Genomic DNA, 101,520 nt, shown 5'->3' with positions numbered 1-101,520 from the left:
AGAGTTGCGTGATTATTTCCTAAGCCTTCATGGGCCAGAGAACTTACAAAGGGGCCTGTAGAGTTCTCTTGGAACAGTAATTCATCTTTGTTTTTAAGGATGATAGTTCTTCTATTTTCTGCTGAGTTTCCCATTGAATCGGTGGTTGTGGTGGCGGGGGCATTGTTCGTTTGTGAATTACCCCCTGGGGGGGGGGGGTCACCTCGATCCAAGGGGGGGTCCGTCATTTAGGCTGTCATAGGGGGACAGGGGTTAACAATGTTGGACTTACCACGAGGGCAGAACGTCTGGTTCACGAAATACCTTCCAAACGGGTAGAAAGAAACATCCAAGGGTCAAAAAGAGGAATCAAGAAAAGGAACAGGGAAACAAACTAACTGGGGGGAGGGGGCATATGAACATAAAGGAGAAAAAAAGAAAAAAGGTTTCAAGAAACGAACGAGATAACCGAGAGATAAGCGGAGCTAAAAGCACAACACACTATACAGGGTGGGCCAGAAGTTCCAGGACGGTCGGCTAACTTTTTAACGGTTCGAGATAGAAAAATGAAACTTTGGGAATGTTCCTATCTCAAAGGGGACCATCTTATGGGGGAGTCAAAATTTTGGTCCCCCCTAAGGGAGGGGGCGGGGGGCCCCCAACTTTTTTTTTTCAAATGGCAACCCCTATCTTGTGATACCTCATTCGAAAGACCCTAAAAAACTAAGAATTTCGGCGCAAACCGCAGATCAATATCTTAATTTTTGACCGAGTTATGATAGGATCAAAGGTCAAATTTGACCTATTTTCAAAAAATCACAACTCCGGTTCAAATTATCGTAAAGAAAAAAATAAAACGAGAAAATTTACTAAATTGTGTTTGCTTTTTTGTAAAAATTGCAGAAATCACTTCGAACTAATTTTAAGGGGGGGTTCGGACCCCCAAATACGTCAATTCAAAGGTCATTCAATTTTCCAGTGAAATAAACCAATTTCCCCTAGATTTGCCTCCACATTATCTCAGTAAGGTCAAAATCAGTTCAACATTACGTTGGGCAAGTCCCCAAATTTCAGGAAAAGTTAAAAAAAAAACCCAATTTAAACGGTCAAATTTAATTACCTTAAATTGCGTTTTTTTTAACTTTTCCTGAAATTTGGGGACTTGCCCAACGTAATGTTGAACTGATTTTGACCTTACTGAGATAATGTGGAGGCAAATCTAGGGGAAATTGGTTTATTTCACTGGAAAATTGAATGACCTTTGAATTGACGTATTTGGGGGTCCGAACCCCCCCTTAAAATTAGTTCGAAGTGATTTCTGCAATTTTTACCAAAAAGCAAACACAATTTAGTAAATTTTCTCGTTTTATTTTTTTCTTTACGATAATTTGAACCGGAGTTGTGATTTTTTGAAAATAGGTCAAATTTGACCTTTGATCCTATCATAACTCGGTCAAAAATTAAGATATTGATCTGCGGTTTGCGCCAAAATTCTTAGTTTTTTAGGTCTTTCGAATGAGGTATCACAAGATAGGGGTTGCCATTTGAAAAAAAAAAGTTGGGGGCCCCCCGCCCCCTCCCTTAGGGGGGACCAAAATTTTGACTCCCCCATAAGATGGTCCCCTTTGAGATAGGAACATTCCCAAAGTTTCATTTTTCTATCTCGAACCGTTAAAAAGTTAGCCGACCGTCCTGGAACTTCTGGCCCACCCTGTATAGTCAACTCGGCGGATCAAACGAGACTGCAACAGATCTATTGATACAGCATAGACGTACTCACATGTATCAATCAACTTAATTATTGGTCAAATGAGAAAAACGGTTAATTTAAGAAACAATTTAACTGCTGATCAAACGATCTCCCTCCCAAATTCAACGCTGCCATTCATTATCAAATCAGTTGTGTTGCAAAATAAAATGTATTTCACGGCCAACTGGACTAGACGTAAAGTAAGTTGTCATTTGATGAAATGGTTTACTTTTCTATCGCTGCGTTTAAGTCTCTAAGCTCTATCGTGTTTCCTGGCTCATGGAACGTGTCGAACAGGGACACATTTTTACCATAGCTACCATCGTCGACCAGATTGAACGAATTGAGAGTTGTTATTTAATGAAATGGTTTACTTTTCTATTGCTGCATTTAAGTCTCCAAGCTCTCACGTGTTTTCCAGCTTATTGAACGTGTTGAACAAGGAAACATTTTTACTATAGCACCATCGTCGACTAGATTGGACGAATAGAGAGTTGTCATTGGATGAAATGGTTTACCTTTCTACTGTTGCGTTTAAAGTCTCCAAAGCTCTCCTGTATTTCACTTCCGCAATTCTTGACCCACCTCCCGAAGTGGGTTGAAAAGTGAATGAATACAAACGTTGGCCAAAATTCATCAAGCAGCTGAGTTTAGTTCTTGACTGCATCAGAGCGTTTTTCTCCTTTGATTTCCAACCCTGCCGATCCGTTTGGAAATCCAAATCCACTCGCGAAAATTCGCCTTAAGAAGGCCAATCATTGAAAAAAAGAAAGAAAGAAATTTTATACGCAATCATCTCTCATTGGAAAAAAAACACATCGGATCTAGAGTCCAGACTCTTGAAAACATCGACAAGAAAAAATACTCTTGATTCAACCGGATTTTTGCTTGAATCAAAAACCAAGCCTCTTAATTTGAGCGGATTTTCTTTTGATTTAAGCAAAAATCTGATTGAATCATGAATATTTTTTCTTGTCTATGTTTTTAAGAGTCTGGAGTTCTGGACTCTAGATCCAATGTGTTTTTTTTTCCAGTGCATATTCCTCGTGGGAATACACGGGTGCATTTCCCATGATCCGACCGTAATACGGGTCGGAAACGTGTTGATACGTGAAAGAAATGGGAGCTCCTCTACAGTCTCCGGTGCGGAAGCATTTACGCGAATCAGGCTCTCGGGCGGAGATGGAGGTGAAATTAGCAGTATTTGAATAGCTCCACGGATGCCGCCCCCCGAGATGGGTTCCTGTAATCGCCCGCGTAACTGCACATTTTGCGACCACATTCTTCGCCTCGCGCGAACCCCCCATGCTCCGGCTCCTGCCCCACCGTCTCCGGCCTCGCGATAACGGACACGTCTCCGGCTGTCACATCACTCATTCATCCAGGCAAGGGTCATTAAGGGCACCTCCTAATCACTTCATTAATCCCCAACCCAGTTCCACTTTTCCGGGACTTTTCGATGCGTTTTGAATTGGGACGGACTCCATATCACTGCGTTCGATATGACAAAAATATAAAACTGAACTCATACAACTAAATCATAATAGAAAGATCGAATGGAAATAATAATGAAATGAAAACTAAAAGGATACCACCTTTCTTAAAAACCTACACCAGTTTAATAAAGAGGAGAGAGAAAATACTGTAACATACTGTAAATATCTTCAATGGTTGGGTTTGATACCCTCTGAATTTTAGTTTTCTTCAGGCTTGGCTCGCCTTCCTGCAACTCCTTATCTTCACATGAATCCTTGTGACTATCTGCATCCTTATCTTTACATGAGCTTCCAGATGAATCATCTTTCTCTTGTGAATTTTGTTCTGTTGTTTGTTTCTGTTGTGAATCTTGTGAAAAAGTTGTTTCAGCTTCAGACTCAATGTCTGTTAAATCCTCCGCCAAAAGGGCGGCCAATTTTGCCTCTTGATGAGTTGCTGAAAATTGAAAATGGATAATAGTAGTTCAAAATGAGCTAGGTAATTCAAATTTCAAGTGCCACCTTAATGTGTAATCATTTCCATCTAATTAGGCAAGAAACCGATTATTATAGAGAAACAGTTGCAAAAAATAATGAGTGAATTCCGGCATAGTGGTGACAGCACGCGTCCATGGGCATGTCAAGCAATTCAATGAGGTTTTGGACCTTTACCTCTCAGAATGGACGTACCCGAGTTGGCTCCCAAACGTCCGAATCGGCTCCCGTTTGAAAAAGGGTCCCCTCCCCTAAGGGTCGAGTTGGCTCCCGTTAGAAAAAGGGTCCCCTCCCCTAAGGGTCGAGTTGGCTCCCGTTTGAAATGAGTGGCGTGTGCGACGCGCCGCGCGTAAAGCGGCGGACACTAGGTGCGAAATGCATGAGATAAGTCTGAGAAATTAAGAGTGCTGAGGAGAAATCAGTTATCAGCAGTAACACTCACGCCCAAACAATGATTAGGTATTCGGCACTGGACGTTGTCACTTTGAAAAGCAACTGATTATTTTCAATGGAGAAAAAACTTGGAATTTTTTCGATGGAAAAAAGTATAAAATTAAAAAAAAAAAAAACTTTCCCTTCACACTTAATCCAGGCTTAGGACTGGCCAAAGAGTGTAGCGTACTCAAAGGGCGTGTTTAAAAAGTTTTTTTTTTTAATTTTATTTTGTTTGTTTATATCGTCTCTCTCCGGACAATGGGTATTAAAATGTAGGGAATGGAAATGATTAAAAACAGGTTATTAATTTTCACCTGCTACGGCCAATTAGCAGGACTTGTCATTGGAACATGGCCATGGAGTAGGATACTTATAATCGGGAAGGCAGGAATTTAAAAGAGACTCGTTTCACAAATTCGAACCGTGAGTATTCGTAGGTTTTTAATTTCAACATACAACGCTCAATGTACTCCCGTTTCAATCTATTTTTCTTACTTGGTTTTCTCATATTGCATGACTTAAGTTTCGCATATGTATCAATCTGCATATTGATTAGAATTTTACAACAGCAAAATATGTTGGGATGTGACCCTGGGATTTCTTTATTTAACTTGCCGTGAAATGATTCGCAACAATTGGTTGTCGTGTCCTCGTCAATACAAAACTTTGCCCACATCTCCGGAGGAAAAGGGGCATTTTCAGATATGTAATTATCTAATACGTAATCAAAGAATGCGTCGAGTTTCGGCTCATCTGAAGGCTTAATGGCCATTAGTTCCTCCACAAAGAAATCTCGAGCCTCATCGGGCGGAAGTAGAGGCAGTCCGAAAAATAGGCGTAAGATTCTGCCGACGATAGAATCCTTATTTTTAAATTCAATGGTTAAACCTAAACTTTGAATGCGACGCCACCACGACTGCGCAAGGTGAAAACGGCAACCGCGTATTTCGATGTGGAACCAAGTCAATGTTAGCGCACTGTGGATTGATTGCTCAAAGTCGACGAACACAATTTCACAGTTTATCGTAAATTCCGACATTGCTTGAAAGAATAGAGAATAAGTTTCGACTTTTTTATCCGGGAGGAGGCCGTATACAACGGGAATATAAAAAGAGTTCTTCTTAATGAAAATTGTAAAAATTTGATAAAATTGCGGAGGCGCACTTTTGAAAGTTCCGTCTATAAATATTATCACGGCTGATTTCAACGCATCTAGATTTACGGCAGTGGTGAAAATAATTATATTGTTCACTGTGTCATGTAAAAAAACAAACTCTTCACCCGTGGAAGTCTTGGTATGCCCGCTTGATTGAAATCCTCCAAATTTTGTATGTAAGTCTGGCATACTTTTGGGCAATTTGGGAAAAGTTCTAAGCTTTGCTGCGCTCAGATTTTTTCGGAAACGGTCCATATCATTCGCGGTAACTGATGGCCCATCGCTGCACTTCGAGATTTCTTGCCGGATAATTTTCGCAGGCCTTTCTGATATACATTCAGTTGCACGCCTCTTTAAGGTGTTAGATATTTTTTGCCGCAACAATGACCCTTCAGCTTCTGCAGCGTGACCCACGTGATTAGCTTGATCCTCCACTAGAACTCCGTTTTCAAGCTTTATGAAGGCTTTGCACAATCGCTTAACACACTTCCATCGCTCTACATCTCCCGCTAATTTCTTATGAAAACTGAATTTGAAGTTTCTTAATATAATTAATTTTTGCCCTTTTTCACTTAACATTTCACTTAAAATTTCATCCATGTTTGTTTCTCACACAATTTAAAAATTTAAAAAATCTAAAATACATACAAAAGAGAAAACACGCACAAAAAAGGAAACACTGAGCGGTCGTTTCTTTCGGCCTGGACCGCAGTCGAAATACTGGCGACTTACTCTTAATTCACGTCTCACGCAATGTTGTTGACACCTGATGGAGGGAGGGGTGCGTACTAGATAATGCGTGCAGTTGAAGGCGAAGATTATTTTTGATAGGAGAATAGCATCGTAGTTCCCGGCATCGAGTCTGTTATCTTCCCCCTCAATGAAGTGAAGAACGCGCACCTCTCGTTAAGCGTAAATAAACGCACGCTTACGTGCCAACTCGACCCACCAAAAAAGACCAATTTTCAAACGGGAGCCAACTCGACCCATAGGGGAGGGGACCCCCTTTTTCAAACGGGAGCCAACTCGACCCACCTAAAAATGGACGGGAGCCAACTCGGCAACTTCCCTCAGAATCTGTTCATACCTATACTTGCGATACTGATTCTTTTACTTGAAGGAAAAAATGTTTTACATCTTTGCTTGTCTGTTAAATTTTATACTGAACTTTAAAACGTACAAAAAATAGCAGCTTTTAAAAATAAAAATTTATTCAACAGCTATAACTTTTCAACCATTCATCATAAAAAATGGAGAAAAAATAGGAAAATTATAAAAAAAATATTTTCTTCTCTTATTAGATCGAATCAGCATATTAGGTAAGAACATGAATCCAAGAGGTCAATAAGCTCCATCCGTTAACTAATTAATACAGAATGACCTCCTGTAAATACCCTAGTAGCATTGACTCTTAAAAAAAATCTTAAAAAAACCGGAAATTTGAAGAAAATAAAACTCTTAAAAAAAATGTTGAAATACTCTTATCAGGAAACCCTTTTTTCCTGCTTTCTGAAGTAAAATAAATGTTAAATTTTAAGTAAAATCATTTAACTATTTCAAATAAATTTTAACTTTAAAAAATGGGAAAAAGTTCTTAAAAATATATTCAATTTTAATACTTTTTGCAAGTCTTCATCCCTTCAAATTTACTAGTTTTTTAATCCATTTTGTAATTAAAAAACGCTAAAAAAAGGGTTTCCTGATAAGAATATTTTAACAGTTCCTTTAAGTGTTAAATTTCCCTCAAATTTACTGGTTTTTGAATTGTTTTTTTTTCTTCTTTCCTAATCTTTTTTGTTAAATATGTGGAGAAAAAAAAGGAATAAAAGCTAAGAAGAAAAAACCCGAAAGAGGATTCCCTAAAACATTATTTTGATTAGTTCTTATCTGCAGCCTGGTTGTTAAAATTTTGTACCTGTCTATTGGACTTGAAAAGTATAGGGTGTAATGAAAATATGTTATTAGTGTGTCTCAGCAGTCACTATTGCGCATCTCGCTTTCTCCGGCTGGATAATCGACAAACTAAAGGCACCCCCTCAGTGAAAAGCGAGATGTGCAACAGTGACCGCCAGAACCCACCAATCACATACATCTATTACAGCCTAAATTGTCACGTCCAAAAGGCAAATATAAAAGGAAAAGAAACAGTCACGCATTACATTTAAAAACTAGAGGAGAAAGGCTTCATAGGATCCATCTCAACAATTAAGTAGGAAGATAAAATTTGAAGCCAGAATTGAACATTGTGAAAATTATGCCATAATTTATTCCTAATAAACAAACTTGTGAAGAAGGAACATTTTAACAAAAAGCCAATGGTGAAAATAACAATTTGGAATAAAATTTTGGAAAAGAAACAATTTCAAAACCTACGTATAAATAATGAACAATGTACTAGATACCTACTTTAATACAGTATTATAGGTATTAGCCTTAACGGTAACATTTAATACTTAACAATTACAACATTCAAATTTACTAAGACTATATTCAGTCACTGTAAGGGGTAACTTATGGCATCATATATCACAAAAATTACTGAACAAGGAAGCTGTAGCTCTTTAAGTGCATTTAAAAGATAACAAAAGCCTCATTTTCACCCACCACTGGAAAAAGAGGTAGCCTAGATCAAGAGTAAAACCTCATGAAAAATATAATTGAAGGAAATATACTGCAGATTTAAGCATGTATTTACTAAAATAAATAAAGAATTTTTCAGACGAAGAGTCTTTCGACTTGATTTCTAGAAAGGATCAGCTTGAATCAAGAGCCATTTATAATTTTCAGGAGGCTATACTCTAGGTCCAAGCGACTTCTTTTTCAGGGATGGAATATGATCCTCTATTTTGGTTCAAAGACGTAAGTGTTCCCTGTCTGGCATTGAATAATCTCATGACATGGCACTTGAGTGTCCTGATCTCCAACTTCCTAGAATGAAACAATGCTTCAGAAAATTAATAGGAGGTGTCTATAGAAAATTAGACTATCAGTCTCATCAAATGATAATTCTTAATAATACTGAGAAAAAACCTGAGTTAAGTTAAGAGATAAAAAAAGGGCAAATAAAACATGTCTCGAAAGTACAGTCTGGAGTCCTGATCTCCAACTTCCTTGAATGAAACATTGCTTAAGAAAATTAATAGGAGGTATCTATAGAAAATTAGACTATCAGTCTCATCAGATGATAATTCTTAATAATACTGAGAAAAAACCTGAGTTAAGTTAAGAGATAAAAAAAGGGCAAATAAAACATGTCTCGAAAGTACAGTCTGGAAATATCAAAACACAAAAAAACATAAGTATAATCAGGGCACAAAAACTTCATTAAATGAAACCAGATTTTAAGCGATTTCACAGATTTGTTTTGGCGAAATTAGATTGCTAAGATTAGCAACACATTGATTGCTTTTTGCAATATGCTGATGAATTGCACTCTGGGTGGCATGGATTCTCTTCGACGTAAGAGACCCTTGAAATTTGAGTGGAAAGTGTTGCGTAAATATTACATAATTTTCAAGTAAATGGGCCTGTTGCAAACTTTTGCAGGGCAAAAATAAGAGTCATTCCTTACAGATAATGCCTCAGAAATCATAATGCCTCAGCGCATTGCCAAACTCTGAAATGCACTCCTATCTTCACAATCTGCGCAAGAAACTTGAGGTTTTTTAAACACCCCGCTTCAAAAAGGATACTACGGCACGGGTGAACATTTCGTCAGAGGAGTCGTTCCATTCAAGCCTTACTCAACATGGCCAACGCTTCCGCGCTCAAGTTGAGGAGAGCACAAGGTCAACCAAGGCGGATATCTATCAACGCGAGAAAAATGTGAATGTAAACACACCGATCGTTATCAGGTGGTTAGAATCATCGTCACGACACATCACATGTGTTTTGGCGGATTGGCGTCGGCTACGTTGAATAGAGTCCCTTTATAACCCAGAGTTAAGACAACTCACTTTTGGTTAGGCTGAAAGTGGCCTAAAAAAAAATCCAATTCTGATTGGTTCTCGCTCATGGAGGCCGAAACGAGTGCACCAAGATGGCGGTACCTCGAATGTGAACAAAAGTAATGAAAATATAACTAAATTGTGGTTTATCAAGAGTGAATTGTTATTTTAATCGCACCAAAATGAAAATATATTAAGAAATTATCCACTAATCAATCTAATTTTAAGGTTTTGATCAGTTTTTGTTGATGTTGTTGTTTTTGGATGACAGACATCGGAGGATTCCTTATCCTTATCCCTCAATATCGTTCGTTTGAGTGCACTCGTTTCGGCCTCCATGGCCAGCCAAGGCCGGCTGCCAGTCAGCTGATAATCGAGTTGTCTTAACTCTGGGTTATAAAGGGACTCTAACGTTGAATATTGCATAGTATGCTTGTGAACAGAGGTTGGGTGGAATGACTCTTCTTACGAAATGTTCACCTATACTGTGGTGTCGTTTTTGAGGCGTGAAGCTCGAAAAGACGCCAATTTCATATGCTAGTTGTGAAGTAAGGAGTGCATTTCAGACTTAGCCGATGCACTCATCGCGATTTATGAGACATTTTCTATGAGTTACATTCCTTATTTTTGCTCTGGCAAAAGTTTACAACAGGCCCATTGAGTAATTGAGTAATTTTCGAGTAATAATTGTTGAAAATTGGCAAGATTAAATATTGCCTTCCTTCATTTATCGTGAATGGGGATAGCGTTAAATGTGAACACATAGTAAATAGTCAAAATATTTTAAATTATAAGAAGCATTAATGAATGCTAGTGGATACGTAAAGAAAAGGCAAGCAAAAAATTAGAAATTCAATCAGCATCATTGTTAACAATTAACATCAGTAATGTCATCGTCTCTGTCCTCATTAGCCCATATAGAACCTAGCCTTACGGCAACGTTGTCATGAACCTTGCCGCATACCATCCGCGATAGCGTTGCCGCAAATAGGTTGACGAAACCTTTCCGCAACGTTCTCGCGAAATGTGTGGAAGACCCACCATTCCGCGACAAGCTTACAGAATGGTTTCCTTAACCTTGACGCAGAAGTAATTGCTGAAGAGCTTTTAAGGAAACGTTACCGTAACCTTTCCGCGAAATTAAATTAGCAAACCTTTCCGTCATAGGGTTATGGAAGCCTTACCATGAACACCTTATTACAAGCATTTCCAATTTAACGTTGATGTAAGCGTTCCATGACAGTGTTTCCGCTAACCCTTTGCTACCTTACCTTACGGCAACCTTGACGCGCCAAGGGCAAAGGGCAACCATTGTATGGAACATCCTTCGGAAACGTCGACGCAACGTTACCGGCTAAATGCTCGCCGCTGCCTTTCTGGAGAAAGGGTTCTGCAACGATTCACCGGTAAGCATTCCCGTCTTGCTTTCCGTCAAAAGGTTACGGTAAAGTTACTGCGGAGTCCCTTTTGAAGTGTTTCTCCAATCAAGGCTAACGTAAGGTTACCGTGGCAAAGTTTCTCAGAACCCTTTTATATCTAACGTTACGGCAACCTTTACGCGCCAGGGGCAAAGGGCAATCGATGCATCGGCATTTTCGTGGAAACGTCCGCGCAACGTTACCGGCTAAAGTCATTGGCGCGATAATGGCACTCGCGGCAAGGCTACCTCAAAGTTATAGTGGCACTCATGCGGAAACCACTGGAAAAAAAAATGAAATCTTAAAATAAGATTTTGTGCACTCTTGGAAATTTTTCTCTTGATCCAAGCGGATTTTGCATTGAACCAAGAGACTTGACACTTGAGTTAAGAAAACGGACTCTTGGATTAAGATGCCAGCACCCGGGCTCTAAATGCAAGAAACTTGGTTTCTTAAAAGAAGAGTTCTGAATCTTAACTCAAGATTAACTCTTAACTCCTTCCAAGAGCCTCAGGGTTCTTGAATGAAGTTTTCAGGTTTCTTGAATCAAGCTTTCAGATTTCTTGAATCAACCCTTTACGTTTCGTAAATAATCACTTGGAGGGGAGGAGGGTTCGGTTTAATAGTTCAGCTTTTCTTAACTTAAGATGTATGAGTCCACATTTAAAGAATTACTGTGAGAACGAAGTGATGAATAGTGGCGAAAATGTTATCTTTGGCCACGGCCGCCATCTTGGATTTTGAAATTTTGAAAATCTGACCTGAAATTCGAGTTCCCCTTTGAAAAATACCCCCGAATACCGAGTTACACGAAAATCGAGCGAACAGGAGCTGACTTAGCATTTTAGGCCACGGCCGCCATTTTGGATTTTGAAATTTTGAAAATCTGACCAAACATTCGAGCTTCTCGTCGAAAAGTATCCCCGGATACCAAGTTTCACGAAAATCGAGCGAACAGGAGCTGACTTAGCATTTTAGGCCACGGCCGCCATCTTGGATTTTGAAATTTTGAAAATCTGACCAAAAATTCGAGTTTCCCGTCGAAAAGTACCCCCGGAAAGCGAGTTTCACGAAAATCGAGCGAACAGGAGCCGACTTAGCATTTTAGGCCACGGCCGCCATCTTGGATTTTGAAATTTTGAAAATCTGACCAAAAATTCGAGTTTCCCGTCGTAAAGTACCCCCGGAAAGCGAGTTTCACGAAAATCGAGCGAACAGGAGCTGACTTAGCATTTTAGGCCACGGCTGCCATCTTGGATTTTGAAATTTTGAAAATCTGACCAAAAATTCGAGTTTCCCGTCGAAAAGTACCCCCGGAAAGCGAGTTTCACGAAAATCGAGCGAACAGGAGCCGACTTAGCATTTTAGGCCACGGCCGCCATCTTGGATTTTGAAATTTTGAAAATCTGACCAAAAATACGAGTTTCCCGTCGAAAAGTACCCCCGGAAACCGAGTTTCACGAAAATCGAGCGAACAGGAGCCGACTTAGCATTTTAGGCCACGGCCGCCATCATGGATTTTGAAATTTTGAAAAGCTGACCAAAAATTCGAGTTTCCCGTCGAAAAGTACCCCCGGTCAGAAAGTTTCAAGAAAATTCGTCGATAAATGCCCCCTAAAACCTGAAATTTCATCTATAATGCTGTGACGTCACGCGACAGGATTGAACCTGTTGAAATCTCGGTACAGTAGCTTTATATAATTCATACTTTCTAGGTATTTTAAAGGACAAAATACGAGGGCTGAAAAATAACTTTACGGATGAAACTTAGAAAGTTTTAGTTTCGAAAAGGTTTAAGTGCTCTGAATGAAGTAGTAAGGACGAAGAACAAGCTGCATAACTACTAGTCGCTCCTAGAAGGGTTTGTAGGGATATTTCGACCTCACTCTTCATCAGCAGCTATAGCTCAGTTGGTAGAGCGCTCGGCTGTGAATCCAGTCGCCGCGCGCCGTGGGTTCGAATCTCCACAGGTCCGCTCGAGATTTTACGCCGCAACATCTCTCCATTGGTAAGTCAAATTGTCTAATATATGTCTCCTTGTCTCTCTAATTAACTTGTGTAATACTTGTATGTACTGAATAAATCACTAAATAGTTGATGATGTGTGAACAGAAAACATGTACTCTTCACAAGTAGAGTGCGCTCCTGATCAATTTTTGGAAATCCTGATCTAAGAAAACAGAAATCTTGATCCAAGAAACGATGGAATTTTAAATTAAGAAACCAGGTTTCTTGGTTCAACAACTTTCGGATGCTAGATCCAAGAAGCATGTTTCTTGTCGCCGCTTTTAAGCAACCAGGACTCTTAAGTCAATGCACCATTGCATTGGTCTAAGAAGGTTTTTTTTCCAGTAACTTCTTAGGAAAGGGGTCGGCAACGTTGCCGAGGAAATGGTTGCTCGAACGGCAAGGTTACCAATACCTTGCCGTCAGGTTGCCGATCTCGTGCCGTACCGTTACGGCAACGCTGCCGACGCGTAAGCATCCAGGATTGCCGGAAACGTTGCCGCGGTAACATTTCCGGTAGCCTTACCTCATTTCCACGGCAAGGTTACAGTAATGTTACGCTAGGGTTTTTTTTCTATATGGGAGAGCGATCTTCGCCTTCGGCATCTTCGTCTTGTTCATCTGAGTCCATGATTTCAATTCTTTCATTATCATCCGATGTAGGTGGTGGCAATTCTTCATCAGATTCTGATTCTGATTCTGATTCTGATTGTAGAAGTAATTTCATCTGAACCCTGCAGACAAAAAGAATAGAATACTGAGCATGTGAAATTGCTTCCTACAATAATGAGCAGAGAGAAACACATCTTCTCTAGGACATTAGAAAAGAAAAAGTACTGAAATGTAAATGAAGTAATCAAAGAAATCTGCTACACTTAGATATTGTTTTATCATAGGAGAAAAAAGAGGAGGTGGTTGCATTGATCAAGCATTTGAAAGCATTGAAGCATTTTGAGGATTTGTTTGACCCATGACACAGGCCGGTACAAGATGGTGTCAATATTCCGGCCAATCCGAAATTCAACGTTATTCAACGCTTTTCCTTAATTTTATTGTAGTACGATTTCTGGAAAAAATCACGAGGCGGATACTAAGAAATATTTAAAACGTCCCAAGACAAACCCTCCAAGGGTTAATTGGAACCTTACATGTTAATAGAAGATGAGGTCCCATTCTAATACGAATTTCAGCAGAAAAGTAACTTCTTTGGACAGCCTACAGCCCATAGCCAATGTTTGGGAAATAATCCGCCATGAAACTCGAATATGAAGGGCTTTTATTTTATTGCGGATCAGGGTGGATCGCACTGGATCGGAATCCTGAGCGATCCGGACCGATCCACAGTGTTCCAAATGATAAAAAAATCCAAACTTGGAATTTGGTTTGATTTGGTATTGTTATGTTTTGATGGGGACGGCAAGTTCCTCGCAAAAGGTTAGGATCACATTGGTTCGCGAGCTCGCCCCACCTCGGAAGAGCGATCCAGCGTTGCACCCTGATCCACTTGGAACGCGGCTGAGGAACAGAATAAAAAAATACCGATGTTCACCGTGATCCACAGCGATCCGCATAAAAAAAAGCCCTTAAAAGTAGGTAATGGCAGCATTGCAGGCACGATGTCACAACCTGCAGAAAGGGCATGTTCTGACTTCCTTCAATTACTGAAATCATTCTGTCAATTTGCAAAATTGTGCTGAGGTGTGTCTTAGCTCATTAGTATAGCAAGAAGCACAATTTTAGGTGTGCCTATAACCTGAAAGTACTTACAGCCATGAGCTCTTTTACATAAGCAACTGTCAATTGTACAGACCGACAGTTCGATCAATGACATACTCAGGCTATAAGGGCAGTCGGTGGTGGCCCGCTGCCCACTGTACAGTCACTGCGCATGCATGTGCACACTGACAACTGAACGGTCGGGAACTACATCCTAAGCTGGAAAAGACTCAAATACAACAGTGTAATTCAACATAGACACCACAGCTTTGACGAGCTCCTGACCTCAAATCTGCACTCTCACTTTCATGATAATGGAATTATAATTGTACCTTATTCACCTCTGAACCTAATTCTTAAATTAAAATGGCACGTGCTGATAATGGCAAGGAACAGTTATCGTTTAGACTTAAGTAGTAGAATCCTGACGTCTCGAGGGTCCATTGGCCTCGTGATCCCAACGTGAGTACTACAAACTACAAATTTTTTGTGATGACAAGAAAAAATACTTACAACCATGGTGGAAGATTGAATTGAAATTGGTTAATCCGCCGATCTCTAACCTCACAAAATAGCGTGATTAGCGGGAAATGATGATAGGACAAATCAAACACACACTACACAGCACAGGTGCACAGGGCCTAAAAAAGTAAAAACCGCGATAATAAACGGAAATTTTTAAAAACTTCAATTACGCAGATTTCTTCCAATTACGCAGCCATTACACTTTACGATTACGGTCACAACACAACACGCGAACACGCAGCGCGTGCCGAACGTTCGAGAAGCCTGGAAGCCTGTATATTCTGTAGCCTGGAGCATAGAATATTCGAGGCAGATCCTCTTTTGCCCCGCGAAATTTGAAACGGCAAAGAGACGTAGGGTGAGATCGGCGGACTTCGCTTTTACCCCGTGGAAACGGTAGGCAGAGCGGGGGTTGCGGAGATTTCAGGAATCGGAGCAAAGCTGCCCTTATTCTGGTAGCTATTACTCTATGATCCAACCGTGATGGGCGGATGGGCGGAGGAACTCAGCGTCTGATCTCGGCTTCATTCTGGAACTCATGGACGCGCCTTGTTTTTCTGCCGAAACGCAACCCGGATTACACAGAGAAATGGAGAGTTTGCACGCATAATTTTTTTGGTGTATTTTCCGAAGAAAATACACTATTGCATTCTCCCATGATGTCGGACCCAGACCCGAGACCTTGTGGAGAGCACCGATGACGGGTCTTAGATTACGAAAATATATTCTACGAGGTTTTCTACTTTTCATTGTATTCGTGTATGAAAGTAGAAGTTGAATCATGAGTTCCTAGGGGTTTTTACGATGACGAAAACACCGTAACCAATTCAAAAGGTAAGGAAATGAAGCGCGGCGTGACATCACAGCCCAGGCTTCCCCATTTGAGCAAATTCACACAGTTCATATCTCCCATACTTATAAACATCGTACAATTTTGAAATTTAAAGAAAAAATTACGGTTTTTCCCAAAAAGTTTTTTAAACTTTTTAACAAGATAAAAAAATTCATAATATTTACGTGGAATAATAGGTTTTCAAACTCTTGACAACATTTAAGAGTTTTTTCATGCAATTTTTCAACCAGTTTTGCAAAGTTCTTTCAAAGATAAAAATTTTCATAAAATTCACTTAAAACAATAGGAGTTCCAACTCTTGCAGACATTCAAAGTTTTTTCATGTATTTTTTTACAAGTTTTTTGAAGTTATTTCTAAAATAAAAATTTTCATAAAATTGACGTAAAATAATAGGTTTTCAAACTGTTAAAAACATTTAAGAGCTTTTTCATGCATTTTTAAATGTTTTTTTTTACTTTTTTTTAATTAAAAAATTACATTAAAATTACTTAAAATAATAAATTCTCAAACTGTTCAAGCCTTTTAAGAAATTTCTTACGTATTATTTTAAGAGTTTCTTAATTGTTTCTTTAACACTTTAATCAACCGTAAATTAGAAGTAAAATTTAACGTAAAATTCTCTTTTTTTAATCGTCACGGTTATTTTAAGAGTATTTTAATTAAATTTTACGTAAATTTTAAGAATTCTTAAATTTTACGTTTTTTTTAAGAGTTCTTTCAAAAGTGAGTGCTACTAGGGTACAGAAATTGGGCAAATTTTTCCTTTGCTGTAAATTGCCGGTCATGATTTTTTTTTAGAAAGATGACTGATAGTAATTACGGCTTAAAATTTTGTGTGACATTTCTCCACCATAAAAGCTGAAAAAATGGTTATATAAGTCTAACCATTTCATGCAAAACTGAGGTGATAGTTTATCGAGGATAAAATGTGCTGCATTTTTAAACCAAAGCTGAAGTACAATTTTTCTAATTACACTGTCTGCACGAAGGAAATGGAGAATTTGCACACAATTTTTTATTGCTTTAGCTGAAAGTGCTCAATGAGCAGATTTCGCACATTAATTTTCACGATTTTTTCCTGATATGGGAAATAGTATAAAAATGCACAGCATAGTGACGTCATCCGGCAGCATTTCCCATTTAAACACATGCATTTTAGCAGATGAGATCATTTTGTCATATTTCCTCCAATAATTGTTCAACTTAAGAACCAAGGGAATCCTTATGTTCAGTTCACTTAGTAGTTTCCATTTAAATACGAAATTCATCAAATTTCAGACACCTGCAATTTCTCCATCTAGGTAATTCAATTCTTCAAGCCAAAACAATGAGCAGCCTTTCACAATTGAACAAACTTATGTTCCACTTGTTGACTCCAGTTGAGTAAAAATATCAGATCATGGCTACTTCATTTGCACAGGACACACTTTAATTTCTCTTAGCCACGGTTTCTACTTTGCATTGCAAAAATAGAAAAACATAAAATTTAAGATGTTTACTCTAACATTATTGACTTAAGCACATGTACCAATGGACTACTAGACAGGGTACCAAATTGAGCACTGCCATACATGATTCCTCATCAAAATTTTACTTAGGTGGACCCATTTAAACTTTCAATATTCAACTCATGTGTTAAAAAATAATGGTTTTTATCTATGTAAATTCAAACTTTCTGCTCGCAAAAAAACCAGAGCCTTCTCGAGTGAGTCATCCAAGCGTTACATAAACTGATTTTAGTGTATTTTACAACAGAAAAATTTTCCTGTTTGTTGACTTTTTACTGACAAGATTAGAGGTTTCTTATATTAGGAGAGGAAGATAATGTGTGTGAAAGTAAGTTCTAGAAATTTGCTTAAGGTATGGATTAATTTCAATATCTATCAGGCGTAATTTGATAATGGTTTTCTTGCGAGCAGGAAATAAGAATATTCTGTTAATAATGTAAACTAAGAATGATAATTCCTTACTTACAGAATAATTTTGGAAGGAGAATATGTTACGCAGCGCTAAATTTATTACCTTGTCTAGCGGTCAATGGCCAATCACACAACAAAAACCTCTGTAAAGGCTTTGGCCTTTGATAAAATTGTAGGAATGCAAGTAACATTTTTTCGAGGAATCTAAATTTGAAGACAGCCACCATGGTAGCCAAGAGGATATTGTTGAAGATTAATAATAACTTACAGAAAATTTTCCCTTTCGCTAGGATTCTAACGTTGAAACAACGCCACTTTTCAGAGGGAGGTCTACACTCTTCAATGTACTTCGTTACTTTGCTCTCCGTTCGTATAGAGGGCCAAACGCAAGTTTTTACTTCTTCGTTCACCCATCCAACTGGCACTTCTCTAACTTTGTTTTCGTCAGTGAAAATAACGACTTTCCACGCCATTTCTGCAACAAAACAAAAATGAGAAGCGTAAGTAAGTTGAGAAATGATTTATAAAAATATTCTCAATTTAATTCTCAGCAACATACAGAAATGATGGAATAAATGTATATAGGGATGCATGCAAAGTCTCTCCCCCCCCCCCCAAAAAAAAAAATTTGTGGAGCATAAACATGTCAAAATAAAATTTTCGGGGTGCCTCTACAGAGTCAGTTAATTAGAGTTAATTTTTGGCTCGACCGAAATTTTCGGGGGCACCCACCCCTTAAGTTGAACTTTACAAATGGTAACCCCACTTTCTGGTATTACATACGTAGTAGTCGCTTTTCCGGCGCTCTCTGGCGTTCTGAGGCGCTTAACCGCCACAGTACAGACTTGTAAATTTTCCTTTTGTTCTCCATCATAATTCGATGATCCCAGAGGGGTCCATTTAACATCGCTATAGCCTTCCTTGCAGTAGCAGTGTTTGGATACCTTCTTGAGGGGGTATTAAGTGTTCTATCAATAGCCATAGGACTTAAATTTTTCAGTTAACCTATCCATGTGCGTGTGAGTAAATGATATGTGAAGAGCGGATATGGAGAGCCTTGGATTGATACTTACCAAAATTTTAAAAGGAACTATGCAGTAATGGATAAGCGATAAAGTTCCCCTTTTCTTTCGCTTTAACCAGAACAACTTTGTTCTTGATTCCTGATACTGGAACAGCTGAAGTATCCTCGGAGAGGGAATGAACACGGTATATGCCGAGTTTAGAGCTTTTCATTGGGTACGTGAAGAATTTTTCTTTGCATAAAAACTGTTTCACTAATACAAAGTTTTCCCCAGTTTTGATGCAGGTAACGAAGTTCTGGATGAGACAAATATTCTTGTCTGTCGTGACAATACAGCTGTCACCCATTACTTGCTGAGCGCATAACGTAAAACGATTGGTGAAAACAACACGCCGGTATTGAGGATCTGTAAATCCATCTATAAGAGGTCCTGTACAATGTTTTTGATGGTATACAATATCAGTGCTTGAGGGAACTGGCCTCTCTTCTTGAAGCTTTTTCTTAACAAATAGAGCTTCCCCCTTCTCTGCTAACCGTTTCACAGCTTGGGGAAGGGGTTTATCACCTTTTCTCAAGAGGTTCGCTATAAGCCCAAGGAAATTCTCAAATTGGTATCCACTTGAACGGTCTAAGCAGGTGAACCGTTCCACATCATCAGGGAGATGCTGAAGGGCATGAATATTTAAAGTTACGTGGGATCTTCCAAAAAGTTGTTCATAAGATAGGATGAACCTTCTCAAATATCTGCGTGCTCGGTGAAGGTATTTTTTATTTAAAACCGGATGTAATAATATATAGGTGGCAACATGGAGGAGTAGAAAGTTCTTATAGACTTCTTCGGGAAGAATATCGAACATGAGAGCTGCACCTGTGTACGCAAGGAACTGCCTACCCTCTGTTGCTTTCCAGAAATGTGATAATTGGATATCCTTAAATTTTCTTGCAAATTCACGGGGAAGAATTTTTCGAATTTTGCCTTGGCGCTTGTTTATCCTCCTCACATGGTCAGCTGACAATTTCTTCGGTGGTTTCATCAAAAACCACATTTTCACAATAGTTTTGGCACAGCCAATGCACAGCAAGTGCATATAATCATAGACGATATCTTTTACCAGGTCGATACCTGGTATCTGTTCAAGAATCGTGTACTTATGGTGATGGGCGTCCTCTACTAGACCATTCTCAACATCTTGAATATACATTTCGGTAAATTCCTCATGTCCCCTGGGCGGGTAGTCAACACCTGGAAAGTGCACTCCTCGATCTTGCACACCTTCAATTTTACATCGGGGGCATGCATAGTAGCCGCCGTGACCTACAAGTCCTAGTAATTCTGACTTTGCCGGGGTATCTAATGTTAGACCTTTCAAATTGACCTTGATCACTTTGCCATCAATTTTAAAACCATTTTCGAGAATCTTCTTTGCGTCTTCAACAAATTGTTCTAAAAATTTATCAGGATCATCTGGTTTGGTTTTACTTGCACTATACCATATTCCAATGGGTGCTATATAACTCTTTTCGAAGGGGTCATCTGGAATAATGGCCAACAAAATTGGCCAAAAATGTGCCAAGGAGCTGTCGGAGAGAGGTAATCCATCCATTCCTATGAAAATGTTGAATTCGGTGACAGCTTTATTATTTAGGTAATAGTTACGGAGCAAAACCTCTAAACCGATGTGTGCATAGAGTTCGCCATCGCTAATCTCTTCGGCTGAAACTTTGCGCATCGTTTTCAACAATGTACGCGCATCCTTGGGAAGCAATCCTGAAACAGCTGGTAATGTTCGTAATAGGTCCAATACAGCATTGACAGCAACGTGAGGCATGTTGTTGTCAACACAGATAACTTGCAGTCTGTCTCTAAATTTTGCTATAGATTCCTGTTCTGTTTCAGCACACTTTGTAGCTTTAGGAGGATTGCTTTCAATTGAGGATGATGAAAAATGTAAACTACAAGGCGTCGATCCGTCGGAAATGATTGCAGATTGGTAAGAAGAATCAGAGGGATTGTCAAAGTTTGTGTTCTCTTCAAGATCATTTAATGGCAAAGAAATATTTGCGAACTCCTTAGATCTGTTTGACGGAACATTGGATGGTGACTGATTTTTGACGGACTCTGCATTACTGTCATTAAATGATGAACAGCTAGGAAGTGAGAAAAGCGAACAGTCAGCCGACTTCTTTTCACATGCAGTCTTTTTAATCGGAGTGGAAGTGCGCATGTTAGGCGTTTGGTCATTTCGCGTAGCAGCAGAATGGTTGCTAGAAGGTTGGGATACATCGCGGAGATTGCGAGAAAATGTGCTGAACTTACAGAACAATGGAGTAGAGTTGTCAAGGATATCTTCTTCATCAAACCTTTGACGTATTCTGGAGCGATGACGCTTTGAATAGGTGTTGAATGCCCGTTTCTCAGACCCATCGAAGTTTAAGCGCCTCTTAGTGGCTAGTTTAGATAACATGGGGGTTCACTAGCCGAACAAGACAATCTGCACAAATCCAATAAATAGTCGTACGATCCTTAGGGTAGATAGTGGAAAATATTTTGACATATTTAAAAAAGGATTTTAGAACTTGGTACTAATGACCTTCAAAGTGGTGGTTGTTCGGGCAAGAGTTGATTGAAGCGCATCGATGGCAACACTTGGCCAAACAGTCACCACTTTGAAGCAGCCCACATGTGTCCAGCCCTCTAGTGAGAAAACTCATGCTGCTACCCAGGGTGCCAGGGTTTTGTGTTCCACTGAGTTATCACAGAGATATCAAAATGTGAATTCTCCAACAGGGCGCAGGACAGTCGTGTGCAAGTATAGTGTCTCAGTCTCCCGACTTGCGTCTCACAGGCCTGACAGGGTATAGCTGCTGCTCTATCTAATAAGTTAAGCCAAGAGGCTGGCGAGAGCTTAATGGGGTTTTTTTTGATCCGTGGAATGCAATGGTAGCGGTTCAGGCTGGTTCAACAAGCCTAACCGCGGCCTCAACCCACCTGGGAAGAGCGGTCCAAGTGTTCCACTGGAACACATGGAACGCGTCAGAGGATCACGATAAAACAGTGATGCGTTCCATTGTGATCCTCTGCGGTTCGGATAAAAAAAAAAGCCCTTAATAGAGACAGAATTGCCATCTGAAAACTTAACCTGATATGCAGCCTACACTGAACCACATTCATATGCAAGTATTAGCTCTCATGAAGAAGAGGCTTACTCATTGAATACTTCCATGGTAACATAAAACTGATCAAGCTATGGAAGCCAAACCCAAACGATGCAAGATTTGGTAGACAAAAATTAAAGATATAATTCATGGTTCTGAGCTTGGAGCACGGTGTCGTGGTCGATAGAGTGCAAGATACGTTCGCATGAGGACTCAACTTCGAGAATGAATGTGTGTGTAATGAAAAATCTGAGACTGCACTTACGGAGGAACTGGAGTTGGATGGAAGTATTCACTCCCGGAGTTTGGTGCTTGTGCACTCATAGTGAGGAAACTACATAAAATGGTTTGCCATGAAAGCAAACTTCAAACGGAACTTGAGAAGAATTAAAGTATTAGGACATTGGAAGAATGAGTACTTACTTAGTTGTGTGGTCTCCTTCTCTCGTTGCTGCATTGCAATTCAAATCTAACTGCATAGAGTGCAACTGCGTACTGCGAAGAACGAAGATGCTCAGAAGACAATGGAAGATGGCATGTTTTGGCGGGAACCAATCACAACACTTGAAGTTAGAATGCGGGTTCACACTGCACAGCAGTTTTACATCGCGCCGCGCGCCGCGCGCCGCTTGGGGCAGGGTTGCACCTTGCACGCGTGAGATGAAAAATATGAATGATTGGAAATTTCCGTGAAATATATCATGAAATTTCACGAGAATGTGAAATATTTCAGATTTTTCAGGGGCAGGAGTATGAACCCGCACTAATACACACAAAAATAGAAGAAATTCACTATTTTCATATTTTGCGAAACATGAAAAGGAACCGGTATTTTTCAATATCTTTCATAAATTTTTGAAATTTCATAAAGTATTTCACGTGAAATTTCATAAAATATTTCACGTGAAATTTCAAGATTTTATTTTCATGAAAAATTGCAACCCTGCTTGGGGGCCATCCATGAATTACGTAAGGCACTTGTGGGGGGGGGGGTGTCTCTAAGAGCCTTACGGTGCCTTAAGAGCGGGGAAGGGGGAGTGGAGCTGAGCCTCACGTAAGCTTTCCAGCTTATATTTGATGAGTAGTGACTTCATCCTTATGGCAACTGTATACTTTTAATTATTCCAAAGACAAAAAAAACTTCAATTTTGCTCAATGTATTTTTGTTTATTAAAATAATTGTATCATTAATATTTCCTAGGAACTCATTTCAAAAATTTAGTTTCACTAATAAAAATGTTGGCCTAAAAATTCCATCGTTTTTCTAAAAGAAAACGTAACGCTTGGATCTGCGATAACTGAAAAAAGGAGGGGGGGGGGGTCAGTCGAGCCATACGCAATTTTTAGAGGAGGGGTAATAGATGTCCTACAGTGCGTTCCAAGGGGGGAGGGGAGTCTAAAAATGGAAAAAAGTGCCTTACGTAATTTATGGATGGCCCCTCTTGGGAGGACTCCACGACAAGTTCAGAGCACGGCTGCCGATTCGTGAGTAATTACTCAAATCGAGAGTAATTTGAGCGTCGGTGAGCTAAACGTGAGTAATCCGAGATCCGTGGATAATTCTCAGTAATTCTCCATTTTTGCAAGAAATCGGTGAGTAAAATCGGGAATGGTGAGATAATGCAATGTTAATGTGAGTAAAATCGAGAAATGGTGGGTAAAAAATCAATAAAACTGAAAAAAGTGTGTAGAAGTGAGTAAAATTCTTAGGTCACTTGAAGTAGTTGGTCACTTTTGAGGATGGATAATTTGCACGCACACTTTTTATTGCTTCACTTGAAAGTGCCTAAATAGCTGAGTTTGCAATATTTTTCATAATTTTTTTCTGGCATGGGAAATAGAATAAAAATAGATTTAAAAGTGAGAAAAGAAAATCGCCTAGTGACGTCATCTGCAGGCGGCATTTCCCATTTAAACACATATATTTTGGCAGATTAGATCATTTTGTCATCTCTTCTCTGATATTGTTCAATTTATGAACCAAGGGTATCCTCGTGTTCAGTTCACCTAGTAGTTTCCATGTAAACACGAAATTCGTCAAATTTTAGAGACCTGCAAATTCTCCATTATTTTAATTTGCGTCGGGAGGCGTGACGAGTCGCTTGCGCGGCATGTGAACGACCCTTCGTGTTTTAGGTTAAGCACTCAGTATAAACAAAACATCCGGCACCGTGTCGCGTACGCTCACATGTTTCGTTCTACAACAAATGGATTCCCGAGTCGCAATTCAGTACTAAAAAAGATTGAGTTAATTACCTTGTGAAAAGAAACCTCTACAGATGGAATCTACCGAGGCACGTAGGACATTAGATTTAAAAGATCAAAGTGTTACTTTCATAATCATTGAAAATAGCTTGCTTGTAAATGAATTCATCGAAAATCAACGGTAAGTGTTCAAATTTCCCTCTGTTGCTTCCCTTTCACATTTCGGGACACCCTTTCAGTGAGCTGAGGTGAAGATAGCACATAGGCACAGATGGCTTTTCAGTAAATGATTATATAGAGACGGACAGTATGTGTGGCAAACATCATACAACAGCCTGGCCGTTGAAATTTTGCAGACAAGACGAGCACTAAAGCGTCTTTCCCACTTACAAACTAGAGCCCACAAACTGGCACATCGGTGCAGGTGTTGACTGTTGCCTCCTCAAAGATCGTCGGGCCGACAATCTTTGAGGGTAACCGATGTGTTCGGGATACATCACAGATCAGATCTTGAAATTTTCAAGGCATTCCGTGCAGAAATGGCTGAGAAATAGAAGAATTAGTGCCAGTTTGTGGGCTCTAGTTTGTAAGTGGGAAAGACGCTTAAGGAGGAATGGAATTAGTCTGCTTGTTCAGTCATCCCTTTTGTCAAGCCTACTTTGGGTAGATTTAGCAACAAACTAATTACGGCAACTCAAGTGGTGGCTTTATCTTCTCATTGATTCCACCTGACGAGGGCACAACAAAGAGTTCAGCTGACAAAGCCGACCCTTCACACACCTCCATTCCTCATTGTCTTGCATGGTTCAAGAAACAAACGCAAAATATCAACAACTAAGCTGCAGGGCTACACGGGAAAAAAAAAATTAGCTACAAACCGAACAAGCAAATAGTGCAGGTAAAATCCCTACACCAACAAATTTAACTGATTGGTGTAGCGATTCTAGCAAATTGTTTAGTTGATTCGACACCATGCAAGGATAAAAAAGCTTAAGAAGTGAAGGTAATTTTGCTATACCCAGAATTGGTAAATTAGCAATCATTTTTTTATCATGTAGTGGTGGCGTATGGCATAATGTAGAAGCATTGCCCTTTTAATGTTGAGTTTAGGTAAATATTGTCTGCGCCTCAGAGATAGAACTGGGAAAAGAAAAAGAGAGATACAATTCATGGCGCAGAACTCAAGTTTATTTGTGGGAACCGATCGATGGTGATGTTGGTGATGCATTCAGGTCAAGGTAACATTTGTCTCTCCTCCTCTCCTCTCAGGTCTACTTGAGAAGCATCAAAAGATCATAAAGATGGTCATCTCTTCCTATGTGATAGGTTATTCGCTGATGTTTGCGCGTACTAAAGTTGAAATGAAGTGGGTTGTTTCGTGAGGCCAGCCTTGAGTTCCCAATTTTAAGTAAGTCCTGTTCAAATATAATTGAGAAACTTAAAACTGTGATAGGCAGGTAGTGAAAGTGTGATGAAGAATTGGAGATGATCCTCAATGACCTCCTTGAATGAAATAAAAAAAATTGATTTTGAGATACTGATGTACAAGTACATTTTTGAGGACGTGGGACGAACAGACAAACATTTTTTCAATAATGGTTTTTTCACTGCAAGTACCCTAACAGGTATATACTTAAACGAAGTAGATTTTTTTCGTGGGGGAGGGGACAATACTTTCTTTATCTGCGGTGGAGCTAGCAAGTAAAGATATTTAAAAACCTTTACGTCAAGTTTATGACAAAATTTGCGACTTCCTTGATAATTGGGTGGGGGGGGGAGGGGTTGGGTAGAGGGAGAAAAATATAATATCTGAAAGGGATTGTTATATATTTGGAATGCTATGCCAAAATTATATGTAAGTTTCGCTGTCAATTTAAAATTTTTAGACACGAAAAGAATATTTTCAGTTGACGACTACCTGCTTCTTTCCCCTCTGCATGGGAGTTGCCATACTTCAGCATGCAGTTGACCAAGGTTTCATGAATAATCAATATAAGACTAGAAAATGTAATACAAATCTGATCCATGCTGAGACAAACAACCAAAACTTTGATAAATTTGATTAAATTAAAAGAATCGTGAATTTTCTGAAAGACAGAAATGTGAGAAGAACTTACGTTCAATTAATAGAAATTTTGCTGATAACATAGGCCAAACCGAGGCAAAAACAAAGAAGAAGGAAAAAAATCTTATTTTTCGAAAGCACACGGGAAGAAATTGCATATGAGGAAAAACATTTAAGACAGGCGTAAAGAATGTAACAACGAAACACGTAGGAAAGGTGATTGACACGTTTTCGAAACGTTTCCTGTATGTGCTAATATCCATGCCGATGAGTCGTTCCCATGTGTCTGAAACGAGTCTGATGCGAATCTGATCTGTTGTCGAAGAAAGGTTGAACCGCAGAAAAACATTTTAGACAGGCGTTAAAAATGTAACAACGAAACACGTAGGGAAGGTGTTTGACACGTTTTTGAAACGTTTCCTGCAAGTTTCTATTTTCATGCCGATGATTCGTTCCCATGTGTCTGAAACGAGTCTGAATACGAATCTGATCTGTTGTCGAAAAAAGGTTGAAACGCAGAAAAAACATTTTAGACAGGCGTTAAAAATGTAACAACGAAACACGTAGGGAAGGTGTTTGACACGTTTTTGAAACGTTTCCTGCAACTCTCTATTTTCTTGCCGAATGCCGGAGCATGAGACATAACTTACACGTTTTGAAAACTGTCCCTGAACCTATCAATAAAACGTTTCTAATATGTGTCGTAAAAATATTTTTAATACATTTATAAAATGTGTTAATGATACGGGAAAACTGTCCTCTCATTGAAACATTTTAAAACTGTGTTAGAAATGTATCAATTGAAAGATCCGATATAGACACTTACCGAAACATTTTAGAAACCTCTCCCAATTTTGTGACACCACTTGTGCTATTAGGGTAGTCCTTACGCTGCCGACACGATTTTCCTGTATCAACATTGTCCCATGTGAAAGCGACAACAACGTAGGCGCTCGATACGCAGTTGCCAAACTTCGAGCATAACTCCTCTCCGAATCGATTAAATTAACGATGGATCGATTAATGTGCAATAAAAAAAACAGCCCAAAAGTGCAAACGATACGGTTTGCGTTTTTGTACTATCGACCTCGGGGATTTGCGCTTATGGGCTTGACCGAGTTCGGCCATGTAACGTTCTGTTAGGTTAGGCTAGATTACATTGAAGTTTTCTCGTTGGTTTTCGGAATTTGTCCAGGATTCGGGATTTAACAACAACATATACACGAAAAATAAGAATAAGACATAGATTCGGTAAATATGGGAAAAGGGAACACATAGTGACTCAAGACCTCGGCTGATTGTAGGTTTTCAAGGTTTTTTCATTCTCTCTTTTGAAACCAAATCAACGCGGACTATGCCAAAAGCGACCTGCATCCGGGATATTAAAATTAAAAATGTTTTATTTCCGTCGGTTTTTTGTTTACATCATTTAAGAATTACAAAGCACACATAAAAAGAAAAATACGATAAAAAAAAGTAGGGTTCTACCGTCTACCCACTAAAATTACTTGTGACGGGCAGAATCAGAGACAAGAGACCCTCCACTGGTATTTTGGCAACGATGGAAGCTTTTACTTTCGGGACTTCAGCATTCTACTGTTGATTTACCTACATGATTGATATTTAACAACGTGTTGGCAGTTTCGTTTTGCCAACAAGCCGAACTTTGGGAAACTTGTTTGGCTCATGACGTCACCCGAAGCTCATCATCCACCATGTGGGTAAGTCAACAGCTAAAATAAGAGTGATGACTGTTGCTCCCTTATAATTGTCCATAATGAACTGTTGAAACCCCGAAAGTGAAAGCTTCCACCTGTCGGCGACAGGCTGTCGCCAAGAGGCCAGTGGAAGGTCTCTTGTCTCCGGGCAGAACGCTGTCTTACAGCAAGGAGAGAATGAGGAGAATTTGATCAACAACGAAAACAAAGAGATGTATATCCCCTTTCCCTCTCAGAAGAACCAATATCTTTGAAAATCCAACATCATGATTCGCGCGTGGCCAGACCGCGAATCCATCCCGTGCGGGCATGCCCTCATTAGCGCGCGGCGAGGCGAGGCACCCCGCATCCCGGGCACAAAGGCCGCTGGCGCTTTCGAGGTCGGGGAAAAGTTGCGGGGTCGCGTCGGGCGAGCCCCCGGCCCGAAAGCGCCGGACAAAGTCTGGAAGAAAGTGGCGAGAGGCACGACATTGGCATTGGCATTGGTGTCAAGAGCCGCTGCTGATGAGCATTGTGTCAAGTTCACCGCGCGCCGCGCTCCGCACTTGGCCTCGCAAATATTTGAACTGGGGGCGGATCAATGGGTTAGTGGTAACATGCAAAAATCTCCGCTTTGGCCCTTCGTGCCCAGCGGCGGCGGAGTTGTCGCACAGACGAATAAACTCAGATAAACAGGTGCTTGCGCTGCCATCTTACCGAAAAGAGCAGTGGGTTGATTGTTGAAATTGATAGACAAAGCGATAGACAAAGAAGACATGAGGAGTATGAAGCGATCCTACTGGTTGAAATGGGTGGTTCCTACAGACTAAGGAAGAAAATGATGGACTGACTTTACCGAAAAGTGCAGAGGGCTAATTGTTGAAATTGATAGACAAAGCTATAGACAAAGAAGACATGAAGAGTATGGAGCGATCCGACCGGTTGAAATGGGTGGTTCCTACAGACTAAGGAAGAAAATGATGGACTGACTTTACCGAAAAGAGCAGAGGGCTGATTGTTTAACTTGATAGACAAAGAAGACATAGGGAATGTGGAGCGATCCTACCGGTTGAAATGGGTGGTTCTTATAGACTGAGGGAGAAAATGATGAACTAAAAATAGGGTCTCTCGTGAGTTGCTGTTAGTTTGTCTATTATACCTAACACCGTCGTCCATTGCAACCACCCACTCACACTAATAGGATCCCCCATATTCATTTTGTCAATTTTTTCTATCGCTTTGTCTACCAATTTCAACAGTCTGAAATAATGAAGCTTTCAAAAAGTGGATTTAGTGTCGTCTAAGTGAACACGGAGAAGCAACTTATTGTGCATGAGATTTGCAAGTTCAGACCCTATGGATCTCTGAAGTTTTCGGATCGCGCATCCTAAAACTCAAGGTTCAGCTACCGATGTTCGGGTCTGACACCTGAAGTACTTCAGTCATCCGATTAGCTCTTGGAAAGTTTCAACCGAAGTATCTAAGTACTTCAGACGTCTGACCCGAATTTTGGCAGCTGGACTTTAAGTTTTCGGATGCGTGATCCGAAAACCTTAGAGTCTATTTGTATGGTCTGCATTTTGGATCTCATGCACGAAGTAATTTTCTTCGTGTAAATATTTTACTGAACGAAACCCTCACTCGTCATCAATCTGTTAATAATCAATCAGACACTTAGAAATTGTTCGACTGAATACAATCAACAAATTTTACATTTCACTGCTCCAATTGCGGATCTTATTGAATTCATATTGAGTGAGGAAACAGTAAAAGCAGTTTTCTGCGGGATTGTGTGGCTTTACTACTATTTTGTTTACAATGACGTCAATGGCGTAGGGTAATTCACGATTTATTTGATTTGCAATTTAAACCTATGGAAAAGGATAGACACACAATGTGATCGGAACGAACACCTTAATAATCGATTCTTTACCGCAGCTTCAAATGGGAATATATCGATAATAATCGATCATTTACGGCTCGCCACCTAATGATGTCCATTGTCCATTATTCGCTGCTTACTGTACAAACTTGTGACTCATGTTGTTTACAAATAATAAGACTACGTTTGCTGTTTCGTCTGAATTAGACAGTTCATTTGAATTGGATTTTCGAAAGAAAACTCGATTTCGATAATTTGGTTGTTACTCCTCTCCTCGGTAACACGGCAGACTTATCTCAATTCGCGACGTTGCAGATTTCTTGCTGCATTTAATATTTTTTCAATTTCACGACTTTGCCGGAGATTTATTCAGAGAAACAGTAAAAATCATAGCATTAGAACGTCAAGAGTTGACGTACATTACACCATCGATCCCGCTCATAATATAAACCCTGAAGTTAACTAGAACTTTGAACCGCGGAGAAAGCATTGTCACTTTAAAGGTAATTTTCCGATTCCCACGCGGCAACCTTGCATCCGCGCATCCTTATTTGATCGTCTCAACGCGAGATTTCAGCCATCGAGAGGATCTTTTTCACGGCATCTCGAATTTGACTTATCCGTGTCAATGGGTAAATTTTTCTCCGCGCCCCTGTCAAGCGAGGAAGCGTGGATGGGCCAATTAGGATCCGAGGTAGACACCTCCATCCTCCACCCTCAAGCTCTTCGAGCGAATGGAGATTCATTCATCACCCATCAACTGATGCGAGCTTGTGCTGCGTGCCAGCATCGATCACAGCAGTGATTCATCTTGTCCGGAAAGTGATCTCCGTAAGTGATGAGTCGATGATAATTGATAAGCTTTTGTATGTTCGCTTAATTTCTCTCACCCACATCGGATACACTCTTTTTATAAAGGTCATGAGTTGTAACCATTTTTCCTTGGCGTTTGACGGAGATATTTGTACCATGATTTCCATATTATGAATATTTTCCTCGACGTTTTGAGCCACGAAAGTTGTATTACTTTTCTGTGGAAGAAAACAATTTTTTTTCTTTAAAAAATGAATAAAACCACTTATTGAGGAATATATCTTAAAATTAGTATTTAACGCATTTGAAGAATGGGTTGAATAATGTAAATTAAGTGTGGGAGTGATTATTTACACCCGGCCTATAGATCAGCATTTTAAATCGCAATTTTGACCAATTTCCGAAGTAATCCTGTAATACCTTCAAAATTTACTTTTACATTAGTAAAGTACAGTCAAAAATATACTTTTTTTATCACATATCTTTCTAGTAGAGGGTTTTCTACAGTTTTGTGGTATCGATAAACATACATACATAACAAACACTCCTAAAATGCACTGTGGCGCTCTATGACATCCAAATTCTTCATGAGCCAATATTTCCAAAGGATATCAGGCAACAGACAACGCAACATCTCTTCATCAACGTCCTGCCACTATCCCTATGGGATGCCACTGTCCCTTCATGGGACGCCCCCGTCGCCTTTTTCCAGATGGCATCAATTCTATAACTTGTTTTGGCACCCTCTCTTCCGAAATTCTTTACACATGCCCATACCACCCTGCCCAGACATGACATCGTGGTGTCGATATACATTCTCTACTATGATGTGATTTGTACGTATTGCTCGCTTACACAATTCAGTTTGCTATATTGCATACTTGAAGCAGATGTAATTATATTTAAATTCATTTGCTTAGAAATGTACCTAACTTTCTCACTTTGGTACATATAACATCAACAACAGTTTTATACTGACTAGGAAAAATCAAGTAACACTGGGGGGAAAAACACATTGGATCTAGAGTCCAGGCTCTTGAAAACATTGACAAGAAAATATACTCTTGATTCAATCAGATTAAAGCTTAAATCAAAAGGAAATCCGCTCAAATTAAGAAGCTTGGTTCTTGATTTAAGCTAAAATCCGATTGAATCAAGAATATTTTTTCTTGCCGGTGTTTTTAAGAGTCTGGACTCTAGATCCAATGTGTTTTTTTTTTTTGTTTGTTTTTTTTTTTTTTCCAGTGAAGCCTATCCGGGAAGCAGCCTAATATTAGCCGAGAGGTGGGGCTCACTCCCTATCTTCCTACGCGATGTTTGCTCGGAGTGGCCATAATTCAGGTGTCCAGACTGAGAGCCCCTGCATTACCCTTTAACAGTACATTTAATAGTGGACGGCAGTGCACGGCGGCTGACGATGGTTGATACGCTATTATTATTGTGTTTGATAGAAGCGACTTAATTGGCGATCGGACGGCGTTAATTTGCGAGGCTTAGTGACAGCGAGGGATAATTAAGAGATGAGCGAATCTTATAGTATCTTCGCAGACACCACATTGCGCGGATCTCACATGCCGGAGCGGTCGCAAATCGCGGTGACGCTCCTCCCTCCTCGGCATGCCGCTCTGCTTCGCAGATACGCTGGACACTGTCCTATCATCTGGATCGCAGATTAGGATTTTAAATAAGGACAGTAAAAACATAAGGGTTTGGTTCCCATTGGCGGATCCAGCGTATTGGCAACATAGTCTTTTCTCCATTTAAACCCATGGAAATGTATCGATTCTTGAAGGGGCCAGGTGCTCCGACGAGAATCGATTATTTAACATAGGTTTAAATGGAGGATTTCCTGTGTTGCCAAATGACTTGGTCCGCCCCTGTTGGCTCCAACGTTCGGAGGTTGGAGCGCATTTAGTGCACAAACCTATTACATTTGTGACTGTCGAAATTCAGACAGCCCTGCATGCATAAAATTACTCAAATCCTGGTGGCTGGCGTATATCTAAACGTGGAAAGAGGTGTTTGCTCCCTGTTTTGGGCACCTGTGGTTACCAGATGCGCCCTTTCTAGCCGTTGGGACCCCCCGGTGTAACATGTACCATAGCTCATAGCGGGTTGCCTTATGGGAAATGACATTATTCTGGTACAGGCGCCAAATTTTGAATCTTTTTCACCTTTTTGGGTTTGTAAAACTGGTGTGAAATGTTGAACTTTTGATGAAAAAAATTTTGCACGGACTTAATACGTTACCACTACGTGTGGCGTCGTGGACGCGCAGAAAAAAAACTTGACCGTCAACGAAATTGACACTCATGATGTGCATTATTGTCTCAGTGTAGGCGAAAATATCACCGTTGGAAGCGGACACAGTAAATTCAAAAACTCATTTTTTCTAACCTTGCGTTAAAGTCTCTAAATATATGCATATTTAAAGACATCGGGTGAGGAGGGTGTGACCACCAATCAAGCGATCAATGCATTCTAGAGTCACCTCCAGCTCTTTATGTCTTCAAATATGACTTTCGCATTTTATTGAATGTTTGACAATACATTTTAAATGATGCATTAGAAATATCTACACCCTGCTTCTTTCTGTGAAACGTTCTAAACCGTTTCGACCCTGTAAGTATCAGATTTATCATCCTCGGATTTTTTATCTGCCGGAAAGATACCGACATCTTTTTACTTTAAATATTAAAGGAAGATCTCCCTTTTGGAACCCCCTCCCCCGTTGGATTAGATATTACGTGTTTTTTTCAGGGATTAGTTGCAATTTTTCGTTGTAAATGGATTTATTGCGAGCATCTTCATTACGTAACCCGTTATTAACTTAAAAAATACACAAAGAGTAATCTTGACGTTATCCGAAAACCTTCGGAACACTTTTCTGAATCGCAATGATTCTTTGCAGAATTCATTTTGGACTTTTTATCTCAATGCCTGATGCCTTCCATTAAATGGAGTTGTCTGTTTGGACTGCGTCAAGGTGATATTTTACTGCAAAAGCATGCTTCTCCTGGAGCAACCGTTTTAAACACTTAATCGTTATAACGCAGCCGGCAAGCATTCCCCGCGTTCTGCAAGTAGGAAAACATGATTTTGAGCGGTCATATATGCATACCGTAATTCGCCGTGAAGTGGTAGTATTTCGAGGGGAGGGGCATATTAAAAGGAATAGCGAACAGCTGAAATTAAGTCCAGTTATCAACATAGCGCAATATCCGGCTACATTAAATGTACGTTCTTTGAGGAAGTCAAAGTAGACACTCTACAAGGCACGTTATAGGCTATTATCAAGTTCATTTAATAATTGGAAAGAGGGTAAATCTTACGTGAAATTCGTTTTGACCGAACTATAGAGGGATTTGATTATCAATTTTAATGATTTGTTGTCCTTAAAATTGACTTTTTGAGACAATGGTATTTCAGGGAACACGCCACACATGGGCATTTAGAGCACTATCTATGCGCGGTTGAGCATGCATGTAGAAAAAGAAAAAAATTGGAAAAAACCCAAGGGACCGTCCATTTTTACTAAACAAAAATCGAGCCTAACGAAATGTTTTGAGTTACAGTATTTAGTAGCAATTCGTTTTTATAAGGAAAATAAAGAGAAGTGCGAGCTTCTTGGGGACGAATGAGACAGTTCCTTCCAAGTTCCTCCATTGGACGTATTTCTATCAAACGGAGCTAAGCGCCAATTTGAGTTCCTCTTGAGGAATTTAGAATCCCGGATAGCGCGTTCTGTCAAACGGACCTAAGCGCCATGGAAAAGCATTGCGAGTATAGGACGGAATAAGCCGGACGCCTGATTCCCCCGCCAATCCAAGCCCCCCTCTACCTTCCTCATCCTATGGCGCCTAGGTCCGTTTGATAGAAATACGTCAAATTGTGGGAGGAAAATTCTCTGAAAACTTCAAGTAATGATGTTGATTCGGCACCAGTAAAAAAATAATTTGGGGTGGAGATTTTTAAACGCAGTAATCGAGATGAACACATAGTTTGGGAGTTTCACCGCCTACAAGCCAGGTGAGCTTCAAGATAAAAATGAGCTTTCAATACGTAAAACGACAAAAAAGAAACAAATCGAAATTACAATCTGAACGATTGCCGAGCGAATATATTGACCATACGGCTGAAAAGCGAAAGTCAGGGAGCCATTTTGGCAACAACGTCATTCATCAGTTATCCGGGAGCAGACGAGATCACTACAGTCTCAATTAATACTATAAAAGAGATTAGAATTAGAGGAGTACCCGAGGGAACTAGATGGGAAAAACACTTACTATTAAAATTAAATCAACCCAAAGAAACAAAAGCCAACCAGAAAGGAAAGCCAAACCTAATAGAAAAAACAAAATGTGAAGAACAAGAAAAAAACATAAGGAACCAAACCTAAAATGTTGATAAATAATATAAATAAAAATAAAGACTAAATAAGACCATACGGCTGAAAAGCGAAAGTCAGGGAGCCATTTTGGCAACAACGTCATTCATCAGTTATCCGGGAGCAGACGAGATCACTTTGCCAAGCTTTATGGCTTTGTCCGACGACGGCGCTTTTCTTTCGGGTAGCGATGGTCGCTGACTGCCCAGTGCCCAGTGCCCAGTGGCCGGGCAGTGACGCGTCCTGCTGGCTCTGCCTCCTGTCGGGAATCGCCGTCATTAAACTAAACGATTGTTTGTGCCGACGCTCGCGAAAGACTCTTGGCGGACTTAATCTATTTGAGTGATTCTAATTGGCCCGCACGGCGGTTCCGCGCCTCCTGCTGTGCTTTTCACGGCTTTTAGCGCCGCGAAATTGACATTGTCAGCGCCGAGAAATGATATTAATTCTCGAGCATTGCTTCATTTCGAGAATCCCAACTTTCATCCGCCGTAATCGCGGATCCGTCGATTTCATTGATTTAAAAGTCAACCAATGGACGCGCACAGTAAATCACATGCATTTGCATTGAGACTTTTTAGAATGACTTTGGGAGTTTCACCGTCTGCATGCTATGTTAACTTCGAGATCGAAATGAACTTTCAATACAAAAAACAATAAAGAAAAAACAGATTGAAATTTCAATTCTATATTACGATTGCCGTGCAAGTCTATTGACCATGCCGCTACTCTCGGTGAGAATTTTAGGAAAAACACTTTAAAAAAATAAGAAGGTTCAGTGAAGAATATTATTCAGAAGATGTCAGACCACCCTTGTCTGACTTTTTGCTCGGTCATCTTAGATTACACAAACTTACAACAACAATCAACAACAACCTCAACATCACAAACTACAAACACAACAATACAAACTTGAGAGCGTTGTTGATTCGATCCTAAGAGATACGAATTTTGGGAATTTTAGATCTCCAAAAAAGCTTCAAGAAGGAGCTATGGGGGGCCCCGCACTTCATATGTAGGGTTTTTCTTATGGTGTAGAATTTCACCCTCAAATCAACGCGCAAAGTTTCGTATTAAATTCAACTTTGGGATCATATTATTTAAATCTTCTAAATTTAATTTCTCTTGTAAATGAGTAAGAAAATATCCTTATGAGTTAATGAGGCTTAATTTTAAGGTCAATTAATACGGCTCAAATCGGACTCTACTTTACATTAAATTTATTGTCAGGAAAAGTCTTATGCCCTTGATGAAAAAATCGAGAACATGAAAATAAAACAATAAGAATGAAAATTCACGGGCCCACATACGATACAAACATATGATTATTAACATGAAAAGTGGCACGCAAGAACTGATAAATTATAAATCCTCTCGCAGTCATATCTATATGGAGGGTAAAAGCAGATTGACTTGACAAATAAGACACATACTTCCGAGGTCAAGTTCACTGACAACCACGATTCATCAAGTTTGTTTTGATGATGGTTGAGTTGATTAATGGCCTAATGTTTTCGGTGCTTTTCACACATCTGCCGATGGACTCCGTTAGTGATACCCCTCCCTCTTTCATTGTATTTTCTAACTGATTTTTTAGGTTGTGCCAGTGACCCAGTGGTTGTGGATCGAAGAAGTGGGTGTCTGCAAGGGGATACAGCACCTCTCCATATGTCTTCATCCATGATATAGGTCATCTGATTATGAACCGGAACAAGTTCAAAGAGGAGATTTTTCGGGAAAAAAGGAAATTCTTGGGTTTTACGTCGTATGCAGATAATTTAAATTTGATATCCATAATCTAGAACAATAGGTCTGTTACACGCAAGAGATACAGCCAACTAAATACACTTTAAAAGAGTAAATTCGCTCGAAAATCACGTAGGGCGCATCAAGGTAGTCTAAATTCCACAGCTTAGCGCGCAAACTGCGTAGTTCGTATTCGTAACACGCATTTTCAAGCTTCCTGCGTCTGCGGGCAGTTTTTCTCACGTCACTGCCGACCAGGTTTGCACAGGCAGAGGAGAAGGAAATAACTACCCAAAATAAACAAGCGATTAACTAACTTTTCCTATTGTATGATTTCATATAGCTTTTTCTTTCTTTATTTTGAAAAAAAACAAGAGCTTTGAATCTATTGAAATCTTCCACAAGGAGAGTTTTTAACACTTTACAAGATTGTTTGTTTATTTAGGTTAGGTCTCTCTTCGGGCAGGCCTGACTACCAGCCACCAAGAAAAACTGCTCGCATACCCGGTAAATTTGAAAAAACGTGTTACATAGTGCGCAGATTGCGCTCTAAAGAGTAGATTTCAGACTTTTTTGATGTGCCAGACGTGATTTTCGAGCAAATTTTTCCTTAATAGTGTTATCAGTTGGCTGTATCTCTTGCTTGCAACACTGCAACAGACCCATTGAACAATCAATGAATCGGGAAACACAAAGGAAAGCTTGGAAGCTTGAACGCATTCTTAAAAAGATGACCATTTCATGACGTGACAACTTTTCATTAGTTCAGTCAAATTAGCCTGGAAGTCATGATGAAAAACATTTTATCATCTTACATCTTACAGAGTCGTTTATCACACAAGGAAACTTGGAGACCAATAGAAAAGTTAAGTGACAGTCATGAAGTGACAACTCCCATTTCGTCCAGTTCAGGGGATTTTGATAAGGTGAAAAAAAATTCCTTGTGGAACACCTGTAATGCATCGGGAAATACACAGGAAAGCCTGGAGACTTAAACGCAGCGACAGAAAAGTAGACCATTTCGTGACATGACAACTCCAATTATATAGAGTCCGGTTGGTCATGATAGCCATGGGGAAAACTAACATAACGCCTTTTACGTCTACATAAAAAATGAGTGGCATTGAAAATTTTATTTACCTGACACAAAACAAAAACTATTACTCATGAAACAAGCTTCTTCTCCCTACAAAAAACCTCATTGACTGGTTGAATTTTTCATAAAGTTTTTTTTGAAAAAAATTATCCGTTAAAATCAAACTCTAACCCGTAAAATGAAAAACAATCTTAATTGTCATGAAACATCAAAAGGCTCAAAATGTATCATCGGATCACTACAATTCAGCCCACTATCACAAAATTATGAGGTGGAATTATTTTTTCCACTATCAAATGTATTTTATTTGTAACAATTGTGAATCACTATTGTGACAATTTTATTTAGCTTCGTTTTAATTTTTCATGTGTAAAATGTGCAGCATCAATTTAAATTAATGACGAAACTGAATTATATTAATCCAATAGTTGTATAACTTCAAGCATTTAGCTCCTACCGGTGGGTTATAGGTACATTGTACACGTGATAATTAAAACCAGGCCTGTAAGGTATGGGCATACAAGTTTAAATACTTTCCACGGGCTACTCAAGCCGCATTGTATCAGTGCAGCACAATCGAAAATTCAATCTCCCGTTAAGTGTAGTGACACCCATTTTTGCGATTTTTAGAATTTCCCGACTACATGTTTCCAGGCAGGTTTTGTTTGTTACACGGATTTCTCAACGTTTTGATCGTTAATTTTCATTGGATGGTATATTCCTCGAAAACAGACTTCAAAATCTCTACACCGTGGTACTGTTGAAGCAGACTGTCAGACATTTTTCGTCTCCGGGCTTACTTTATAGCCCGTGTCAATGTCTCCAAACATGGTTGGTCTTAATTAAGAAATATCCAACTTATTCTGATATCATAAAATGCTTATCAGGAAAATTAAATCGCGGCCCGTCTAATGCAGAGAGATCCTTTTATAAATTGTTGTTCCCCAGTTGAAGGAGGGTAATTTAATTTCACGGTTGCAAAATTCACACAAATAATTCAACTTTTTGTGGAAAAAGCGTGCAATGTCTGTACGAGGTTTTGCTGATTTACCGTGCAATCAGAGGAAAATCTATGGACACTTGTAGTTTGAATTCCAAAGAGTTTCCAAGTAAAATTTTAATAAGCGCATGGAAATTTTCCAACGTTTAAAAGTTCTGTTCCTTCATCTGGGAAACGAAAAAATTAGGCTACCGGCCACGTGCAGCGCGCAGCGCGCACTGCACACTGCACACTGCTATTTCTTTATCAACTATTATTTTCCTCATAAACGATGGTACGTATTGATAATTAATAACAGAGGGAGACATTGAAAGAACTCATTTACTTTTTAAAATAATAGAATCCGGAATGCGTTTAAACACCCTTGGTAGAGGTAGAGATCTCATCACTAGGGTTGTAGCGAGGGTGAGGTAGTCGAACTGCATTCCGGACTCTTTTAATTTCAGCGGCAGGTAAAATATTTTAATTATTCCTTCCTTAAATAAAGAGGAAGAAAGAGAAAAAGAAGAAGAAAAAAAGAGGTAGAAAAAAGAGAAAAATAAGAAAGAGAAGGAGAAGATAAAGAGAGAAAGAAGAAATATAAAAAAAGAAAAGGAAAGATAAAATGAAGGATAAAAAAGAGAAAAGAAGGGGGGAAAATAAGAAAAGAAAAAGAAGAAAAGGGAGAAAAAGAAGGAAAAAGAGAAAAAGAAGGAAAAAGAGAAAAAGAAGGAAAGAGAGAAAAAGAAGAAAAAAGAGAAAAAGAAGAAAAAAAGAGAAAAAGAAGAAAAAGAGAAAAAGAAGAAAAAAGAGAAAAAGAAGAAAAAAGAGAAAAAGAAGAAAAAAGAGAAAAAGAAGAAAAAAGAGAAAAAGAAGAAAAAAGAGAAAAAGAAGAAAAAAGAGAAAAAGAAGAAAAAAGAGAAAAAGAAGAAAAAAGAGAAAAAGAAAAAAGAAGAGAAAAATAAGAAAGAAGAAAAGAAGAAAAAAGAGCAAAATAAGGAAAAAAGAAAGAGAAGATAGAGAAAGCAGAAAAAAGAGAAAAAGAGAAAAAGGAGAAAAATAAGATAAATAAACGTCATTACTCTAGTGCAGTAGCAATACGTACATTAGTCATTCGTAAACTCGGCCCCATACGATGAAAGCTCATGATAAGTGACGCCCGCGAGAGTGGCACCCTGAGGACGACAGGGATTTCTCCGGCTCCCCGATTTCCACGAGGGACCGGGCGGCGACGGGCAGGGCGGGGGCCGCGCGGCGCGCTGCTACCTACTGACCGAAATAAGCGAATAAAACACTAAGATCAGACGCGGGGCGCATCAATCGCGAAACAGACACTCGCCCGGCATCACGGCCCGCTCGCTTTGCGTTACGGCTCTTACGCTACGGACGGCAACGCGCTCACTTGCTCCCCGACCGCGGCACGGCGCGAATCACCACCGTCCGACCAGAATCAAATCGTGCAAACCCTTTTCGGACATGTGTCGGTAACCGGACAGCTCGCAAGATGGCTCGTGTGTTTCTCGTACTCCTTTCGGCGGCCCTGGCGCGCGCCCACGCCGTCCCTGGGGACGCCACCCCCGCACCCGCCCCCCTCGTCACAATTGTAAATTCTACGAGTAGTTTAAGTAGCGATAGTTTAAGTAGTAGTTCTAGTGCTAGTGTAAGTTCCGAGGATGGCAGTCGGCACGGGAAGTTCCTCATCTCGTCGTCGGGCCCTGTGTCGAACGGGATCCAGGACAAGCAGGACTTGGAGCTGGACGACCCTAGTTTAGCCTTCAACGGCATCTACTCGGACTGCGTGCTCCAGCTGTCTTTCCCGTGCTTCCAGCGCAAACTCCTAGTTTTCTTCGACCGGCTCGGACGCATGAAAGGTCAGTTCAGGATCTTGTAACCTATAGCACCTTAACCTATGAATGTGTAAGTAGATGGTGCAGATCTCATCCCTCATGACACTGGAGTGGATGGAAGTTTCTCGCAAAGGAGGGGGAGAGTCTAAGATCAATCATTTCTCATGAGGGTCCACAGATGGAAATTCCTTCATGAAACGGAAAATGGATTTTCTGGGAATGTGATCCCTGGAGTGGAAGGACTCAGAGCACTGGATCTATGCGATTTGCATTTACAGGGAGATCATAGTTTGGAGTCCATTAAATGAAGGAGTCAAAGATGTAACCGAAGTAGCCAGAGGCTTCCGTGACTATTTCATCCTTTAGAGTCTTGGAAAAGAACGTTTACTTCAAGGGGGGGGGGGGGGGGGTAATGTGATTTCAGACCCTACCCCCGTTCCGGCCACGATGCAGTACAATGTGTTGAAAATGTGTTTCTGTTTTAACGATCTATGTTCGTTATCGACTAGCTTAGTGTTTTTTTCTAAAGTAGGTGATGAGTACGAATTTTCTTTTTAAATCATAAAACCGAATATCAGTTAGTTCTAGAATGCATAAGCATAGACGTTAAGGATTAGAAACATAATTGATTCATTAATGGTTTTACTATTGATGATTTCCAGCATTCCCCCCTCCCCCCATCCTGGTGGTCTGCTTATGGGCACATCCCGATATAAATACTTTTCTTATGCATGTTATATTAAATTTTAAGATATTCGGCGTTGCCATATATCGAGGAAGCCTGATTGTCGTCAGTGTGTTTAAAGCGTAAAGGAGTATCATTATTTTAAGGAAGGTCGTAAAATAACTTGAGAGTTTGGCGATAGCCCGGTTTTAAAGTCTGAGACCGCACCGCTGTAGGTACCCTCTTGAGGATATTTACACAAGGACAGGTAAATCAAATCTGTGAAGACATATATCTTGTTATTAGATAAACATATCTAGCATATCTAACTTTTTTATCGCAGCTTTGAAACAAGCCTATTTTTTGTTTAAATCAGTAAACGAATTTGCAAGAAAACTTAAATTCATAGAGTCCGTTCATCGGCGAACATCGTCCTTGTAAGCTCACCTTCCGGACACTTGTACTGCAATAACGAACCTCACAGAAGTTTCCAAATTTTTTCTTTGAAAGTGCACATTACTAAAAGCAAAGGTGTTGAGCTTAATTTTATTCTTATGAGCTTTGGCGTGGCTTTTTTGATCAACCGGAAAAGCTATGTGAACTTGCATACATGACGAGAAAAGTCCCTCACAGCAAGTTAACAGCCTTCCAAAAGTACTAACAAATAAAGAAGGATCAACGAACGTTTATAGTGTATGGAAAATTTGACAAAGTGTTAGATTTTTACATCAGTCTTACTGATCTCAAGGCGCGCTTCGGATGTAGGTCTTTGCAAAGCACCCAGTTTCCTCGCTGACCCATGATCAAAAGTATCCAATATTTCACATTGAGACTTAGAATATGGGGATTGGGGATCAATAGAGATGCACTTGTTTGCTCTCAATATATGCTCCGCTTCTCGAAGAAAATTGTTGAACTTCTGTGTGATTCGGCTATTGTAACGGCATGGAGCGAGTGCAATAAGTGCTCCCACAGTGAAATCGAGTTTCTCGTAGATCCATCGGCCGAGTTTATACATTTTCAGCTTGTTTTGTTAAGGAAAACATGACTCCTACGTATCTTTTCACTGATTTGTTTCATCTTCTTTAATCTGCAATATACAATTGGAGGAATTACTTTTTGAATAATCCTTGCTCTCGTAACTATATTCGCAGGTAATTATTTTTCCCGTGTTTCAATGGCAAATCATTTAATTATTCCTTCGCAAGAATCAATGTTCGAGATAAATGGGTGGTGTTTATCTATAGTGTTAAACTATCAAAATCTTCAGTAAATTTACTTTTCCCAGCCATTTTATTCAAAGCTGTTTAAGCGGCCTTCAATCTAAATGAGAAGCGTTAGTCTAAGACCCTCTGGGGAAAGAAGTCATTCACATAACGACGATTGAACCACATTTTGCATGAGGAATCACTATTTCTGGCTCATCTTAGAAACAACATACATTCCACTGGTTTCCCTCTGTAGAAAGGTGCTTTTGCGGAAGAGCCAGAGATAGCGGTTCCTTATTACAAAATGTAATCTGGTTTAATTCAGCCCTTGTTGATTCTTAATGACAAATTAACCAGAACAACATATTTGAGGATAATAAGTATACACGAATGTTTCAAATTTGAGGAAACTATGAGCTAGTTTGACCACTGATACGTTCAAAGGATTCACCTCTTGTTTCGAATCAATGTTAAGCTTGTCAATATATTTAGTGCTCCTGTCCAATAGACCGTATTCGATAGTGGTTCGATGTATCGTTTGGTTCAAAACAATAGACCATAACCTCAAACTAATCTATTAGGATTTAAGTTGGAAAAGCTGAAAATGAGAACATTTCTAACAATTTCACTTTGCATTGGCATTTGGTACTCAAAAGAATAAAACATCTGTTACAAAAGACCCGTTCCCTCCGATTTCTAAATTGGCTTTTGAGGCTATGTTTATGTTTTGAACCAATCGATATCGATACAATCTCATCCGTATGATGTATCGAATACGATCTATATATTTAGGGCTCCTGGCGTGCATAGATCATATAGAATCATTGATGAGCGCGAAGCATTACTATTCCTCCAAACTGCAAAGCTTCAAATGACGAGGCGAGTTCAATGCAATGGTGGAGTTAATGGTTTCAGTACATTAAACATTGCTCTTAGGTGAGCACGGTGCTGGTGCCCCTTTTGTGTTCAGACGCTTTAATGGCACTGAGTTGTTTCCGTTTCTTAATGACAAAATCAAGGGACTTGATTGGCTTCAATGAACTAATTTCATTAGTGTGCGTTCGACGGTGAATCGTGAGCGATGACCTGACCGTCTGCAAGTTCGTTTTTTCTTACTGTGCTAACGTCCGGGCTCTGTTTTCACTTATTTCTTGCTTATCATGCTTTTTCATGTTCACATGTTACAAGCACAGCGTGGTGGAAAACTTTCAAGTCGTTCAGAGTGATTCCCATTAATACTTAACTTCCGAATGCACTTCTTTCCTGTATATTTTCCTTCTCGCTGCTAGTCGTTGATATCTTAATCTCTGTTCATAGGCCAGTAGTTGTGCTAGTCTTAATAACGAACTAGCGACAAAACATCCCAATTCGATACGTATTTTCGCACTTTGGCTATCTAAATCCTTTAATAACTTTTGAAACTACGGGTAGTTACAAAAACTATAAACAGGTTAATCAAACATTACGAAACAGGTCCGTTTTAGGCACATAAGTTGGCTATACCCTTTTGGGCCCTAAGAGCCCCATGACCTGATCAAACCCAACTTTCAAAATCACAGAAAAGCCTATACTCTTTATTATTCCATATCGACGAAGGAACTACCAAGCCACCAAACTCGTTTGCGGTGTTTTAAAATTTCTGCTCTTTTGTTAATCTTTTGTAAGAGGATCAAATCAAAATCATTATTTGAAATATTCATATAGACTTTTCTTTGCCCGGAGAAGAAAAATCACGCAAGTTTTGAAAAATTGAGGTCTTGTGTGACTTCCCATTTGGAAAATAAAGTATGGCAGGAATTCTGCAACGTCGCAAACCGAGATACGTGGTTTGGGAGTTTTACCGTCGGTATTCCACATGTGGAAAGGTCATAGAGTACATAGAGTCGTAATGTACATGAGGGTGCTGGCACCATGTTCTGGTCGACGAGTTCTAAGCCCGGTGTGCGCCGAGCTTCGGTCACTTTTTCGATACATGTGCGATCCAAAATGGCAGTGTGAAATACGTAGCAATTCCTAACTTCTTCGTCATCGGATTCTACATCGGATGGCCGGGTCCCCCTGTATCGAAAAGAATCGATTATGTATCGAAAAAGTGACCCGGCGTCACACAGGAGTCTCGGAATTCGGGACCTGGAAAATGCTTAAAAGAGGCGCCAGCTCTTTCTCTTACATTACGACTCTACAGGGTGTCTCACGAAAAACGAGCCACCTTGAATATCTGCCGAACGCGTCGGAATTTCGAAAAACGGTAAAAGACGTGTTCGTTTATATCGAGGGGGACACCTTTTGGCGTATTCGACATTTTCCCAAACCGCGGGAGGGGCGCGGGGCGGGGGGTGCCCCACCCGTAAGTCGAACTTTTCAAATGGCACCCCTACTTTTTTATTTCAGAAATCAATTCTACGCAAAAAAACAAGCTACCCTGTCCAAACTGAATGTAAATCGGACAATTTTTCAGTGATTGAGAGAGTTTGAAACATTTTTTTCATGCTCTTTTCAAAAATTTCCCACGCCCAATGGAATTGCCGTATCAAACCAAACTCTCCGCCAAAAAAATTCTTAAACATTGCACTTTCGATAAAAAAATAAAAAAAATCTGCTGCTACCCGAAATCTGGAGCACGCGGAGCCCTTCTTTGCGACATTAAAATTCGTTATACCGAACATTTCCGAGGGGCGCTCATCGGGAGGGAGTAGTAAGTTTTAGACAAGAATTATTAATCTTTTTTCTGAAGCATAAGAAACCGTGTCCATGAAGAAGCAGTTAAGTAGAAAAACAAATGGATTAGCTTTTTTTTTGGGGGGGGGGGGGGTGGGGGGTCAATGACTTGAGCCGGACCTTGATACTTCTGAGGACGCTATTTTTCCGCGGTGCGTTGTTTTTCTACTTAACTGCTTCTTCATGGACACGGTCTCTTATGCTTCAGAAAAAAGATTAATAATTCTTGTCTAAAACTTACTACTCCCTCCCGATGAGCGCCCCTCGGAAATGTTCGGTATAACGAATTTTAATGTCGCAAAGAAGGGCTCCGCGTGCTCCAGATTTTGGGTACAGCAGATTTTTTTTATTTTTTTATCTAAAGTGCAATGTTTAAGAATTTTTTTGGCGGAGAGTTTGGTTTGATACGGCAATTCCATTGGGCGTGGGAAATTTTTGAAAAGAGCATGAAAAAAATGTTTCAAACTCTCTCAATCACTGAAAAATTGTCCGATTTACATTCAGTTTGGACAGGGTAGCTTGTTTTTTTGCGTAGAATTGATTTCTAAAATAAAAAAGTAGGGGTGCCATTTGAAAAGTTCGACTTACGGGTGGGGCATCCCCGCCCCGCGCCCCTCCCGCGGTTTGGGAAAATGTCGAATACGCCAAAAGGTGTCCCCCTCGATATAAACGAACACGTCTTTTACCGTTTTTCGAAATTCCGACGCGTTCGGCAGATATTCAAGGTGGCTCGTTTTTCGTGAGACACCCTGTATGTATATACTGGAAAAAAACACATTGGATCTAGAGTCCAGACTCTTGAAAACATTGACAAGAAAAAATACTCTTGATTCAATCAGACTTGAGCTTAAATTAAAAGGAATACCGCTCAAATTAAGAGGCTTGGTTCTTGATTTAAGCTAGATTCTGATTGAATCAAGAGTACTTTTTCTTGTCGGTGTTTTTAAGAGTCTGGGCTCTAGATCCAATGTGTTTTTTTTTTCCTTTCTACTCTATGGGAAAGGTACCCTCTTGAAAGTTGAAGCTTTCCCTTCGATTAATTTAAAATTCGGCATCGAGGAAGCCCCGGACAGGCTGAATGGAGAGGGAGCGCTCGGTCCTTTATCCGGTCCTCGATGGCGTCCGGATAAACGCTGTCGTTAATGGGAGAAAATTAGGCTTCTCCTTCGAAGCTCGGATCCAATCGAGGTGCTGGATTTTCATCTACCAAGCTCGCCGCCGCTGTAGCGAGCTCGTAATCGGACTTTTTCACGAGTTAAATCGGGCTCAGGGTTGACAGATTTTCCTGCCTGGTTTCTTTTTATGTGATTAATTGACGGTGAAAATTTGGCAACTACACACCAGGGCTGCAAAAAGTTCTTAGCCTTTCCGTTTTCATAATTTGCCTCTTCCGAAATTTGATGTTTTGGACCTAGGATTCGCGTACTTCATAGTAATTTTTTATTTGATTTATTCCCATATAATTTGAATCGCATTCAGCAAAAAAGAACCAGCACGATTACAGTGTTTTCAAAATGGTGCAGCCTCTCCTTTCCTTTTAAAAATACTTAATATATGTGCATTATTCAAATTTAAACACTTATTTTCCTTTAAAATTATCATTTTTTAGTGGGATATCAAAACTATTCACTATACCGGAAGATTTTTTTGATAATTATGAAGAGGCAACATTTTTACAACACTATATTCGCGCTGACTCCTTTTTGCTAAATGCGATCCATTTTTTCTGGTATGAATCCAGACCAAAATCATCTCAGTAGATGTATAGATCGTGTTTGATACATCAAACAGGTGAGATTGTATCGATATCGATTGGTTGAACACATTAACATAGCCTCAAAAGTCAATTAAGAAATCTAAGGTGACGGGACTTCCTCCATTGAATACAGGTCCATCGGATTTTGGAGGAAATCTACTTTAACCTTAGCCCAATTCGTCGCTTCTCAGGCGTAAGGGCGTATCTCGATTTCTACATGTGTCCCGGAAAGCGTTGAGTTATACTTGACGCTGAGGCTCAGCTATGGCAAGTTGTTTATAGTTTGAACAACACAGGGTGGGGAATGAACATTGCTTCATTGAGAAGCCTGCTGAAACCGTTTCAGTACGCAATTGGACTCACGATCCATCCCCAAGGTAACAAGGTAAAAAGTTAAGTATTCTGATACATGTTTCTTAACCAGAATTTCACATAGAACGATTTTAGCATCGATAATTGGACGTACTTCTGCCAAACGGAACTATGTGCATTATGACGTGAGCCTCGATATGTATATATTCTTATGGGTCTCAGGGCTCATGTCCCGATGCGCATAGTTCCGTTTGGCAGAAATACGTCCAATTATCGATGCGAAAATCAACTCTGAAATCAACTCTTAAGTAGGATTTTAACGTTTTTATTTTACATTAGTTACGGGAAATTTGAATTTCTCGGCCACTAGAAACGCAATACTCAACGTGAGTCCATTTGCGTACTACAACGGTTTCAGCAGGCTCCTCAATGAAGCAATGTTCATTCCCCACCCTGTGTCGTTCAAACTATAAACAACTTGCCATAGCTGAGCCACAGCGTCAAGATTGAGGTTGTCAGATTTTTAAATTGCAGAGACTGGCATGGTAACATTTAGTGCGCGCTTACACTCACGTAGACTTCGTGTTTTCATGAGCGGGAGGTTTGAATTCACGCGTCAAGAAACAGTAAATATCGTAGTAAGACGTATTTCTGCCAAACGGAACTATGTGCATTCTGTCGTGAGCCTTGATATTCATATCTTCTTATGGGTCTCAGGGCTCATGTCTTAATGCACGCAGTGCCGTTTGGCAGAAATAGTCCAGTTAGGAGTTACTTCAGTAATTTTCGTCGCGCGAATCGTGTTTTACGTAAAAATTTGGTTCAGGAACATGTATCGACTTCAATGGAACAAGTAACTCAACTTCGGTGGCTCAATTTCGTACCTTGTCTGTGGTCCATTAGACCGAGGTTAAAGAAGATTTCTCCCGAAATCCAATGGACCACCATACAAGGTACGAATTTCAGCATTCTGATACATGTTTCTTTACCAAAATTTCAATTAAAACACGATTCGCACAACGAAAATCACAGAAATCAACTCCTCCCGAAGATATTTAATGATTCTTGGTGCGTGAATAAATTGAAACCACCCGCTCATGAAAACTCAATGCTTCACGCGATTCATCGCGCGCTAAACGTTATAATGAACGTCTCTGCGGTAAAAAAATCTTCCAACCTCAATCTTGACACTTTTGGCTCAGCTATAGCAAATTACTTATAGTTTGAAAAACACATGGTGGGAAATGAACATTGCTCGATTGAGAAGCTTGCTGAAACCGTTGTAGTGCGCGATTTGACTCACGTGAGCTTTGAGTTCCTTGTGAGCAGGCAGTTCAAATCCTCGTACCAATGTGAAAAAAAAGTGTTAATATCTCCGTTAGGATTTGGTTTCAGTAATTTTCGTTGCGCGAATCGTGCTCTACGTAAAATTCTGGTTAAGAAACATGTATCAGAATGCTTAAATTCGTACCTTGTCTAGTGGTCCATTCCACATCGACACCGTGCTCTTCCTCAGGCGGACTCTGCAGCGGAGCAGAGCTTTTCCGGGGACACGGCAACGTGTCTCTTGTCGCGGCTGCGGTGGTGGTGGCGGCGTCATCGTGCGTCTGGTGACCCATTTGCGCTGCGTCGCTGTCGCGGGGCCACGGGCGTGCGTAGCGGTGGGTGGACGCGATCCTGGTACACTGCTACACTGGTACCGGCGCGGCGGCCGTGCGGCGAGGGTACACACGGTGTACAGTTAATAATGCACGAAGCAATTAAAACTGCGTCTCTCATCTCTTTTAATTGTGTCATCCGCGTCGCGGCCCCGCGCTTCCGACACCGCAGCGGCCACCGCAAGACCACCCAAACGCCCCCCGGCTCGCTTTACCGTCGTTTCCGGGCTCTGGAGACGGAACTTCGGCTCCGGCACGTGTAGCCCGAAGCGGTGACTTGGAGGATAGAGGAATCGAGTCGGTTGTTAACCCCACTGAAGAAAAATTCCGGCCTCGGAAGCCGTGTATACGGGGTCTATAGACGTACACTGAAAAAAAAATCTCGGTGTATTTACTTAGAAAAGGGTAAAATTACCAAGAATTCAGGGTTCTATTCGATCCCAGTTTTTTCTTGGTATTAAATTACCATTTATGGAATTGGTAATTTTACCGAGAAATCTCGGTAAAATTATTGACTTTCTCGGTAATTTTACTGGACCCCGGTAAAGACGCCAATGTTTTTTATCGACTTTGGTAGAATTACCGAGATAAAATGGCAAAGTTACCGGGAATTGATTACCAATAAAAGTGGTATTCTTACCTGAAAAAAACAGTAAATATACCGGTTCTTAGGTACGCTTACCAGTCTGTCTTGGTAAAATTACCAATATTTGATAAAAAAAAGTGAGATGGTAAAGGTACCAACGGACCTTGGTAAAAACGCCGAGAATTTTTTTTCAGTGCGGGGTCTATAGACGTATCGTCTGCGTTCCGGGCTCAGAGGCGGACAGCTCCGGGCGTGGCCGCTGGAGCAATTGAAGCAGCGGCTTCAGCACCCAGAACTTTTGCCCTCTGAGCCCCGAACGGACGGTATGTCTATATAGCCCGTAATTTCTTTTTTCAGTGCCGCCTTAAAAAAAGAACAATAGGATAATGTAGTGTTGGGTCCACACTATTTTGTGGGTAAGATAATACCAAAACCTTCGATGGACCACTAGACAAGATGCGAAGTTCAGCTCTCTCATACATGTTTCTGAACCGAAATTTCACGCAAAACACGATTCGCGCAACGAGAATTACTGAAATTACTCCTTTCTAAGATATCTAATGTTTCTTCACGTGTGAATTCAAACCTCCCGCTTATGAAAAAGCAATGGTCTGCTACGTGAGTCAAATCGCTCACTAATAACGTTACCGTGGCAGTCCCTGCGACAGGAAAATATGGCAGTATACAACTGCTCTAAGAAAAAGTTTCGCAAAGTATAAGTATATTGATTTGCTTAAATGTCTGCCTATGTGAATGGTCACATATTAAGGAATATTTTAGTGCATTTGAGATTTACGGCTTTTTTCATGAGTTACTACTTGCGGTTTAATGACCTGATAAACCATGAGCTGAAACTCAAGATGTGACATTTGCTACATAATATTTGTAATACATACTTTGAGCCTAGTATTTCTCAGAATTATTAGTATCTTAATCCTCCTCGAAATTCCACACGAATGTGAAGCACTGGATCCTTAGATGAAACTACAGTATTCCACGGGTGACTTTCAACATTTTCAGGGAAAATCATGTAAAAATTTACTTTCGTGTCCAAGGCAAAGGTAACATAAGAACCTTAGTGTTCCCCTTTGCATCGACGTCAGTAATGTAAAAGAAGGGAAAAACGTGGTCGCATGCCATGGAGCGTTTCCTGCCCTCAAGGCCAAAGGGCATTGGAGGGAGGGGTTGACTTTCCTTATCACTCGTTCAAGTCACCAGGCCTCACCCGCAAACAGCTGCCCCCGCTCTGCTCTATAGCGCAAGTTCGATTTAGATCGAATGAGCTTCAACAGCTAAGGAAGCTCAACATGCAATCTTGCATGTTTTGTCTTTCCGATCCATCGCCGATAATATTGCACGCGATTGGCGCTTTGGTGTTAAACAGGAGATCCGTCTCCGTTTTATCTTCATTTATGCCTGATTCCGGTGAGCTTTTTGAACTTTAATTTCGTTATTTCGGTGGAAATTCTAGGAACTTAGACAATGTTAACCTCAATTTGAACTAAGTTCAGCAGACGAAAACCGATTTTTCATTAGCAATGCCCAAAATTTGCCTTAACTGAATGAATACCATTCAGATGTATGTGAATGCAAGCAACGTCAAGATGTAAAACTAACTGATGTGGTGGTCAATTCAGCGTTTTGTGAGTTGTCGCACACGTTTATACACCCAGAATGTTAAATCAGCATCCCTTTTTTATCGGTGTACTTCCTTGATCGTGTGAATCGGACTAAAAAATAAGGTATGTTCACAGCTCGCAGTCCGCGAACTTGCAATGATGCGAAAGCAGCAAGGCCGCGAGGACACCAGCCGATCGATCACAGTGCTCGACACTCGACAGGCGACAATTAGAAATGTATATCGGGACGCGGATCGTGAGCTCGTTCCGGTGTGATGTGTGAAACATATTCACAGAAATGTAGGCAGTTAATTAGAGACATGCGTCCCCGACCGGCGCGGCGCTCTGAATTGGAGTGTCACCGCTGACAGCCGGACTCCAGTTCCTCGCCGCTCGGCCAAGTCACAGTCGAGCATCGTCGAGGTTCCGTTTGTTTAGCGGTGAAATTCGGTGTTCTCCTCGATATTTGGCAAGTTTGCCATCGACTGAAGAGACAATGTACCATTGCAGTCTAATAATTAAATTATGTTCGTGATCGCTGGGACGGAGATATTTTCAATCATAAAAGGACGTCCTACGGGTAGGGTGTTTGGAAATTTGGAGGTTTTCCTATGTTTTTCGGGGTCCTTTTTCTACGAGTTCCAGAAATACTTACCCCCTACTAGTTAATCATTTTTTATCATAATTTCAAGGGGCAAGAATGTATACTTTACAAGAATTTTAAAATTTGTGCACGACCTCTCTTAACAGAATCATACAGGATCCTGGATCAGTTTCTCTTTAGAATTTTTTAAGCAAAAACCTGACTTATAGATTAGGACCAAGTGATTGGATCTCAGAATTGTAAAAGCCCGAGTCGCTACTCCCTTTTGTACCTTACTATGTTCATACTATAGTAATGAGCACCTTTTTTCTATCATTAAAAATCTCTTCTGGGTGATAATCTTGACCCTTTGGTCTGGTGTATTGCTTCAGAGACTTTTTGCAGGACGCAGTTAAAGTATAGAAGGAGGCAAATCATTAATCTGAAAGACCTTCCGGAGGGTTAATTATGTTCCTGCATAAGTTTTCAATTGTTATTTTTCAAAATTTGTGTCGTGATTTCCCTCAGGATCCCCTAAATCAATTTTTTGCAAATTTATTTCTATTTACTTGGATGCCGCCTCAAGAGCATTGTTTTTAGGCGTTATTATCTCAATTTTGTCAAAAAGTACCCCTTGGCCTTTCCTACATGCATGTTTCAAAGGAACCCTTAAAGTTTAGTCGGACCTGTAGACGAGTATTCCAAAGTTTCACCAATCTTGAATCAGGTCATTTAAGAAAGCTAATGTTTGTATTTCGAGCAATTAGGCTTACATAGTGGCTAATTCAGACCGATTCAAACTGCACAATCGGAGAGCATTATGATGCAGGTCTGCGGTTAGAGTGCTTAAGCGTACATTCGATGCCCGCGGTGGAGTCGTCGGTGTCCCAACCTCAAAGAGGCTTTTCAATTTTCGCGCTGGCTCGACGCATCCCGCCTCGAGAAACAATTTTCATTTTACGACGGCGGCGGCGCGACGCGGCGCCGAAGTGTGGCAAAGTCCATTTGTCAGCCGCGAGATGATCTACGGCGTCCGTAAATCACTTTCTCCGCTCCGCAGCTGATGTTCAGCGCGTTAGCACTGAGTTAAGAATCGTCAGTGAGGGATTAAGTCCTTACCTTGGATCCAGCACGCTATTCCAAGACTGCAACCTGAAAACTAGGCTCCCGGAAAAATCTTGGAGAAAACCATGTACTCTGCACCCTCCCGGCCACGAGTAGATGGCTGATTTCAGACCACTTAGATAGTTTCAGTGGAACTTCTGACGCTGAAAATTTACTAAACGCACGTGAGAATGGTTTTGCAGAGTTAACGATTCATTGTTGTGTCAGAAAAGTCACTACGTCAAGCTTACTTAAGTTGGTACACTGGAAAAAAAAACACATTGGATCTAGAGTCCAGACTCTTGAAAACATTGACAAGAAAAAATACTCTTGATTCAATCGGATTTTTGCTTGAATCAAAACGAAATCAGCTTAAATTAAGAGGCTTGGTTGTTGATTTAAGCTAGATTCTGATTGAATCAAGAGTACTTTTTCGTGTCGATGTTTTTTAAAGTATGGACTCTGGATCCAATGTTTTTTTTTTTCAGTTTACGATGAAAGTTTTTTAAAGTGCGTTTTTTTAAGTGTGAAGTGAAGATGTCGCAGAAACTTGCTTTGTGGAAACTGGTATCGAAAATCAATCGTTTTTCAATTGCATTGAGTATTTTTCTCGATGCAACCATACTCTATCCAAGGTACCTCTTTCTTTGTGATGAGGCGCTCGACTAGTCTCAGTGTGCGGTTTTAAAGAGGTTACGTTATTGCTTGAATAGAACTAGAATTGGTAACTGTAACTACATTAAATTGGATTCGAACAATGATATTAATAAATTTAGTACTACTGAGAATTGAACAAACTTATATCCGTTTAATAGTCGATACCTGTCAAGGACAAAATTCAATCGAGTCATTGTCCAAATTACGATATGTATATTGCAACCGTCGCGAGGTTAAATTCTGATGGTAGACTCTCACAAATCACAGCAGCATAATTTGTTGATGATTTTTAAGAAAGTTAACGAATTTTCATCACTTATGCAACAGCGCATGTACCTCCTTCTCCCTACTTAAATCTGATCAATGAACGGAAAAGATACCGTTGTTTTCAGCATATCATTGAATCAACTTGGAAAACCCGTCGTTTTTGTTGGTGAGGTGGATGATTATATTATTTGTATAATTATTTAATGCATTACTATTGTACACCATTGTCGAACTCATTTCGTTTGAGCAAACTTCTCAGTCTTCTTATCAAAAGCATCCTATTTTTAATGAATATTCTAGTTACATCTGACATTAGCATTATTGCACAAACGACATAAGTGTTAAACATGACTTTCCCGTCTATTATAAGTAACAACCACGTAATTTCCGAAATATATATGTATTTACGTTCCCCGAGAAAAATTTTGGGAAAATTTTCGCTCATTACATTCCCGAATGCATTCTATTAGTATAAAATTTCCCAGATTTTTAAGTTCATCGTAAAAATTAGGCCTGGTAATTTGAAAAAAGTACCTATAATCGGCGTAAATGTAGCACTTGTCACATGTTCCCCTTTTGGGACTCGTTTTTTTGACAGCAAACCAAAAACTACTGTCATGAAATTTTGCGACTATCAGAAAATTAATAGAAGTTTCAAGGCATCGTGTTGCTTACTTTTCGGCTAATAAACATAATGTGAAAGTAAATTAGGCAACCTGTAATTGAGTTGGGCCGATTCTGGCCATAACCGGTCTCGTATAATTTCTATCGTTGACCTAGGCCAACTCAACACCTGAGTAACTTTTTCAACTGGTCTTACCTGGCGAAATATTTCCGCAGATTTCTTGGAAATTTCGCGACAGCGCGTTGAAAACATTATATCGTCTCCATAGATCATTTCTAGCCGTAATTGAGCATCTTCGAAGACTGCTCTCAAAATTCACGGCTCACTGCCTCGGGGCCGCCGACGGGAGTTACCGTCGAGTTTTCACGCAAAAAATAATATCCGCCAAGTATTGAATATGCGCATATGATGTCCAGCAAAAAAGGTCGCTCAGCACAAGGGTGTGCCACTATGCTACTGTAGCCTTTTTTGCCGTTAATAATTTACACTGGAAAAAAAAACCACATTGGATCTCGACTTACCACGAGGGCACAACGTTTGGTTCACGAAATACCTTTCAAACGGGTAGAAAGAAACATCCAAGGGTCGAAAAGAGGAATCGAGAAACGGAACAGGGAAACAAACTAACTAGGGGGGGGGGGACATAAGAACATAAAGGAACAAAAAAGAAGAAAGGTTTCAAGAAACGAACGAGATAATCGAGAAATAAGCGGAGCTAAACGCACAACACACTATATAGTCAACTTGACGGATCGAACGACACGGAAAAAAACAGGGTAGTCGACACAACCAGCGGCTGGTGAAAAACTCGCCAGCTACCGTGCGGTAGTTACGATAACTACCGCGGTGGAGGTCACGACTAACCCGATAGTTGCATCAACATCCAAGGTTGTTGATGTAACTACCGGGTTCGTTGTGACCTCCACCGCGGTAGTTATCGTAACTACCGCATGGTCATAGAATAATAAAGCTAACGCCTATAGAAGGGACACTCGCGTAAGCGGCCGTTGTGACTCTCGCCTGCTGTGTCCAGGTTTGGTTAGGTCTCGTTGCCCTATACTTTTCTGAACCCGCCAGCTCTTTGCAAGGTTGTCAAATGTAATAGTAGGGCCCAGCTAATTGCAGGGTTGCCAAATGTAATCAGTGGTGCCAAAGGAGAGTCTAATGTTTTGCAAGTGTAAAAGTCACTGCCACAGAGTAAAAGAGTTTAAGTATCAAAATTTATGTAACGAAAACGATTTCCACAGCCTCGTCGTGCTCATACTGGCCAGATGACTGATAAAATCACATGTGATCAGCTACAGTTAGAGTGTTATAGTTGGCTATCGCCGCCATTTTCATTTCTGAATGTAAACAATACCCGCCAGCTCCAGCTCAAGAGCTCCAGGTCCCTGTTCTTCCTCTTCGTCACGAAATCTGCGAGAGTGTCCTTTCTATAGGCGTAGCCTTATTATTCTATGGCATGGTAGCTGGCGCGTTTTTCACCAGCCGCTGGTTGTGTCGACTACCCTGTTTTTTTTCCGTGGAGACACTTTATCAGATCTATTGATACAGCATAGACGTACTTACATGTATCAATCAACTTAAACATTGGTCAAATGAGAAAAACGGTTATATAAGAAAAAATTTAACCTCTAATTAAACGACCTCCCTTCCAAATTCAACGCTGGTATTCATTATCAAATCAGTTGTGTTGCAAAAGAAAATGTCTTTCACGGCCAACTGGACTGGACGTAAAGCAAGTTGTCATTTGATGAAATGGTTGACTTTTCTATTGCTGCGTTTAAGTCTCCAAGCTCTATCGTGTTTCCCGGCTCATTGAACGTGTTGAACAAGGAAACATTTTTACCATAACTACTATCGTCGACTAGATTGGACAAATAGAGAGTTGTCATTTGATGAAACGGTTTACTTTTCTATGGCTGCATATAAGTTACGTATATAAGCACGTCGCAATTAAAATAAATCGTGTCCACTTTTCACCTGCCGACGGAGGTGAGGAGTTCATACGCACGAGGTATCCATGAAGATGCAAAGAAATATATAGTTTACAACAAATATTTTTCCTTACCGTTACACCTATCGCCACCGTTCACCGTTTGACAGCTTCCTTTATGATGTTGTATGGATCCTAGATTCCCACTTGCGGATAACGTGGTACATTAGATGTCCGCTATAAATCATTCACATTTTTTACAGCATCATAAATTTGGCGCTGATCAAATGAATCAACACCGGACTCAGCAGCAGCGCGACCGGCATCAGCAAACAGTGAGTTGTTTACTAGCCGCCGCGAGCTTGTTTCCAGCCAGGAGTAATCATAATAAAGGTGTTGTAAACTTGAGTGCTTTCGCGCTTAACGACTTTTTGCCGTTGCGATCTATTAATCGAGTGGGCAGAACCGATCAATTATGAGCAGCTCGTCTCCCGACTTTTGAAAATTGAAAATTCCATGGGCAAAGGTTAAGTAATCATGCTCTGCTATACCTGATTAATTTAAAGGACGGGTGCACCGGTAATCTCCACACACAAACGTGCCTTTTCCTAGAAATTTTTATGGATCTCCTGAAAAAAAGCCGTGGAAAAAACCCCTTGCTACTAGAGACATGCTGAATGAGTCAGTTCCGCTGGTCACAGAATCGTGATGATTCTTGATGATTGATTCTTGTAGATCAGCTGTCTAAACAGCAACTCTCTAAGTTCAATTCCTACCAGGGCCGGATTTAAGGGGTGGTCACATGGGCCGCGGCCCATGGTGGCAAATTTGGGGGGCGGCAAATTCTACAATTTTTTAAGTTATAGGTTTAAAAAAAATCGGATTCAGAAAATTAGAACAGGTGACAGAATCTCTCATATCTAGGGAGTATAGTAATTTCTAATTTTGTCGCATTTCGGTGATACAAGAGATATCACCTTTAATTAGTCGATTTAAAGAGAAACCAAACACGCAATTTGACCTGGAGTGTCGCGGCGCCGAGAGCAATGATGACGAAGACTCTGAGATGAAAATGAGAACCCCTCGGCATAGCGGTCACCATGTAACACATATTAGCGCCTACAAGACTGCATGAATACTTCACGCATTGCGTCGAACACAATGCGGTCAGCAGCGGTCGGCGTGAAACGCATAGCGCCTACAAGACTGTATGAATACTTCACGGATTGCATCAAACACAGTCCGTTCAGCGCGTCGCGGCGGCGGAGGTTAAAATTATTAAATCACATTTATGTTTATTCTTTCATAATTTTTTCGTTCATTTCTTATAAATGGAAGGCCTGATCCACAGAGAAATAAGTGTTTGGAACTTAACTTTCGCGCAAAGTTCCGTGAAGTTTTCTGGTGTTGACACGGCTTTCACAAAAAATGTGCCCAACAAGAAATAAACGCGACTTTTGCACCCCCACCGGCCCTCCGTGCCCTCCGGCACGTTCACTTGATGGTTTTCATTGTTGTTTCAAAACGAATGAAAAGGGGGCGGCAAATTACAGGCGGCCCATGGGCAAGTAGGTAAATTCGGCCCTGATTCTTACGCAAGATTTCCAAAGTCCAGACTGAAATGTACCGCGTTTGCACTCATAATGTTTTTACCTATCGGGAACCGAGCTTTCCTCGGATTTGATTGATGATGGCTAGGGAACTTGCGTGTCGTTTAGTACAACGACAGCATGAATCGATCAAATGGCAAAAAAAAATTATAAACACAAAAAGTTATAATGAAGCAGACCTTTGCATTGAAGCAGCTTGAATGGAATACATCTCCATCCTTGAATGGCTTTTTGATAGAGGTATGATCTTTTACCTCACATCACGTTGAGAAGAAAAATTTATGCTTATTCCCAACCACGTTTCCACAACAGGATTTGCACTCGTTCCGGCACATTGCAGAAGTGTATCTGAGAGAATTTCCAGTGTTGCCTTTATTAGCGGAGATTATTGAACCTAACGTTACATCATGCTCTTACACTTTCATACAGTAAAATTCTGGATTCTGTGGACGATATGGCAACAAGACACTTAAACGTTGCAATCTCAAGCAACTGTTCAACCTGCTACCACTCTTCCTTTTACTTTACTTGTAGCGGATACGATCGATCAGCCAGTTTTTTCCCCACACTATAATCGAGTTTTTCTATTGGCGGCTTATTTTCCTCTCTTCGTTTGAGCAGCTCACGGCATATCTGCCATGCACCCGGAAAATGTTGTCTTTTCAACGTATCCAACTATCCAACATTTTCAAAAACTGGACAGTATATTATTTCTACACCTGGGTAAAACCAACTTATCAAAAAAATTTCGATCAAGTCAATTGCGGGAAGAAGTTTTTATTGGGTGCTAGATTGAGTTATTTCTTGTTTTGATATTCATTAATTAGAAAATTTTAACAGTAAAATAGAAATCTTCTAAAAGCAAAATGCAAATCCGTCAGGAGATGTAAGAGCATTACGGAAATTGCAGATAATCATTTGCATTGGACGCATTGCATGCAGTGTGTCAAAACTCGTAAGAAAACTAGTGCTACTTAAAGTATTCGTATATGCCGGAAAACACTCATCAAATAAGAGCAGTGTTTGCAGGTTACGTATCAACACATAATTCATGTTCCAGTTTCTATGTCTGGAGCAACGGTTCCTTAATCCGTAAGTCACTGACTTACTGCTTCCGTATGAGGTAGATGTATCCAGTGGCGTAGCGTGAATTGCGATGTATCGATTGTTATGCCACTTAAACGTATGGTAAAGAATCGATTATTAAGGTGTTCGCTGCGAACACCCTGTTTATCGATCCTTTTCCATAGGTTTAAATAGCAGAACAATCGATACATCGCAATTCACGCCACGCCACTGGACATATCTGCTTATTATATTGCAAGAGGACCCGGAGCATTTTTCAATGTATCTCATTTACTCTCGATGTTCATATTCTCAAGGAAATCCGTGGACTTCATGATAGCAAATGAAGTGATCCAAATACTTCACATCCTATAAACCTAGCTTCTACCTTGTTTAAATGGTATATTAAAAAAAGGGGGTATTAAGGGTCTTTCTCGATGAGCTTTTCCAACTCTATTTGTTTATTTATAGAATTTCTTTTTTCTTAAACATGTATAGATATTCGTTAAATTTGTGGCGAAGATCAGAAATAAAATTATCTCACAAGAAAGTAAGCAAAATGTTCCAAGGGAGAAATTTCTCATTACTAATTTTTTCTCTAGATTTTTTGGATTTTTTGCTTTTAAAAATAACCGAGACATTCTCATTTAAAAATGCACGTTGGAAAATGCAAGAATTAGGCCTTATAACATTCCTAAACGATTTCAAATTGTGAAAAACTAAAATACAGATTCGTTTATTATATTTGCAAAGACATGAGTGAAAATGAAGTACAAATGGAAAACAAAAGATTGATAACATACCATTAAAGTGATTATAATAAAGCGATGATAATATTAGCAATTCAGTTACAAATGACGTAATAAGCTTAAAGATTTTAGTAGCATTGTAAGGTTCCTATCTCCTCTTAGAGAATATTTGGTTGATGTAAAGCCTAAAACAACCTCAACTGGCATCATCTCCTTAATTCGTTTAATCCACCTCGCCTATGTAAATAGCTGAAAATTGAAAAAAAAATCCGTTTGAGGAAAATAAAGAGTGCGTTTCCCCATTTTCACGCCATGACCAGATGGTTGCAACTGATGCAATTAGCAAAAATGGGTGCGCGCGTTGGATAAAGTGGTTGCTAGCTCAGCGTGGATGCCTGATTGCTAAAACATACATTTTATTTTTGCTTGATTTCTTATCTGTTTTTTTTTTCTTCAGGGCTTATTTACTAAGAAAACATGTTGATCTCTTTTAAAAATTTATAATTATTGGATGATACTTTTCTATGCAGCTTTTAATTCAAACATTATCAATCATTCGTTGTTTTCAGTGTGTGTTGCTCGATCTTTGTCACTCTTTAGCTCTTTGTTGGAGCATCGCCACTTTTGTATCGTTGATTTTTCTGAAAATTTCGTCTTTCTTTAGGAATGGAAACCGTCTAGAAACCATTAATTCGATTCAAATCATCATAGTTACATGATGATTACATTAATGCATAGGCAAATAGATTTTTGAATATTTGAAGAGCTCCTATCATTATACGTTACAATTTATAAAGTCAACTGATTGTCATCAATATTAAACACATTTTTGAGTATTAAATAAATGAATTATCATAATCAGACAGGTTAAAAATGTAGGCTGATGAAATTGACCTAACTGCTTTAAATTGAAAATTGAAAAGTTAATAACTGGCCGGACTAATTGGGAGTTGTTACGTCATGAGATGACACTTTTCTACCGTCTCCGAGCTACTCGTACTCTGCGCGTTTCTCGACACATTAAAGGTGTTGGACAAAGTAATTTCTCCACTCATGACAATCATGGCAAACTGGACTGGACGATTAGCAAGTTGGCATATCATGACATTGTTTACTTTTCTACCGCTGCGTTTAAGTCTCCAGGCTTTTAACCTATGTAACCCAATAATAATAATTTTTTTTCAGTAGAGAATACATTTAAAGAGGCAGAATCTTCTAGAATAGAACATATTCAAGAAGTTTTTGGTTTTTTTTTTCAGCAAAAACTTCACTTATGCGCCTTGTCCTCCAAGTCCCTCAATTCTGATATCCCCTCTGGTCTGGCTGAGGTAGAACTTATCGCAATCGAAACAACAGATTTTGTATTTGCCGCTGATATCCTTATCCTTGGCCTTTGCTTTTTAACTTAGGGTGGAATACAGATTTCAAGTTAAAATGGTTGACGGGGGTTATATCACATGGAAGATATCAATGACCAAAATGCGAAACCACGTGCCTCCATTGGCGACGCTGCAGACTTTCTGTCGTACTTTATTTTTTCTTCGGAAAACTAGTCAATATAATTACTTGAAAACTTCCAGGACTTTTTCTTCTCTATTAGCAGAATATTCTGTATAAATCTCAAACCATTAAGTTGCTTTGTCTCTCTTCGAATGAATGTAACAGGAACGGCAATTTTGAAACACTGCAATGAATATACGTGGTTTCACACTTGGCCATCAATAGATCGTTTACGATAGTGGCTCGATGTATTGTTTGGTTCAAAACAATAAAACATAACCTTAAAAAACTTTCAGGATTTCATTATGGAAAGCTGAAATGAAAAATTCCTAACTATTTCACCTTGCGATGCCATTGGTACTCATAGAATCAAAAATCCATCAGAAAACTCATTTCCTCAGATTACTCGATTGACTTTTGTGCTATGTTTACATGTTGAACCAATCGATATCGATACATTCTCACCTATTTGATGTTTCGAAAACGATCTATATGTTACGCGATTATCCGCAAATCTCTCAAATTTTCTGGAGGGGCAACCGCAACCTCCCACCTCCAAAGTTCCACCCTCACTACCTTACAACTCTATCACTCAGCTATCTCACAAACAAACTTTAATTTTCAACTCCTTTCATATTCCTGCATCAACATCCTGCGCCCTTGCAACAGCTCCAAGAATACTCGATGCAATCATTCCTAACGAAATGCACGTGGAAGAATCTCCGGCTCGACAGCGCCAATATGTTCCGGATCGCTATGCGTCTACGTACAGACGTGGAAGCAGCGCATCGAAACTCCCCCCCCCCCCCCCCCCTCATCATCCCCACGCGGGCCTGGACAGCGGTCACTCGACATTTTTCGGTGCCGCGCCGCGGGTGCCCGCACTCTCTTCCGCGGGGTGCTCCGCCGTGCTCCACGGCTAATTGCCACCCCCCCCCCCCCCGGTCCGCCCTTACGCCCCTCCCTCGACGAAGAATTGAAAGCGATCTCGGTCTGTGACAGGACAGGGTACAATCGCGGGAGTTCCTTGTTTTTAGCCGCGCCGCGCCGGCCGCGTGGGAAAGTGCCGGGCGGCGGCTTTCTCTGAGTTTTCCATTTCTATTGTGAGCGGGACAAAATTGGATCCGCGGCCGCCCGGAGTATTGCACTGTCCCGGTGCTGTGCAAGTGTGACGGTTTTTCGATTTTTGGGTCGCCGCCGAGTCGGGGCCGCCGGTCCCAAGGTCAGTCAACTGGGCGCCCGGAAAATCAAGGTCTGCTGGTCCTCCGAAGGCAAATTGATGCGACTCGGGTGACTTAGAGTCCCTTCAGAGGGAGAGTTGAGGCAAAGCGGTTCATGGATGTCACAAACGGGAATGAAGATTACACAAATTGATTACACAAATCCCTTTATCTGCCATGCAACGCAAAACGCCATTTTAATTTTTTTGGAAACAGCGTATCATAGCAGAGAAACTTCTGTACTTTGAGACAATGTTATTACAGAACTCTCTCGCAAATACCATCAAAAAATTAACATAAAAATTTGAAGTGCATGGGTAAAATAGTTTTTGTGTTCTGAAGGGTTAAGTTCCAAAAAACGAGAGGAAATCTTAATGGATTTACGGCGTTCTTGCTTAGGACGCCAGTTAAAGGGAGAGTTGAGGCAAAACGGCTCATGGATGTCACAAACGGAAATAAAGATTACACAAATTGAACGTTTTTCGTGATCTTTGATCAACTCATCTCTAAATTCCTGTTTCTGTCCCCTCTTTCATTCCGTTTGTTCCTTGCCGTGCCCCTTGTTCCCCGGTCCATTCCAGTCTATAACTTTGCTATTGGTGAAATTGTAATCTTTATTCCCATTTGGCCTAAAATACGGGAACCAATCAGAAATGGATTCGTATTGTCTTTACTCTCTGCATAAAGGGACTCTAGAGTGACTGGAAGTTGAACAGAACTCGGAGCGAGTCGCACGGATGGAAAATAAGCAGAGAGCACCGAGGAGGGCATAGATGAGATGCCCTGGTGGACATATAGATGGTCAAAGTGCAAAACCACTTATCACCGTCTGTGACATTCCAGACTCTCTGCCATTTTTTCCTTCAAGAAAGCTGGTCATCGTAATTTCTTGAAAACTTCCTCAATTTTTCTCGGCGATCAGCAGAATATTCTGTGAAAATTTCAAGCAATAAATTTGGGTTGTTTCTCCACGAAAAAATAGTATAGGAGCGGAACGTAACACCGCAATGAAGATACGTGGTTTCGCACTTTGACCATCGAATATCTCCTTGTTTAATTACATCAATGAGACGGAAAGCACACACAGAGTAGCTTGGAGACTTAAATGCTGTGGTAGAAAAGTAAACCGTTCCATGATAAACCAACTCGCTTCGTCCGGTCCAGTTTGCCGTGATAGTCACGGTGAAATATGAAAACTATTCCTTGTTCAACACCTTTGGTGCTTTGCGAAACATGCAAAAAGCTTGGAGATTTAAACGCAGCGGTAGAAAAGTAACCCGTTTCATGGGATGACAATCTTTCATATTGCCATCAAATATCTCCTTGCTTCATTACATCAACGAGACGGAAAATACACACAGGGTAGCTTGGAGACTTGAATGCTGTGGTAGAAAAGTAAACCGTTCCATGATATAACAACTCGCTTCGTCCAGTCCAGTTTGCCGTGATAGTCGCGGTGAAAAATGAAAACCATTCCTTGTTCTGCACCATTAGTGCTTCGCGAAACATGCAAAAAGCTTGGAGATTTAAACGCAGCGGTAGAAAAATAACCCGTTTCATGGGATGACAATCTTTCATATTTGTTTCTGTGAAGAGAAATAAGCATCGATAATGAGAGACAAACTCACAATGGTATAAAATCTAAAGCCCAAATATTAATCTCCTTTCATTCTCCTTCCCTTTTTTAATATATTTAAGTGCAGAGGAAATTCCAAATTATATGTACATAACTCTTTTTCTTTTGAAAAATGGTGACCATATGTCTTTCTGAAAATAAAACATGGTTAGAACTTAGAGACGGACAGTTCCACTGTTATGTTAGTACTGTCCTCTTTTTTTGCTTACATGCATTTACACCCATACTGACATTACAAACTGGCCATGCAGAGGTTCATCCTGCTATCTCCCCACGTTAAAAGCTCATCCAAGGGGAGGGGCATGGTGGTATGGGACATGCCCCCCTCCACTCGAACCAAAAAAGGAGGAAATGAAGGGGAATAGGAAGAAAGAGGGAAGATGAGGGAGAGAAAAAAAGCTTTGAAAAATTTACTGAAATGGTGTCAAGACAGAACTCCAGAACGATTTAACCAAGTTTTCTAAACCAAAGGTTACTCAATACCGCCGAAATAAATAGGCTTTATGTACCAAGATAAAATTTCTGTGAGAGAGATATTATTCATCAATTTTCAACTTCCGAATAATGCCCACATTGGAAAAAAAAAAAAAAAAAAAAAAAAAAAAAAAAAAAAAAAAAAAAAAAACACACATTGGATCGAGAGTCCAGACTCTTAAAAGCATCGACAAGAAAAGGTACTCTTGATTCAATCGGAATCTAACTTAAATCAAGAACCAAGCCTCTTCATTTAAGCGGATTTCGTTTTGATTCAAGCACAAATCCGATTGAATCAAGAGTATTTTTTCTTATTAATGTTTTCAAGAGTCTGGACTCTAGATCTTCTTTCCAGTGTGCCCAGATTGTAAGCTGAAATTGCTTAAAATTTAATCTGGGAGGGGCTTTTTTTTTAAATTTTCCCGGAAACCTCCCGCACCCCAAGACCCCCTAATCGACATCAGCAAATACCCCCCCCCCACTCCAACTCATACTGGATCCGCTACTGCCCCATGTTGCCGAAAAGAAGGGGCCCCAGCCTTCTCCAAGTGCGACAGCAGTGACAACAGCGGCGACGCAGCCAGATTTTCAAATCGCACCTCGAATCGCATCGTATCAAAACAATAAAATGACGTATTTCGGGCAAAGCGGCACGCGTGTTCCTGTGTTGGTTTAAATTAGTGTCTAGTGTCAATAGCGCGGCCCATTATTTCCGGATGGACCAATCAATCTCCTCAATGGAGCGGACGAAAGCGAGAAGAAACTGTCGCGCCGCGGATGCAAATCGCGGGTGGGGGACGGACAGCCCCCGCCCCCGCTCCCACCCCGCTCGCCCCTCCCACGGGGGACACTCAATTATATTATTATGGCCTCGACAGCTGTCGTCGCCGGCTAACTCGCGGATAAAGGAGCTCTTTAATAAATCGGGCCCCGCATTGCGTGCTCTGACGTAAGGACGTATCTTCGTCTCTAGGTGAGCCACGAAATACAGGGAGTTGTACGGAGGACAGGGCTCATGTGGGGATTGAGATGCGCCATTAAGTCGGCAGGACGACGATTTTTCGTCATGTCTCATCCCCCCCCCTTTTCCGCGATTCTCCCTGTTCTGACGGCCGGAGTATTTCGTGAAGCAAGGGAGGCCTACCTTGCCGTGCTAACCCGGCAAGGGGAACCCCGGTAAGGGAACACCCCGTATGAACCTTCAGACGTTGCCAAATTTCTTTTGAAGGAACACGGATTTTCGAGCGCTGCAAGAAAAAACACATTGGATCTAGAGACCAGACTCTTGAAAACATTGACAAGAAAAAGGACTCTTCATTCAATCAGATTTTAGCTTATATCAAAAGGAAATCCGCTCAAATTAAGAGGCTTGGTTCTTGATTTAAGCTTAAATCTGATTGAATCAAGAGTATTTTTTCTTGTCGATGTTTTTAAGAGTCTGGACTCTAGATCTAATGTGTTTTTTTTCCAGTGAGAAGACTTATGAATACTTTTCTTCCAATTTTTCCGATAATTTTGCTCACAATTTCATGTAAAGATCTCAAATTGCAGAAAAAATATATTCATAAATTCCCTTAAAAATAAATATTTTATCGGAGGGAAAACGGCAACCCTCGAATATTCATACGGCGTTTTTCCTTAGCACGGCATTACCCGGCTCAGCGGTTGGTTGGTTCGTTTAGGGTCCTTTGTGTGAGGTCAAGACTCCCTTATCCTTGGGACCCAACGCATCACGTGTAGTGTTTGGTCTAATTGAACTACATGTTGCAGTAAGGAATAGTCTGTTCTCGGCTCGTTCATAAAAACACCTATCTGCACATGGAAAGTGAAGGGGCATGTCAATGGTAAAACTCCCGAACCACGTATCTCATTTGCGGAGTTTAAAAATCTCCGCTCTTATTTTATTTTCGTACAGGAGAAGAAATTAACATCATTCCTTGGGGTTTTCTAAGGATTTGCCACGGACAGAGAAGAAAATCTTGGAAGTTTTTAAACATTGACGTTATACGTAGTTTACCACTTACAAAATCAAGTATGGCAGGAAGTCTGCAACATCGCAAACCGAGATACGTGGTTCGGGAGTTTCACAGTTTATATGCTGTCTCTGGGAAGAGTCCAATACGACGGTGAAACTACCAAACCACGTATCTCGGTTTGCGACGTCGCAGACTTCCTGTCATACTTTATTTTGTAAATGGAAAACTACTCAACGTCTGGTCTTGAAAATTTCTGTGATTCTTCCTCTTCGTGCGGAGAAAATTCTGTGAAAATTTCAAGGAATGATATCGATTTGGTCTACTTCAAAAAAAATAAAATGCGAGCGTAGATTTTTAAACACCGCAAACGAGATACGTGGTTTGGTAGTTTCACCGTCGAATAGTAGTTCCCGATTGCAAAATGTGATCTAATTTATTTTGGTATAATTTTATTATCCAAACGGGATAGGTTCAAACTAAATTTTATTAAGGATCAATTTATCAGCGCCTGTGCATAATTGAGCGTAAATGAATCATATGAGTACCTTGAGTATTTCATCTAAAATGCAATGCACATCCCTTTTGCTTCTTCGATTTTCTATGTTTTTCATTGAAAGCCTCAAACGCGGTAAAATGTTTTGATCAAAGGTAGAAAAAAGGACGGTAGGCCCTTCAAAGGATAACCGAGCGTGATGTTGGGTTCTTGTTCGAAAATTGTTCACGAAGAGGGTTCAAGGCAAAACATCACAAATATAACTGTCAAGAATATTTTAAGTGATACAGGGGGACACAGATGTTTTGTTCCATTTTCTTTCCCTACACGGACTTCCCTTTTGACAGAAGAGCCCCAATATTGGGATTTAACGCGCTAGTTGAAAATGCGAAACTTGTACTTGCAACTAAGGGAGAGCAACACATATAAAACAAATACATAATACGAATATTAACAAGACATGTCTGCAGGTGCCCTGGGAAATTTTCCCCCGTAAATATATGCCGCTACTTCAGAAACATGGCCATAAGGCGAGATGGTCAAAGATACGTTCATTTTTTAAGGTATGCAGGTTCTGCATTCAGTAGCCAATTTTTTGAAACCGGCTACCTGCTAAGAGAATTCAAGCCATCGTTAGTTCTCAGAAGTAATCTGTGGTGTGTTAGATGAACCCGTTTTGCAGTTGGCCCATAATCTATTCAGAACGTACGTTTGCATGTGGCAGCGGCAAAACTGAGGGAGCCAGTCCAATTGACGAGGATCGAACCAAACAGTGCTGTCCGACAGAAGAATCCATCGCATGATTGATGTCTGATCGATAGGGAGGAGGGGTAATGGTCCACTATGGGCTACTGTGCCAAAGCGCGCTGTTGTCGTTCGTACGAGGAAAATAGGTTAAAATAAAGGAATTTACGGGCAAACTTTTGAAAAATGCGATCAGGTCAAATGTGACCATATACAAGCATGAACATTGTGACTGATCACATAAAGATCATATACTTAACGGTATAGGAGAAAACTAGAGATGAGAGTTTTTTAACTGTTAGCTGAGAATTATGAATACTCTGATGAAGATATACATGTGATCTGGTTACAAAAACCTTCCACCAGCCTTTTTGTACAAAAAGAAAGGTGCAAACTTTCGCTTTTAAAGCTTTTTAATTTCAACTTTAAATGAGTGCTAGCAACTTGAGTGCTATATTTTGTTGGGCACACTATACATCTTACAGTTTACATACGATGGACACCAGAGCTTAAAGAAAAATTGACGTAGCATCATAAAAAGGACAATTATTGCCTACTTTGAGTAAAATTTAACAATATAACTTTGTAAATGAATTCTTGCAAGAGGTTACGATGATTTGCCATTGCAAAAATTGCAAATTATAGAAGAAAATAATCCATGATTTCTACCGACCATACGGTATGTACAAACCTACCAAACAACTTCTTAAACTCTCAATACAAAATTAACAAAACTTGCTGAGCATTTTCTTTCGTATTTTGTACGTTTTATGGCGGTAACTTATTGCAATTCACTCAGGATTGCCAAAACTGTCCTTTTCATGATGATATAATGAGGATCTCCTTAAACATTCCTTAATTAAAATGTAAACCATACGAAGCTTCCTGAGGGAAGGATCTGTTTCAGAAACGACTATGAATACATCCCTAAGTTTTCTGAGGCTCGCTTATTAAACGATTTGGTTCGTAAACGTTAGGTTTTCTAGGCGTTCAGCCGATAAGCAGCACTTTTGGATTTCGACCTGCCTCTAGACTTCTAGTATACTAGTAGTAATGCGTTCAAACGGCGCACCAGCTCAACACCAGGATGGAGAGGGCCTAACATATTTAGAATAGCTTAATTTTTGCTTAATCTAATTAATTTAATTTAATGCTTCTGATTTCAAAACAAGGATGACGATAATCGTTTTATCTCAATATAATTTATTTTTTTAGCGGTAGTGTGGTTTTCTCAAAATTAATGGTTGAAATTTTGGTGAGCGAGCACTGGAAAAAAAACACATTGGATCTAGAGTCCAGACTCTTAAAAACATCGACAAGAGAAAATACTCTTGATTCAATCTGATTTTTGCTTAAATCAAGAACCATGCCTCTATATTTGAGCGGATTTTCTTTTGATTTAAGCAAAAATCCGATTGAATCAAGAGTATTTTTTATTGTCAATATTTTCAAGAGTTTGGACTCTAGATCCAATGTGTTCTTTTTCCTGTGAGTTCTTTCTTCTCAACGGTGCTCATCTTCTTCGGGCAAGTTAAAAACGCGCCTACTTAGAGAACAGCTAAGCACCTCTCTAAAACGAACGTATTAGAGCTTTCCCGCTAGTTTTCCGTTCACAATCCTCTCAAATCCATTCTTCCCGAAAAGAATGCGGTTTCATATCCGAGGAAAACGATCATTAGCCATTAAATTCGGCAGCCGCGTGACAGCGATTGGAAGCCGATACCGACCGTGTCATGGTCCGACACATCGCATTCCTCCCGACAATTATTTTTGAATCATGAAAGCTGTTTTCACGCGTGTTCCCAAGTTTTCACGCCGCTCCCGCCAGGGCCCCGGTCCAACGGCGACGTCGCACAGCGGATCGAGTCAATGGGGAAGGTCGGACAAAATTTGGAAACTTTAAACGCTTAAAACTCCGTTTATACAATACTTTGAGGTTCTGAAAGTGGCTCCAGAGGTTTCCTCGTGAAATTTACTTCAAGAAGCACCCCTCGAAGTTTAAACTGTGGCGAAATGAACATCAAAATTTGCATTTTTAGTCAAAAATTTCATGTCCGACCGCTATAATTGACTCGATCCACTGTGCGTCGGGCGCTTGCCATGTCTTCGATTTGCAAAATTCCGACGTATTCATATTGCTCCGTATTGAAATTCGGACAGCCACCGGAGGCATGCTCTCGGGAAAATTGCCGTCCAAAAATGAAGGGTATTGTATCCTGACGCGGGGGATCCCGTTAAAAGACCGCGCTCCTGGTTTCGGGTATACCAATCTATAAGTGAAATAAATCGCTGAAATGTTATTCTCGGTGTGTATTGTTACCTCGGAAAACCAAATTAAATGCTCGTGCTACTTTTGTTCGGTAGCATCGCCACATATCTTTCAAGATTTCAATTTACGCGGTTAAAAATGTCCGTGTTTTTGGCTATTTAAGGTTATTTTGAGTTACTCTTTCGGTCAGATCAACCGGAAAGATTCGTTTGTTTGATCGGATTTTTTGTCAAATTTACACTGTAAATGGTATGCTGTTTTAGCACGTACGATGTCAAAAATGTGTCTGGTGATCCTAACATGCTGCCTTGATTGCCCACGCAGTTGAATTTACATTCACAGCATGTAAAGTTAACTGTGAGGGCAGTAAAGGCAGCATCTTGGGATAACCAGGTACACATTTTCGACATCCTAGATGCTAAAACAGCATATTATTTTTTTTAGTGTACCAAAACCGTAGGTTACTATTTAGTAGCGTCCACAAAGCCCACCATGATCCACGTTAGGCGGCCTGACATGCAGCCAGTGGTGACGCGTGAATGATCGATTATTGATAACTCACCATTTGAGGCTGTGGTGAAGAATCGATTATTAAGGCAGTCCTCATGAAAACCTTGTTTCCACGACATCCTTTTTCATTGGTTTAAATGGCACATCGATCAATATATCGCAAATTACGCTACGTGCAGCCTAACGAAGCCCTCCTCCGAGACCTCATGCAGTTATGGACCGAGAGAATAAATATTTGTTTTCATTTATTATATTGTATTCTTACTCATATTTACTTTATATTTATTCTCTTGGCCCATGCTACAGTGACGATAGGGAGAGCTTTGAAAGTTTGTAGCTTTGGTGGAGGGCTCGTCGAGTGGTCTGTTAGGTTCCACGTCTGGCCGCCTGACGACCCATGTGAACGTGCCTTTAGCCATCGGAGGATGGAGAAAATGCCCTCACGAATTGATGCACTTTCATTGTCATTGGGGGTTTGTGACCTGTGAGTGGCCAGAAAATTACTATCATGCACTGTTAAACATTTTGGATTGAAATTCTGTGCTGGAGTCTATATAGCACCCAAAAACTCCGAGCGATATGAGTGCGGAGTAGAATCTATTCTTCTTATAGGATGACTTACGCTTTTCTGGTGCTAATTGTACTGCGCATTTATATCTCGCGAGGTTTTTGGGAGCTGTATAGACTCCCGGTACTCGACTTCGCTCCTCGATTTATAAAAGTAAACATGCGATGCAGGTTCGATCTCAGTCCCTTGAGCTTGAATCTTAACAAGGTTACAAATTTTAAAAAAACACAAACACATCTTTTTGAGGAAGCTGACTTTGAGAATTTTTTTTTTTAAATTTTACGCAAGTGAGTTACTTTTCTTTTTTAAAAAAATATGTTTTTTTTTAAAAAAAAAAAAAAAAAAAAAAAAAATCGAGATTTGTGTAGCCCCCTAACGGTATTTATAGTACAAATTTTCAACCCGAGGATGCACTGAATGTAGCTCAAAGGGTTGGTCGGTTTTAGGTGGGGATGTTTTGAAATTTATCATGAGCTGCACCCTTATTCGAGTGAAAGGTGAGCGTTCGTTACCTCACGATTCGACCCTTCTGAAAAATAGCGTCGGCGCCGTCCGTTCACAGAATCCGCGTTTTCACCGCTAAACAGTTTCGATGCACCGAATCAATACATCAAAACTTAAACGCTCTCCATCCTCCTCGGGGGAAAAAAATTAATAATACCAATGGGGAAGAGCGGAAAAGATTGAGGCTAAGTGCACCTCCCACACCCCTCTTCCTTCTCTCCCAGGACCTAAGCACGTTGCATTGCAGTGACATTGTTGTCAAGTAGGCGAAGTCGAACGAGGGTTTTCAGCAATTTTTCTCCGTGAAAGCAGAAATCTTTCATAACCTCAAACAACTTCCTCTATTCTTTGATATTTTTTACGTGGCAAGAATGTATAAGTAATGTCTCAGCTTCTACCATCATAATTATTCTTCACTGGAAAAAAAAAAAACACATTGGATCTAGAGTCCAGACTCTTGAAAACATTGACAAGAAAAAGGATTCTTGATTCAATCAGATTTAAGCTTAAACCAAAAGGAAATCCGCTCGAATTAAGAGGCTTGGTTCTTGATTTAAGCTTAAATCTGATTGAATAAGAGTATTTTTTCTTGTCGATGTTTTTAAGAGTCTGGACTCTAGATCCAATGTGTTTTTTCCAGCGTTTTTTATTTATTTTTTTATAGTACTTATCGTTATTTTTGCGTATTAAGATTTTAGTGAATACGAATCTTATATTGCATCTTAAATTCAACATTCATTAGATTTAGCTTCTGTTTTTCCAAAATTAGAATGTCATCCAGTGGCGAGGCGTGAATGATCGATTATCGATATTTCCCGATTTGAAGCTATGGTAAAGAATCGATTATTCAGGTGTTCGATGCGAACACTCTGTTTATCGATCCTTTTCCATCAGTTTAAATGGCAGATCATTCAATACATAGCAAGAAACATGCTACACCATTGATGTCATCGACTACTCTGAATGGATTTATTTCCTCGTAATAATAAAGGGTTTCATCATAAATTATCTGTTATTCAAAAGTCTTTTGGTAATCATGGCTGGCGAATCAATTTTTATTTATTCATATACCGATTACCATGTATTTGCATAGCGTGAGGGCTTTTATCGCGTCCTTCTTAGAGGCAATTTATTAGTGGGCAGGACATGGATTAGGGATTTCCACCTTTCCTGGAAATTCTAAAAGCCAATTTTCCTCTGATCTACAGTTTCCAAATAATTGTATCAATCCAAATTTTAATGATGAAGAGTGGATATGGTGCATTGCTCATTCAAAGGATTCAAAAGCCGATTTAATGAAATCCATTCCTTAATATTTAATTCAGATCCAGAGATCCCAAGTTGTCTCATTTATATTATCCAAGGGAAAGGGGGTCATAAATCTTTTAATCTTCGAAGAAACAATTTTTCAGTAGAAATAGGTATCAGTTTTGAGTTTTGACGGGATAGGTCTCTAGTTTTTCAAAGAATATGTTGCGAGGAGTTTCGTGATTTCTTTCCACAGTTGAAAGCGTAAACTTATAAGGCTCGTGCCCAGCAAAAATATTAAACCACGTACATGTTAGATGAACATTTTAAAATTGCTCTCAGCTAAAACTCTCCCCTTATAAACTGCAAACTTCAACCTTCCATTCAGATTTTTTTTCGCCGTTTTATTTTCTTTTTTTTTCTGTTTGAGCTTCTTCTAACCGATATGTTCGTTCAACATTCTTCTTCGGAATGACTTTATGTATCAGTATCTAATGTATCAGTTTTTAGATTTTGGATTTTGAAGTCATTTTCCCTGTTATCGATAAGAAATAATGAGTCATTGACTTGAATGCCAAAAATTTCAGATCCAAAATATTTTACCTGAAATCTACAATCTCACCTCAAGACGCTTGCTTCCCGAGACTGCGTCTTTTTAGCCACGACATCCGGCATCAGAGCTGTATAGCAGTGGCAGCGGAGCCTGCACAAATCTTTAATCCACTCACTATCCACTTTCCACGATAATTATCCCGGGTGAAGAAATTGAGGCAGCCCACATTTTCCTAGGCGGCTCCCGGACATTCTTCAATGTCTTGCCTCTAACAATCCCCGTCAGATGGCAGTCGATTCGCTGACACATCCTGCCTCCAAAATGATGTACTTGCACTTTTCTCCAAGAAGCGGTGCACCTGATTGCGGGTGCGCTAGGAAATTGGCCTCACTCGCCGCAGCGATATTTCAGGAAAATGACTGATTCCCGGATTAGAGAGATCCTGCATTGTTCCCGTAGATTGCAAGCTTCTGTCTTGAGATGGTTCACTTTCCGAATCGATGAAAGTGCAGTCGGCACGTGCTATTAAAAACAAAACCTCATCTTAGCTTACGATCCCACGCGGATTGAGATTAAAAAATCGTTTCAGTCCTCCTTTAACATGTCAAGTTTCTTAGGAGAAACATCAATTTTAGAATTGAGGTATTTTCTATTCACTGGAAAAAAAGCACATGGGATCTAGATTCTAGACTCTTAAAAACATCGACAAGAAAAAGTACTCTTGATTCAATTTGAATCTAGCTTAAATCAAGAACCAAGCCTCTTAATTTAAGCGGATTTCGTTTTGATTCAAGCAAAAATCCGATTAAATTAAGAGTATCTTTTCTTGTCAATGTTTTCAAGAGTCTGGACTCTAGATCCGATGTGTTTTTTTTTTCCCAGTGTTGTACGCGAAACTGATGCAATAAAAGACAAACGATGAAACATTAGATGGTGTAGAAAATGATCCGTTTGCAAAAAGTGCCTCAAACCAAAAATGAACGTAGCAAAAAATGGTTCACCGGCGGGAGGGGGTTCTAGATTTCAAAAATGTCTATGAATTACCAAAAATGAAGGAATTTTAAGGGGGGGGGGTGTAGAATATTACCTAGGTTCAATCTTCAAATATTAATAATTCACACCAGAAAAAGTGCTTGATTTGAATTAGCACTTGCAACAACCCGCTTTCACTAGCCGACAAAATACACATACAGCATACGCACTTCCACCCAAGATCATATTTAATGTAAAGATGCAGTTGAGAATTCATGTGACATGAAGACGTTTGGGCCCGTGTTCGGTCGGATCCTGAGATGTTCTATTGCCCATATTTTGGCGGGAGCAGTCGTGATGTCGTGTGCGTTGCCTGAATAGTGAACGCAGTGCGATGGTGAGGACGATAACAAGGCCTGGTGAAAATTTTTAGCCGTGGGAAAGCAACAGTTTTCGGTCGAACAGATCACGATTGCGTTGAGCTCCATTGTTGACACATTCATGAAAAAATACTAATACGACGATGACTTAATTGGAAACTATACGATAAAATTGAGGCGCTTATTTCGACAAGTTTGCCGAAAATTGTCCAGTCGGATTTCTTTCGAAATTAAGTTTTGGACGGAAAATTAATCCGTTTCCGTCAATGTTTTTTTTTAGAGTTGGCACCTTTTCGAGACAAGCGCTTTATTCATCAGTATGGAATATACCTCACCTGGACGGTACAGGGGCGGTTTGGGATTATGATTTTATATTTTTAGCGGAATGAGTAAGAACAATTAATGTGGGATGGAGCTTGTTCAGAATTTTAAATTAATGTAGCGTTAAAATCCAGTTAAAGTAGAAGAGAATTACTAAAAATTAGGATGTTAAAATTTCTGAGGAAAAGTTTTAATTAATTTAGTGTCGCATAGCTCAAAACTCAATAAAAATGGATGATCTATACATTCTGTTGATTACTTTGTCCTCCATTGAACGCTGTAAAGAACCAAAATGAAAGATACAACTATTTTAACATCCGAGTAGTTAAAATTGCATATCAATTGAATTGAAGGTAAATCCTATTTTTCGCTCTTAAATTATGTCATCCAGGCTCAATACGTAAAAGTTATGGACTCAAATGCATGATTTATTTTTGTTAACCCCCAAGTGCCTGTAACATTATCGCCATGGGAGTAAACTTCGCTCATTGCTAGTTTTACATATTATATGTAACTTCTTTAACAACAACTAACTAACTTTCCGTAGCGCGACATGGAAACAAACTTACAAAAGATGGGGCGAAAAAGAGAAACTCCTTTTTTCTATATTTCGGCTAGTGAAATTTGAATTTGATTACTTTTTTGGCGGGAGGACAACTATGATTGTGATAGTGTCAATGTTCTAGAGCGCAGAGATGATTTTAGACAAAAGAGCACACCGAGTTCACTTTTGCCGGTCATCAAGAGGTGCGAACTGGCCGAAACTTGAGGGCTCATTACTTTTTGGCTAATCCGCCACTCATGAGCGTTAATGGACGCTAATGACCTTTGATGACTCGTCGTAACCTAAGCTTTTGCGCCTCGTAATTTGCTTTCTCCAGTTTTATCGCTCTGATTCTTCGTCCCAGGAAAAAAAACGCTTTTACTAAATTTGCTGTCTTTCTCTTTCGTCAAATGAAAATTTACTTTCAACCGCTAAAGAGTTAGCCGTATCGATGGCCAATTTGCGGAACCACGTATCTCCGTTTGCAACTTTGTAGACTTCCTGTCATACTTCATTTTTTCTTAGGAAAAGTAGTGAACGTAATTCCTTGAAAAATTCTTTGCTTTTTCTTCTCTGTCAGAGTATAAATTTCAAGCTCTAAAACTGACTTGCTTCTATTTGAAAAAATAAAAAAGTGGAAATTTTGAAATAACGCACTTGGTTTTGCACTTCAGCCAACGATATTATAGCTTTTTTGCGTCATGTTACACATATTTAATGCAGCACCATACATTGTGACTTGCACGCATTTTTTCTTAAAGCTTAAATATAAAAAATGAAGGAATGATAACTTGTCGAGTTATTTGAAATGAAATACCGTAAACGATGAAGCTGGATTATACTCAACGATTTACCGTATTTGCCATAAAATATTCACCGAAAACAAGAAACACATTTTTGACGGATTAATATCTAACAGAAAATCAGCGACGCTTATTTTTAAAGGAATATTGTACGGACCGTAATGTACAAACGTGCAATGGGACCACAAAACTCTCCAGTTGCAGCAGCCACCACAACTATGATTTTCGAATAGATGGTAGTAGGTTTGGGCTGATCAAGCTAGGGATTCTTCTGAAAAAGGGTCGTGCCTTCATTCACTGTTAGGTCATCGTTTGGATTTACCATACATCTACCTCATAACGATACTGACGAAGAAATTCACTGCGGACAGTGAAAGTGATATCACAGCGTAGTTGTTAAATTCGAAGAAACGGTTAGGAGCCAGCAGCGGCGCAAACGTATGAAATACAGTTTTTGTCACAAACAGGAGAAACCAAACAGCGGATTCAGAAAATGCGCTCGTCGAGAAAAACGCTGCTCAGTTCTGGTTCGACATAACTGCCAGTTCCTTCCTAAAATCCGGATGATGTGCGTCTGGAGAATTTTGCCTTCTCGAGCGTGGCAATTTAAATAATAGAGGCCTGGGTTCGACAGAGCTGCCGATCTGTGAAAAACGGGTCCATTGCGTAGGTCACAAAATATTTTCTTCTCAGGAGATTATTTCTGCAGATAGCAAAATGAAATGTAAAGGTCAATTGCAACAGCATGAAGGTGCGATAACTTGCTCATAGATTGAACGAGCACAGTATATAGAGCAAAAAATGAAATCCGCAGTTTGCCACTTTTTGAAAAAATCAACGAAATTGTTTTATGCGTAAAAATGTATCGAGGCGTTGAAACATTTCCTTTGAGGGACACATGACATTCTTACATGAAAACCACCTAGATTGAAAAAAAGGACAGTCCGTAAAAGTGTTTTTCGGGTTCACACAGGTTTTATTTATTTATAAATTTTATTTTTTTCATTTTACATTGAAAAGAGATTTAAAAAATGCATTTGCTTCGAAAAGTATCCAACTTCAAAGTTTAATAACGAACTGACGTGTGCCAACAACGTTTTCCGTTCACCGAAAATACTGGACAGTTTTTTTTCCTTTCTGATTTTTTTTTTCTTTTCTTTGAAGCTGGGCACTTTACAAAACGAGCGATTTAAACACTGTGTTCACATCACTGTTGTTTGATTATTTATTATGATTATTTATTATAAATGTTGTTTGATTATTAACTGATCATTTTTCAATTTGGGGTGTTTCAGCGTTCAACGTGCTGGGTAACTTCTTGTCGATAGTGCGGCTGAAGAGAGACCTGAGCCCGGCGATCGTGGAAGAAGAGCTGAAAGCGCGGCTGGCGTCGAACGAGGTGGAGGCGCAGACAGCGCTGGGCGCCCTCATGGAGCACACCCTCGACAAATTCGTCGACAACCACGTGCTCAGGGTGAACCTCCCCTTCGGCATGACCGCCGCCATGGTCGACGAGAACTCCGCCGAGAGACGGTCGAGTTCCGGCAATAGCATCGACATCAACCTCGGACGGGCCCTTGGAGAAGGTCAGTAATTCTTGTTACTATATTTTTTACCAACATGTTTTTTTTTTTTTTTTTTTTTTATATTTTTTTTTATAAAAAAAAAGAAGAAGAAGTAAATAACAGTGGACATCAAGAAATTTTGAATAAAATGAGTTGAATTTTGGATTTAAGAGAAGGACCAACATTATAAAAAAGGAAAAAATTACGACACAGGGGGATCAGACATGCCGGAATCGCCGTTTGACGGTAAACCATCGGCTACCAAAATGATAACGCATGATACACAACACAAAAATGCATTCATTCACTTGAAGAAAAAAAAAAACAAGCAGTGAACTCCAACACAATGTGTTGATAAGGCGCGTCATTAACTCGCACATATCAACCCCTTTAGTTTTCATTTACAGAGATTTCAAAAAAGGCAAGCAGCACAACAAGAGAATTCACGATCCAACACTGCAAGGTCAACGACGCACCTTCACGAGACCGTGTATTGTGAATCTAGAAAGCTATTCGAACAAATTTAAGTTTTTTGATCTGCCTCAAGCAAAATCTTATCAGATTCTTGAAGAAAAGTGCTACGGAAAAATTTAAGCGAAGAAAGGAAAAATTCTGTCGAACTCCTAGAAGATAAAGTCGATTTAAAGGTATTTTGGGGCTAAAATACCCAAATTACCGGTATTATAAATACCGTTATATTATTGAAAAGAAATTGACTCGATATAAATGCAATTGTATTAAATATGTCTTGATTTTGTTATTTTAAACGTCTTTTCATGCAAAGAAGCTCAACCATGTCCATGCTTTATTCATTCATGAATTGAAAGTGAGCAATCCACATCCCGAAAATCTACCGATTTGCCGTAAAAAATCGCAGAAACTTGATATACCAGGTCGATGTACCCACTCTTTGAATTAACTTCACACAACAGTATGATTAGTTCTTTTCTAGATTTTGAGAAAAGAATCACGTCGGGGTCACCACTTTGTTGAGCTCAGAAAAAAGGTCAACAATATTAGGTATAGATAAATAAACACATTTTTATTAATAATACCTTTTTAAGGATAAATTATGACTGGAAGAATCATACAAGCAGGACTTCTTTTTTCATATATATTAGGTTAAGATGAAGAGAAAAAGTGGTCGCCACGGAGACCATTTAGCATAGCATATGCTTCAACAGGTACCAACTTTTGAAAAGTATAACCGAGGTTACAGATCTGTCAAAGCAACGTTTTGAACAAAACGAAGGAGTTAAATTCTCATTCCGAGAGTGCCGACCTGCTCAGCCATCCTCGAATCAGTTCGCTTGATTCTGCTTATATATGCATATTTTAAATCAGCGCGTCGCATTCTTACGCTTTTTTTAAAAAAACCAAGTAACGTAGACTCTTGGTATTCACTGCACATAAACTAGCGACCCCCAGAATGAGAAACAACTTTAAATCATAATTATTGTTGGATAAATAAACTTTTTACACGCTTTGGAAAATCTCAGAAGTTCGCGGTAGTCACTTTTCGGTAAGGAACTAAGGGACTCGGTTATTGTATCGAGCAGGGTTCGAAACGATCGCAAAGGCGGTATACTACGTATACGCGCCAAAAAACAATAAACTATGGGAAATATACCAGACGCTGGTAACATGAAGCATTTTGGTACATTTGGTATTGAAAATGCCCTGGGCAGCGGCACAAAGTTGGAAGCTCTAAATGAGCAGCAAAACCTCTTACTCTAGGGGCATCACAGTTTTGAACAGTTTCTATCATTGAACAATTAGGAAAAATTCATTTTTTATGTAAATATACATTTCGATTAACTTTGACGTTTGGAATCATTTTATGAGACAAAATTAAAGAAGTGCTCACAAATGTCATTATTTTAGACTTTCTTCAAATAAATTTGATAATAAACTTAATACAATTTGATTAAATTAAGTCCGTCAAAAATTTAATAAAATATGACGCTAATACATATACGTATCAAATTCTATTCGCACTGGACGAGTGAAGATGAGAAGTTTACCATAACATTCATTTGTGGGCCTCAGAAATCCTGGTTATCATTTTTTTCGAGCTCAGAATTTCGTCCGTTAATGAGTTCAAAATCAGTTTTTACATCCTACTCCTTATAATTATATCGTGATGTATTAATATTTCCCTTATCTATAATGAATCGGCTCCTACACTGCCGTGATAGTGAAGAGAGCAGTAAGTACATGTCTGTATGAGCCATGGTTAGCACATGCTTTTATGTATCTCGGAGGTCATCCCAGCATTAACTTATTGCTCCCTTTGCTATCACGGCAGTACAACAATCACATTTTGAATCTAACGTGTCTGGTAATAAAACACGAAGTTGTATGTGAAGCATAAAAACTACGGAAATGAATGAAAGACAACTCACGGATATTTGAATGTAGATTACTCAATCGATTAAGCCAACTCGACGTAACAAAAGTCTTTTCAACTGAGAGTGATGCCGAATATTTGATCGGCTCGCTGGATCTTGTGTCCTCTTGATGCATCAGTGACTTTGAATGACTCTAGATGCATCTGTCTTTCAATGACTTTGACGTCCAACGAACGGATTGTACACCCATTAAAATAAATCCAACTGTTTGTGATTTTTTTCTGTGACTAAACTAGCGATAACATTCTGGCTTTTCTTCCTCCATTTTGGTGCATTGAATTTTTGCAGCACTTTTACTTTTTCCATTGTTCATCACATGCTCGGCACATGCATTTTGCAATTCCTTATTCCATTCCTCCGCGAATGCTCGGTTTTTTTTAAATTTCTTGGAAATTATTACGATGCTTTATTTAAATCTAAGAATTGGGTTTCTTCTAAAAATGTGCCTAGTTTGTGAATATCCCGTATCAACGCCGTATTGGTCAAACACGTACGTAAAGTATTCTTTTTTGCGGGAACAAACCATGATCAAAACTTAGAAGTCCATTAATAGTATTAATTATTACTTACTTGAGGGAGCTATATACTTCGCAAAAATATAGGGATTGCGTTTGATTAAAAATCCGTAAGATACTTCCATTGCCCATTTTTGAGAGTATCTTGTCAACCCTCAGACAGTAATAATTTATTCTAAAAAATGGACGGACAACACATCGTAACAAAAAAACGAGCCCTACTGGTACGCTTAAAAAATTGAAATACCTCCGTCGGACCATGCTCACACTGCTGGCTATGTTTATATTTGACAAGAGTTAGGGCCATTAGATAGTTAGTTAGTTAGTTCGACCCAAACAGAGACCGGAAGAGACCAAACCATGATGCGTTTGGTTTAAAATCCGTAAGATACTTCCATTGCCCATTTTTAAGAGTATTGTGTCAACCTCCAGACAGTAATAATTTTTTCTAAAAAGTGGACGGACAACACATCGTAAAAAAAAGCGAGCCCTACTGGCACGCTTAAAAAATTGATATACTTCCGCCGGACCATGCTCACACTGCCAGCTATGTTTATATTTGACAAGAGTTAGGGCCATTAGATACTTAGTAAGTTAGACCCAAACAGAGACCGGAAGAGACCAAACCATGATGCACTTCGTAGCACGACCTATAATGAGCAAAAAATCGTGGAGTGGAAGAACTTCAGCTGGGGTCAGCCCAAAATCGGCCCTTATCGATACCCCTGCTTTGACTAAGTTCCTTTTGGCCGCACTTGGCATACGTCCAGCATGATGTCATTACCTGATCTTACGGCACTGGCACTCCCTGACCACGGCCAAGAACTTGCATAATGCGGCGGTAACCTTGACCCTGTAACAGTAACCGCGACTCACGTGTCGGTCGTAAACCGCACGATGGAGGTCCGGCCCGGGGGCCGGCGGCCGGCGTGCGTGCGGCTTGCAGAACCGGTTGCAGTCTGGTCCAGACCGGGGAACTAGGGTAACCGGTGCCGGTGCAGCCGGTGCGGTGTGACGCGACGCGGGTAAACGCCCCGAGCGCCGCTGCAACTGCGCCGCTCCTGCAATAATCACCTGGTATTATCGCATCATTCCCGCCAGAAATCCACCGTCGACCCGTTACGCAACCCAGAAATCCGACGCAAATGCGTCCACGGGAACGTCCAAGTACCGTGGGACGATCTTCACTATCGCACCTTGAACATTCTGGTTTTAACCAAAATTTAAGAGGGAAACCTTACACTGAAAAAAAAATTCTCGGTGTATTTACAAAGAAAAGGGTAAAATTACCATAAATTCAGGGTTCTGTTTGATCCCAGTTTTTTTTGGTAAAACTACCATTTATGGAATTGGTAATTTGCCGAGAAATCTCGGTAAAATCATTGAACTTTGTCTGTAATTTTATTAGACCTTGGTAAAAACGCTAATATTTTTTATCGACTATGGTAGAATTACCGAGATAAAATGACAAAGTTACCGGGAATTGATTACCAATAAAAGTGGTATTCTTACCTGAAAAAAAAACAGAAAAAATACCGGTTTTTAGGTGAGTTTACCAGTCTGTCTCGGTAAAATTACCAATAATTAGTAAAAAAAGTGAGATGGTAAAGGTACCAACGGACCTTAGTAAAAACGACGAGAATTTTTTTTCAGTGTACCTTGAACATTCTGGTTGTAAACCAAAATTTAAGAGGGAAACCTTAGGAAAATCGGTTGACTAGTTGACAACATTCATAGGGTTGAATTTTGAAGAACGATCCGATGAGAATATCATCCCTTTGTTCAAATTCAGGAAAATTTTAAAAGGAAAGAGGATGAAGGTTCCATTTGGTTTTTTCTTTTAGTTCAAACTTTGAATTTCGTCAGAGATCGCCATGCTCATTAAGAAAAATAAATTAAAGTACCCTGATTAAAGAGGCTGTCCCATTTCCCATAGGAAATGGCCGCAAGAGATTTTACATCCATACTTTCAGGAATCATAACGGATCATCGGAGAGGCCTAAATCCGGTGACCTTTCCAGTCTAGCCCTCCAAGGCGCGAGGGGGGAGGGAGTCAAAGGTCCAACGCACAGACCGCCATAACTTTTGAACGAAACAACGGATCGACTTGATCTGGGCTCAAATGAAAGCTCTCAACAAGACCTTTCATATTTTAATGTATAATGAAGTCTGTTTTTGGTAATTTATTAAGTTGAAAAAAATCATGGTTTGATTTTTTAAGCCCAAAAAATTCAGTTTTTCGGATTTTTATGTAGAGAGGAACGCAAGAATCATTACAAAAACAAATTCAAATGAAAGTCCTTGATTTAAGCTTTAAAACGAGCTACCGTTGAACATGGGGAAATAAATGGTTCAAAAGTTATGACCGTTCAAAGTTGGCGTGGCGCGCTATTTTCGAAGCGCGCGGAGTGTATACTCGCGTGCCACCCCTCCCTACCTTTTCCCCTGGTGCCCGCTTCAGCTGATAACGGACACAGAAAGGTCCAAAGCTCCTTCCACCTAAAGAATGTCCAATCATTAGTGCAAAATTACATTTATTTCTAACGGAAAAAAGGAAATAGAAATAAATTAAATGCTAATAAACGATAATACGCTGGATGGCATACATTATTTTTTCGCCCCCCGCCCTCCTCCTCCAGGATTTAATATTTAATGACCGAATCAAGCCTCTTAACATTGCGGTATCTGATTATTCCCGTGCAGGTAAATCTTGATGAAAGGGGAATAGATCGGAGAGAGGCAAGGGAGAGATGTTCAGTAGTAAATACGAGTTTCAGCCCTGAAAAGCTTTGGGAGGATAGGGGACTTTGGCGGCTAGGGGTCGCAGAGCGCCAAAGAGGGCTGTAAAAGCGGCACATACATACATACAATACGAGTTTCAAGTGCTGGTCGGCTAATTGCGTGCTAGAGCCTATGAATATTATCTACAGCTTTTGAATGTATTTTGCGGTAAAAGGGGCTTACTTTGGCTATTAAATATTAAATCCTGGAGGATTCAATATTTAATAGCCTTAATTAAAATAGAAATTTATTTCTCAATGACAAGCGTCGTTGTCATGACCAGGCCCGCCACAAAGGGGGGGGGGGGGGGGGGGGGTACTGGGTCCCTGGTATCGGGGCCCGGGCCCCTGTGGGGCCAGTGCCGCCGGTGACAAACCACTACGAATTCATATATAACCCTCGTCTCGTAAGGAAAAGTGATAAGTTTACCCTAAACATTTCTCAAAAGGTGAATAAATTTTCAAAAACACGCTGGGGCACTTTAAAATTCTTCTTACTTCTTTAAAGATGTCTATCTATTTTAAAGATTTTTTAGTAACTGCGTTTCATTTTCTCTCGTCTTCAGATGCTAAGAGTGGCTCAACTCCCTTGCCATAGACGTGCCAAAGGGGAGTCCATTGGAAGCTGGCACCCTAGAATTGAAAGTAGTATCATCTGCCCGCCCCCCTCTCAAAAAAAAAAAAAAAAATCCAGATGTTTTGAACGCAGCAATTCGAAAGTATTTTGTGCTGAAAGTAAAAAAAAAAAAAGGCGTAATCATTCCGCAAAAATTGATGGAAAATCTCCGTCATGGGAGCTTCAAAATGCGTCCAAATAGATTGTAAATTTCAAAAATTTCCCGGGGGAGGCCCCTCGGACCCCCCTCTGTGCTGGGGTCCCGAGCCTTAAAACTGATACCAGGGCCCGAGATGGGATGTGGCGGGCCTCTCTAATTTCCGCATGAGCCTCAGGACGCATGGATTTACATGTAAAACATGGCTTTCTTGGAAATTAAGGTACGCCCCTTATGTCAGAGTATCGACGATGAGAGCAGTTTTCCTACATCCTCCACTACTCAAAATACCAGGACGGCGCTTATATTACTCGTACAGATCCGTTTAGTTAACATACCCGCGAACACGACTATAATCTTCACGGCTGGAAACTATGAAGGGCGATTGAATTGCAGGGCCGGGATCGTAAAATCTCATAATCGGCGCATCTAAGCTCACGCCCACCGGAACATCACACTTGAGCCAAAAGGGCCCATCTCAGTCTACACATGAGCCCTGCTCTACATACGAATCCGTACTCTCCGGGGCTCATGTGGAGATCGAGACACGCACCTAAGTTAGAGGAGCGCCGACTTGAGCTGCCGCAGACGTTTAATGGATGCCTTAAACGGGCGGTTATTACAGTGATTCGCAGGTGTTTATAAAGTTCATGAAAAAAACGCGGTGAGCTTTGAAAGCACGTCGACCGTTGGAAGGGCAGGGAAAAAGCTCGACGGCGGCGGGAATAATGGGGCAGCCTGATTGGCGATCACCCGTTATGCGGCCGCGGGAGGTTCGCGGATAAAGGCTCAACAACTCGTTGATCAAATCAGTGGCGTGGCGTCAATTGCGATATATCGATAGTTATACCATTGAAATCTATGGAAAAGAATCGATTATTAAGGTGTTCGCTGCGAACACCCAGTTTATCGATCCTTTTCCATGCGTTTAAATGGCATAACAATCGATATATCGCAATTCACGCCACGCCACTGGATCAAATCTTAGGCTGACCCATCTGTATCCTGTTTTACTGGATTGCACCGGGCACCAATACGGAAACCAGTCGGGCAATGAAATGTTGCCGCTGCCGCATGATGAGTACGAGCGATAGAAATTATTTATGGGGACATCTGAGTGACTCGAGGTTAATGCGCGTGTCTTCGATTTGTGGTATAGCTGAACTTGTAGTGCGATTTTTCTCTAAATCAAAGTTGGTGCGGAGAGGTCGTGTAAACTTGTTGATTTAATGCCGGTTAACGGCAAACGTGGAGCGTGTAACTACTCGGGCGATGTGAATGTCCACACAAGCGGTCAAAGTAGTAGTAGTAAAATAATTTTATTTTAAAGCGGTGCTTTAGCATCTAAGGCCATTTACACCTCTAAAGAGGGCAATAACAATAATAAATTTACAGTCTCTTAAAACTTAAAAGAATCCGCTGCCATTAAAATTTCTCCCAGTATGTTAAGAGACTTGTTTTATCTTTTTCATGTTTCTTGTGGCCTTTTTATTTGCCGCTACAGCGTGAAGGAAATATAAATAAAAATCCGGTTAGATTACATGTATTAATCATCAAATCCAAATATTGAGTGAGATATTACTGAAAGAATATTTAAGTACTCTTGTAAGGCCTTTTTTACAAACGATAACTGTGCAGTTTGAAATTTTTCACTGGCGTGTCTATATCTCTACTATACTTTAAATTTAAAAAAAAGGTGCGTCTTCATTTATGAAAATTACATGTGGACCGCATCCCCCAAAACCCAGCTTTACCGCCACATTAACCTTTCCAGTTTATCCGTGAAATCACGCAACTGTATTGAGAGACTAATACTGCCGTGCTAAGCAAGAACGGCGTATGAACATTCGAGAGTTGTCAAGCTTCCTTCGATAAAATGTTTATTTTTTAGGAAAGTTATGAATATTTTCTCTTGAAATTTTCAGAAATTTTCGGCGGAATTGCAAGCAAAATTATCTGAAAAATTGGAAGGAAAATATTCATAAGTTTACCAGGAAATTCGTGTTTTATCGAAGGCATTTTGGCAACGCCTGAAGGTTTATACGGCGTTTTTCCTTTGCACGGCAGGATAACACACGTATTGTTTGTTGTTGTAAAGCAAGTCAAATAGCGAATTTCCTTTTGAGTAATAAGGTTCAGTTGAATGATCCTCGTAATTTCAGCTTCTGATGATTCTGATAATTGTATCAACTCTTGGACAATATTAGCAACATAAAAAAATGAAAGCTGGAAAAATGGACATTATCAGTTATTGCATGACACAGTGCAATTAGAAAACTTCATTTAATCTAATATTTTACTCAGCTTAAAGTCAAGTCAATGGTAGAAAAAACCTGTTTATTAATTTTCCGGCGAGAAAATCAGAAGCAAAACGGAAACCGGAGATGAAGCGGGTCTTCGTGGTATAATGAACGGCGGCGCATCTGGCCTGCAAATTTCCGCGATTTCGACGAGGAAAGTCTGCACGGAGCAAGGCCGGAGGAGGAGCCCAGCTGAGGCGGTGAAGAGGCGAACGACAAACGACGTGAAATTGAGCAAAGCAGTGCGATACTGACCTGTTTTCCTCTCGCGATTTAGATTTGGTCGACAAATATATGGACTGAGTTAAGCAGAAAGGAACCAACCCACATTTTGGGAAAGATTGAGTTATGAGTGGTTTTGAACTCAACCACAGCTCTACTATCTATCGCCAAAAGTTCAAAGTTTTTGTTGGACCGAATTTTGCAGAAATTGAACTTGAAGTTTATGTTTTACATTGAGTCTTATGCAGGAGCCTAACTTTAAACCTCTTTTTCTCGGTTCGATCCCGATGTGGCTTGGTTCCTTTCTGTTTAACTCCGTCCATATGTGCGATGCTCCAGCGTTGTCTATCCACGCTTAAATCTACCGGATTCCTCACATCCTCTCTTACAAAATAGTAAAATACTTTCGTTCTTATCGTACACACATTTCCCCCAAAAATGGATGTCGGAGGAAAATGCCTGACCTGAATTCGTATGAATGGACTTTCCTTACGTACACACTTGCGATTAAAATTACTTTAATACTCGAATAAAATACTTCAATAAACGCACATTTCCCGGAAATATCAAGGTACCCTTGATGCCTCTTTTTTTTCTAAGGGCTTATACCAAATGAACTCTGTAAAATGTACTTTTCAATTCCCTTCATATTCCCCCTTATTAGCTACATAAACTGTTGAGTTGGGAAATGAATGTTTCCCTTTGGACACCAATATTATACTTATTCGAATATCTAAATCTGACTAGTAAATTCAGCATTTTTTCTTTCTTTCACATATATTATGCGTCCAAGTTGGTTGTGCTTTTATGATATTTTGCATTTGCCAGATTTGCAGATTATTTTGCATTTGCCAAAAAAAAAAATCCAATCCAACACATTACTTATCAACCATCATTAACTAAAGATTTTTGATTTGCTGCGAACGTTACTATTATTATTTCAGATGATCATTAACACTAAGCAATGACTTAGCTGAGAACTTCTAATACTAGTCTTTTTGATACATTTTTTTTTAGGTGGAATGAAAGAGAAACAATCAAGTAATTTTAAAACACCCTCTTTCATCTTTAAGAAACCAAGGAAAAGAAAAAATTGAGTTTGTCTTGAGCTGCTCCATGTAGAGAGGCATAAAAGGTGTGAAAAAAGAGTGCAACCAATATTTCTTCATTAGAACCATCAATCTAACAAATTCTTGAATGACTCTTATTGTCCAAAAATGTGCCAATATGCTGTTAATTTAACTACTCATTTTAATTAGTTGCAAAGAATTTTCCTTTGTAATAGGGTGTCTAAGACATCTTTTATTTAACAATCTATTTTCTTTACCTTGCGTTAAAGTCTCCAAAGTTTTCTTCATCATGTGTCTAAGATTCCACAAAAAGGGTAGCCATAACTAGTGAACCGCATTTTGTAGGTAACTTTTATAAAAATTAAGTAATTTATACACATTGACACGCTGTTTTGGATTTTGTTTTATTTCTGGGCATTATGAACCCGCCATCCTACCAAAAATAAAATTATAAAAAAAAAGGAGTTATTCAAAAAGCTTTCAGCTTTTCTTAATGAGAACACAATTATCATCATACGTTATAAATGCAGTTGAAATAATAATTTCACTTCCAAACGGCAAGTTACGATGTGCGAACTACTTTACCTCAATAGGGTTGACTGTAGATTATCGAAAACATTGGCAACATTTTTTGTAAAAGTTACTTATTTTAAAAAAGCATTCTGTTTTGCCCTCAAGGATTCCGCTCACAGATTTTCTTTCCAGCAGTCAACAGGGGCACAAACACACTTATTTATGATGATTTACGCGTTGAAACCTGTATTTTGACCTTTGTAGCATCCATGAAGTTAAAAATCTAATTTTTGTATTTGCAGTAACCTTTTCCTAGAGTTTGTAAAGACATTAATATGGTCTAAATTGCTGAATGTCTCTAAAAATCATAATTAATTCATCATTCATTTGATTCCTTCTCACAAACATTTTCCATTTCCTACCTACGACATACCGGCTATCACCTCAATGGTCGATTATCTATATAGGAAGTGGACAGACATGTCGAATTGTATCGCTGTTAGAGCTCAAAAAGGCAGGCAACTTTCTAACCAAAAAAATGTCACTGCCAACCTTCATATCCCAATATCAAACCTAGGTGCTCAGGGGTATTTATAAATTAGCATTTTTCCGCAAAAATGAGTGAAATTAATCAAAAACTAAATCGAATGCGAGCTTTACAAGAAGCCGCTTTCATAGCGCTCTTTTGCGCTCTGCAACACCTAGTTTCCAAAGTCCCCTATCCTCCCAAAGCCTCACTGGGAGTTGGCACTCCTTCATTTCTTCTAAAACCCCCTGTCACTACCCTGGCTGTTCCTTTGGGCCCTAAAAGATCCATGACCTAACCTTAAAATTACCGACATGTCCGGTCCGTACTCTCCCTATGTAGGTACTCTACTCGAGTGTGAGTGGTCGGTGTTTATGGTCGCTGGACGGCAGCACTGTGTGCGATCTTGGCGACGGTCTCTCTCTAATTGACAATAAATAGAAGCATGCGTGTAAGTATTGTTGTCGGGTGTCGGACATCCTCCGTCCCCCTCCCCGGGGGGCTCTCCTCATTGTTTCGCTGATATTTTTCAGATGAAAGTCGGCATTGTGCCCCGTCGAACATTTTTTGCTTGATATTTTCATTTTTTATCCGCGCCGACTCGGCTCCGTCTCGTGCTATTTTCATTCCGATCCGACTCTCTCCGAGTCCGAGCTCCCGTTCTGCCGTATCACAGAAGAAGTACAGTTTAGTATGAGCCTCGGGACCTGTAAATGAATGTGCTAACCATGGCTCATACAGGAATGCACATACGGTTCTCTTCCGTACCATGGTAGCGTTTGAATGGGTGTTCGTACTGTTCGTGTCCAGCTACGGCGCTACAGAGGCGTCCACTCCAATATTTTTACCCGTCAATGGGTCAGCTTCACGCGTCCTTGTAAAACCAGGAACGAGGAATGTGGCAGATAGTTGACATGTCATACTCATGCTAAAGACAAAACATTTAAGAGAAATACCTCGAGCTTGAAAACCGTTATATGTTCATGAGAGCTGCTTTCACAGCGCTCTCTGGCGCTCTGCGACACCCAGCCGCCAAAGTCCCTAGGCTTTCAGGAAATTGGTTCTCACTAATCCAGGGCTCTAGAGATGTACTTATGTATTCAGGAAGTATAGACGATGGAGCTCATGGAGCCATTAGGATGAAAATTTAAAAATAAGGCTGTGGCTGAAGGTGGGAGTGGGTGAGACGAGTTGTTGCTAACCCGTAGGTTTTGATTTTAAGTGTCATTTCAATCGTATCAAGGCTTTTTTAAAAGCCATTTATTGGGGTCATTTTGATAATGATGTGTTCCAATATATTCTGAAACTTCCCACCTTTTCAAAAAATAGTAAAATCACAGATTTTGCTTATTTAATGAGAGATTTTTTATGTTCTGAAAATCGAAGTCGAAAAAAAGTTTCAATCTACAAAAGCTCTTCCTCAGATATTAGTTGCTGTTTTCTAAAAATAGACTGCCTCCTAAGCTTTACTAATTATTTATACGTACTTAATTCCGCATCAATTTAAATATTTATCTTATTTTTCAGGACGAGGGAAGAAGAAAATGAAAAAGATGATGGGCACAATGATGATGATGATAATGGGCAAAATGGCACTGATGGGTCCCATGATGATGATGATGATCAAGATCAAAGCCATCAAGGCTCTGCTACTCAGTAAACTGGCTCTTGCTATGAGCTTGCTCCAGCTCTTCAAATCGATGGGCAAAGGCAAAGGCGGTGGAGGTGGCGGCAGCGGAGGAGGAAAAGAGGTAAAGGAATACTGAAAATCTGACAGTGACGAGGCGTGAATGATCGATTATCGATATTTCCCTATTTGAAGCTATGGTAAAGAATCGATTATTAAGGTGTTTGTTGCGAATACCTTTTATCGATCCTATTCCATAGGTTTGAATGGCAGATCTATCGATATATCGCAAAAAACGCCACGCCACTGAATCATGAATCTAATTGCGATGATTTACGTATTTATGCTTGCACAGTTGCAAACTTTGGCTGAAAAACTTCTGTATGAATTGAGATGAAAGATGCATCGATGGCTTATATTGTTCATAGAATTCCCAAGAGGTGTCAAGTTCTCATGCAATTATATACTCTTAGTCCAGGCAATAGGGAAGTTCTTGGGGAAAATTTCCCGGAAAACTTTTTGATGAGTGATTCCTATGTATTTTTGGACGCTGAATCCGAATTTCGCATTTGTGTAAAGATCTTTTCGCCGCTAAAGCCGCCATTTTGAAAAAATGGCCTAAAAATGGCCTAAAATCCCAATTTTTGAAAATATCTCGCTTATTTTTGATTTTTTGACCAAAGTAGTTATTTTCAAAAATAAACTACATAAAATTCTAAAGAAAACAGGTTCTTATCAATTTTTTGATATGACTGAAATTTCAGCCGCCAGAGCGCGCTGAAAAAACCGCCAAAATTCGAATTTCGCGAAACTTGCGCTTTTCTCGTGAATAACTTTTCTCGGGGTGACTCTAAGTGAAAAATCTTAACTATTAAACTTATAGAGCAACAAATGTAATACTAGGAGTTGCTTTTTTTATTTTTCTTAATCCTGGACGCCACTGACAAGCTTTTGAAGTTGGACTGAAAAAAGCTGAACCGAGCATGGACAGGGTTCGCCAGTGTCTGCGTAATTTCTCTTCTGTGGATTTTTCTAGAGGACTTATTTACGAGTCAGATTGTAAAATTTCATTGGAAGGTGACACCCCCCCCCCCCCCAAGACTCCCGAACAATTGAATGTCACAAATTACCTCCCCCCCCCCTCTTCACTCTGGCAATTACCGCTGTTTTTAGTGAATGAAACGTGAATGCAATGATTTCATCGGTGATATTTCGAGCAAAAGTTTATGTTAAGTTAATTTAAAACACATGGAAAAAAAATGGAAACACTGATTTGCATGTTCAGGGAGTAGTGAGATTTCACATATGAAACATAGCTCTGAAAAATCGACGAAAACTATTCGGCGCGGGGCCAAACGACTCTGTGCAACAAAAATCCGCCGTCAATGACATGAATCGAATGTTTTTCATCAATTACCTCTTCTGATGGGCTTAACCCACCGTAAAGTGAAGATTTTGTGTTTTTACGCATGCCCTCTTCTGTGAGAAGAGACAGCGGGAACGGTGACAGCTCATATGACAAAAACGTTGCAAGTTCCTCATCCGACTTTTTAGCAATGCAAATTCTTCGGTAAATCAAATGAGGATCGACAGGAATAATATCATCTTGAAAATATACGGCTGACTTGGCTCCTTGGCTCCTGGCTTCGAATCAGCTCTGGTGGTGGGTGAAGACATAGATTTGCTGGTGTTGCTAATTGCGCATAGCAAAGAGGTACCAAATGTATTTTTCATGAAGACAGCTAGGGGTAATAAGCCCCAAGTCTTGTACAACCGAGAAAGTGTTGGCGATTAAATAATTTCGGATAATATTCGTTTAATTCACGCTTTCACTGGGAGTGATACTACCTCGGGAATTTTTAATCAAGGAAAAGTCAAATTATTGAATATTTTAAAAAAAAATCACGATTTAATCAAATCTGCAGAGGAATTTAATGACTCGAAATCAACACGTGAAATCATTTCTGCTGCAGGCCAGAGGTTGTTTCTTGCACTTTACGGCCAGAAAGACATTGAGAAAGTTTCTCTAAATAGGTACAGATACGGCTGCTTTATAAAATATTCATTTCAAAATAAACAGAATCTTGGGTCTTTGCAGCAGGCTGCAGCAGAGCATGCATTCCGAACTTATTTGCAGGTCCAGGAGTGGCAGGGTGAGAAAAAGGATCCCTGCAATTGGGGCTGGAAAGCCACCAAAAATGGGCTAACGCCTATAACAACTTTGGATCCACCAGCTCCCGAAAATATTTTAAAGCTAATTGCCTGCAAGTGCAAGAAAGGTTGCCGCAAGACTTGTGGGTGCCGTAAAAATGGCTTACGATGCACCATTCTCTGTCAGATGTGCAATCAATCCTGCGATAATTTTCAAATGGAAGATACCCTACAAGGAGAGGAAGAGGAAGGGGACGTCGATGAACCGGAAATTATGACATTCTTAGATGATAATCAGGATTGTGAATCTGGCTCATCTACGCCATCAACGCCAGTACCTGGTCAAAAATCTGAAACAGACAGTGAGTATGACGAAAGTAACATGGAAATTGAAGAACCAGCGACAAGGGTACTGCGCTCAAGCAAAGCAGTGCAACGTATTGATTCGGAAACATCCAATCAAAAAAACAAGAACTCAGATGAGTCAGATGTGCCACAAACTGATCTAACGAAAATTCCGGGACCATCTACAATGCGCTGTAGAAAATAATTAGGTAGATGCTTGATTTGCATTTTTTAACTTTGTATGCACAGTACAATTTCTTCAAAACTTGGTTGATTTGTGAAAATTCAGAGAACTCTGAAATGTTTTTATTGCAACTTGAAAAAACTATGCAACTGTAATAATACAGTCCGTCTACTTTAAGTAGGCTTCTTTCCGTCCATTTTCCCTATTCCTGTCCAAAAAAATTATTCATAAGAACTTATAGAAATTACCTGATGAACTATTAATGTTACTCGAAATATCACCGATGAAATCATTGCATTCACGTTTCATTCACTAAAAACAGCGGTAATTGCCAGAGTGAAGAGGGGGGGGGGAGGTAATTTGTGACATTCAATTGTTCGGGAGTCTTGGGGGGGGGGGGGGGTGTCACCTTCCAATGAAATTTTACAATCTGACTCGTAAATAAGTCCTCTAGAAAAATCCACAGAAGAGAAATTACGCAGACACTGGCGAACCCTGTCCATGCTCGGTTCAGCTTTTTTCAGTCCAACTTCAAAAGCTTGTCAGTGGCGTCCAGGATTAAGAAAAATAAAAAAAGCAACTCCTAGTATTACATTTGTTGCTCTATAAGTTTAATAGTTAAGATTTTTCACTTAGAGTCACCCCGAGAAAAGTTATTCACGAGAAAAGCGCAAGTTTCGCGAAATTCGAATTTTGGCGGTTTTTTCAGCGCGCTCTGGCGGCTGAAATTTCAGTCATATCAAAAAATTGATAAGAACCTGTTTTCTTTAGAATTTTATGTAGTTTATTTTTGAAAATAACTACTTTGGTCAAAAAATCAAAAATAAGCGAGATATTTTCAAAAATTGGGATTTTAGGCCATTTTTAGGCCATTTTTTCAAAATGGCGGCTTTAGCGGCGAAAAGATCTTTACACAAATGCGAAATTCGGATTCAGCGTCCAAAAATACATAGGAATCACTCATCAAAAAGTTTTCCGGGAAATTTTCCCCAAGAGCCCCTATTTGATGCCCAATTGCCTGGACTATCTAGACAAAGTAAGATTTGACAGAGATGGATTTCTGGTGAAGATCGGCTGGAATCTTGAGTTGAGAAAGTATCAAAAATGAACTTCTTGGAGACAATGAACGTTGAAGGTACATTTGAGCACAAAATCATGACCAAGCAGTTGGTGTGGTATCGGCATGTGCAGAGGATGACTGAAACTAGGTTGCCGAAGAAGGCATTGGAGTGGGACCGGTGGGACCCCCCAGGCGTCGAAGAGGGCTTCTAGCCAAACGGTGGGTAGAGGGCGTCGGGCGTCCATCAAGAAATGGAGTGATGCTAGCTTCCGGAGGATCTTTACCACGACATATTCCTGTAGCGCAGAGCGCCCTGGCGCGCCGTAAAAGCGACTTATACACACATATAAAAAGTAAGATTTAAAATGTGAGAAAATAAGAATGTATGTGGCAAAATAATTTGTTGGAGCAAAGCATTGAGCATTCAGTTATGTAGTTTAAAAACGATTCTCTCGTCTCTCATTCAAAACATTTGTAACCTATTTGTTAAAATTCAATAGGGTGAGAAAAACCAGTGAAAATTAACTCAGTGTACGATTCGACTTCTGGATACTTCTAAATTATCTTTGAGGAGGGGGGAGGGGGTTAAAATAATAGGCACAAAGAGCAAGAATGAGCCATTTAGAGTTTATCAAACGGAAGTCAATTAATGTAAGGCCAACCCTTATATTACGTATCTTACCCTATAATATAATGTTACCCAATAATATAATCTTACCCTATAATGTAAAATCATTAGAGTAAAGCGTAACGCACAACGCCTGATGCACGAAGCGCTTTGGCGGGTTGGACCGCGAGGCGGTCAGGGAGCGTAGCCCTCTTGTTTTGTAAACGTTTACGATTTTTGTGTTACTTTTGTGGGAAAACGTGCCTAAATAATAACATCATTTTTATAACCAGGTGATAATCGTGCACGACAACCACGGTGACAGCGGCGGCGGCGGACACGGTGGTGGCGGAGGCGGCTACGGAGGTTCGGGCGGCGGCTGGGCTTCAGGCGGCGGAGGCGGCGGCGGATGGGCATCAGGCGGAGGCGGCTCCGGCTGGGCCTCGGGTGGAGGTGGCCACGGAGGCGGCGGCGGTGACAGCTACGCCGGTGGAGTCCACGCTGGAGGCGGAGATGCCAATTACGCCGGCAGCGACGCAGGACACGGAGGCGGTGGAGGCGGCTGGCCTGCGGGAGGCGGAGGCGGCGGTGGCTGGGGTAGGCGGAGCGGCTACGACGGGCCGCCACAGTGGATGCTCACCTACAGGAATAACTACAACCAGTACAATGGCCATGCCCAGAACGGAGCCCAGGAGTCCGAACACTAGTTTTCCTCGGAAATGCCGAAGACATTTCAGAAGAGGGGGACATAGCAGGATTGGAGGCAACCAATTAAGGGGCTCAGAGGACAAGGCGCATAAGTACGGTTTTTGATATTTCGAGAAATAAGTATTTAAGTCTTCAACATTACTTGGAGCCTAATGGCAGAAGAAAGTTCAAGCTCAAGTTTTGATGCTTAAAAATTGGATTTTACCAATAAATTTGTCTCAAAATATACTTCAAGACTAATTTCGCATGAAGTCACTAATATCTCAATTTTTCAGAAACTGCACTTGGGCGCCTTGTCCTTCAAGCCCCTCAATTGGACTGCATTTTGCAGTTCGGAATTAAAATGTCTTACTCGAACGTAGAAACACATATGTCTATATGAAAACTAATGGTACATACGTTGTTTCTACACTGAGCCAGAATTTATAGTTCTGAATTGCAAAATGTTAGTTCAATTACGTGTAGGAGTGATGAAGATGCTGATTATGAAGATAGCTCTAGACTGATCAATCTAGACGGTTTTTTCTATGAAGAGAATGATATACTTCTTCAGAGTATACCTATAAAATTCCACCAAGGACGATCGATTCGGACTCAATTTTAAGGAGAAGAAAATAATTGCTTGATCCAATCAACTTGAATCTTTACTAAGAGAAAAATAATGTAGCACTCTCATTTCCGTTGCCTCTGACTATCTAAAATTAGAAGAACCTGTTGTGCTTTAGCTAAAAAATTTGCTTGTCCTCTCTCCTGAAATTTCAATGAGAAAGACTCGGTAAATACTAAAGAAAAAAATCACAGGAAAGTCCTGCAAATAGTCAAAATTACTGAGCTTGAGGTGAGTTGGAGCTTAAAGTCCAGAGCGGAATATAATTTTCTGTAACTGTATTCGAATTTACTCCATGACCTGTTTCCAGGCTCAGGAGTTCTTCAATTTCAGAGTCTCCAACGTCTCACGGAGAAGAATTTTGACAATTGTATTTTTCCTTGACCTCTTTCTTGAGCCAATACTCATTTTCTATTTCGTGATGACTAGTTTTAAGGAGGAGCTTCTTTCAGAAACGCATTCTGTCAGCTGTTTAAATTGATTAACACAATCAAATGAAATTTTGTCCCCTGTTTTTGTTAAAGCTCAAATAGAAGAACTTGAGATGTTGACCTCCTGACCCAAATTGAAATCAAAGGGAATAGAGCAGATCTACAACCTTGACCGAGATTGTGTTCCTGAAGTAAGCCCCTCAAACCTCAATTGCCGTTCCACCAACTTTTGTTTGATCCCAGTGACTTTGTATAGAAAATCCTTTCTCATATGTTACAAATAGATGTACAGAAGACTTAGTGAGTTTTGAAAAGAAGTCTTCAACACCAAATAATATGGTTGAAAAAATGAAAGAAGATTATATGAATTTGATATAAAAGCACAACCGCCTAAATCCTGGAGAAAAGTTTTTTTTGAAATCATGCCCACCGCTGAATTTGATGAACTCAATTGATACCGATTTTCTCGTATTGTGGGCATGAGATTCTTTGAGGAAGATCATCAACATCTTACAATTTTTAGTGTCATAATGCATTTTTCAGTTTAAAAAAAACTGACTAGAACGGCTACTAATTGATATTACCAAGTGCTATTTGGGAGAAAATGGGCGCATTTGAACGTTTCAAAATGTACTTTCATATGTTTTGTCAGCTGCATATTTTAAAAAGACACATATCATTCCAGCATAACAAATATATAACACAAAAAACAAACTGGTGATGTGAGATCAATCTGTGTAACTATTGAAGTAGCACTACCTACTGATACAACTTTTTGTTAGCCAAAATTATATATTTTTGTTCAACTGGAGTTCACTGCGTCTTATATGCGTATTATTACGTAGCGTAAAGTTCAAAATGGTTGAATTTTTGTAAAGGAAAAAAAAATTATGAAGACAAACTCAGTCAGGAAATTTAAAGAGGTAAAGATTAAAACTTCCCTCCCCTAGGCTTGTAAACTTTTGTACAAATCTCAGTTCCTAATGCCTACTCTACCTTTTGAATATTCTTTTAGTGGACTATATTTTCATTCAGAGAATTATATTAATCCTACTACTGTCCTGTTTGCAAAGTGAGTGTACTGCGATTCTTTTCAGAATTTTTGTCAATGATTCATCGTCAATTCATCACTGGATTTTATCGAAGAAAATTAAATGACGAAAATATATTGAAATCAGATTGAATGTGAAATTTGCATTGAATTTAACTTAGACTGAAGTCACTTCAATTTTCTAAACTAACGCAAGTCTACCATTGATCATGTGAATGAGTCAGCTCTCATTTGGACTTAACCTCAATTTCTAAATTTTTATTTCATCTGTAGTTGTTAAAAACTGAGAATGATCTGACTGTGGTTTCGCAAATCATTAAAGCGAAATGAAGACTTGAAACTTAATCATTTCATCATGAAGTGTCTTAGGCAGGTATCAGTACATTACTATGACCGAAGAACCAAACCTACGACTACATAATAATGGTATACCGGATATAGATAGAGCAAAACCATCGATCTACGTATGACTTCCAGTACAGAGTTACTTGATTCTTGCTTGGCAGGGCTGGTAGTGAAACGGTTAGAATTGGGCGCAATTTGCACGGCTCATAATAGCGCGGGAGCTATGAAGTGCAAGGGGCGGGGTGAATGGCAGATTGTTTGACCTTCTTTATTCAAATAAAATCAAGTGGTTACTGACGAGTGTGCAGGCACGATGCTTAACCGTGTTTGGGTTCACTGTGACAGATGAACCGCGTGATAAGCTAACGGTGAATGCGCCATAAACGCACATCGCCCACGCATAAGCGCTGTTGACAAAATTCGCAAAATTATAAAGTAGGTCAGGAATATAATAATCCACAGACAATAATAGATTTATTTAACACTCATCACATCATCCAAATGCCCATTGATTATTGTAACTCGGGAAACCTGAATCCGTGATAGGAAAAATAGGGCTCCATTGATCACAAGTCTCTTCAGTAGAGGTGCATAATTTCGCAAATCAACCGGCAGATAATGCTGTTTTCTTTCCTACTTGACATTTTAATCCTAAAATAGTCATAAACGCTCATAACAATATTAGCAATTGTTGTACCCAGGCGTTTAAGTCTCCGAGTCAACAAACAGTGAATCGATCCCTGGTTTAGCTATCGATTGAAAAAGATAAAGTTTTACATCACAGCTAGAACCGTTAAAAATCCATTGATGAGGTTAGATCGAGGCTCAATAATCAACGTGCAAATCTCAAAAACGATCGGTTTCGAAGTTGTCTTCTAAGAATCGGCAATGAATAAGACATTTTGCTTTGCACCGAATAAGTATTCTAAAGTTTAAAACACTGCTAGATAACAGCTGTAATTTTTCAGAATCATTCGGTGATAAATTGCTGTATTAAGAAAATACAAAAGAACAGTATTAAAGACTTTTTGTTTTTTCGGATTTCGTTTAGTCTGAAATTATTTAAAATTAAGAGTGCTCCAACATTAAAAATACATAATTGAGCATGCATTGAGCAAAAGTTCTCTGATCTCCAATAATGAAATTTAAATTTGCAGGAAAAGTGCTCTTTAAACTACCGTACCGGCATAATTCATGAGGTTAGGCATACATTTATTCAGGTTAATAACTGCAACGGCTAAATGACATCAAAGTCAGCGCAGTAAAAGTAAATTAATTTCTCATCTATGCCGGGAAAAGTTTTGAGCGTCTGGGTCGAATCGACCCTGGAACTTGACACCGCCATTCGCCTAGCATCGAAATGACTCCATTGTTCACGTTCTCGAATGATGCGCTTGCGTGGAAAAGTGCATCCATGGCCCGATTTTTCGAGTTCCGCATACTTCCGTGGGTCCTAGAAACGGAACGAATGTTAATTCGGTTCGTGGCAAGTTCAAATCCACGAAAGCGCGGTTTCGCGGTGCTCAAAATGCAATAAAGCAACGCCGTCACCCCATTTAGAGTCTTGCAATGTTGCCCTGTTGGTACCATTACTCATACTTGCTTTGACGTAAGGACAATTAAATGCAATTTTCGGTTGATTTGGCAACGGAGCGAAGCTTTTACCCGAGCTCATCTCCCAGATTGAATTCGAATGTGCGTTACGCGCCGCGCGGATATCCTCATTAATTTGGTAATTGAAACGCAGCTCACGCAAGCTTAGCGCGGTTGTAAAACCGCGCTTTGCCCCTGCGGTTTTGTGTGTGCACTTGAATTCATTCATGAAACCGCGCGATTTGGAAACGATTTTGAATAGATTAGGTGAATAAGAATGCCCGGTGGAAAATAATCCAAACACGCCTCGATTTTTTGTGACTTTCGAATACTAATCGTCGTTTAATCGTTCACGCATTGTTTTTTTTTTTGGTGATGTCTATTATTTTGTAAGAAAGAAAGAAATCAGGTACAATAAAAATGTTGGCCACTGTTTTGGGCACTGTATACCTGGAAGAATGCAAATTCCCGATTAAGGTCACATTGGAAGTTCAGAAAGTTAGTAAGAGGAGATCAGAACTTAATACCTACTCAAAAGCACCATTTTGTCAGACGAAAAGTTTTCGAGAGAGAAATTCCACTCCATTGAGTTCTAAAAAAGGACATTCGTTGATTTTAAATTGCTTCGAGGGAAGCGGGATGGAGAGTACATATGACCAATCTTCAATTCTAATGAACTGTCACGCAATGTCTGACAATTGCATAAAAAAATGACAGCTATGGTAGGATTTCAGTAATGATCAGGAGTTTAAGTTTTGCTTTGAGTTCGGTTGCTGCTGAAGGCTGTAAGGCTCGGAAAATATCCTCATTTTAATGTATCGCTTTTTACCGTAGTACCCTCTAATGAATTACCTACAACCTCATCTTCCTGTCTTGATGATGGAAAGCATTTCATCATCAAAACTAGGTCAACAAATATTCTGAAAGAAACGAAAATTATACTCACTACATGCAAGGAGACAGTTATGGGTTATCTTTATAAAAATACTCAAAAAGCGTACCTCTTGTCTTTCCGTTTGAAGGTAAAAATTTCTCCATGACGATGTACAAACCAAATCGTATCTTTGACGTGACTATTAAAAGGATTAATTAATAAGAGGAAAAAAGTTGCACAGCATTGATATATTCTTTTTATTAAAAATATTGTGCCATTCTCATGATTTACATATTTTTCACGCTATTTTAATTGCTCGTTGACTTATAAAACAGGTGACTTTTTTGAGCATTTTTTTCTGCTATTGAAATGTAAATAAACTCATATACAAAATTCAAGATTTCTTGTTACCTATTACTACAAATCGGATGAGAAAAATAAGTTTTCTAATTTTTTGTTGTCAATTTTCCATCACTACTTCATTTTCAGAATTTGAACATTATTTACCATTCGCATAAAACCACTTACATGTCTCATCATTAACTTTAACAGTTCCACGGTTGAATTTAAGAGATGTTATTACATGTAATACTTCGTCACCTGTTTTATACTTACAGCAATGCTTTCAAATCACACTAAATTCAATGTGTCACAGTATTTCAATTGTTCTCCGTTTGAAAAAATGGCAAACCTTAGTATTAAGTTATTTATTTTCGGGTCGCCGGACCTTACGGTATTAGGTTAACAGGGTGCCTTAATGTGAGGAATTCATCCACCCGTTTTATCATAATACCCTCCTAAATTTTGCAACAATCATAAAGGTAAATCTGTAGAATTGTTTTGTCCGGCTACCCTGT

General features: G+C 39.9%; 2 protein-coding genes across 5 annotated transcripts; one reads left to right on the top strand and one right to left on the bottom strand.

Moving 5' to 3' along the window:
* Positions 1–3,331: 3,331 nt before the first annotated feature.
* Positions 3,332–25,073, bottom strand: LOC109039402 (uncharacterized). Of its 4 annotated transcripts, none has more exons than XM_072299540.1 (3): positions 21,018–25,073; positions 17,945–18,151; positions 3,332–3,661 (listed from the first exon to the last, which is right to left on the bottom strand). In XM_072299540.1, the coding sequence occupies exons 2-3, from the start codon at positions 18,147–18,149 to the stop codon at positions 3,348–3,350; spliced, it is 519 nt and encodes a 172-aa protein (XP_072155641.1). In that variant the 5' UTR covers positions 18,150–18,151; positions 21,018–25,073; the 3' UTR covers positions 3,332–3,347. The 4 variants fall into 4 exon arrangements, with proteins under 4 accessions (XP_072155641.1, XP_072155640.1, XP_072155639.1 ...); XM_072299539.1 differs by having other exon boundaries at positions 22,280–25,073; XM_072299538.1 differs by lacking the exon at positions 3,332–3,661 and having other exon boundaries at positions 16,503–18,151; positions 18,750–25,073.
* A 14,470-nt stretch (positions 25,074–39,543) lies between these two features.
* LOC109039061 (uncharacterized) lies at positions 39,544–100,158 on the top strand. Its single transcript, XM_019054394.2, has 4 exons — positions 39,544–40,597; positions 77,701–77,991; positions 90,608–90,831; positions 95,348–100,158. The coding sequence occupies exons 1-4, from the start codon at positions 40,231–40,233 to the stop codon at positions 95,759–95,761; spliced, it is 1,296 nt and encodes a 431-aa protein (XP_018909939.2). The 5' UTR covers positions 39,544–40,230; the 3' UTR covers positions 95,762–100,158.
* The last annotated feature ends 1,362 nt before the right edge of the window (positions 100,159–101,520 follow it).

This window comes from Bemisia tabaci, chromosome 4 (assembly GCF_918797505.1).
Source record: "Bemisia tabaci chromosome 4, PGI_BMITA_v3".
Classification (NCBI taxonomy): Eukaryota; Metazoa; Arthropoda; class Insecta; order Hemiptera; family Aleyrodidae; genus Bemisia; species Bemisia tabaci.
This window is presented reverse-complemented; position numbering and strand designations above follow the sequence as displayed.

Excerpts from the sequence above, each read along its gene's own strand:
- LOC109039402 (XM_072299538.1), bottom strand. The coding sequence starts at position 21,165 with ATGTTATCTAAACTAGCCACTAAGAGGCGCTTAAACTTCGATGGGTCT.
- LOC109039061 (XM_019054394.2), top strand. The coding sequence starts at position 40,231 with ATGGCTCGTGTGTTTCTCGTACTCCTTTCGGCGGCCCTGGCGCGCGCC. Across the intron at positions 77,992-90,607 it reads CGGACGGGCCCTTGGAGAAG|GACGAGGGAAGAAGAAAATG; the intron begins GTCAGTAATTCT and ends CTTATTTTTCAG. Across the intron at positions 90,832-95,347 it reads GCAGCGGAGGAGGAAAAGAG|GTGATAATCGTGCACGACAA; the intron begins GTAAAGGAATAC and ends TTTTATAACCAG.